At 37.3% G+C, this 144,179-nt stretch overlaps 1 protein-coding gene across 1 annotated transcript; it reads right to left on the reverse strand.

Moving 5' to 3' along the window:
* Positions 1 to 439: 439 nt before the first annotated feature.
* HHIP (hedgehog interacting protein) lies at positions 440 to 71,118 on the reverse strand (the record flags this gene model as incomplete). The annotated part of the gene is made up of 13 exons (XM_084285933.1): positions 440 to 633; positions 3,123 to 3,271; positions 13,559 to 13,640; positions 14,260 to 14,390; positions 15,083 to 15,206; positions 17,255 to 17,376; positions 18,301 to 18,444; positions 19,507 to 19,680; positions 20,118 to 20,269; positions 55,781 to 55,982; positions 56,568 to 56,724; positions 64,198 to 64,393; positions 70,852 to 71,118. The coding sequence occupies 13 exons, from the start codon at positions 71,116 to 71,118 to the stop codon at positions 440 to 442; spliced, it is 2,094 nt and encodes a 697-aa protein (XP_084142059.1).
* Positions 71,119 to 144,179: the final 73,061 nt, after the last annotated feature.

The following is a 144,179-nucleotide window of genomic DNA, read 5'->3' on the forward strand; positions in this document are numbered from 1 at the left end:
ACAGTGATGGTTCCAAACTGCTCTCTTATTGCTATAATCAGGCAGTTGCAGACACAAGGTTTCTGGGATGTCAGTGAATCCAAAATGACATCAGGAAAGTCCTTTGACGAAATTGTGGTTTGCAGTGGAATTGCTTTGTAAACTATTTCTCATGAAGAAATATACATAAAAAAAATTCCACTACCTGTAAAACCGTATTTGTGATAGTGCCTGCCCATGTATGCGTGCATGTATTGGGTATCTGTACATCAGTGGGGATGTACAGGAGTATTTACACACATACAACAAATTTATTGGCACATTTCTGGATACTATATTTAAATTAATAAAGTAAATCAAATCACCGTTCTTTGTTGCGGGATAACCAACCGTCTTTTAAAAATGACAGGATTCAAAACAAATGCCCGTTGAAAGTGTAGTTTCCAAATAGTCCCAGAAACTATACAATATAGCTGGTTAGGTCCAGCAAATAGGATGTCATGTCTAGGATCTGATCAAGAATACCTGCCCTTGTCACTCTTCGGATGTTTCTATCCACTTGTTCACACTGGGGGCCGAGATAGCCTTTTTTACATAAGCATTTATTGGGCCTTACACAGACACCTCCATGTCGACACGCCGGGTCACACTTTGCTGTGGGTAAAAAAAGAACAGTTTTCTAATTTCTTTCAAGTATCACAAATCAAAAAGATACAATGTGTATTCATTAAGAACTACTTTTCTGAACTTATAATGGTAAAGCACATAAATTAAAAATAAAATAGAAAGGATGAAATATTGGATGTTTCAAAACTGTACTTTTTAAAGTTGTAGAATAGTAGGGAGAGGAAGTATTTTTTTTATGTCTGTGAGAGTATCTCCCAGGACAGACTGTGAAAATCAAATAGCAAATTTTTGAAAATGTCCAATTCCTGTATTCGGGTGGGATTTTGGAGTGCATTGGCGACTCAACTCAAAAGATTTTAGGCTTCACATATCATATGACTTAAAAGAAGACATGCAACATTGCTAGAAGTTTAGATAGTGGTGGCCTACGTCATCCCATTTCTTATGATGGCAAGCCAAAAAATTACTGAAGTTGTAGAGATATATCAGCACCTGACCACATCCAAACTGGCAAGAACTATATCATAGATAAACTTCTTACTCTGTACATGCAGAGTTCTGCACTACGCAATTGAGGCACAAAATGGTGCCCGTTTGGCTCCTGAATAACTTAATCTTTGAATAAAATTGAATTACCATTAAAAAAAAGAACCAGAACATATTTTACATGGCTTTTATCAGTTAAGCTTGGAAGATTTACCCTATCTCTTTAGTCAATATTTGACAATTTACCAGTAGAGTTCTAGGTCAATCATCTTGCCTAAAGTTTTCAGATTTAAATGCTATATCAAGTCGTAGCCAATGTTAGCAAAAACAGTATTCATAACTTCCAGTTTTTAAAGTGGTCTCTTCTATGGCACAGTCACTGCACTGTGATACAGGAAAGCTACAATATCTATTTACAAAGATTTAAAATACACTATACAAATCATGTTTCTTGATATTATTCACGAATTTCTTAATTACCTTAGATGGAAACTGATGCCTTGTAACTATTTTTTCTTACTTATGTTTATAGCTTGAGGTTCAAGCTAGAACACCTCTGCTAAGTGCTGTGTGGGATACAATGATGAAAACTCCTTAGTCCACATGTTTTTCTGCAGTTTCTTGTGCAAACTTGTATCTAACAAACTATCTATCAAAGAACAATAAGTTTTTAAACAAAACAGATTATTCAAGACACATTTATGGTCACACTGGAGATATTTTTTGCTTTGAATTCCACTTGGATAAGGGCTGTAGAATGGACCTCATTCTACAAATCTAGGCAATATCTGACTGACAAGTGGGGACAACCAAAGCTGGGCTGTCTGGCTGGATTGCCTCATCCATTTCTCCAGCCTGCTTTTCTTGCACAGCTGTGTGATGCTCGGCTTATGCATCTTGTCAGTAGGGTATATCGTGAGCGATTTCATCCATTGCATTTCAACCCAAACTACGTCACTCCTGCTCATCAGTAAGAACTGCAAGGCTGCTGGAATTTACACTCCAGTCTGTAAGGGCTGCATGTCAACCTCAGCAGGGCCCTCCTGAGAGCCTTTCCAACCTGAAGTATCCTGGGGTCCATCGCCAGATCCTTGCTTTGTCTTACTCTACAATTCTTTTCCTCTTTTGTTATACCTCTGCATATTGACATCTGGTCAAACTCTCTGAGCAAATATGAGTCAGAAGACTGTGCTGATATACTAATAGCAGCTTCTGGTTCTCAGGCTTGCTCTGGATGATCTGTTAGGCCAGAATTACGTGGCTCAGCCATAGTAAGCACAGTCTCTGTGAGACACTGGTAGCACAACTGTGGCACTCAAGGTCACTTGTTCATTCCTCTCTCCCCTTTGGTGGCATACATCACGTTTGCGATCCATCAGGTTTGATCACTGCCACTTTTTCAAGTGACTCTTCAAAGACAGCTACAGCAACAAGATGGGACTTAATGAAAGCACCACAGTTATTTACGATGGATCACAATTACTTTCCAATTATTAGCTGCTTTGTGACAAGTTGTACACAGAATTCTCTAGAATTCTCATTTTAGTCTTTAGGATCAAAAATAAGAATGTACCAAAACTAAATTAGTTGTATTAATTCACGATGTGCAAAATATGCAATAGTGACCTGCAGGCCTGATTTTAGTATCTTTCCTGACCAGGTACTCCTATATGACACAGATAGTGTAAGATTGCAGGCAGGAGCTCCATGTCCAACAGTGGAGCAATCAATATTATTGATTGCACTTCCTTTTATTTTACATAATTGGTGTAATAATAAGAATGCTGCTGTCTGTCATACTTCTGCTCTTACTTGCATTCTGAAGTGGTTCCCATTGCATGAGACGTTTTGATTTTAACTGTTGGACTCACCTAAAGACTTATTCTGCTCCTACACCTCATGAGATCAGTATCTCTTTTATGATGTCTGAGGACTAACTGTCAATGAAAATTTCTCCTAGCAAATTATTAAAAGCAAATTATGCTACGTCATTGCTTTATTCACTTGTTGCTATGAATCTATATACAAACCAGCTCTGCAGAACTCTCCTTCCCAGCCTTGATTACAGCAGCATTTTCCTGTGGGAGTGCAGTGCCCATTCCGACAGTGCCTTGAGCATTCAGATGTCAGTGTCTGTGCAGACTGAGCTGTTCTTTTGCATTCTTCAGGGACTAAAGGCCTGTATAAAAATATACGAACCAAGCATATAGTTAAAAGTCAGGGTCAAGGAGAAAAACTGCTTTTGCACATGAAATTGAAAGTTGTAATTTTCACTCAGTATTATTATAGTTGTTTTAAGTGGCTTCTATAGGAACGTGTACAGCTTTCCACAGAAAGTATATTGATACAAAAGAAAAATCCAAATCTCATTTAATGCTCTTAGTTGGAAACGTGCATACTTTATCATGAAGGACATTCATTTCCTTGTATTTAGAAAGATACTGGCAATTAACATAGAATTCAAACTTTATTTTTTATTGAAGGCCTGATTCTCATGCTATTATCAGCAGCGTAAATCAGTGTTCTTAGAGGACTTTTTTTCTTTTTTTTTTCTTTTCTCCAGGACACCAGTAAAATAAAGATGGTATGTTACATTGCAGAAAAATACAGTGTTACTTGCTATTCTTTCATATAACTGCCTTCAGAGGTCTTTTACAAGATTAAATAATAGTCCTTGAAACTTCCTGAAGCGTGAACATGGTAAAAAGAGCATCCCTAAGATCTAATCATGGGCAGCACATATCTCTATATATTCAGTTGGGAACTGAATTGCCTCTCAGCAGATTTCTTACGGTACTCAAGGTGTTGACTTCAGGCAGGCAGGCCCACAGTAAATGTTTGTAATAAACATGAAAAGCTCTCTTGCTTCCAGGGAACACTTTCACTAAAGGTAACAGCACTGGCACAGGTTGCCCAGAGAAGTTGTGGGAACAGCTCCCACCTTGGAGCTGTTCAAAACCCACCTGGACAACCTGCTGTAGGTGTTCCTGCTTGGGCAAGGTGTTGGGCCAGATGACCTACAAAATATTTTTTGTCCTACGAGATATTTTGGATGTCCAGTAGCTTTTTTATTTACAAAAGCACAGCATTATATTCCTTAACAATGAAGTAGCTGTAGCGCTTTAACATAAGTCTGTCTTAACTGTTGATAGAATTACAAAGTCTTTTTTACATGGTTTTTGAATTGAGCTGCTTGTCATCATGCTGACCACTTATTTTGTTTGTGATTTGAATTCAGCAGCTAGAGACTGATAGGATCACCACAAAGCTACAGGTTCCAGGGACAGGTATCATGATTTGTCTGTGGCGTGGGTTTGATTGCACAGCAATAAATTGAGAAAAGAATGTCAGGATCTCCCAAGAGTTCTAAACAAGTAACTGAATGGAATTGTAATGGCAAATTAAGTTAATTACTGACAAATACAAAATGACTCATTGTCAAAGAAATAGTTTGAACTACTGCCATGCATTCCTAAACTTGAGATTTGTAGGAAGAAGATTCTACGAGATTTATGGAGAGCTCAGTGAAACCTTGGCTAAGTGTCCAGCTAGAATTCAAAGAAAACAAAACAAAATTGTTCAAGATAGTAAGAACAGAATAGAAGAGTACTAACATAAGTATTAAACCCCCAGCTATATGCAAGTAGCTGGAATAGCAACTTGTGTACTGGCTACCCTATCAAATATTAAAATTCTAGACTGAAACCCCTCTGTGAGCAAAGAGAAAGATCTTGATAGTCTTTGGAGTACGAGAAAGAAAGGGTGGAGAACAATGTGGAAATTAGTATGTGGAAAACAATGGTGGAAAAAAAAAAAAAAAAAAAAACAGGAGGAAAATTGGGGATTCTTGTTTACTTCCCATTTCAATGTCAGAACTATTGAGGAAAAAAATTAAGCTCAAGAAAATAAAGTTAACTAGTTGAACCCATGGCTTCTAAGGTATCAACAAAGCCCATGTTCTAGCAGCATTTTAAAAAGATATTTCTAAGCACAATGGGACCATTCAAGTATTATTAGATAGGGTAAAAATTTGTAAGAAAAATAAGCACATATACCTAATGTCACAGAATTCCCTTATTAGCTGACTGGACTTATATTTTTCCCCTATTTTGGCATGCAGCTTTTTAATGGTACATTACAGAGTTTCTTGCATTCTTCTTTGAAACAGAATAATAGAGTACAGGATCACTGGTTTGTTTCACCCTAGCACTTTCTCTGCTCAGCCTTAATTGCTAAGATGATTATTTAAACATCCATTCAGAACTGGTTGCCCAATGACATTAAGGACAGAAAGAATGTGTAGCTGCATCTTTCAGTGTAGCACCAAGTTCTGATTTCAAAAGCACTTTTGAGAATCAGATTCAAGCTCCTGTATTATTTAAGGTCTTTGAAGTATGCTTTGACACCTTTCGTGCAGCACATTTGAAACCCTTTTTTTGTGTTCACGTATTTCCACAGCTGTCTTTTAAATATAATGCTTTTTTTTTTTTTTTTTTTTTTTTTGACCTGTAAGGAATTTCACTTCTATAGTAATGAGTGCATTACATATGATCTGGTTAGGTAAGTTCCTACACTTAAAAATTATATGTGAGATTCACAGACAGCACTATTTTGGAAAGAGCTATACAAAATTACAAGATTTTCAGTTGAGACTTATTCAGATTTAAAGTAAAAAGATCTGCTTTCTAATTGCTACGTCAGGAAAAGAAAGGTGTGAATTTGTGTTGATTTCTTTACAACCATCTGCATAGCAGGCAACATTTTTTAATTCATCTGTCTCAAAGCCCATTTCTTTCAGGTTGTTTTAAACGGAGTCTTCTCTTTTTCTTTCTCAAAGACAAGTACAGTACGGTGTTCAGCAGAAAGAATAACCTCGGGTTCCTGGAGCATCTCTTAGAAAAGAGCTCCAGTGGTATATCTTCAGCAAAAAATGACCTCACAAGTCACAGAGGTATTTTATTTATGAAGACAATGATTTATTTTCTTAATAGATGCAAACTATTTATCTATGATAGTGCTGGAATATTTGGGTTCTTTCTATTCATATTTCATGAGGGAGGCAGAAATCATACTTTTTCTTTTCTTTTTTTTTTTTTTTTTTTTTGTATCCAGCACAGCATGGCTGGCCACTTTTATGATTTAAAGCTTTCTAATGCTCGTGGTGCTTGTGAATATAACCTTGCCTTTTATTCTACCATCAATCAATAACTTGCACTCATCAGCCTTGGATAATATTTATTAAAGGTGGGGTGGAGTAGAAACAAAGATGGAAAAAATTCTGGTTGGCAGAGTGCCTTAGGAGAAGAGTAATACAAATGCAGCTGCAGCAGAATCCTTTTTGTGTGTGAGAAGAATTACTGTTTTTCCTTATTTGTACTATGGGAAAAGCCACACTTCTTTCTCAGGATTTGAATGCCATTCTGGTACAAACACATATCATGAGAAAGTCTCTGCCCCACAATACTTACACTTTGCATTCTTAAGGCTTAAAGGGGTGGAAATTTTCAGGCTCAGTGTAAGTGTTTTGAACTGAATCTCACAAAGATAACATAAATCTCGAAACTGACTGCCGGGACTTGATCTTTGCAGCACTTAGACAGCGTATGATTTTGTTTATACAACTAGTGCTTCACTCTGTCTCTTGACGTGGAAAATGGAGGGGAATAGATGTAGCCACACCATGGGCTGGAGAGAATTTTGTTACTTGTCTCCCTCAATCTATAAAACTCTAAAGGGTACAGCTTGATTACTCTTACAGTAAGCAGTATTTGGTCCGCAGAAAGTCAGCCAAAAATGTAGCTGATAATGACTATTTATATGGTCTCTACAATTCTAGTTATCTTAAAGAGCTGTTCATATATACAGTACAGTACAGTATATCTTGCTTGTTAAAACATGCTTTCATGAAACTGTGTAACAACTCTAAATGTATGGAACATGGAGGAGAAGTTGTACTGGGGGCTGGGGCCCTTGCTAGGTCCTTTCACTGCCATGGTTAGTGAACTGAGAATTCCTGACTGTGCAATACGTAAAATTATTCTGACTACGTTACTGCAGCTGGTGTAGGAAAGTAGACTCTACTGTTAGTTTCGAGGCATACAAAAGTCTGACATGCTCTATTAGATTAGGGTTCATCATATAATTGCTTAGAACTCCATGCTTTCCTTCCTCCAGCTTTTCCCAGCTCCACTAAGCGTGCAGTGATGTGCTTGTTGTATGCACCAGCCTGTAACTCAGACACATGGAATCAATGCAAATGGAGGGTCAAATTCAGCAGTTATACAATGGTACTGAACACAGCATAATTCCTCCATCAGGCCTTTGACACTATATTGAAAATCTCTACTATCCTGCTAAAGTGAAGAAAAAAAAACACAACAGAAAAAGAGACAAAATTCCTGGATGTTCGAATTCGAACAAGAGATGTGGCCATAGAAATCCTGATTGTGGTACAAAATATGTGGAAGAACATTATACTTCAATTAACTGCACACAAGATACTAGGTATCAGAAAGATGCCTAAGTCTATCACCAAAGCTGGTGCGCTAGTTTATTTTTTTTTCCTTTATAAGGGAAAATGTCAAGAAAAAATAATTTTACTTCACTGTAATTTACTACTTGTCATAGAATAAATATAGCATCTCTTCAGGTACAGTTTCTAAAATTAAAAAGTATACCTTTAGTCCTGGGAGAGATGCCAAAAGCTCGTTACTTGTCTCCAGATTTACTACATGGGAATAATGTGGAAAAAACTCACAGCTTTTAAGATTTAAACTCAGCAGCATATCAAATTTATTCTTATATGGTATACTTGTTCATGACCTCTAGTCTTAAGAAATTCTGTCATGTTTGAAAACTAGTCCCTAGTGAAGCCTGTATCAATGTTAATAGCTAAGAGGTCAATGCAACTGCTAAACAGTTTGTATTACTGTCAGGGTGGTCATGAAAACAACACCTGCTGCATGAGCACTTGGCAGCTGGGTCAACAGGCACTGTGGGAATTTATCAATTTAGGGGGCCACTTGCATAACACTTTGACTGATGAATTGGGAAAGACTGGCTTACTGGGCTAAAGCTGCTCTATTATGTATGACTTTCTTTAGGATGGCAGAGGCTTCCTGCAGGCTCCAGAAAATAAGCAAAAGATAAACTGAGCTGTTTTTTTTCCTTATAAAGTGATAAAAAGTGAGAACTCCTTAATAGCCAGCGCTAGAAAGACTTAGAAAAATGAAAAAAAATCCCAAACCAAAACAAAAACTTTTACAGTCAGTGAGCTGTGATGTGATTGAAAAAAATCCTTAGGTTTTTCCATCATGGTTACAAAGGAGTTTTTGTGAAGTACTTCTGTAAAGTGAAACTCTCTAGACTGGTATTCGCAAAAAGCTCTAATTTCTCTTTAGTGTCTCTTATGGGAATAGTAACTGCATGTGGGTAGGTAAATGAGATAAGAATTTTGCATGCTATGGCTAAACTAAACATAATTAGACATTAATTCTGGCTTTCCATTCCCTCAAATGACTTAAGGGATAGTAACTTTCTGAACAGAAAGAAATCACATGGCCCACCTGGGTTGGTGAGAGCATTCAACAACAAAATTGGCTCATTTGACAGTCAGCTTTAAGCAGTAGCTTCACAATATTTCTATAACCCATCAGAACTATGTTGATGCAGATTAGTCTAGTGCTGTATGTTTCTGACTTGCCATTTCCGTAGTAATTAAAGTCTTCAAGAAGGCTATACTTTCATAAATGCTGCTCTTACACCTTTCCATCTAACACTCCTGACTCATGCTAAAAAGTAAAATCACAACCATTCTTGTAAAGAGCCTGAACAATGTCAACATGAGTTATAGCCTAGATATAGTCCCTTAATGTTTGAAATCATTCTGTTTGGAAAGACTCTGGTAGTGGATATCCCAACAGTGGTGATGGAAAGGATGATAAATGGAATTACATACTCTGGAGGGGCATGAAAGAGGAGGGAGATGGTTTGAATCAAGTTCAAGTTTCAATCCAGCGGAAAGCAGCTATTCTGGCTGTTGATACAAAACATATTGAAATCCAGATCTATAAGGTGTTAAACATATGGAGAGGAAGAGGAATTCTTACACGTGCAAGGAAACTTACTAAGCTCCGCCTTCTTTTGTAAATATTAGCTGCTAGCTCCAGTGAGCCATGCTGGTCAAAACAGTTATTCTTCGGCTTTGGAGTCATGGTATAGGCAGTGGCAAAAACTTGTAACTTCATAGGGATTACAGTGGTGCATGAGTGTCCTTCTAGCTTCTCTGGTTTTAGTCTCATCTTTTAAACAGAAATCTCTCGCATTGTCTGTCACTTTGACTATTCTTCTCTGAATCTTTTTCATTTTATCTAGAATTTGCTTAGAAGTGAACATGATCATAGTGTAAGTATTCTAACAGAAGACTTAAAAAGCCAAACTGTCACTGTTCTGCCAACTTCCCAACTTCCAAAGTTTATTTTCTTTCTATCTTTCCTTTTTTTTTTTTTTTTTTTTTTCCCCTATGTTTTTCATATAACAGCTGGTAATAAGTTTGTATCAGCTATAATTTAAACATTATCAACAGATATTTCTTATTTAAATACGCATTTTTAGTACTGCCTACATTTAATTTTCTACTCTCATGCTACATTTTCTTTCCTAATAGGTTTGTCTCCTATTTTCTCTGTTACTGACTAACAAGAATATTTGGGCTTATATACATTTTCTATATCACTGTTTACCCAATAATTTTCTATTTTTTTAACATAAATATTTTCTCATTCATTCCTAGCCCTTGAAAGCGTTTTACTTCTCACAACGTAGCATTTTTTGATAGTCATCAACTAATAGCTATATTTTTCAGAGGCATAGTTTTAACTTAGGAAATTTTAGTCTGTTGGTTTAACCAATTTACCTAATATTAAATGTTTGTAATCTTTAAGGTTTCCCTCATCTCCTGCAATCTGAGAGCTAAATATGGTATTACCTATGTTCTCCTTTGTATTCAGTTGTGATATTAGGTAATATATGTGTCATACGCCTGGTCTTTAATTTGTTTTTAATTTTTCTGTTTCTGACTTATCACGGCATTGCCTGATAGTTCCCACACATCAATGTGTCATTATAGCAACCTTGCTTTGAAGAGAAGGATTATTTAATTCTGGGCTTTTCACGGGAGGATATTTAGTTATTGATGTAAAGTATTTGGAGACCTGTTGGAGGGGTGAGGAACTAAAAAGAGGTTTCCCGTGGTACCTTGTATTCTATGTTTCAAACCGCCTTGATGGAGGGATTCAGAACCTCTGCGTTGATCCTATTTATAATCGATTTTCATATACCACCTCAATTTAACACCCAATGTTTATTACATCTGAAGGATTGTTTTAGGATAGGACCTTCCTATTGCTAATTATTGAAGTTTCATGCAAAGGGTTCTCTGGATTACTCTCATTCTCTGATCTTCTAATGTTTTAAACATCCTATCTCTTTTGAAAATTTTCTACTGCTAGCAATATCAAAATAATATGTTTCTTAAGCTCTGTTTGAGATGAGGAAATCAGGCTCACAGTTACGTTTGAGAACAAGTTTGCTTACTCAGTAGTTTCCTACAAAGATCAAAAGAAACAAAATCCTGCACCTCTATATAACATTTATTATTTAGAATAAAAGAGTAATTACGTACTCTTATAGCAGCTTATAAGCACTAGCAGAAGATTGTTTTTTGCATGAAGTTTTAAATTTCCAGCAAGGGGTCACCACAAGGAATGATAATTGTATTCTTCTGCACTGTCCCATGCATGGAAGGCTCACTCTGTAAATAGATTAGTCTGCCAGGGCCACCCCTCATAGGACTTTGTTATGTTAGTAATGAATTTCTACGATGTGACAAATCAATACCTTGATGACTGTATACCTGATGCGCATAGCCAACTTGTAGCATCTTTGCTTTATGTTTTAGAAAGTTCACTGTGCTAGGGTTTGCACTTTTTTTTGATGTAGTTGTATGGTATGTAACATGAGGAAGGCATTAAACAGAAAAGCAAAATAACAGTATGCAGAAAGTATTAGCATGTGATTAACAATTACTATTTTGCTAATAAAGCGTTACGTGAACATTTGTCAAAGCCATGGAATTTTTAAATTGTTTATAAGTGTAATGTGAAATCAGCATGAAATGGTAAGTAGAGCTGCTATGCTCTTTTGTGGAAGTAATTGGTCATCTTGCACTTAAAAATCATCAATAGTATGAGATTAAAAAACAGCAAAACTCAAACTTTGGCTGAATGAAAATTGTTCCATGTTTCTAGAAAGTGTTACCAAAAACTATATCCCTTTGCCACAGTCTGTTTAATTTCAAAGGTATGCCAATTTACAAAAGTATTTTATAGTTTTCTGGTTACTTTCACCAGTAACCAAACACAGTCTTGACCCTTTTCCATACATGAAAACAGCCAACCGTGAGTGCAGCAATGGGAGGTCTGGCCTTTCAGGTATGTCAGCTGAAGACCACCCTACTGGAAGAGGTAACAAGAACAAAAAGCCGAGGTCAAACAAGGCAGCCCCATGTAATTAGATACTAATAGTGGATTTAGGGTGTAAAATTCACTTAAAACCATATACCAACAGACTAAACAATCCCAATAAGAATGGCAAGTTTTGTTCTAAAACAATGTTTTTAATACCAGAAAGCATAAATAAAACATACATAATAACCTTGACTGACAGACTGCACTAACCTGCAGTAACATCTGCTTCCAAACTAGTTGCCATAGGTTTGGGTAGCAGAATCAAAAAACTCTGAAACTCTACTGTAATTTACAGAACAGTGTGCACCCAGTTTCATGGGTTTATTATTGATTTTACATGTTGTTCCATAACAATTTTTAGAATTTAAATTCTGACAAGACAACAAATTCCTCTCTTAAACAGTCAACAGCAAAATCAATAATGATGTCTGTATGTGATGTTAAAGGATAAACATGCTGAAGTAGGTACTGAACTAATAGACATACTAATCTAGGTTGTTCTCATGGGAATGATGAGGTCAAATTAATTATTTTAACAAAATTTATTTCCGTTGGCCCTTTAATTTTGTGTTTATTTTTGATGTTTTTGCAGGATGCATGTGGTAGCTTTATACGCCGTGAACTTGGTCCGATGGAGCAGAATGATCCATCATGAAGAAAGTGGTATTTCACCTGCCAAAGTAAGTGTCTGCTACTCACTTTCTCTTATTACTGCTGGGCACACTGGACTGCATATGGGACTGGCTTTGTGCAGTCTTTCCATGTCCCCTGGTATTTCCATGGCTGTAGCTGCTCTGCAAAGATCTTGAAGGTGATCAGACCTCAAGAAATTCTGGTTTGGTAATTTTCATTTATTCTCATTTTACAGCTGGTAAATTAGTTTAAATAACTGTACTGATCATATTAATTCTACATCTTATAAATCATGTGGGTGTGATTCATAAGCTGTGGTTTAAGAAAAGTTAATGAAGAACACGAGAACATTAAGAAATAAGTAGATTTAAGAAATGTTAATGACTTGAGTGTATTTTTGGCACACAGTCCAAGGACAGAAGTTTTCCTTCCTTAGATTCTCTCTTTGTGCTCCAAACCTCCCTAAGGAGAGACAGGTGAGTGCTTGAATGTAGAAGGATCTTGAAACCAAGAAAGCAATAACAATGCACACCTGCTGAGGATTCAGTCCTCTGTATACTTCTCAGTTGGTGGTGTCTCCTATACAACACCAGAGATGTTTGGGAAAGACTGAATTTGTCCCTCAGATAAGTTTACTTATGGCAAAACTGAAATTGTGAGGAAGTGAGACTGGAACTGACCAGGTAGTAGCCAAAGAAATTATTGACCTAAAGCTAGTACCGTCAAATTATTTCTGTAGCAGCTTTTCAGTATGCAGAGTAGATATTGTCAGCCAGCACTAACCTTTTGAGCCAGCTCCCTTTGTGAACTGTCACACTGCAGTGGCAGCTAAGGCAGCAGCAGCACTAGGGGGAATTCCAGCATTCTGCCTTCCATAGACACTGTATAACCTCTGTGATACCTACAAGGCATTTGGTTTCAGAACTACCAGAAGCATCTTTTACCTTTACTGGTCCATATAGTTGCACTTTAAATGTGTCTAAACTTCTAAGAAAATATACAAAGAATGTGAATCTAAGAGGGAAAGTGGGCAGCATTTATCATAATGTCGAAGAGTAAAAATTAGTGGTGGCTACACTTCTACTGTTCAGAAAGTCACTTTCTATGAGACAGCGACTACTTTTAGTGAATCTATTTAGTTTGCTGCTGATGGTACATTAGCTTTTAGGAAACCCCTGCACTAAGAATTTTCCTTCTTATTTAATGTAAGTATTGCACAATACAGCTACATGAAAGAACTACACTTACCTTTTGGGTTTTAACCTGTTGAAAGGAAGATTGATCTTAGGGAGTAGTGCAATGCTCACCTTTTCGGGTCAATGATCTTGTAGAGCTTTCCATTGTGAGACTGCGTCATACTTTTACTGCTTGATAATATGTAAATCTCACCTGTTAAAGAAAACAACACAATGAAATAGTTCCTCTTTCATAAGATGTCAAACGTTTTTGTGATCTAGTGTGTTTGCAAGATGAGGTTAAAAAACACTTGGGAGACAACTCACCTCACTGAAATATACAACAGAATCATTGCTATCTGAAAATTTAAATAAGCACTTTTCCCAAATTGATGCTAAAATGTGAAATATACTTTATCATTAATGTTTTTTTTTAATTTCATATTGTTCATATATATTTCATATTGTTCATACATATTCATAAAATATATAATTGGGGAATTATAAAGAGGGATCCATCTGTTCATGCAGTACCTTTACCCATCTGTAACATGGGGAATTAAAACAGGCATATGAGTTGTGTCATAGTGAGTGACATGATTCAAAGAATGTGAGAGAAAATAAGGACCTTTGACCCTTCCAACAACCCTTTCTCTTCTCAATTCTTCTTACACAGCTGGTAAGGTGTAGCTGAAACAGCAGTGACGAAAGCTTTGGCAAAGGAGAGCTAGCCTTCAGATTTCTTCTTTTAAAACATATACTATGATTTTTAAGAGCTTAGCAGGCAATACTGATAAGACTTATAATTTAATAACATAGTTTTTTCTATTTACCTAATTCGTCTTCGCCAAATCCCAAGACAGGGCCTGAAAAGAAACCTCTACATGAACCGCTGTTGCCAAGACAGAGGGGTTTCTCTTGCCACTGTTTAGTTGCAGGATTCTGTTGCAGTGTTAAAAAATTTCTATATTCAAAAATACATAAAACAAATTGTTATATTACATTTTAAATATAGAATTTTCACTGTCCAGATAAATAAATACACATTTGCAGGAAAAAGCTCCATAGATGCATATATGCAGTTCATCACATCTTATTTCCTGCCTGTTATTTTTCAGATGTTTAAAAAGCATAGCATTTCCCTTCCTTTCATTAAACATTGCAAAATTGGGTTCAAGCCATGCTATAGATAATCATTTGTGAATACTGAGCTATTTGGCATGGGAAAACTATACCCATTTATTTAAAAATAATTCTTTTACTCCATCAATGATGTTTCCGTAAAACCCCCAAAGTTCTCCTTATCTCATCATTTAGACCCGTTTGGCAAACAATTCCATGATTAACATTTATTCCCATTATAATGTAAATGATGTATGTAAGTGTTTGTAGAACTAAAATCTTTAGAAAGCTGTGATGCTAGTGTCTTTGTCTGTACTTTATTCCAAGGATTAGACATGTTATGTATGCTGCCATTCATTAGAATGTCATGCTGTTTGATTTCCAAATCTTGAATTTAATCTGTATTGTCACATTGCTACATGGGCAAAGTGACACAATTTAAAATGACTGTTGCTGTTCTTTTATACAAGAAGCTCATAACTAAATACACCTTATGTTCACTTTTGTTTAAGGCTGAGATTATAAGAAACCTACCCATTGCGGTCTCCAAATACATAACTTCCGTAGAGTCTTTCAGATTGGCAACCTCGATAGACAAATCCACCAACCAAGGCTCCACTGCTGAATGGTTTGAATTCTAAAAGTGAAGGCTCACTTTCTAAAAAGGAACTACCATAGCATTAGATCATATGCAGTTTCATATTTTGATTCATATTTATGAAAAGTATTATTACTTCAAGAAATAGGTTAGTTCTCTTTAAATGTACTTTAAAATTCAAGATGTGTAGCTGGAAAGAAAGCATTAGGAAAATCAGAACATTGCAACAAAAGCTGTGTGTGAAACAATGAGTTAGGGATTTAGATAGGAGACACTATAATTACCTTCTTCCATGCACAAGCCAAGAGAATAAAACTGTATCGGGATTAGGTCAGACTTCCATTGAAGTTAATGTGATTACAGCTATTAACTTTTTTGTGTCAATACAGTCTACAGAATAGATCTCTTGAATGTCAGGAATATAATTAAACCCCCTTCGCTGAAAAAGGTGCTCAGATTTTTCACCAGTACCTAAGAGCATGAATTCCTGTGATTTTCAGCAGAACTTATTTTCAAAGCTATTCAATGGTTTGAGAAAGTCTTTCAAAATCACAGTTTTAAATACAGTTTGTCTCTTACTTCCCATAAAACATTAGTCTTGCTGGATGTAGCTACTTATGGTAATTTTTCCTGCTGCTATTATAATTTCAGTTCCTACACTTTTTTTTTTTTTTTTTTTTTTTCCGAACTGATGAGTTTAGTCACATCAAATCGTGTCTTTGAGGAAGTTTCAATGCAAATGTTCCTATGCATGCAATCAAATATTGCTTAGGGTAAAAGCAGGCTCAAATTGAAATCCTAACTTCATAACTTTAAATTAAAGCCACAGCCAACACACTTTTTTGTTTCATAGGAACTTTATTTTTAGTTGGAGTGCTGTCTGCAGGTCTTTGATAAATGAATTTCCTAGATTATTCTACATGAGAAAGAGCTGAAATTTTAAATGTGGGAGAAAAGGATGATAAGCTCTTTTTATTTAAGCAGTCAACCCACAGCCTAGTATTAATATTGGCAAGCTGTTCTGGATAGACACAATATTGCTTAGTTTACTCTACAATAAAGATGCAGTCAAAATTCCATTGGAGCAGTGGTTTACCAAATATTATTCTTTGGTTTGGCTTTTATAAAATGCACACAGAAAATACATGCAATAACTAAAGTAGAACAATTGCATTACACGTTGGGACTGTGCTACTAGCCAGTGCAGCTGCTTTGCTTTTCAGTACAGTACAGGTGGAAGAACTGGAGATATGAATAAAACCTGAAAACATTATGTTCCAGGAAATATGTCAGTCCTTGATCCCTTTAAACACCTTTGAAATTTACCACCTTTTACCACCATGTATTTAGAAGCTGGGAAATGGTCAACCAAGGCAGGGGATAGCTCAGAGTAACTACCACCTGGCTTCCCTGAACAAGCAAGTGATCTTAGTAGGTATCAGAGTTAAACATTAAATTAAAATTGTGAGTGGCAATCATACTGATTCAGAGAGCACATAAAACATTCTAAAATTTTAAGTTCCTAATTGAGTATGTTTATTCTATTGCAATCTAAACTAGTCTATTATTATGAAGTAGTAGCATAGTGCATTTCTCCAAGTTGTTCATTTTTAGTAACATTTAAACAGAGCTCAGTCATTTCCCTGTTTGGTTTTGTTCTGTTGTTGTCTATCTCATTTTTTCCATTATAGGAGGCACATTACATGAGATTTCCATTCTGTACCTTAAAAGGTTATTTGTGAATGACTAAGATTACATTTTCATCACTTCCTGATATTCCAAAATCTTTTCTTTATGAGCCATCATTTGCAATTACAGTAAGATCTTAGAGAGACTAGCAACTAGCATATTTCTTGAATCTTATTTACATGATATTCTGCAAAAACAAGAACAAAGTTCAGCCATTTAAATTTTGTTTCATCTTTCATCTTTTATCTGCTCGTACTGTACTTTCATATATTCTGTCTTATGTAGGTTACCTATCCTGACTATGCAGTAAGTTAGTTCTCATGGCTTTACAGTCCTTTATTGTTTTCTGTTTTCTATTTATTATTCCATAGTCAGAGAAGCCTACTATTCCCAGTAGCTTTACCCTGGATAGAACTTACCATAGTCTTTACCCTTTATTATCTGTAAGATTCTTGCTGAAGATCTGTTCTTTCCATTTGAATCTGAGCAAAGTATTGTTAAATTGATGTTTACATCTGTTGGGTGGCGATCCACAGCACAGCTGTAAGACAAGACAATAGAAGAAAATTCATGAGATATATGGATTCAGTAGAATGGCTTCAATAGTGTGAAGTGTCACATTTTGAGGGATTACTGTTTCATTGTGGCTTATATGCATTTGAGGGACCTGCTTCATAATGAGCCAAAATATCTGAGAGATGCATCAGATTTGAATATACGAGAGAATATCTTTCCCATCCCTGCACGATTTTTATATAACATGGACAAAAACTATACTTTTACCTAGTGTTGGAATCTACTCTGCTCAACAACGCTGGAAATAAGCAATGCTTTAACCAAACTAAATGAGTTGACTTACATGGTGTAGAAATTTTTGATTTTTAAGAAGTCTGGTGGTCAACTCCTGTCTGAACAGCTTCTGAATTTCTGATTTTTTTAAACCATGAATTTAAATGTCACTTCAGTACTACCACCCACCTAATTTGCTGAATTATGTGTTGTTTAGTTAAAGTGTTGCTCTCCTCCTTGTTATTGTTTAGATTTCACCAGATGTTCTCATTTGTTTTCTATGTGCCTTTTTTTCTCAATCAAGATTCTACTGTTCTAATTTCTCAGATTCCCATCCCAGCTGTGTTTTACCAGCTCTCTGCTTTAAGTTCTCGTGTTTCATAAAGAAAAAAATATAGAGGGAAAAAAAAAAAAGCCAGTACGTTGTTTCTTCCATTTCAGTCTTGACTTGCAATAGCTGTGAATTCTCTTCTCCTTCCTTCCCCTTTTCCAATACACATTTGTTTCTAACTGTGACATATATGTGAAGGTGGAGGAGTGGCTGTTAAAAAGGTTAATGAGTGCCTTTATTAGGCACTCATGTCTAATAGTTTATCTAGTCTGGTAACAAAATTTGTTACCTGGCTGAAAACGGTACCTGCTCCAGAGTAATTCAATTTAATTGTAATTTACTTACCGGCCTGGATTGTGGAGTCCATGTGCAAAGATTTCTGGAGGTTGGTTTGTGCTATTAAAATGTGGGTTGCTCCGTGGTATGGAATAAGGGACACTGCACAGGTCAGTATTTACGTCAAGGCGTAATACAGAACCTGTAAAATCACTGAGAAAGTTGGAGGATAAAATAATTGTCTTTTGAAAGTATTTTTCTAGTATATTTAACCCATATAATACTACAGTGAATCAGCAAAAGAAACGATGTACTTTACTTAATATTCATGTCCAGACTGGTCTTTTATGGTATGCGAGAGTCCTAAGAATTGTAGCAGAACCCATCAAAGATTAATTTTGGCCAACATGTTGCCTTGTTATATCTATACTAGAACTCCTCTGACCATTCTGCTGGGGAGCAATGTGATAACAAGAACAACTTTCTGTATCACAGCATCTGTTTCAGTCACCCCCCTTATTCTATATTAATTTAAAATAATTACTCTCTGGTCTTGGTGTTAAGGATATCCTCAATATAAGGTTCAGGAGCACCTGCTATTCTGCTGAGCCAAAGAAGCCTTTGAGCAGAGCATAGCAACTACTTTTAGGTCTGTAAAGGCTCAGTATCACGCTTTCTCTAAACTAAAGCAAGTATTGGGCCAACACTTTGCAACTCTAACATAGGATAGGGCTTTGGGCAACCTCATCTAGTGAAAGGTATCCCTGCCCCTGGCAGAGGAGTTGGAACTGAATCAACTTTAAGGTCCCTTCAAATCCAAATCATTCTATGATTCTATAATGTAATAAAACAGGGTCAAAGCTGGTTGAGAAAATTGTATAGGTAGAACCAAAGCAGGATTGCTTCATAAATTCTCTAGACATTTTCCTAAGGGATACAGTGTTGTTATTGACTCTGGTATGTGTCTGTTAGAACATTTGCTCAATAAAGTTGTCCTGTTCATAGAATAATAGTTTGTAAAAAAAGAAGTCTAACTGCTGTTTAAATAGAAATCCAATATTTATGGGGTCTGATAGCACACAACTACAAGATATTTCTAAGTAGTAAGACTGTTCTGAAAATTAACTGCTAAATTCAGGAGTTGAAAATACTGAGGTAATGCAGTAAAGAAAGTGTAAGATTTGTGCTGACAACTGTTGATCATTTTTGTTTCTGACCGAAATATTGTGCAAAAAGAGAAGACCACATAAATCTATACATTGGTAGTTCTTGTACCTTAATCCATCCATCTCTTCCATATCATCTAGAGTAATCATGCCATCTCCAAGAAAGATGTATAGGAAGCCATCTGGGCCAAACAGAAGCTGTCCTCCTAGGTGTTTTCGATGTAGTTCTGCTACTTCTAAAAACACTCTTGCTGTTCTCATATCAACTTGGTGTGGGTTTTTCCTGCAATACAAAGATATGAAAACAGTTTTCACAGCTCACTATCATAAGTTTTCTTTCTAAAAATAAACTGGAGTCATTCAAATTATACTTTAAGAGGCGGATGTTTTAACTTGGTAAAAAAAATGCCCAACAATAATTTCTGAGAAATTTAATATTTAAGCATTCACAAAAGTTATTTTGCTGTCCATACACAAGTAGGAAATAAATATAATTTTAAAATGACAGAATAATTGAAGTCTTAAAAAGCATAAATCATTATACTTACTGGTATTCCAAAAATACTGTTTGAAATAAATATCAGCAATAATTTTTCTGCAAGTGCCCAAGCATGTGCTTTGTACATGTAAGTCTGAGTTCATTTTAGAAATAGGATACACAAAATTGAAGAAGATTGCTGATAAATACAAAATTTGTGAATTTTAGACTTCTAATGATACCTGGATACTGTGTATTCTACAACCCTAAGGATGTGATCATGAGGTCCAATAGCCCACCGTTCTTGGTTGGTGGTATAAGACACATACAGCTTTCCATTTTTCTTGTAATTGGGATGGAATGCAAGGCTTAACAGTCCTCTTTCATCTCCTCCCTGCAGTCAAATGAAAAACACAAAGAATTGTGAAGTTAATTATGTTCCTTATTGTGTTGCAGCTGGAACCCAAAAAAAAGTTTCTTTCTTGTGGATAATCTCTGCCCAAACTCTTTTATTTCTTTCCTGACTACTGCACAAAAAGGATTATAAAACATTTCACTTTGGAGAACTCTTTAAGAGTTAGAACAAGACAATTGTCTTATGTAGTTATCTATGCACAAGTCTCTTGCACCACTTTTGTGGAGTGATTTGTGTATGTAATCTTTGGGAAGCCAAGAAGACAAGTTTAAGTGCTGCGAAGGATTCTTTGCTGGGTTACTAGGTTGCTTGTAATTCGTAGAGGACAAATAAAAAGGTCTATAATCAGCAGTCAGTTCTAATCCAAGTATCCAAAACCTAAAACACAGTGCTGGCTGCCAACTCCCACTGTCTTGGCAATATGTTTAGAAAACAGTTAAATTGCTTGTGTAATATGTAAACCTTTGTTTTACCCTGGAGGCAGCAACATCAGTTGTCACAACTATGGTGGTCTGTTCATCATAGCTAGTATACTGTAGGTAATAAGCAGCCTTGGTCTCTGTGCAGAGAAACCATAGTTTTTACATGTGGTCCTTCAATAGAAACGTTTTTGTTTTTTTTTTTTTAAATAAAAATAGAAAAATCTCCAAACAACTTTCTTTTGTTATTACATTTGCCACAAAGATTAGTACAGTTATATGTTAAACATCAGATCTATGTAATGTACTGTGACAATGCAAAAACCCTGTGTACTTAAATAGAAGGCAATTTTCTCCTTTGGCTTCTAAAAAAGTATCAAATATTACTACGACTAAAATTTTAGTTGTATAAACTAAGAACAAAATTTAACTTCATTTGTTTCTCCAGAGGTAATATAGGGGAGGGAAGCTGAGGCATAGAAATAAAACAGAATATTTAATTAACAATTCAAATTCAGTTTGTATATGTGATTATTCACAAGCCGACAGTTGTTCTGGAGTTTAACTCAGGGTTTGCCAACCTCTCAAAACCAGTGACTCTGTCATAGATTCAAGCACTCCGACTGTACACATAAGCACACAACATTTTGCAACTCTACCACACCCATGATAACTAATTATGAAATTTTAAATTATAAGAGAGAATGAAGCTTTTAAAATGTATTTGTAATTCAGACTGATGGATGGGCCTGTCTTCCTGATGAAAGATGTCCCACAAAAGGCCTAATTGGGAAAGTGCACAGCTTTAATTTATTTTAATTCAACATGATAGCCATGTTTCCTATTTAATCACAACAACCAACAAGAAACCTGATTCTGAAATGGAGATGTAAATAGGTCAAGAGATTTCCATACAAAGAGATTTGTGCAATGAAATCTGAATCCTCCTAATTTAGAGGCAGACAAAATTTGCTAATTTGTTTGCTTAAAAAGTTTAGTTTCAGGGGGTTATCAGAAAGGTTAGTTTTGAAAGTCTAGTTAGAGCTGCCAAATCAGTTGCAGTCATTGTGGATGAAGAGACTGGTAATCTAGCTCTTTCTCCTTTACAAGCCAAAAACAATCCTGCAGCTGAGTCTGAACTGATTGTAGATATTATTACATAAGTTTCTAAGAGTTTTGACCAAGTTACTCAGATAAAGTCTGAAGCAAATAGAGGCAAATCCGTTGCTTTGGGAACAGTAAGGCGTATTGCAAAGTTTCCTGATGAATGTTTCTATCTGTTGTGCCCAGACAAAGACAGTCCTATTTCTTCTCCTGAGAGTTGAGTTTGAGTCATTTAAGGGCCCAGGAATGTCAATGAGTCACACCAGGCCTGCCATTCAAGGTGAGTTATTGCAAGTATTAGTAAGAGAAGATCATTCCGTTATTAAGCTGAGGATTTTATTTAGCACTTGATGTCATGGGAGCAGTCTCACTGTGAAAGTGAAGTTGTTGATAGAGCAAACAGGTGAAAATTGAATTAAGAGCTTTTAATGAAGTACACATGAAGCAAGAACTTGACAAATGAATGAACCACGAGACCTGTGAGGTAGTAAGTATGGCCAGTTGCATTCATAGGATCAGGACAGTATTTCTACTAATTTCTGTTTTGCATTATTCCAGCAGACTGCAATATATTACTTTCTTTGTATCTAGAATGCATTTATACTTCCTGAAAAGTCATGTTGCTTTCTGTTTTTCAAAGTCAGCCAATTTCACTGTACTCTAAAAAGTCAATTTACTATTGCATTTAATAAAAACTTCTGAAACATTCCTCTAAGATATGGAAATCTGTGCAGCATCAAGCCATTAGGTGACTTACAGTCAATTAGAAATCTAGCTGAGTTTTTCCATACTAATTTTTTTCTGGGTTTGGGAAACAATTGTTCATGTGGATTTTCCACATTATTACTAATTGGCAAACCTGTTATTTCCAATTTCATCACTGCCACAATTTCCATAGCTTTTGAAATGATCCCTATTGTGCGAGGAAGTATATAGCTTTCTGTAGTGTTGTATCTCTTAAGTTGTGATAATTGACAGATAGCTTGTAAAATCCATTAGGAGTGTTCATTTCTGTACTGTCAAACTGAATAATTGTATACCAAATTTCAGATTTTCCCTTGCAGAATTATTCTCATTATTATTTTTAGTTATTTAATTTATTTAATTATGAAATTAAATGATAGATTTCTGATGTTGTGAAACCAGCAACCCAGCCTTTATATTTCATTTGTGGCTTTTTAGAATTAGATACCACATGTCCAACTTCTGTATCTTTCTCTTGACATCTTAACAACCTCCTGACATCCTTCACTTTTTAGGTTTCCCCTTGGGTGAAACCAGCACCAAAAATCTGTACATGACATATTAACTTGTAGGACATTCCACACTACACTATTTGAAGGAATAACCTTTAACAGTTATATAAGGAAGGGAGAGAAGAATGAGACATATCTTGTTATTCCATTGGGGTGTCTGCTGAAAACAAAGAATGATGGTTGGCTGAAATGAAGATTTATTATTCAGACTGTCACTTAGGTCAATGTGCAGTCTCTTATCATAACTAAACCTGGAAGCTCACACTTCCAATGTCTGCCTATGAAGTTCTTTAGCTTAAACTGTTTTCTACTCATGGTAATTGCAGATTTTGCATCGATCCTATATTTGTTTCAGAACTGATTTTCCTTAGGCCAGATTATAAACTTCAGCTAAGAAAACCACATTTTTTTAAAAACTAGTTTGATCTAATTTAGGGTGACAAATATTTTAATCAGAATTACATTCTTGTAAGTCAGTACGAAGCTGGGTAAAAGATTAATTGTAAGCATTGAACTTAAAATTCTTTATTTTTTATTTTCCAATGGTTGGTTACCTACATTATGTTAGCCCTATATTTCACCCATAAGTAGTGATATTATGTACTGGTGTTATATACTGAAGAGTTATTAAGGTATTATACTTTAATACAGAAACACATGCTGCAGTTATTCTTAAGAGATGCTGGCATTTCATTATACCAATAAATCTATTATTTCCTATAGTATATATAATAATACATGGGAATATTTTAACTGGTATTGCTAACTAGCTCATTTAAAGTAGATCATATTTTAAGCATGACCCTTAATCAAGTAACCTTAATAATACTTCATTTTAGTATGCAAACCAGACATATCCATTTATTTTCATTATTCTGTATGGCTTCGTAGTAAACAATATGGGTAGCAGATTCAGAGTATTCCTTTAAAATAGATTTCACAATTCATTCACTCATATAAAATTGTGATATTTATACATAACATCTTTTTCATTTACACAATCCCACATTCATGTTGTAAATGAGTAGCAGCTCTTTAAAAAGGCTTAAAGTGCCTTTTAAAACATGCTTCAAATATATATATTACGGATCACTATTATTTGTGGTGTAAAATATTAACTCTAATGTCTTTATATCATTTGTTTTCATCTACTGTTATAAAATAAATGCTGGGTAACTTGTTCAGGCAGTTTGATCACCCTTCATTTACTTTATTTCCTATGTAATAAATACCATAACATGCATTACCACGTGTTTGATCTTAAGGAGTTTTATTTGTTAAGGACATGGGGAAGAGGTCATGGAACATCTAAATCAGACTGTACCATATGAGCTCTTCAAATAGATTTCTAATTAGGAGATCCCAAAAGGATCTCAGCTTATTTGAACCTTCCTTTAGACCTTACTATAGAGCTGAAGATCAATGTCAAGTATTTTTCTCAGAGGCAAGTATTTGCTTAATCAACATGTTTTGGAAATTTGGCTCCAACACAGGATGGAAATTTGACTACAGCAAAAGTAGAAACTAGAAAAAAGGTTTGCTGCAAGGGCACACCTTGCCTTTCAAAGCTTTATCAACTATTTTGAAAAAGACAAGGAGGAGTTCTCTCTGACAGGTGAAAGAGGACAAGAAATATAGAATGAGAAAAGCAGAAACTGATTGGGCTGTAGCTATGGTACAGCAGTGGAGCTCCCATAGACCTCTTGGGTGTTGAAAACTCAAGTGCTTTGCTATCTGAACATCTGTGGGGCCTGAGGCCTCTGGCAAGGGAAGAATTTGTAACATAAGACATTTACCTTAGGGGAAAAATAATTACACTGATGTCATGGCTGAGTATAGTGTATATACACTAGACCCTATCTCCAAAGCATTTCCTTTTTCCTGTTGTGCTGCAGGTTTTTTTTTTTTTTTTTTTAATGAGCTTTGCCGTTATCTAAGGATTTTTTATAAAAAAATATTAGCAATATTTTTAACTGATTTAACCAATGCACTGTTTTAATACTTCAATTTAAAACAGTTTTAGATACAGAAATGCTTTACATTTATATTTAAACAGGAAAAAGAGGGCCGTATTTGAGTTTAAGCACAAGTTCTACTGAAGCAAAAGGTGGTTTTTGTCCAGTTATGTGCAGGGCAGGATTTGGCTGAAAAATGATGATGGCCAAAGTGTACCCTCCATAAAAAGGAGGTTTTCTGCTCTGATGTCTTCAGTGTCATTAAAAAGCTCATTTTTTTACAGGACAATTGAAATCTCCAATAAAATAATGAAGTTCCACTCCACTAGCGCCTATCAAAAGGTAGTAAGATGATGATACATAAACATAATTCTGCATGGATTTTGAGTGGGGCTTTTCTGGAACTGGGGAAAAGTCAGAGCACCCATTTACAGGAATTATGCATGTGTATTTATTATGCAGGATAATTTTTCAGCAAAGGAAAACACTGGAGTGACCAGAACAGAAGTGACTTGAACAGAAATAAGTAAAAATGGTTAAAGATCTAAAGGTAGCACTGAAACTTAGAACTGAATTCTTACTTTCTTCTTACTTTTGTTGCAGAAAATACAAAATTTTGACATGGCTTTGATCATTTTTTCCTTTTCCTTACCTCCGTAGTCCTTTCAAGAAGCCAGCCACTAAATGCAGGACCTTTAACTTCTAGTCCTGTCCTTTTTTTTTTTTTTTTTTTTTTTTTTAATTCCTCAACTCCAGAGTTTGCTGTATTGCTGGGCAAGTCTTTACTTTAATCCAAATGAAAATCCTTGTCCCGTGATAACACAATTCTTTCTTCCCGTCCTCCTAAAGAAAGTATATGAAACTTATAAATGCAGATACCACCCCAACACAAACCCACAGCTTGCCTCCTTCACACTCTTCTAGTAAGACATGAATCCTGCTTTGACAACTCTCCCAATTATTGGTTAGAAGCAGCTAAAAGCTTTGAGACTGCCAAAAGCCAGCCAATAATTGAGAGGTTTTGGGCAGAGTGACATACGACTGTGAGTGTGCTTGCAAGGAGGTGGCCATGAGCCCATGTGAGGTCTGCATCTGGACTGGGAAACTTTATGTACTGTACTACTTTAGGAGAATTGGAATAACAGAAGACAGTGGAAATCAGTCCCGGAAGAGGGAGATTCAAATAAAGACCAGATGATTATTGCATTCAGTAAAGCTGGCTCAAGAAGGTGTGAATTACACACTTTCCTGCACCACAGAGGCCTCTTGAGCTGTAAGCAGCATTCATCCTCTGGGAACACAGGTGGTGATTCCACCTCTGTCCCCAGCTGGATTTATTTTCAAGGAAGCTTTACATTCCACCAGCAATTCAGTGAGTGGTTCACCAGTGGAAGCCACTAAGGGAAGGTAAAAAATAAGCATACTCCTTCTTATTTCCCTGGCACTCCTCCATTTTCTGGTCATTATTTATTTATTTAGTTAGTCAGTTGGCCTGTCTCCTCTCCTATAATTTTCGTGTTCGGTATTCTTCCACTGTAGACTGTCTTCTCCTAACAGCTTTTTAGCTGCATTGGTTTGGTCTTTGTGCTGTAGAACCAGCCTTCTAGGAAAGTGATAAAGCTTCGTTCAAGTGAACAAGGGTGCAGTAAGTATTAAGAAATTTATCGACCAGAAAAAGCCTTTATTAGTTGGGAGAAAAGACTTGATGACCTTTGCATTTTTTCTTGTTCTTTCTGTTACTTCTAGGCTTTACACACCTTCTATGATAAAGGCAAATTTTGCCACTATTTTTCAGTGGATAGTTCAATAAAATGGGTTCAGATGATACCCCAAAGAAAACAGAATACATTACATTAGCTTTCACAAATACATCACACGATGACAAAATGCTCAAAATGCTAATAATCTTTTTTTTTTTGTTGTTCACCAGTACTGTGACCTCTTCCAATCAAGAAAGATTTTTTTCTTTCTTTTCTAACTTTAAGTTTTAATGTTTTAAAACCATTTTAATGCCACCAAACATTATTTCTGTAGACACATAAACAATACCAATTAATCCTGTTGGTGATTTACTGTTCTACCAATTCTTTTATTTGACCATGGTCCTCTCAGCCATCTCCTTGGGTAGTCTCATGTTCTCATTCCTTGATTATGTATATAAAACATATCTTCATTTTTCAATAGCACATTTCATAAAATCTCCTTTTTGCTTAAAACACAGAATCTAATGACAGAGAGCTGTCAAAAAAAAAGTTTGTTAAGAATTATAATTCAATAGATAAGATGCTTTTAAATGGCATGACATTTCAGCAGATCAGTGCTGCTTTCGTCATTGCTAGAGATAAAAATATGACATGAAAAGAAATCTTACAATGCTGCAAAGATCTCCCTAGGCTGCTAAAGTAAGACTTTTCGTAAGTGTCCACAAAAAAGTCTACAGCACTTCAAACTGAGTTGCAAGACTTTTTGTGCTGAGAGAGGGAAAAAAAAGAGGATGTATGGTGACACATAGCAAATTTGACAGTGCTTATGTAAAATGAACCAACCTACAACAAATTCTATACTCCGATAATTGAAAACAAATTCATGCTGTTTTACCGTGACCACTTTATATGGAAATTTAGGGATATAATTCAGAACAGAATAACAGTAATTATCATACTCTCTGCATTAAATTAAAACCAGAAATGTTGACCTGTCTAATTGTAGACATTAAAAAATAACTAGTTTCAAAAAAAGAGAGATGCAAATGCAAAGATGCCCTGATGACATTATTCTGTCTTGCAAACAATTCGGCCTTTCTCCTGTGGCTCTTGGTAGTGAACTGTTGTCTGTTAAAGCAGGTACTTGCCTTTTCTCATTGCAAGGGGAATGCTGCACTCGTATGAGGTATATATTTAAATACTGTGAGGCAGGGGTAGAAAGCAGCAAACCACACCCAACTAGAAGGGAAAAGCTACAGATTTACATTTAGATGGGTTCCCATATCTTTGCTGTTGTATGTATGCTAATGTGTATTAAAACTTGCTCAATGAGTTGTAAAAGTAAGTTGCTAGCAGTCTGCATCTTGCCAAAGAAAAAAAGAAAAAAAAAAAACACTCACCTTAAAGAAGGTACCATTTGCCAGAGTATAATAGAGACTAGAGGCACTTCTTTACATACACCCCAAGTATGTTTTTCTGTTTTTCTCCTACTACATTACTACAGTAATCACTCATATTTGCAACATAACCTTGATTTAACTGTGGTCCTTATGAGTATGGCTGTCACTGTTTTAAGAGAAGAGTGATTTCTGTGGCTTATAAAACTGATACTAATCTACAATGTACAATACAAAGGTATTCTTCACTGAAGGTTATTTCTTTAGCAGATTTCTTTTAGGCTCTGAAGCTACGTAACAAAGGTAGGTTAGTGTTTTCCTCAAGACAGCTCAAAATGCCTTTCTTTTTATTTTTAGAAACTGTAAAATCTTATTATCTGAATATTTTTTGATTGGGAAATTGAAGGCAATTCATAGCAGAAAAGTTCAGGTGCCTTAAAAACATGGGACAGAGACAGGAAGCATATGAAAGGATAACTGTAATGGATGCTTATCTTGCACCTCTCCGCTTGTCTTGGATTCTCTCAAGACAGAACCACCATGTAAGAGTGTGAGGCTTTCCTGCAGGCACAAAAAATGGGAACACATCACCATTTTTCAGTTGCCAAAGAATGTGTGTTCAAATTCTAGAGACAAACCAAATGCTATTCTGTTCCCTAACATCCAAGGAACTTTTGGACTGCTGAAATCCGGGTGCATGGAAAGGGATATTTCAGCCTATATTTAGCATCAGCATCCAGCATAGTTTTGATAATGACGTGTCATATCTTCAAAGCAAATGCTGGTTGCATATGTTACTGGTTTTCTCAGTAGATGATTATGCTAAACATAATAGACAAAATCAGAATTTTTATTCTTAGAAGCTCTGTAAGTATTCTTCAACATTTTACCATCAGACATACAACAGATCTACTGTATGAAGTCTAGACAACTGTTATGTCTATTTACTCCAATTTTAATTTGTTTATACCTGTGTTCTTTGTCCATTCAGTTGTTTCAAACAGTAAACAATCTTATATTATTGGCACAAATGCAAACAGAGCAGAAATTTAGAAGTCCAGCATCTGCTACTGAGTTTTAAGCTTCCACATGCTAGCACATCACAAGAGTATTCGTTGCCTGAAATCAAACTGTTTGAAATATAAGGATTGCACTTGCTGGAGTCCTGATGCAAAGGCAGACAGGAAAAAAAAAAAAAGCTATTATTTCATCTTTTTTCAACAAAAACTGTACATGCGCATTATGTTTTGTATCTGGGTCAAAAACATACTTAAGTGACCGCACCCTTGTGTTCCTGAAAAAGTACTGAATGGGAGCTAAGGACCAAAAAAAAAAAAAAAGCATTCACATTCTCTGGGTACCGTCTAAGCATTTTTCTCACTGTTATCTTGCCAATCCCATTGGCCTAGCAGCGCCTCAGGGATGGACAGCCAGGGAGAGGGCAGAAGGGCTATCATGCAAGTTACCTAAATTGTTATAGCTTAGCAAAAAGCTTGGATTTCAAATACTGACTCAAGTAATCAAATAATTTGAGTTCTTTCAGTAGGTCTTAAAAAGTATATGTAATTTGCCAGCAATGTGAAAATAAGGAGTAAATAAATCCAGAGAAATCCAGATTTTTTCACCAACATTTTGTGAGTATCAGGGCAAGCCAAAATAATCAAGTATTTTTGTGGATCGTTCATATAGATCTTGTCTGTACTTCTCAACTAAAATTGTGCAAAAATATTAATAATTTGAAGACAGACATGAATATTTTTATGAAATGTGCCAAATGGAAAAACCAGGGTGGTGGAGGATATACGGTTTGCTCTTCATGACTAGAATCTGTACATAAGAGGAGAATGATGGCAATCCACAGCCGTGTTGACAATTCAGACATACAGGAAATACCCTTGTAGGAAACTAATACCATCTGGGTTTGGCCCAAGATGTGTGAATGAGAAATATGTTTCTTGTTGAGAATGCAAAGATAGTTTTGGACATTGCAGAGAAGGAATTCGTTAAGCATGCACAGTTATAAAAATGAAATAGGGTGAGGCATTGCATGCATATGGAATAATTAGAGGAATATGTTTATGTGCGTCAATAGTTGATGCAGACACAGAACTGCAGAATTCGGTTGTCCTAAGACAACCAGTAAATTATTATGAAAAATATTTTCAGTGTAAGTGGTCAGGAGCTTTCTGAGTAAAGGCTGTGTTTGAAAATGCTGATTTGACTAAGCCACTGTGTTCCCAGATAGAAAGGGAGGTTTGCTTGTGATAAGTTATATTTTGGGAAAAAAAGAATAGCTTTGAAATTGTTGAAACATCCAGTTCTAGTATTTGTAAAAATGGGAATTTGGATTATTTTGGTGGGTTGTTTTCAGTTTGGAAATTAGTTTTAGTTAAAAGAATGTCAACACTGAAATGGAATATTTCATTTGGCCCATCCTGAGAACCTTTCAGTCCACACTTGGTGAGAGTATGTTTTCAAAATCTCAGAATATTCTCACTCCTCTCTATCCTGTTCTTGCATTAACTGTCTGAGATTTTAGTGTCTGTTCTTGGCACAGGAAAGCTTTCTGGTTTCTAACGAAGCCACTGCCAGCATTCTGAGGTTCCTGAGACTCGCTGCCTGCGGGATGGATTTTTGCCGCTCCCTTGACACCCTCATCTACTTGTGAAAGCCCTAGCAGTGCTGATTTTTCGGTTATTTGTGAGGCTAATGAATGCCTTGCATGGGCAGAAAAAAGTTCCAGGCTCTCTTTTTGGTGCACATTAGACTTCTCCAGACTAGCCAGGAGTACTATCATCCTTTCTCTAAGTCCGGTCTCTAAATACTCTTTTTAAAGGAAGTTATTGCAAATAAAAGTTTTTCATGTTTTTCATGTCTATCAAGATCCTGGATTAACCCTGTAACAGGTTCAAAGACACTCATTATAGAGATTACCTGTTCCTTAACTGAGCAGTGCTCATACCATGACAGTAAACTGTTGTATCTTCGGTCTTCATTTGTTTTTCAGCAGATGTTTGACATACCTGCACAGAATTATTTTTATCACTGCCAAACATTGCTGAAGGCACTTATTTAAGATGTATTCATTGTTTTAGTGCTTACCTGCAAGGCACAATGCAAAAAAGGGTGGAAAATCAAAGTGGCCAGTTTGAATCTTTTATTTTCCATCCATTCTTAGTATGTATTGAACCTGCGTAGCACCCAAGATCTTTGGACAGAATGATCAAGCTCAATAGAATAAAATGTTATTAATGCACCAACGGTGTACCATTGCATATCTCTGATGGATGGATTACATTCAGGTTGGTACAGGCTACCTGACAAAGCAGGCAGGCTGGAGATGGGAATAGCAGCCCATTGCAGAGTCCATTACAGCTTCAAGTTTGAGCAGATCAGCAGTGTTGAGTTCGGTGCTTGCTAGTTAATGAATACCTGACTTGATGGTAAATCCATTCCTTGTTCTTTCAAAATGAATTATTAGTACTTTTGCCTTCATTATAGAATTGTGTTATTACTAGTTCTAACTTTGCTAGGCTGTACTCAAAGCATTGCTTTCATTTCTATCTGCTATGGAACATGTGCACATCTGCCTCTCAGGTGAGAATTTATGCCTGTACAAGGCTTGAATTTTCCAAGTTGTTTATGCTTATACATATGCTCACTACATACACATATAAACATACACATGCATCCAGCATTTACGTGAACACAGAGTTGCTTGTCCCTATAATTTCCCCAAATTCTCCCTATATTAATATAGATATATATATAAATTGTCCCTATAATTGTCCCCAAATTCTCATCAAATTTGATTCTTTCTTGTTAACCCAAAAGGCTTACGTGAACAGATACAAACCGTGCATACATGCTTGATTTGCATATCATAAGACTTAGATAAATGGTGTTTGAACTACCTAAAATAACTTATTTTATTGTATAGAATAATTTAACATTCTTAGGCCTAGGATGTTCAATTCCAATGTTGGGGAAAAATAGTTTTGAAGGATGTGCATTTCACGTATGTGCTTTTTTTTTAAAGAACTCGTTAAATTATGGTCATACTACGTATGTTAAATATTGACATTTCTGAGAGGGGTTTAATTTTTATTCTGCCAAGTGTTGTAAATTCATGTTTTGGATCCTGAGGATTTTGGTGGAGGTGGAAAACCACTAATAATTTCTTCTTGTTCTTGCAACTTGTGTTCACTTGCATGTTTTAACTTGAAGCAGGCTTTTTCTGTTGATGCTGATAACACTGTTCTGAGTCTCCACTGGAGTAGTAAAGAGTCAAATTTCCTCTATGTAATGGAAATGATAATTACCTTAGTACAAAATTTTGCTTCATAAAGCCATAATTCATCAAGTATTCAGACACGTGCGCAAATTCCACAGATTTTTTTTTTTTTTCTACTGCTAAAACAGGGTACCATGTGGCAGCTGATTCTTTGGAGTCTAGATGACTTTTGGTGCCAGTAAATGAGATCTGATACAATAGTGATGAGGGATTTTACCAATCAAGAATGCTTCTGATTGAGAGGAGGGTGGGAAATGACTGGAAAAAATTGAGATTTTTCTCTTAATGAATCTGACCCTGTGATTTCATAAAGATTTCTTTATGGTCTGTAGCTAATGTGGTGGTTATGCAGCTAAAGGCATTATCTTCACATCATTATAATGAAACATAACACTGGTATCCCTGACTTTATTAGCCAGGCTTCATTGGTATCTGACGTTATATATTTCCTATCATAAATCTAAATAAGAACTTACATTGACCTGCATTAGACCAAACATTAAACAATTTACTAAGATTACAACTTTGAAAGGGAACTTTTTTTTTTTTTTTTTTTTTTAAAAAAAAAAAGTCTTTTAGACCACCAAGAAACAACCATAAATTTAAGGAAATATGAGGTTTCCACCATGTGACTTCCCCTGCAGAGTTATGCAACAGACTGCTGTTACTTAAAGGTCATACATAAAAAATTTATGGTACATTTTTTAAGAGATTTATAGTGTTTCTATTTATACAACTTATATGTCAACAATTTAAAGGTATAGTGTACTAAAATAACAAATTAAGTCTAATCCCTTTGAATCCTTGATAAAATAGAATGCTATGTCATACATATATAAGGGGGTTAATACATGTATCTATATTAATTGATGCGATATGTGTGATGTTATGATTAGCTGTTTATTATCTATTACAGATCATTTATGCTTACCCTGAAATTCATTTGCAAATAGAGTTCATTAGGGCAGCATTCTTTGTCTCATATATCCTTCTACTGTTGGTATGTAGAAGCTCTTCCATCTTTGTAGACGAGCTCTGCAAATCATTCTCAGAACTAACTTCCAGTGTTGAGATGAATGATGCCGTGGCCACTATCTAGACCTCTTGTTTTGGGATGTCTTTGAACTCAAATACATATCATTTACCCAAGATGTTGCTGGATTACCTGAAGGCAAAATTTTGTAGTTCTATATGAAGATACCACCTTCTTTGCTGAGCTTTATTCGCTTTGCACTGAAATGAAGTGGAAGCAGTTACACGTTTACTCAGTCTAAGCTAAGGCAAGAGAGAACACTGAGAGAGGGTAATTTCTCATATCAATACAGCTGCTTTACCAGTAGTGTTTGGTCTCAGCCATAGCAGTCATGTTTTCAACCTTGCCTTTGCACACTAAATCCATATAGTTATGTATATTTACATGGGAGTTGAGACTGCAAATGCATCATTTAACTCCAAGAGTCTAAATCCTAAACATAGGTCTGTCAGTGATTATTGATGCTGAATTCATCCCTGGATTTTGCATATTGAAATAATGCATGAATGTGAAGACTCCATTAGAGCACAGTATTTTAAGCACCCTAATTTGTGTGAGCACTTTGACACCATAAATATTAATTTATTGTGAAAACAAGTGTTCTTAGATATACAAAGGTCCGAGTACGTGAAACCACTACGAACATGCTCAACCATAAGCATTTTGAGAAATCCATTGCCTTCAAAGTCAAATACAAACACCCTACTTAATGAGACATAAGTATGTGGAGGAATACACTAACATGTGGTCTCATGGAATAAAGACAGATATGGTCATGGAGATTTGTCTCTACCTGGTATTATGGCCTAATCTTGTCCTCAGCAAAGAACCTAAGAATGCAATCCATTGTTGGAAAGTTCGTAAGTACAGGGAGGGGAATTCTCCACAGGAGACAACCTTTGGGTTGCTGTGCCAACAACTAGATTTAAGTTATGGAGTCTCTACTGTCTTGAATCATCATGTCTTGTCCATTGATGACCGTCGCAATACTTTTGTAGGGATGCCCTTCATTTGGACTTATTTGGAAAATAATGTTCCTTACCTTGCTGTGGGAGGTAATGTTCTGTTGGTCTCCCTGTCTACTGCTGTCTCCAGCTCTGAAGATAACATAAAAAGCCTAAGCAGCCCTTCAGAGCTGGAGCTGATACAGTATTTGTTGGTAAGTGGTCCTCAGCAAAATTGTCCATTACATGGATTACTTGGATTACTGCATTTTTGCTGTAAAACAGTTACACTGGTTCTGTGGATTTTGTGTGTTTCTAAAGCTCTGGCACCCTGTGATTTGCCTTTGCTGACTGAAGAAACATATCATTATTTCTAGGCTGGTCATCACCCCTTCATCAGCATAATTCATTTCCATAGTAAGCGATTGTTGTCAAGAAATTAGGTTACAACTATTCCAGCAGAGTTTATAGGTTCACGGGCCAACCCAAGCAGCAATTAATTTAAAAGAAGATGTGGTCATTTCCTATCTTTTATGAGCATCAAATAACACAAATTCTTTTCGACAAAAAAATATTTGATATGTCAAATGACTAGAATAAGAACTGATCTATGGGATTTTTAAATACTAACATCTTTTACAAATAAGAAAATCATAAAATGATAGAAAAGAATAACAGGTACAGCATTTTACAAGCTGTTTTTCTTTATAACTGTAAGTCTAGAGTTTTGGAGAGAAAACACTAATAAAAATTAGTCAGTCATCATTATGATGTCATTCTCATAATTTCCCTTGAAGTAAACTAGCAAGTACAAATAATATTTGTAATGTCTGACATCATCTATGTAGGTTTCCATTGCTCAAACTTTGGGTTAAATTTAGTGATGTTTCCCATTTGTTAGAGAGAACACCTTCTGGGTGGAATAGATTCCATTAAGAAAATTTTTCTGAAGTTAAGCCATCTTTATAAGTTGTTTGAAGAATTAAAAATAATAGTATCATGCCAGGAATGATAGGAGTACAGCAGTAGCAATTTGTCAAAAATGTAATCACCTGTAACAACCACAGTTTCAGTCTTGTTTTGATAAAGTCTGAGTGCTCACATGAAAAAAATAAATAATGCTTTTCTGTGATGTTCTCTTTAAAAATAAGTAAGCATCATCATAATTGTTTTACACAGGAAACAATAGTGCCTTCCATATGATGTATGTTTATTTATCATAGTTTGACCTGCAGAGGGTTATAATCACTCAAACTATAAAAATGTTTCAGAATAGCCCCCAACTCATGTTTTGTTGCTTCTGCTTTCAGATGTTAAGCATTAAAGGACATTTCTAAAAATTATTCCTTGTTTTTAAGGTTTAATTTAAAGAAGCTAAAAGTGCACAGGAACTATATATAGAAAGAGGGATCAATATTTCCTGAAAACTAGTCCCAGGCTGACCACAAACACTAACTCACATTTACAAATTTTAGTGTTATGTTTACATTAATTAGAATACTGTTTATAAAATAGCCAGCCACTGCCTTTCATATTCCTTTTTCATTCTTAAGTTTTCCACAATTTTAAAATGGTAATTTCATTTCACCATTGCTCTATTGGTGACAGGAGTTAGATCACTACCACAATATTATTGCAATTCTATGCAAATCATGTGCTAATAACATGCATAGGTGGTGACAAAGGTGACATAAAACAAGTCTTGTTCCACTTGTGGAACGCACAGTCTTGCTCCTTCTGCCTTTTGTCCACTGTGTCCTTTCTCAGATGAAGGCCAGTGATGTCTGAGCCATCTCTCCAAGAAAGGAGCAGAGGAACAGGAGAGAGGTTGGTGAGACATGGATCCCCACTGCCTTGCCGAGACCATCTCTGCTATTCTGGTCTATACCATGATGGGCTTAACAGCTCGTTTGTCCTTAACTTGCAAGCTAGACAAATAAGTACTAACTGAACTCATTTTAAACGAATTTATCAACTAGAATTATACCTTTCATTACTATTTTTCACAAATAAGCAGTACACAGATGACTTCTACCAATTTAATCCTAACACCCCTGATAACCTTTTCAAAATAAGCCATTGTAATACTTAATACAAACTTGAAAGTTATGAAAATATTACTCATTATTACTGTTTTATTTTTTTCTCTGCGAAGACTTGGGCATCTGTTTTAAATGGTGTCATCGTTTACTCTTGGTGTCTACTGAAAGGCTATTAGCTAAACATGACAGTTATTCAAATTCAAAGTAGAAAAAATGATTAGTGTCAGAATGTTGTGATAGTTTAATTCATTATTCTCTGATAAATGTTTCCTTCTACAAATGCTTCAAATGCCAAAATTTGGTATTATGCCACCACCTCCCAAAAAAAAAGAAATAAGGAATTCATCCATTTACAATCTATACTCAAGAACTGAATGGCACGTTTCCTTAAAGCAAAATAGTTAAAATAGCTAAAATATTCATAGAATCATAGAGTATCCTGAGTTGGAAGGGACCCATAAGGATCATGGAGTCCAGCTCCTGAATAATTTCTTCTTTAGAAATATGAGGTACGTGAGAATTAAAAGTGCTTCACTGAGTTATGAAAATCATATTCCCTTGGAAGAAAAAGAACAATGACTACTGAAAAAAATGACAGGTTATACACAATTTGTATGTTTGCTGGAGAATACAAACAAAACTTATATATATTTAAAAAGTCATAAATTCACTTCCTCCACAAATTCATAAACTCGAAAATGTTTCCTTACAATTGTTCTTGGAACTGATAGAGGAAAATCTCCCAGGGACACATGAAATGTAACAAGTATAGTATGAAAATTGCCCTTTCTCTTATGAAGATTAAAAAAAAAAAAAAAGACAACACAAACGTTCTCCAGAAAACCAGGTTTCTCTGCTCATATGCTCTCTTCCCACAGTCTCAGTGCATGAAGGACTCATGAACTTCATCAGAGCTGAGTGTATGGAAGGAATGTGCACTAAAACTTTTGAAGGCATGCCACAGAACCTCAGCAATCCAGTCTCTTGTTAATTACAACTAATATTTCATTATGTTGTGGAATTTTCAGCTACATAGATGTGTGTGCACATCTTAGTATGTAGTGTAGCCAATGCTTGCAATTATATTACAAGTCTTGCAAAGCATTTTATTGAAAGCTGAAGTTAGAATAAAACATTGCAGTAAGTTTTCAGCTATTTAATTTGAAACTTTCAGACTTCATGATTGCAGGAAGAAGTTTGAGAACACAAATCAAGTGAAAGAGTGAGAAGGCAGTGAATTTCCACTCCCCTTGTTTCCAAATGGATTTTTTAAGCACATGGCTTTTAAGCCAATTTCATGATTTTGGAGTCTGCCTCATGAGTGTCTGAATGGACAGGATTGAAGGTACTTTATATGGCTTATTCAAAAATAACATCCTAACCCAAGCTATAAATCAACCATAAGTATTTAATGCCTTATGTATATAATAAATATTCAAGTCTAAGTATCTGGTTACAGCAGTGATTAAGAGTTCTGAAAATCAACCCCTTAAAAGACACTCTTCAGTGGAAATGCTCGCAGTGGTGAGGCTTCTGTCACACCCTTCTATATACTTGTACAGCTGGCAGCCAGTAAGTCAACAGCAGAACAACATCTGTTATTTCTGAGGTGCTATGTACTTCTGTACACTTGCAAATCTTATTTGAGTATCATTTTTTGAAAAAAATATTTAAAACCCTTATGAGAGAGAGGAGCCAGTCTGATACGGAGCAACAGCTCTCTATCTTACAGTGATTAAATCAGCTGGATGGGATTTTAAGCAGGAAGAGGGACAGAAGGGTAAGAAAGACATCTCAGGGGAGGCTAACTTAGATTAAGACTTTAATGAGAAAGCTCAACCTTCATTGAAGTGGGAAAGAACTACTTCTGGCTGCAAGGTAATATAGAGAAGGAATGTTTTTGGACTACAGATACAGATTTCTGCACACTTTCCTTTTTCTTTTTCAAATCCTATTCCATTTGCATCAATGCAGGCAGAGGAGTGGCTCTGCTGAAAGGGACTTTGGGGTCTCAGCAGACTGAACATCAGCCAGTGGTGTGCCTGACAGCAGAGAAGACCAACACCCTCCTGGGCTGTAGTAACAAGAGCACAGCCAGTAGAGCATGTGATGGCCCTCCCACTACTCTGCACTCATTGTCTGCACCTAGAGTACTGCATTGGTTTATGTAGGCTCCGCAGCAGCAGAATAATACTGCTACACCAGTATGAGGTCAGTGAAGGGTGGCAGAGGCTGGAGCATTTTTCCAACGTGGACAGACCAAAAGATCAGTGTTTGTTCAGCCTGGCAAAAGGAGGCTTTTGGAGCCTGCTTTGCAAGTGGAGCAGTAAAGTATAGCACCCAGTACAGATAATTACTAGTGATGGTCTAGGATTTTTGGCAAAACGTTTCTGTGGTAGCTATTGGAAAATCCTAGTCAGTCAAAGAGTTACTGATTTTGGCTATTGTTTGCAACTGTTACCCAAGTTCTGATAGTCCCAGAGTAGAAGACACATGAATACCTAATATCCCAGTACCGCCTGATTCAAACTAGATGGGTACACTTCCAGTTCACCTAACCCATGTAAAGACTTAATCTATCAAGTTATTATTTATCGTAGTTGTGGTGTACTAGACTTTTTTTTTTTTTTTTTTTTTTTTTTACTGTTTTTACTAGAATTTCTACTCTTGACCTGAGAAGCTTTCTGAACAACAGTTTCCTTAACATTGAAAGAGGAATTCTGCATGAAATTCATGGCAGGGACTACAATCTGTAACTTGCATATGCTGAGTAACTTCCTCAATCAGTAATGAGTCTTTTTTACCAAACAATATTTAATTTCTTGCACACAGTAGGACAGCCGGTCTCTTTAAGAGCATTGACTTATATGTGCCTTTGGAGCTGCTTCTCTAAATTTCACGTGTCTTACTGTATATTGTGTCCAGTATTTTACAATTTTACAACTGTCCCCAGAAGTATTTCTTGACAGTTCCTAGTCACAGTTGATAGCCTTGGAAATGCTTACTGTTGCATCTAACCCTCATATAATGCAGACTTTAGATGTGGGTCTGGCAGCCTAAATGAGTTCCCAAGTCACCCAGCTTTGCAGAATATTCAGAGTTTCTCATAAAAGATAATTTTGAGAGGTCTTAATTTTGCTCCCCACAGAAAAAAAAAGAAAAAAAGAAACATTCCAGACAAGGAATCTGAAGCACATATTAAAGGTGATTGATAGTTGTATAGACTATGATACTAGCAGAGCTAGGACCTCCTTGCAGCCAGTTTTTATAGAATCATAGATTTTTTTTATTGACATATGACCTGATTCCCTAACAGAAAGCCTACAACGGCCACTGTATTTTTTTTAGACAACGGGACAGTAAATTATGATAGTAAGAAAGCTAAAAGCAAATCCTTCATTAATTGGTGTTGAATCAAAACTATCAAAGCAGCAGCATTTAACAGAAAAGTGATTATGTTGCTTAAGTGTCATTCCTTTTATCAGTGACATTTCCATTTGTTAAACTTTTCATCAGTGAAAGTGAGAATAAAAAGGCAATATTGCCTTCTCTGAAATTCATTACTTTACCCATTTCTCATAGATCTTATTTTTTTTTCCAACTTATATTTTTATATGCATTAAACAAGAACCCTTTTTAACCCTAGCTAACTTACTGAGTCTTGCTGAACTCCTGAGGATGCTGCTGATTGTGTAGTGACAGTGTTCATTCTCTGAAGTACTTCAAACCCTATTTTATACCGCTTAATATCTGCTTTTTTTGTAGTTGGATAGCTACCCTGAGTTGTCATTCATGCTTCTCAAATGTTTTTCAGGAGTAAATACAATAAGGTGAGAACTCTGTGTGTGTTTAAAGATTCTTCCTGAGGTACGTTATACTGAAAGTAGTGTTGCATTTCATGACCTAGATTTATAAAATTTCTCTAGACTTCTTACCAATGTATACTAAACTTGTATCACCTAGTTAACTTCTGCCACCTAGTTAATCATGAACTCTTCAAATCATTAGTAAGCGTACTGAGAAGTACTACCCGATTTTCTAGAAAAAGAAGCCTTGATTATGCATTTTTTAATTATTTCCAAGATATCTGTCAATTATTTCTTCTATTTGTTTTTCACCTCCTGATTTGTCAGTATGCCAATTCTGGAGGCCTGTGTGAGGCATTAGTATAGAGCTGTTCTTCCTGAGTGCATTCTGAATCATAACAGGTTTAAGTTTTTATACTATGACTAGCATGTTCTCATACTTCTTTATTCAGAGACACTGTATAAAAACTTATAATAATCTAACCTATGTTATTCTTCATTATCTTACTAATTCTTTGACAGAATTATGCCTGTGGCAGCAAATTAACACTTAAGATGCTTTTCTGACTTAATTTTACAATTCCCTTAATTTTTCTCATGTAGGGTTTTTCTAGGTTCTCATTTCCTTGTAGTCTACGAGATGATCTTCAGAGCTCTTGTATAGCCAAGCTCACAGATATTGGTTATTTTTTTGTAAAAATAATTAGTACAACTTTGTTATCCCAACTGCTCTGATTTTCAGTTTTAATTTCCTTTACAGCACTTATTTTTTGGGTGTTTCCCACCACTTCTATCTCTCTCCTTTCTTCATGTCATCCCACAGTTAGAGAAACAGAAAACGTTAAACACAAACTATAGGGTTTGTCTTTCCCAGTCTCTCTTATGCAAGGAAATCCAGCTTTATCTTTTGCTTTTATACTCTGTTAGTCTAGTTAAGTAGCCTCTGCCAAAGACCGTCATGTAGGTTAAGGAAGTTCTTCTTTTATCACAATGTATTAAAAATTTCTTTATATTTTTCCCCATTTGTTCTTTAAATTTCCTCTCAAACCTCAGAATGTTGTTCTACCATAAATGTTTATGGGAAACTCCTACTTACTTTGCCAGTGAAACAATGGCAGGATATAACCCTTACTCTGGTGTTCTTAATTTATATTCTGCTCTATTAGTGTCGCTTGAGTTGGATTTCCATTTTATTATAGGATTATTATTTTTGGGGGGCCTGAACATTCCCTTGTACCTTGCTATATTTCTCACCTTCTTGATTCCTAATTGTTCCAGTATATACATACTTTCTCTGAGTCTAATAAGGTACTTTTAAACAACCTCCATGCTGCTTCTACGGATTTTAATTTCCTAACTTTCCCCTTCAGGCTATTTCTAACTTCCTCAATATAAAAATCTTCCTTTTTTGAAAAGTACTGTAATATTATTACCTCATGGTAGGATCCCACGGGAGGATGTTGAAGTTAATTATATTATGGTCACTTTTATTTAGTGGCTCAACCACGTTAACTTCCTGAATCAACTCATGTATTTACTCAAGACTTGCATCAAGAGTAGATTCTCCCTTTCAGTATTCCAAGAACTTTTGTAACAAGTGATTGTCTTTGGTGTCTGCACGTTATTCCAGTAATATACTGAGAAGGCTAAAAATATGTGCCTGTGATATACATGAACAAGTCACCAGGAAATATTTGTTTATTCAACGCACTTTTAAGAGTGTAAAAAGTCTAAAGGGCTTAATTGTCAGTGAAACCACATAGAGTTTTGTAAATTCAGAATTTGTTCTGTGTGCATTAATCAATCTGTATATTTAGTAGGTCAGTTACACATCTAACTCAGTGTTGAAATTCAGGTTTGTTCAGCATGAATGCTTACAGTTTAAATATCCTCTGATTATGTAAAGTCAACACATACAAATTACTGATTCTGAGAGCCTAAGCTCATTGAAACAGCTGTTGGTTCGTTATGTTATTATTTTTTTTCCCACGTAAACCTGAAACCCAAACTGTAAATCAATGATTTCATGATCTGTAGTAAATAGAAATTGTGACACCTTACAACTGAAAGCACATTACAGTGTCCAGCAATGTATCCCAAGTAATCAGTTGTTGTTAGGCTAAGATTCAACTGTAAACAAAAGTTGGTAATGAACTATATGGTAATTCTGAATAGCAGATTGAAATAGGGTTTGTCTTTGAACTAGATCCACTGCTTCTCTGAACTTATAAACATGACTTTGAAAGAATGTACACTGTTTTCCTGATTAGAAGTCCCTTTTCTTTTTTTCCATTACTCATTTATTTCAATCCCAATTTTAAAATCTCACTCATTAGAAAAGCATTCTCTGTAACAGAAGTTGAAACAGAGATGTGTATTCTCATTCAGCACAGTACGAGACAGCTATTACTATTACATGTTACATGAACACTACTATTTGTAATAGACCAAATTTCTTTATTGTTTTAAGTCCAAATGTGATTATTCTTAAATGCAACCTTTACTTAGATTTGCCAAGTGAGAAATTTTTGCTTCATTAATGTTGTAACTTATGGTTCATATTTCCAAAGAAAGCTAAGAATAATTTCTGAATTGGTGTGTCTTGCTGACATAAACACAGTTAACTTAAAGTTTTTGCAGTTTCCAGGATTGTTTCACTTTTATAAAGCAGTAAAAGTATTCCACTCTTTCCATTTTTCTAGTACTATAAGAACCAAGAAAGCAGGAATTTGTTTAGCTCATTGGCTCCATTTATCCTGAGCCAAGACCATGATCTTGGAAACCCTTTAACTTGGCTGAATCCAGTACAAAGTTCTTTTCAAAAAGCCAGTGCAATTAGAACAACACAGTGTATGTTCAGTTTCAAAATTAAGACGATAAAGTTTCAAACAGCTAGAACTGAAACACAGAGTATCATGGCTTAGACCTTTAATCAGTTGAACACAAACCCTAATTCCACTGGTTTTTGATCAAATGAAGAATTGTGTAGTTGAGAACAGCATTAAAAAAGCTCTATTCTACTTTTTGCAAATGGACAGAACAATTAACACAAAACCCAAGGAAACATAATGGAAGAGTAGGAGCTTCTGTAAATGCTTCAGACAGAGTGATACTATAATACAAGAAATGTCTTTTGTACTCTATTTTGTCACTGGTTACTGCTAAATATACATTTGCAAAAAAATTGGTACATTGCAGAGTCTTTTGAAATCTGGTGCTTCATTTTTGGAGTTTTTTTTCTTTTTTGTTTTCCAAAACCTTTTCTTTATTATATATCTATTATATCAAACATGTGAATCAGATATGCTCTTCATTTGTTATGAAAACATCAATAATTGGTATTTTTATGAATTACAGCACCTAAGAAAGAAATCAAATTCAGTACTAAAGATTCTAGTTAATTGTGTCTAATTTTGCCTTTTAAATTGTTCACCAGTAATAAAAGTTTTATTTTTTTTTTCCTTTGAACAAAGGTAGGAATTCTCAGATCTTATAAAAAGATAAATTTTTAACTTTTAATAGCTCTACAATTGATAGTAGAGTAGTAGTTTCTTTCATGCATTTTTTTAAGCCATTCATATAAAGTGATTCAGAAGCTACTAGTTAGTCAGTAGCTAATTAAACTAATTTCCCTTAGACATTTGTCAGTGTTTTTCACTTAGAATACTTGTTCCTGGAAGTTGAAATATTTATGCAGAGAGTAAAATACAATTAATTTTATGCAAATTGATAAAATGCATATAGATTTTGTACAAAATAGTCTTATAACTATGCTCTGTTCTTTCAACTGCAGAACATATATTCATATACATAACACATTATTTCATAAGTGAAATTATTATAAGGTCTATGCAATTCATAAGGAGAAGGTATCCCTAGAAGAAATGCAAAATGTCGCAAGCTGCAAAATACTGGCATATTAAACTACAACAAAAACACAGTTTTGAATGCTTCTTCTTCAAGTACTTAATTTACTTCTAAATTAACTGATTCCTTTGTTTGTTTTTTACATTCAGAAATATAGGGATTTATCCATTTTAATCTGTGACCTTCCCCACCACACAGGCCTTTGGAGAAACATGGCGACTGGCTGCCAAATGGTTCTAATTTACCCTTGCGAGGGGCAGACTAGTGGAGGGGGTAAAAACTGACAAGAGACCAGTTTCTATTAGGCAGTTCCCTAATATTTGCTGCTTTGGGATTTGCCTGTTGATTCAAACTTTTGAAACAACATTTGGAACTTCACTCTATTTGGCAGGGCTGTATACTGTTTCAGTGACCTGTAAGTAACTGTAGGGGCAAATTTGTGTAATCTCATAGGTGGCTTGTTAAGTTTTATTTGATCTTACTGACTTATTTACACATGCACACACATGCTTTTTAGATGAGACCACTGATTCTTGCTCTTTCCCTCAAAAAGTCACTGTAGCAATATTGTCCCGTCATATCCTGTAAGACAGTAACAGGGGAGCAAAACTGCAGTAATGGAACCTGCCAACATTGTGCATTGCCTTTCTTCTCGACTGAAATTCTATTTAGCTAGATCTGCAAAGCATTCAAGGTTTTACTGCCTGCATTAATGTACCTAGACTATGTTTTATACCTGATAAGCAGTCAATAGTGCTTTTTTACATCTTCAGCTAGGCTCCTATGAAGTGTACAATATTATTTACATTTATAACGCACAATTAAGCATTCAAAATGTAAGGGAGAGGCATATGTTTTCTATAAGGAAGAGCTTGAAATGATGACCTTAAAGGAGCAAACTTCCTTCTAACATGGTTTCTCATGAAAACTGATTACACTTCCAAAATTATATGGGTAGTTCAAATTTAAGTAAGTACTACTTCTCTTAAGTAGTCTGATATTAAAAAAAAATTCTTCGTACTACCACTGTGACTCAGATCCATTCATCTATTAGCACTTCTTGTATGTTGTCTCTGGGCTGTTGAGAATCTAGCTGATAGAAATTCACAGATTTTTTAGGAATGACAAAATATAAAAGCCTTTGGTGAACTACTCCTTCTTTCAGGGCATTCAGTTAGCATAGAAGTAATGAGTATTACATAAATTAAAGTTGTTGCAATTCAGCTGTAGGGACTGAGATTCAATGCCAGTGAAGATAGATCAAGGTTTTAAAAAATATCTGCTGTAAATTAAAAACAAATGGTTGAAAGTATTTTGCAGACCTCTCTCCCACAGATCGTATATTCCATTTTCCAAATTAAATCTAAGAGAGAATATTACTTTATTGAGATTTATGGAATAATTTCTTTTAAAATTCCAGCAATATGAGAATACAGGCAGACACTGACAGGGCTGACAAAAATAAGTGTCAGCTACTAAGTAGTTTCATCTTCTGGAGGATTTTTTTTTCAGTAATGGGAAAAATTAGTTCTGACTTTTTTAAAACTAAAATTATATACAAACCATTAAATTAAGGACAGATCACTTTGTCCAATTTTAACTGCAAAGGGGATAAAATGGGTGGAAAACATGATAATATAGCAGTGATCCATTGAAGGAAGTGTTCCTCCTGCAGTTCAACTTGCTGAGCCTGTCTAAGGAATAGGACTTAAAAGCTTGTGAGAAAACGTGTAAGAGGATATAGAGGAAAATTGTTCTGTGGCATCTGGTAGAAGTACATGTAGGCAGAGCAGTTGGGCCGTATTAACTATGAAAGCATGTATGTTATTCAACTCTGGTTCTCTCTGAAGAAAAAGAAATGACCTGTTTTCTATAAGGCATAGTACAAGGGTTATACCAGAGGGAATCACATAGCTCTGATGGACAGGAAGGTACACAGAAGTCCCAAGGACACTGGGTACTGTTTCTGAGAGCTCCAATCCGTACTCAAGAACCTCATTACAGAATTTGGGGTGTCCAAGAGCTTAAAAGGATGATGAATCTTGGAGCCTTAGTGGACTGTTAAGCCTCCTCCCATTAAAGAAAAACATGTGGTTGAAACTGTGTTGGCTAAAAACCACGGAATTTTCTGCGTAACTTTATTCCTTCTTTGCCATTTTGTGTTGGATATCATGATCTGCCTGTTATATTTCAGCAAATGCAATAATTTTCTTTTAATTAGATAATTACCATGTTTCTCATTGGTTTTGATCACTTCTAAATTCAGCTTTTGGTTTTAACAAATGCAGTTTCAGAAGATGATGGATTTTTGCATTTTTAAAACCGCTAAATGTTCAAAAAGGATTTGTACACATAACAAAATTAAAGTAGGGATTATCTAGCACTGTGTGTGGGATACAGCTATAATCTATACAGTGCATGGAAAAGAAACTGGCACTCTCAATTGCACTACACACATCTCAGTAATAACAGGGTATGAGGCATACAATTTCATGGAACACCCACAATGAAAATTATTCTTTCCAAACAGAGAATTGTTTTGGAATAAGTTAGGTTAATTGGCACCATGGGATTCCTCTCAAGGAAACACAGAACATTAAAATCTACACATGTGCATGTAAAATGATAAAGTATTATCTTCTTTCCCCTCTCAGCTCCTCAAATCTAAGACACGCTACCCAAAATCAACAGAAACAATTATGTTTTGTTGATTCAAATTTCCTTAGAATAAACTGGCAATTCTTCATCTGGTCAGCTTACAACCTGAGAGTCACTGCTGCACTGTTCCACAACTGCTAGCTTGGGTATGGTTATCTGCTTCATTCTCTCACACAAAAATAGACGCCTCTAGAGCATTTGGCACATGCTTTACAGAATTGTAAGAATCTTTATTTTCCTTGCAGGCGACATAGCTATATCATGATAAGATAACAGCCTCTTTCAGAGGACTATTGTGCGCCCTTTAGGATTAGAACCAAAATCTACAAATGGTTAATGGGAAATCCAGGCATATTTCACGGTCATTATGCAGTCCTCAGTTAAAACACTGACTGTATTTTACAGTTTCTGAATGCAGTTGGAAGTATATTAAGTCTTCACAAAAGTATTATCAACCTCTCAAAATCGTAATTATAAAAAGGACTTATGACTAATAAAGAAAAAAAATCCTTTTAATGGAGAAGGCTGAATTCTCGTGCAGGCTGTTAAGTGTTGTGCTGTGTGCATTTGACTATTTCATTAATGTTTAAGGTCATCATAAACGAGGACTTTGGTTTTGGCTTGTTTTAAAATGTCCTTTACTTTGAAATTTGGGCATACGTACAACTCAACCATTATTTGTTTCCTAGCCTTCTACCCAAATTATGGCAACACATTTAAAACTAACTAATTGTGTGATTCCTAGTGGGCAGGTCACAGATGAGGTGTGGCCACAGACATGCTGTCTGTCTGTGTGTTACAAGTCTGGCCGAATCTGCTCTGGCCTCTTGAATGAATGAGAAACTGCTGTGTCCTGTGACCCCAGATGACTTCACATGTAAGTCCTGTGCTGAAGAACAGCCTTCGTCACTTCCCAACCTGCAGTCAAAAATTGAGGTGTATATTGATTGCCATGTCATTTTTTGCCCAGCCTCAGAAGAAAAGCAGCACCATGTACAACACAGCATTTCAGCTTCTCACCAAAGACATTCCAGAGCCTGCCATTACATTACTCTGAAATAGGAGTTCCAAGAAACCAAAGAATACCCCAGAACTTACCATTCTTCTATGCCAATAATATTATTTCCTTTGCCACTCTGCCTGGGCCTACTCACATATCTTAAACTGACTTACTATTTAATTATTCTCTGTTAGGAGTACAGGAAAAAGACAGCAAATAGAATTTACACTTAGCATAGGTGGAATTAATTCTAGAATGAAATGAAAATTAAATCTTACACTAACCATAACAGGATATATGTCATATTTATATTCTATACTATAACATTATTATTTTAGAAGACTATCCATGTTCTTTGTAGAGAGATGTGAGCTTGGTCTGGCAGACCAAAGTGGGTTTACTTTCCAGAGTTTTCATAGACAATGCTTCTGAATAACTCTGAAGAGTTGCAGGCCCACTAGGTTGCAGAAGGAAGAAATTTAGATAGGATCTCCCAATCCTCCTCCCGGTCCTAAAGTCTGGAGAGAAATACACCCTTTTCATTCCATGCACCAAAATAATCCCCTGTTTGAGAGTAATTGGTCACAAATTTAGTAGCTACTATAAATTTAGCTTTCCAGGGAATAGATGGCAGAAGATTACCTTTGCCAGGAGTATAAACTATTGCTTAATGAAGCAGAGCCCAGCTTGTTCTGTGGTGTCAAGGCAAAGATGAAGCTTAAGAAAGCTTCATTGACTACATCCTAATCCACACAGGAATTCAGAAGAAAATAAATTCATTAAAATTAATTTGTGTGCAAGAGAGGATTACTATGAATTGTGTCTTTTGTCAGTAACATAAATCCTGTCTATACTGATGGACAACGTATGCGCTAAGTGAGGTTTTGTGCCTCAACATGATGAAAAATTGTATATACCCAGTCTTAAGAGTAAAGTGTAGGAGGCTTTAGAAATGATAAAATTGAGCATAGAATTTAGCAAATAATACAGTCAATCTGATTCTATTCACACACTAAGGTTTAAATAGATTTTATCACTAGTTTCTTGTAGTTTTCTGTAGCAGCACTCCTGACTGCAGAGGCAGTGCAACCTATTGTAAGCTCCATGAAATATGTTGTGTCAGTGCTGGAGGTAGTAGTATTTTCTTTTCTGTGTTTGATTTGCATTTTATACTGAATGATCTGAGGAATGTGAAATTATGTAATTAAAAGTTATGTTGTGATGCAAACGCACTTGAAGGCATAGTAAAAGTTTCACTACTAATCCTGCATTCCTGCAAAAAGCTGCCTATGGTGACAAGGTACTCATTTCACCCTGAGAAGCTCTGGAATAATTGGTTGTAGCACCACAGTTAGCAGATTTAATATCTGAAGGGCTACTTTCATAGTCTTATGCTGTCCCTGAAAATTGTTATGGGTGGAAAATGGGTTTACTGCATGTTCCATGCCACTCCTCATCGCATCACCTTGAAAATCCTTTCCTGTATACCCACTCATAGACAATTCCTGTCTGAATCACTGGATCACTTATGAGTAAGACTTTGTAGGACTGCAAGTAATTGTGCTCTGATATAAAAACCAACCAACATACAGTAAGGAATATATCTTACTTATAACAGTTCTTGAGACTGTTACTCAGAAACATGCTATGCATGTGCATACACTTAAAATAATGGTTGTTGATATTTATACATATTTTCATTGTAAAGAGAATTGGCTGTTAAAATATTTACAAGGAATTATATAGGAATATAGCATTTAAAAAAATTTGGAGTTAAACACACACAGTTAGTTTTACTGATTATTTGAAAGTAAGATAAAATAAAAAGGTTAATGTGGCTTAGGATTTAGGGGAAGTTTCTGTTAAAAATTAAGTGCTTGTGACAAGGAAAACCATAGTCTTAGAGCAGAGAAGGTGACTGAAGTCAAGGAGTCAAGTATTCTTAACATTAATCTTAAATCCTATTTCACTGATATTTTCTGTCCCTTTTCCCTTCCCTTCCTTCTCCTGCCCTGCCCTTTCCTTCCTCAAAGCCTTTGCCATTTATCACAATATGCCCATGAGATGAACTATGAACACTTTACTAGTTCAAGAGAGAAAAAAAATCTCTACACAAGTAAAAGTGGTAGTTCCATAAGGGCAGTTTTAAGTTTTTACCCCATTTTGCAAGGGTTTCTACTCTAGGAACCATGTTTGCAAAGGCCAACAAATTGCAGCCCTCCTTGCTGGCTGTATGATCTATGACCCCACAGACAGCAGATACATACCAGAACAACACAACATCTACAGTTACAGGCAACAACAGTAACAGTATACTCAAAATTACTTAAGGATCAGAAATGACAAGCAATGAACATGAAGCCCAAGTGAAATACTGTACTTCAAGAACTAATTCAGTCAGTGGATTTATAAATAGGAAAGTACCAAGTAGATAACAGGGACCTAATCTTACCATTGATGGTCATGAGATGTAAACTTGGCTCTTGTGTATGGTTCTGAGGTCCTTCATTTTAAAAGGATGTTGAAAAAATGGAATGATTGTAGGGAAGGACCACAAAAAAGCTTTAATGACTGGACGAAGCTCTCTACAATGACAGCCCTAAAGGCACTTAGCTTTTCAGAAAGTATATTGATAGGTGATTACAGTGTGTGACTCCTAAGAGAAGCAATAGGCTCTTCCTTTTTTGTTGCCAAATCACACTTGGATGCTTTCCAAAGAATATACTTTAGACCAATACATGTTATTGAGCTCAGGAGACAAGAGAGTGAGTGAAAATTAATGTAATAGGTTATGCTATATTTTATGGTGGCTTCTACTGATCTAATGGCTTCAATATCTAAGGAAATAATATGGTTAATAACATAAAATACAGCCACAGGAGTAAGGAAATTTGGAGAGCTGCTAGCGTATTTTTCAGCATTTTTCTGTAAGTTAGATATACTCTGCAGTACAAGGGGACTGATCTGATAATAACATGTTCAGCTTTGCTACAGCTCATTAAATTCAAATATTTCAAATATTTTGATGTATTTTTATTTTTTTTTCTGCTGAATACATCATGGGCTAAATTCCTATTTGCTTGATGCATTTAATTATTTTGTTCAACATTTTGACAATATATTCAGATAATCAGGACTTTTTCTTGAAAGCTAATTAAGGGTTCCTTAAACACCTGTGAAATCAAAGTACTACCATTATTAATTCAACAGCTTTTCACACAAACTTTACACCTCCGTTCTACTTGGGAATAACTTAAGACAAAGAAAACTGCACTGAAAGTCAGTCCAAAAGAATAATAATAATGTTTTCATATTAAAATTGTCTTTCCTACATAATTTTGAAGGAACAACTGTAGAGTATTGCTGCGTGACTGACACCTGTCTTCACAACATAATGGTGAAGTAAATTCAACAGATCAAGGAAGCAGACTTTTAGAGTATGGTTATTTTTTCAAGTAATGCTTACCATATTCCCCTTCATACATGCCACATATTGAGGGTACTTTGCAATGTCAGTGGGCACAGGTGATGCAATCAGAGAGTATTTTCTTTACTTTGCTGGAATATATATTCCTAAATGTTTGAGCCCAGATGGATGTCCTAGATTCAAGTTACAGGTGCATGCCCCTTATGTCTTTACTCACCTTTGGGGCAAGACTGAGGTACACAGCTCCCTCCTTTTCACCACATTCTTGAGATAGAGAAGAAAAGGCCGAAAGTGACAGGAGGGACTTGGCCAAGTGCCTAATCCATCTGCATGTGGTGCACCACTTATGTAGCCAGTGTGACCTAAAATAAGTTGGGGAGGGCCAAAGATGCTGAATTAGCAACTTCTTGATTAAGATCCATCCATGTGTTCCAACAACTCAGTTGAAAAATAAAAGATCAAAAAGGCATCCCTGATAACTGTGCTGTCAAGAGGGATTAGCAACTGGGAGATGTGCAAAGAAGAATTGTTTCTTAGAGCTTCAGAACATTTTTTTTTAAGGGATTCTGCATCTTATTTCTGCTAGTAGGACATCCAGGAAGAACAAAATACAATCATCAAGGCATCTCTCTTATGAAGTACTTCGACATGTTTGCACTAATTCCTCTGAGATGCTGACAACATATAAAATTGGCACTTCTTCTCTTTTACTTGAAATTCTAAAAATTGAATCACCTGCCAAGAATCACTTGCCAATAGGTTTTGTTGCAACAATGATTTTATGCAGAGATCCCAATGACTTCAATGGCCATTGGAAGTTAATGGAACAATAAAACATGCATCAGGTTTTGCCGCTCTTCTTACTTAATTTCCATTTATATTCACATGGAATAGGATAGGACTATTCCTAAATTACACCTTCACAGGAGCACTTCACTGCCAAGGAACAACTCTAGGTAATCCTGTCTGTGTGCTTAGGTTAGGAAAACCAGGGAAGAAGCCTATGGAGCTCATTTGCAGCTACATCGGGGTTCCAAATGAATTTAATCAACACAAGGACCATTAGTTCCACTACAGAGACAAAATAGCATCATTTTATGACAGTATCATGGCTGAATCCTACACAATGCAGTCCCTTCTCTTCCTCTTTTCTTGGTATGCTGTTTCCTTCCTTATCTGACTGCCAGTGCTGTGATGAGGGAAGTGATGTTAATGAGGTCAGAACTAAAGGCCAAGATTATTTTATGAAGGATATATCTTATTTTTGTTTATATCTGTCTGAAGATAGTTTTAAGAATATTCTTTGGAAAATCATGATGCAACAGACTTGGTACTCTGTGACAATGTAATAATTTTATCACCCCAAAATTTCCTCTTGATATTAGAAAAAAAAAAAAAAAAAAAGAGAAAGTCATCCACCACTATTTTACTCCATCCATCAACACAAGAAATATCTTCTTGGGATAGCTGTCCAAAACACTTTTCAGAGGTATCAGTTTATATTACCTGTCATTCAACCATAGCTGTATTTTTATTTTTATTTACTAGACACAACTGACATCTAAGAAAGTTTGAAAAAATATTTGACTATTGTCAGTAGAGTTAAGTATTTGTTAGTATTTCACATACAAGTACAAAATGGAAAGAAACTGCTACCTTTAGTATTGGATATAAAAGAAAAATTACACACTTAAAGTCCTAATTCAATATTTTTACGGAAAAGGAATAATTTGCCTTGTCTTGCTACCATTGCTCCAAGCTTTGAAAAAAGGTGAAGAGTTTTTGTTTATTTCAGTGAACAGTCTTGATGTTAAGTCAGGAATAACGTTGTGTGGATGATCTTACACAGGAACTGACTAGATGTTTGGATTAACATCTATGAATGTGTGTAAATGAAGAGAGAATTAAAAAAATACACAACATGTTACCTTGGCAAAACATTTCACTGCAACATATGGGCCAGAGTTTGACAACTAAAGGACTTTGGGGACAACTAAAACTTTGTTAATTTCATTTTACTTTTTCACTTGCATTGCTATATGAGAATAAGGCATGTTGGGCAAAATGTATGCATACAACTTAATCTACTTTACATTAGAAGCATGTCTGAACTAGACACAGAAGAGACATTCTGTGATTTGCACACCTTGCATGTGGATGCAATGTTTTGCATGGTGTCTTTGTAAATTGCTGGCTGCAGACTATCTGCACTGCCAGCTAGAGAATTGTCTATCCACATAGTATTCTCCATTACCAATTTCTAGTTTTAAACTGTATAAAAGGCAAATAAAATCAAATTTCCATCAAGTACTTTATTTTGATAAAATAATTAGAATAGAATAGAATAGAATAGAATAGAATAGAATAGAATAGAATAGAATAGAATAGAATAGAATAGAATAGAATAGAATAGAATAGAATAGAGCAAAACAGAACAGAATAGTTCAGTTGGAAAGGACCTAGAAAGATCCCCTAGTGCAACTGTCTGACCACTTCAGGGCCAACCAAAAGTTAAGGTGTGTCATTGAGGGCATTGTCCAAATGCCTCTTGAACATTGACTGGCCTGGGGCTTGAACCACCTCTCTAGGAAGCCTGTTCCAATGTTTGACCAATTATTACTTTAATCACAGTGGTCTTGTATCCTTGTAGGTAAAGGACAATAATTATAGCAATCAGGCTGCAGGGGATAAACATAAAAATGTTTGAGAACCCTTGTTTTAAAACTACCATTTGGGTTATGTGGTTTTTGTTTTATTCTATTTATTTATTTACTATTTTATATAATGTACTAATTCCTCAAATTCTTTTCCATTCCTCTTTCCATTTAAAAGCTGGTGTTTTGCTTCTAGGCACATTCCCTTTCTCCTTATCTGTGAAGTACATAAAGCCTCTGTTCTTGCCAGCCTGCATTAAACACTGCAATACAATTATCCTTAAGCACTGGACTGTTATCTGAGGGAACTGAATTAGACTTTCTAGCTAAAAGAACATCACATTATTTACACAAAATGTTATAGTTGAAACAGATTCACTTTAGAGTATTATATAATGGTTAGGGTAGTAGAGACTAAAAAGATCAGGTCACTGATTTAAAACAGAACAAGAAGTTGTGTCTGAATTGGAGGGTAGCTGTTGAGGGTCTTCCCAGCTAGGCTATTGCCTATTCAGAAGCATGGAAAATCAGTTTTGCATTTAGTCTTGCTTCTGAGTTCCAGCTGGAAAAGCTTCCTCAAGGAAGGTTTATTTGGGGCTGAAAGAAGTTCTGCAGAAAGTTTCAGTGTCAGTTTTTCACAAGCACAAGCTATCAGAATTTTCACATAAGAAATACAAACCAGCTTTAAATTGGTTTTCAAAAAGATCCCTCATAGGATGTCTTTTGGTTTGGTATCTTGGACATAATGGCAAGAGGCAGAAAGGGAAGTGTTCAAGAAATCACAGTGTCATATAAATTGCTTCTTTTCCTTTAAAAAGTGTAATATATTCCATTTATCTCTTGTTTCGGCATAGAACAAAACCATTTCCCTCAGAAAAGGCTATCTTAAATTAGCTTAGTGATCTTATAGCTGAAATACAAAATAACGAGTTAGCATGGGCTATGCATTTTAAATATCTTGAATATAGTTTGCCACAAGTATTATTTAAAATTACTGTGTCAACAGTATGTCAGTATACCTTTTATCCATGACATCCGATTGTGACTGATCTATACAAAACCTCGTTACAATTTAAATTTGTTGTTTATATCTGCATTTTACTTGTATTACCACTCTAAAATGTGACAAGAAATCATCATGGAACAACACTTAAGACATTTCATGACTAAAATATCAGCCAATATACTTAGAAGTTTTCCAGTAGAAGTCAGCCCATACCTAGATTTGATTTCTTACCTCCACCCTCGCATGGATTCCCATCATTGCCCATTCACAATCATGCCCCTGACCACGAAAGCCAGAAGCAGTCTAGCCATTAAGCATCACAAATGCTGCTGCACCAATACACCCACATGTTCGAATTTAGTGTCAGTAACTTTTTATGAGCATCTCAAATATGAACTGTTTGGTGGCAGCCTCCCATCAAGGACAGCTTGTGTCCCACCTGTGGCTGAGCCAAGAAGGAGCGAGCAGCCCTGCCCCTCTCCCGGCATCCCCAAGCATTCCCCAGGCCCTCTCCTGTCCCTGGCTCCCGGGGCCTCACCGAGCACCCGCAGGTCAGGTGATGCTCCAGGCCAAACTTGCTCCCACTGGAATCACAGTGAAACTCAACCAAAGTCAGTAGAAATGAGCACATAGGGTGAAAATACAAACATAATGCTACGTGTTGCCGGTGTTGCATAGTTTCTTCCAAATTTGAAGTGAGGAAAAAATGAAGGGAAAGAGAAAAATGTGAAGACAGTTGCTATCTTTTCTCTTTGTGAATTAAGGAAGAGTTTTCATTTCTTTGCTAGATAGAGCTGTTGTGACTGTTGTCCTTACTCTTCTTTTTATTATGTAAATTAAAATAATTTCTGAATAAAAGTTCCTTCCCTTATTCCCCATATACAGGCTAAAATATAAACAGAAAGAGATAAGTAAAAATTCCAACCTTTATTCCACTCTGAACAAGCTTGTGTATATCCAAAAAAGGTTCCTTGATTATGTCTCCTTCAGGACTGAAAATCTTCACGTATCCTTCTTTTTCAAGTATAAAGAGGCGATGAGATCCATCCCCACAATGTACTGCTCCAACAGGCTGCCTTAGTCCACTCACAACCTCCTGAATACAGAAGCAGTTGTGCTTGTGTTTTCTAAAAAAAATTGAAAAAAACAGTGAGAAATTTCTTCTTTCTCGTAACCATGACACAACAATGTCCCTAAAAGATAAAATGACTGCTCTGTAATGATAGTACAAACACAGTCATACAATTCAGAATAAATTGTTTCCTTGAATGTATGCACACAGATAATACTGAAAATGAATTTACGCTTCACTCAAGCAAAATTTGTCTTGTATACAAAAGAAAATTAAGTCATTTTAAATCTAAAATGTAGAGGAATAGCTAAAACATGGTAAAAGAGAAAACAATTTATAAATAGAAAAATTCTACAGTACATTCCAGCAATTCCACAATTTGCCAAAATTTGGCTTTGAAAGTCCATTAACACCTTATTAGTAACTTAAATATCAAATGTTACTGAATGTTACTGCAATATTGAAGCTAATGTAACTTTCTCTTTGGACGTACGCTAGCTGCAGCAAAAGAAAGTACCATCTGGAAAACACAGCTGCTGAGCATAAGCACAGACTGAGCTGGTTCACTGTGAAAACCACAGGCTTTGGTTTTTGTTTTTGTTTTTGTTTTTCAGATTAAACAGCATTTATCTTTATGAACCTGCTGATCTCTTCCTCTTTGTCATATTCTTCCATGTGGTCCAGGGAGTTAGAAGCTGGCCCTCGCACTTGTTTTCTTGGAAAATCTGGAAAGCATACACCACCATCTTTTCTTGCATAGTAAAAGCAAAACTCATCAGCTGTAGTTTGGAGAAAACCTTAAAAATGCAAAAGAGCATACAAATATTTAGTGTGTTGTCATGTCTGCAGTTTTGTGCCGTCAAACTAATCTTTAAATAGATTATATTCTGAGTGGAAAAAGAAGTGGTTTTAAACAAAGTACTATCTTCAAAAAAGGCCTGCTCTGAATAAATACAAACTGACTATTACCTTTTATAGTTTTTAATTTGTATCTGTAGTAAACTTTATTTTCAGTGTGCATAAATAAGAAAAAAAACAATTAACTCAAAATGACACTACAGTTACTCATAAAAAAAAATGAAGGGACAAAATTCAGAGTTAAGGCTGTCATATATTTTTTCCTGATTTTAACCCTACTAATGAAGTGTAATATATGCTGTAAAATAGCTTGAGCAACTTTCATTTAACTTTTTTCTTGCTTTAAGCTTTGCATCTTATCCCTTTTATATTGCTTTAGCAGAACTCAGTATCTTTTGCTACTCTCTGTCATCCCCAAAATATAATGAAAATGGTAGCTCTTCCCTGATTTAATAGCAAAAAAGTGGCTTGTAGTAAAAACTTTGGTAAAGACTTCTGTAAAAGACATGCAGTAAAGACTTTGTGGAATGCTGGCACCAGACATCAGTCGGAGAGGTGAATAATTAGTTGTCTCAGAAAGCAAGAAGTACTGCTTAAAACTGCACCTTGTTGACATGCAGCTGGCCTCTGGTTGACTCCTGACAGTGCCGTGGGTGAAGGCAGTGTCCCATCGCAACGTCTACTTCCTCGGCCCCCAACCCTGAGAAAAGGGACGTGTCTCATGCTGCATTGGAGCTGGCTTTAAGCTGGCTTGGATGAAGGGTGGTCTTTAGGTTTTAGGTTAAAATGGGGGGGAGTTTGAAGACAAGGGAAACAAGATGTTGGTAAAACAAAAGCCTTTGAGGAAAATCCCTGCCACTGCAGATACTATGCTATGTTTAATGACAGCAAAAATATCTTTCTGTCCAAAAACCTTTTTCTAGTAATTTCCATCCAGTTTGTAATCATTAATATTGAATCTAAGATAGAATTTGGCTAGTTACATATGCACTGTTTTACTAAAACAGATGTTAATACAATGTGTCTTAAGACACCTTTATTGCTCTTAGCGTTATTGGCACAATGTTAGGATGTACTACAGTCCAAGACCTAACTGATGGAATACACAAAATTAGCACTTAATTGGAATTAGAGGCCTAATTTATGCATGGCTTTACCACTTGTGAATAATGCAGTAATCCATAGATCTTGCCCATAAAACCTCTGGCTTACAACTTACAATAAGAGCTGATCGGGGACAGCTGTGTTTCTTTGGAAAATGCCAATTTCTTAAAAGCAAAGGTTTTTCAGAAACGTTATCAGTTTTGACAAAATTTTAGTTAAAATGCTGTTTCTGGTCCAAGATGAAACTTCTGGTCTAAATGAAAAAGAGAGAAACAGACAGCAAATCTCGTATCACTATACTCCAATGTCTTGTAATTAGGGTGTTTCATTAGGAAGAGGAATATTCAGGTCAATGCCCCTCATCTGTCAGGCAAGAGTTTGACCCTAAGTCTCCCATTTCCCAAGTAAATGTCCTAACAACCGCTTTATTAGCTATCCTGGGGTGGTCTCTCTGTGGCTTTCTTCATGGAAAATTTCGAAAGAGTTCAATTTCTTCCTTATGTGGAATAGGAAAATTTTTTAGATCCCAGAATTTTTGTGGAGTGGAAAGCCTTTCCCACCCAACTATACTTCTTTTCATATGCATCTTCCTTTAAAAATATTGGACAAATAACATGACAAAGCCTGCCTTTGGCTTCTATAAAATAGTATCTGGAAACACATGGTAGTGTGTTGTGGTATAAAAGTTTAATTACCATGATTTGAGCTTCAGTAAATATCATCTCTGAGGAGCTGGTTTTAATTTATAGTAGTTATTTGGAGAAAATGTGAGATACAATTTCAAGTGGAACAACTGAAGAGGAACTCTGATATAATCATGGACTGGTATTCCAAGGCTTTGTAGATATAATGCCAAAATCAAAGGTAATCTACAATCTTGGTGTTGAATTATTTGACTTAAGAATACATAGTTTTCTCTTCAGCGATTTCTTTCTCTAGGCAAAGGAGATCATTACAGAAAATGCAACAGTGGATTAGAGGTGTACAATTTCTGAGAATTTCTAGAATTGTCTAAGTATATAACCTACTATTTATTACAAATAAACTACTCTCGGCTGGAATTTTACCTTTAGTCTGAAAAACTGAGAGCATATAATGATCTTATTGTTTACTTAGTACATGTGCATTTCAAATAACAATCAGATGCAAACTCAATTGAGTAATGCATTAAGCAATGCCTTTTCTTGCATGTAAGACTAATCTGTTTTCTTTATGAAATATTTTATCATGCATTTGGGTACATCTTGCACTACAGTGGCATATAGTTTCTGCTATTTGGCAAACCCATCAGCAGGTCTGAAAAAAGATAAGACTTACATTCCAATTTCCTTAGAAATGTTCTTAAAAACAGGTTTGAATTAAACTATGAAAATCAGTCTGTAAATCGCTAAATTGTTGCATTATTGGAAGGAATGTGACCTCTGTAAATACAGTTTCACCTGTGCATTAAGGATGGAATTTTGTTCTATAAAAAAACAGTAAGCTACCAAAAAAATCCGTTTCTATGTTCTATATGCTAGATTCACCACACAGTTTCAGTAAAGACAGTTAAAAAAGATGCTTCTACTTTCCTATCTGATAGTACCTATTTAATGTTTTCTTTATTATGCTTAATTCGTGAGGTCTTTAGTTGAGAGGTTGCCATTTTCTTCAGTGTTTGTACAATGTCCAGAAGAATGGTCCATGACAAGTGCCCCTAAGCACTGGAATTATCTGGGGGGGGGAAAATATTGTTTTTCTCAGGCAGAGTTTATTCAGATACAGCTTGGTCACTGCCTCTACGAGAGCTATGTCCAATAGAGATGGTGACATTTAGTCCTGTGTGAATTTCTGAACGTATTACTTTATTTTAAAGGAGTAATGCATATTATAAATTTCCTACCAATTCCGTGTGTTGACAGAGCAGTTCCTGTGTTAAAAAAGAAAACTTAAATCACAAAAGAAAATTAAACACAATGTTTAAGTGTTGTGTTTGTTGGATTTTGCATAGGCTTGCATTTCTATGCTTTCAAATATCTTGCAAGCCAGAGTCGAACAGTTTTTGATAAACAAACATCTCAGTTAAGGCAGTTACAGTGAAGTCTTTCTGTGTTCTTATTTGTTAAAATCTTCAGGGATCAGGTGCATGATTTCAAACTTTTTCAAAGAACTTTTGCTCTCATATGATCCTTACTTCCTCTCTCCACAAGTATTTGTGGTCAGTTATTCCTCACACTGTATCTTATTATTCCTATCCTACCTTCACTAAATTCTGCTTTGCTGAATTCCCTGCTTGACCATCACCTTGCCTCTTCTTTCTGATATACAATTTAATTGTAGCAGTTGTCTTGATCTTTACGACAAGGGAAGTTAGCATTCACTCCCTCATTTGTACAGCACACAGGATTGAATATCATCCACTTGTTTGCACAGACCTGCACCTGCTAAGAGAGCATATGGAAATCACGCTCACCTACTTTATTCCTGCTACATTGTTGACCTTAAGCATACAGTTCTGTATTGTATAGATGAGGCCTTTGCCTGTTTGTTTGTTTTTTTGTTTTTTTTTTTTTTCCTGGTTTGCATTTCCGACAGCTAGATGTAGATTTTTTCACACGCACAAAAAAAAAAACAAAAAAACAAAAAAACAAAAAAAAAAAAAAAAAAAAAAAAAAAAAAAAAAAAAAACAAAAAAACAAAACACCCTACATTCTCCTCTCAATTCTCAGGGAAAACTAAATCAAGGAGGTGATTCCAGACTGATTTTTTCGAAACATAACAGGCTTGGTGGTAGTTCACATCACTTCCTACTGGTTTTGAAGCAATTAATGGCCCTCTTGTCACACTGACACATTGCATGTACCTGCACAAAGGCAGTGCCAGGGTTAATCTCCCCGCTGCTCTTATTAGCAGCAGCAACACTACTATTTTTCTCTTCAGAAATAGTTGACTGTGTTGACTATGGTTATTAGTTGACTACATTAGAACTTCAGGAAGTGTTGAGTGGCCTGCAGAACTTCTCAGAAGACTTCTACCATTTGGGGCCGAGGTGCTCCTGTTTGGAGTTAAAAAATTCTTATCTAGCATCTCTTCTGGCAATGACTGTGTTCAGATCTGGGCCTGGATCTGGATTCACACACCATCATCTGGAATCCATTTCTTCAAATGGAAATAATGGAGAGCACATCGTTCAAAATTTGTCCAATATCCTCAGGTGGCAGGGCCACACGTTTGTTCCTTAGAGTATGTTGCTTCCACTGGCACGAATCAAGTTTCTGCTCATGCTGAAAGGGAGAATCAGACGTGCCTTTCTTTACGTGGCCATATTAATAACAAATATTAGACAGTCTTCTCTTCTGACCTTGCAAAACTTAAAATTCCTATTGTTTAAAGAGACTTCATTAACTCCAGCTCCTCATCAGTAATCGCTGAAACTGAGGTTTGCAGTAATGATTGGATGAGAAATAATGGGAAGAGTCAGCCAGGATGAAGCAGAGAAGTTCTATATACAGACATTTTGTGAAACATTGCACCCTCCTGCAGTAACAGATCCATAAAATCCTAACAGCTATTCTTGTTGTTCTGCTTCAGTTTTCAAGAATTCAAGAATCGGTCCACTTATTCTTTGGATATTCAAAATTGCTAAAGAAGTCAATGGAAATTCTGATACAGTCATAAATGGTGGGTAGACTGCTATCTTCAAAAGAATGAACCAAGAATCTACTTACAGTTTTCATCTTTGCAAATGCAAAAAGAACAATAAATGAATTTCGGGAGATAACTCATCAAAAAAATGATGTATAATTTCTCAGTCTTCTTGGTTAATGTGTACTGCTAAAATTTCAGTTCTAGAAAAGATGCTTGCTATCTTGAATCACTATTAAAATTTCTAACTTATGCTAAAATTAGGGCTTCAGGGCTAAAATTATTTTTGTAGTCAGCAATTTCCTTAAAGTCCTTTGTATTGGTGTTCAGAAACAATTAGCACTCCTTAATGGAGGAAAAGTAATTATTGGAGTTTTTAACAAATGCACAGTGAATCATTGGCAGAGACCTCCAGTTCGGGGCATGTTAATTTCCAACTCTTTGTTTAGTCCTCTAGGCTAAACTGAAAACATAGCTTCCATATTTTTTTTTTTTTTTATTTTTATTTATTTTGCAATAAATATTAGGGATATATGGGTCTCACAAGTAAAACAGAAAACACAAATAAGCTGTCTTTGTAATTATTCATATTTTAGAGTGTGTATTTTACTATATTAAAACCCTATAAGCCGTCTTCTCAAAAAGCATGACATGAATCTTAATACCTTCATGAAATACTGGTATAGGCATCAAGAACCATGTGTACCAATCAGAAAACTAACTAAATCATCTCTGCTGATGATGCAAGGACACAACAACTTGTTTTTAGTTCTGCCCACTTTCAAAACCACTATATAGAAAGATTATTAGCATCTGATTGATGTAGGAAAAATCCTATTTTAACTGATGCTAAAGTATGTAAGCTCTTTTTCTGCAAAGCACAGTGCTCTGTCCAGTGCTAAAGTTATGCTTTCATCTGGTTATCTTTCAAGGCAACCTGGGTGGTCACAAAAAGCACTTGACATCTTGATGCACTTCAGCAGTTTTACATATACACAAACTTTGTAGAAAAATAAATTTGTCATTCGTCACCACATATGTTGATCTGAGGAGTGAGGTTCCTGTGGCTATAGCTCCTGTGCTGCTCAGCCCTTTCTCTTTCTCTTCCTCTCTCTACTTCTCCTCGTTCTTTCTCCCTTTTCACCCTTCCACTTTTTCCAATTAAAAAAATTGTTTCCTCAGAAACAGAGAGTTTCACAAAACAACTATGAGGGACTTGCTCTGCTGAATATGCTAATCATTTGCATTAGTTACAAACTCGTGTCAAAAAAAAAGTCTTTGTGCTGACTTCTTATATGGGCCAAACATTTAGAATATCTAATCTATTATCGCTGTTCAGCAGGCAGTCTTGGCAACTGTGACCTATTCTGCTTTGCTTTGGAGAATGTGATAAAGAGCAAGAAACAGCTGGTTTAAGAAAGCCTTAGAAACATCCCTTAGTTTATAAAGACAATAATAATATTTTCATATTTGAATGGGTTGAGATACATGTTAAACCACAGTAAAGGGAAAAAGTAAGTCAATTCAAAATGTTTTCTCAAGCCAATAAAAGAAGGCTGCAAAAAATCCCTGCACTCTCGGGATTTCAGAGAAAACAAGTACACGCTGTACACACGCAATTAAAAAACCCTCCTCCAAATCTCATCCACTTAAACTATCCCCTTTACTCAAATATGTTTATGTTATATTACAAAGCTCCGTTCATATGTCAAAAATGACTATTCACAAATTCATTTTTCACATCCTTATTAACTCTGCTTTCGAGTCTGTGTTGCTAGTAAAAAAATCTTAGCAGTTTAATTATTTTCTCCTGTGTGACATTATTTATAAGTAGTGTTTGGAAAAGGAAAAAAGCATAGTTTAAAAATGACAGCCTTAAACATATAAATAATTTACTATTGTGAATACCAAAGATGTTATTTAATATAATAGTGTATTACAACAGTATTTCTAAAAGAACCATCTTCTGTGGTTATTTTGTTGATTTAGTTACAAGTGATAGCACACATTTGGTGACTGCCCTAGACAACACTGGTCAAATTCTGGTTTTGGTTATGTCCAGCTAACTCTACTGACTGCAGTGAGGAAGTGTTAGGTTAGTTAAGAATTTGGTTGTTAACAGCATGTTGGAACCGATTCAAAGATCACAGAAGTCTATCAAATAGCTCCCTTTGATTTCAATGGGCTTTAAACTCTGTGGAAAAATACACCAGTTTCTAGGGTAACAAACCCAGAAAAAACACTTTACTCATCAGCTTGTAGGATCTACAGAGGACAGCCAGCATCCTTTCTTTCTTGCATCTTAAAGCTGTATGTCCTTTAGAACAGCCTTTTGGATGGCCAGATAATTGTTTGCATGATTTGAATGACCACAGTAGCATAGCAGTAGAGGTAATATTTTCAGATATTTTCAGGTGCCTTTGACAAAAAGTAATCCTGAGTTTTATGGGGAGTTTTTCATGGAGAGTTTAATAGGAAGGTGGCAAGAAAGTGCTCAAAATGTTTATCTCCCCATGTAAAAATCACCCTGGACGCCCTGAGCTATTCTGTTTTTGTTTAGGCAAAATCTCCTTGATATCAATGGTGATTTTACTTAGCTAAAGACCTGGATCTATGACTGCTCAGGCAATATCAACATTTCAAAGCACACATCCTTTAGTTCCGTATTTTGTTATAGGTTTTACCTGGTATGTGACCTCTGCAAGTATAATAGAATTCTTTACAATAGTCTTTGCACAGGTAGGGAAGAGTTAGCTCTCTTTCAGATGTTTCCCCTTTCTCAGGTGAGTGGAATAGATTCTGGGCATGAGGTGAGCAGTGTGCACATTTGATTTCCTCCAGTAGCTTCGCACATTCTGTGTTGTTCGTAACAGAAAGTATCTGCAAGCCACAAACCAGAGACAAATAAACACATGACCTGTTTCCCCATCTTACACAAAAAAAAAGATTTCATGATCCAATGTAATAAATAAGGCTAACAGAACCAGTACAGTTAGTATAAATGCATCATGTTTCTCGTCACCATTCCGGAAGAATCAAGCACAAAAAATATTACTATGAAATGTGCAATATGCCATTAGAACAGTGAGATGTCAAGTGTTAGCTTCTCTTTCCCAGAGAAGAACAATAGTAGCCAAATTATTTTATGGACTCAAGCCTGCAATCTCTTATCGCATAGGCAATCTCTGAGCTACAGCAATGATTTGTATGAGGAGCTGCAGCAGCAGGCCATCTGCCCACTAATGAGAAATACTTAAAAACATAACTTGTAGGGTGACCTATGCAAATATTTAGAGACTAAAAGCTGCAATTCTACAACCAAAACACATCAAGGAAACCGTATCTTGGTATTTGTTGAATAGGTGTATCTTGAACTATGCCACAGTCCAGCTACTGAACTGATTGCATTAGAGTTCTGCAGGTGCCTTGACTTGTTTGAAATGCTGCTTTCCTTTTTTACAGTCTGTAGTGCAAAATACTTGGTGGTGGGAAAAGCTGTATGTTTTCAAACATTTCATAAATGAAAAAACAGAATTTGTCCATAGCATCTTAATTTGTCTCAATATTGAAAGTGTAAGTTTGTCCTGAAAAAAGAGCATATATTACGCATAGTACTTGAAGAAGCACTAAACCACGATTGATGATGTGTTTAAGTAAACACAGGAGCCTAAGGAGCGCAATGTCATCAAATCGTGAAAAATAATAGAAAACAGCATAGTTGTCTTTATTAGTCTTTGAATGCAGTGCACTTTGTTAATCTATTGTTAACCACATGGATTGTTTTTTGATCATTCATCCCAATGGTGGATAATGGGAAATGTGTTCTCAGTTGAGAGGGACTGAATCTGATCCAATACAAAAACAAAGCTCAGGTTCTTTTTACAGTTTGTTTAGCACAGTTATAAACAAAGACTGTAAGACGCTTATTTTAAGAAATATTAATGCTGTAAGTATTTGTATTCTGTAAAATTTGTAAATATTTGTAAATTTTGCATTTGAAAATATCAAAACAGTTTTGCAGTAGTTCATATCTCTGAGTTGATTTGTAGCATGACTTTACAATGTGTCATTCCCTTGCAACATAACATTGATAGGAATCACCTAAATTATTTTGGATAAAAATTGTTATTTAATACATGAAGACACTTGGTATGTTGTAGTATGCTGTCTCATAGGTTGTCGGTCTTCTGGGATGCAGCACTTTGATAACGGTGCTGAACTCATTTTATTTACAGATCGTAATTATATGAGCACAAAACATTTAAGAGAAATGCCCTCCCTGTTGTTTTAAACAGCTATGTATTCGAAGTAGAATACAACATATGGCCTGTATAGTTAAAAAAATCCTAATTAAAGGAACATTAATTTAAAAGGTAAGCTCTTTCCAGGAAAATTCAGTCTTAACCATGTATTGTCAACAGGCCATCTGAAACGTGTAGTAAAGTTTCATGGCTAAGTTAGAACCCTGATTAGAAGAACACCATTTGGCCTCTAACCTTAATGTAGAAGAGCTACCATTGGCTTCAAATACAATTCCTCCAGATTTGCTGGGATCATTAAATGCAATACATGCTCTGTTCTTTACACTATCTGTTCTTAGTTCATCCTCATCATCATAGCATCTGCAATTAAGTAATGTGACTAATATGTACGGTTTATCATCTCCCTTCAGGTCTTCTTGGGACTCACACTGTTTCACATGTTTTTTGGCAAGGGCTTATCATTTGTCTTAAGCTTGAAGACTAATGAATTAATTGCATGTTGCATGCACAGTGAAAAGTTTGCCTTTACCCTGAATTCACCAGGGAATTCTTTCCACAGGCCCAGCTCCTTCTCTCCTTAAAAAAAAACAAACCAACATTCTTTTTGCTAGATATCTTATTTGGGCCACAGCTGCAGAACTATTAGTGGAACATGGTCTTAGTTCTTGAGTTTCAGGTGTTGTTCTAGATATGTCAGATTTGGGAAAAATGCCTCAAGGACAAGAACTAAAAATATAATGATAACTACAATAAGGTATGACCAAAATAAATAATAACTATAAGTTTGAACATAATATTCTCTGGTAGTAGAGAACAGACTTCACAGAAGTCTTGCAGAACTCCACACTGCTGAGGCAATATGCTGCATGAGCTGGACCTTCTTAAGGGGGAGGATGGCATCCTGACTAGGTACCTATTGTTCTGATGGGAAGTAGCTTATACAATTCAGTCAATCATTGCCAAATAGGACAAAGTCTGGAGCCAATAGGAGATGATTGAAAGCACTATCCATAAATGCTATTTTTAAAGAACTTTATGTCACTAAGAAGCTGGGAGGTTTCCTTAGTAAGGATGAAATGACCAATTTTGGTGTTTCCACCAAAGGAAAGCACACCTGACTACAGACTCTTACAAATACTTGCCTATATTCAGTAGTATCACCTGCTTTGCAAGAGTCTCATTTTTTTCATCAGTGGGTTGATCTCAGGCAGTAGGTTTTTTTGCGGTAGCAGTATGATGGTATGTTTAGAAGTACAAGTAAACATTAGGTATTATTAGGTAAATATTTGGTGTGTTTATTGAATTAACTCCGCAGTGATGCTGATATAAAATTCTACTACTTCTGTTATTTCTGCTGGAAGACTCCAGAAAGAAAGAATTGTGAACAGAAAAAAAAAAAGAATACAGGATAGCAAAGCTAATTTACTGTTTCTTGTGGAAAACGTAATTGACGTTGCCTGGTGATACAGGAGAAGAAATGCTTGCCAACATTTCAGTCCTCAAAGTTAAGACAAAAGGATCCTAATCCCCCTGAGCAGCTGCTATCCAGGAATTAACCACAGGAATTCACCCCCTCATGTCATTTCTGGAATGAATCTTGGTCATATAATAGCTAATCGGAAGATTAAGGAATCAGAGTCAATCAATTATCTGAAAATCAAGTATGTTATTTAACTTTTAGAATGCTCAAGCAAAATCGGGTGGTAACATTTGCTCTGTGTGAGGTCTGATGTATAACTGTACTGGCTCAGAGATAGGACAACAAATCGATAACGTATTTATCCTGGAATATATTAAATCGTTTTTAAGTGAAAGCTGAAATACTTATTGAATGAAGCTTTTTCTGCTGGATCTCTACTTTGAGAATGACCTTACAGTTGACAATGGCTTTGGTCTTTTGAAGAAATGTAAACTAATTTCCTGCTTCAATTTTTAAAGTCGTGTGTGAAACCATCAAACTACAGTGGTTTAAACTAACTGTGCTCTGGAAAATATGTAAAACTTCCAAACATTTATTGCAACATGCCTAATAATGATTATGCCTGCTGCTGACTAATTTACAACATCTGTAAGATCATCCTTTAATCTCTAGCCACATGAATGTAAAACTGGTAGACTCAAGGTAAGATAAATCCTGGAATGTGCAGGAAAGTATAGCATACAAAATTGGTTTATCATCAACAAAAAGAATAGTGCAAAGAAGAAGAAACAGAGGAAGATACAGTAAACAGAAATTCTTTACATTGAATATAGTCATCTGTTTTGTGTACCCTGTCATATCTAGTCTGAGAAAGGCAGTATAATTTTGATGTTAACAGAAAAAAAAAAAAATAATCAACCCACAGTGAAATAAGTCATTGCACTAAGCTGTATTAGATATACACGCATTTATGTCTAAAAATTATATGCTTACGAGATTGTTCAGCTGTTGGGTTGAACATATGCTTCTTCTGTATTATAGAACTGGATTATGTCATTAAAGAGTTCGGTTTCAATTTTAGGGTAATATGTAAATAGATCATTGTACTAAGGCAGCTGTTAAAGGGACCCCAAGATGAGTTATTTGTTTAGTTGGATGTGTTCAACAATAGCCTTTGTTCGTGAAAGAGCCAGAGCAAACAAATGATTGTAAAAGGGCACACTTGAAAACAATTACTTTTCACCCATTCCTTGACAGCCTTGGCTGTGAAGCCATCCAAGGTAGGGAGGACTTCTTTGCCTGTCGGGCTGTAAGCAGACTTTTAGAAAAACTGATATTACAATATCTGACCGGGCTGTATTAGTCCTTCCTAATCAAGGGGATAGTGCAGTGAACTAGAAGACAGAGAGTTAAATGTCAACAAGAGTATGTAAAAATCTTACTTGAGGCAGTGCAGTGTGGTATCTGCTTATTATGGTAGCTCCATTTCTGCTCCCAAAACCACGGGCAACAGTAGCATTTTCATTATAAACACAGATCAGTAATTTGGTCAAAAATTCTCAAAGACCTAGCATCTTAACCAACAAGCTCTTATGAAAATGAAGACGTCTACTGAGCATGCTCGACTCTTTGTCTTTAAAGAAGCTAGCGTTCACATTTCTGTTACTGTCATAGCCACTCCATCCTATGGATAGATATATGATGGAGTACTGCATTTAAATAAGCTATTGTTTGAACTGTAGTAGACTAGAGTTTTATAAATGTGCTTTTTGAAAAGGTCCATCCATGTGTATTCTGTAATAGTTTGCCATGTCTCTTATGGAAGACCACCTCATTCTGCAAAGTATAAATGACATATTTTGACATTTTTCCCAAACAGATATTGACATGATAAAGCAGATGTGAGAGTTTCATAAACGTTAATCTATAGTGAAAAATCATCTGCTTTTAAATTCCTGTAAAATTATATTCCTTAAAAAGTCCAACCAATGTTTAAAAAAAGAGTTTTGACAGCTCAGAAATAACTAGCGTGGCATATACAGTTAACACCTGACATTTATGTGAGGTTTTGAGTACTGTTAGCCCAAAGAAATCCAAAGTGAATTAAGAGATATTTTCAAGTGATACTAAGAAGAGAGCAAACCATTCAACTGCCTGGAGATTGAGAAGTTACTGAAATGCAGCTTCCAGTTTACTGCATTGAGCCACTTACTACAAGGGTCTCCAAGCATTGAATAATCTCAGAAGCCTATATGCCACTGAGCCATTACAAACAGGGTGAATTAAGGACATATTTTCCAGCCCTTGTTCTTTTCTTCTTCTACTTCTTCTTCTTCTTCTTCTTTTTTTTTTTTTCTTCCTTTTTTTTTTTTTTCTCTTTTTCTTTTCCTCTGCTAGATCTTTCAGGTTATCTGCGTGTGGTTAGTTTATAGTTTAATTCAATTATCACACAGGAGCTTAATGACACTGTCTCTAGACAACACGAAGAAATATATCTGCCTTGAATCTCAAACTGCTGCTGCATATGGTATGAATAAAGAGAGATCTGCAGCTGAAAACCTGCAGTAAGACAGTTCTCACTCATCTGGGAATAGAGGGGGTAGGACAAATGCTCCCTCAAAAGGCATGAACATTTGGACAGAGCTGGGGACTGAAGGAGAATGATGTTCTCCAGTTTCACCCATTAGTGAACCAACTAACAAACACAATGGTGTTGTTGTTATTCTTTTGCCATAAGCAACAGGACTCTGTGTGTGGGCAGCAGTTTAGTGGGGAGGAGGATAAGTCGACCCCTTTTTGTCCTATTGATTTTTTCCTATTTGCATGACTTGAGCAAATTAAATGATGCAATATGGCTTTTTGTTACAAAACAAAGTGAGAGATACCACCCAGACACATATGTTGATTCGTAGAAGCTGTTTACATGAGAATGGAGTGAAATCTACCGTGAACCGAGCATAAAAATTCGATTCAGGCTGGGCATTTTTTTTATTATGCCTGGGCCAGCAAGCCTGAAACGCAAGTTTTCCAAGAGTCTCGCAGACCTTGACAACTACAGAGTTGTAACCGAGGAATTCTTAATTAAACCTTAAACCGGGATGGAAAAGGGAGGGAAAAAAGAGAGGAAAGAAAAAAAAAAAAAAAAAAAAGACACCTGATTGTTGATTTCACGTGCAGCGCTTCCTAATGCCGCTGCCCGGCCGCGGGAGGACGGGGGCACGGCGCCGGGCGCTGCGCGGAGCGGCCGGGCGGGCAGAGGAGGTGCCTCCCGCCCGGCCTCTCCCTCCCTCCCTCCGCATGACGGCGGCTCCGGGAGGCCGCCAGGTAGCGGGGGAAGGAGGGGCGGCCGGCAGCACCTGGCGCCGGCACCCCCGGGCACCCCCGGCTCGTCCCCGCGCCGCGCTCCCACCCCAGACCTGCCCGAGTACACGCGCGGGGGAGCGGGCACCGCTGTTCCTTTCTCCCCTTTTTATTTTGGAACCCCCAGCAAAATAAACCGCAAAGCGCCGCCAAGCCACTTCCCAGCCCCGCCGCTGCCCTGCGCACCCGCGGGCAGCCCCCGGGGCCGCCCGCCCCGTCAGGTTAGCGCCGGGGCAAGCCACACTCGGCACCCCCCGGCCCGCCGAAGCAGCCGCGAGTCCTCAGGTGGCGCCTACCTTGGTGTCGGCGTGCAGCAGCCCCGGCGTGTCAGCGCGGGGGCAGCAGGAGAGGCGCGGGTAGAGGCCGCGGCACATCGCCTCCCCGCCGCCCGGCGCCTCCGGGGCCAGCAGCCGCCGGTCGCGCTTCTTCAGCCGGCGCGGCGGGGTCCCGTTGAGGCACCTTCTCCTGCGGGCGCCGCTCTCCCCGAACTTGGCATCCCCCTCGAAGAAGCACAGCACCACGGCCACCAGCAGCAGCTTGAACGGCAGCATCTTGAGCATCATGCCTGAGGGAGCGCGTGGATGCACCCAAAAAAAAAAAAAAAAAAAAAGAAAAAAAAAAAAAAAGGGGGGTGGGGTGGGGGTGGGGGGGCGAGGGGGGAAGGAGGGGAATCCCACTGACTTTGCTTTGCACTTCGGGCCGGGAAAACACCTCCCTCCCTCCCGCGCGAGGGGGAAGCCTGCGGCCGCGCTCCGAGGAGGGCAAAAAAAAAAAAATTAAAAAAATAATAATAAAAACACAAAAAACCCAAACCAAACAACCCAAGGAGGGGGGCGCGGACCCCCGAGCCGAGCCGCTCCGCGCCGCGCCGCGCCGGGAGGACGGGATGCTCGGCGGCGGGCGGGAGGAGCCGCGCGGGCGGCACAGGTTCAGCAGCAGCGGCCGCTGCCGCGCCGAGGCGCCGGGGCTCGGGGCGGGCCGGGCAGCGGGCGGCGGCAGCCCCTCAGTCGGCGTCCCATAGGAAGGGTGTCCCCGCGGCGGGGCGGCGGTGGCCGTGCCGGGCGATGCCCCGTCCGCTGCCGGCCGCGGCTCAGCGGGGCTCTCATGTTTCGCTCCCTCTTTTCTTCTTCTTTTTAAGCCGCGCGCGGGGAGGTGCTGCCACCGCGCGCCCTGCACGTCACCCGCCGCCACCGGCCGCGCCGCGCCGCGCCGCGCAGCCGGGCAGGGAGCGAGCGGCGCGGGGGCGCGGCCGGCCCGGGGGGCAGGCGGCGGCGCCACGCCCGGCAGCGGCAACGGCCGCCCGGCAACCGCCGGCCCGGAACGGCCGCCCGAGGTGGGTCTCGGCCGCCGAGCCCCGAGGGGCGCCCCCCCGGCGGGCAGCGGGGCACGGGGAGAGCCCGGGGGGGCGGCCCCGCCCGGGGCAGGTGCAGCCACCTCGGGGGGAGCGGGCGGCGGCGGGGCTGGCGCTGAGGAGAAACTCCTCACGGCTCCTGGGGAAGGGCAAGGGCTGCGGGCAGCTCCTCACGGGCAGCGGCGCTGCTCGGGGCGCCAGGGGCCGTTACTGTGCGCCTCACGCTTAGCTGAATCTCTCCAGGTGTAGTCTTGAACTCCTAAGCAGCCCGCTGTGAGCTAATGTGGCATGGACAAGGAGTACCTCAGGTAAAGCGTTGTGTAGACATAAAGATCCACAAAGATCTGTCCCCTCGCACTTTAAGTACGTTTCTTGGAGGCTGGTGGCTCCGGAACTCATGACCGCCACTTGACTTGCTGCTGACTCGTTTGGCCAAAAAAAAACGTTCCCGACTAGGGCCTGAGCCACACCGAGTGCAGCGATCGTGGGTACGTGCTGGAGGGGCTCTGGGACAGCGTGGCCCCAGCACTCGTGTTGGTGGGTGAAGTCAGCGTGGCACCCTTAGAGCATCGCCAGCACTGGTGGTGATTCAGCTGTCCTGCCTTGTTGTTTTCGAAAAAAGCCCTGCTTGGCACTGGGGGATCGTGTCCCGTGAGCGGCCTGGCTGGCAGAACTGTAGCAATGTGACTACACCACAACAGCCATGCCACATTTACTGGGTTATTGCATAGGTTGTTCTGAAAGGAAAGTGATTCTGGTGAAAAGCAGAGCAGCGATATCAGAAGTCATTTTTATTCCCAAGCAGTCTCCCCACGGAGGATTATGCTGGCAGAACTGTAGTGGCAGAAGTATGCAGCTGAAGGTCCGACTGCCTCTTTCCCCGGGTAGGCAGGTGGTCAGACTTTTGAAACGGATTTTGCATTGCTTCTCCCTTACTGGAATGGGAAAGTGGAACTGAGTGGAAAGAAGTGACTGTGGGGCAGATACCCTCTTGAAAAAACAAATGTTCAGTGAAAGTGTCTGTTGAGCAGTTGCTGCCCGATTCTCACAGGTCCCATCTCTCTGGAGGAAAAAGGAAGTGAGGAATATAAATCTATATGATCAAAGTAACGCAGCTATTAGTAAATAACATTTCTTCTTCCTTCAAGTGCTGCCTGCGTAAATATCCGTTTCTATGTATACCTGTACTGGTTCTCAGATGAGGTGAGTTTGAGGTGTAGTAATTAAATAGAGAATGATTTCCCGAAATGGGAAGTTACCGAGCTAGGAAAGAGCTGTCAGTTTGTGAAGGTCAGATTCCACACAGAAGTTTTACACAGAAATTCTGTGGAAGGTCTATTGACCTGGTATAACATGAAGTGCTCAAAACTTGAAGCTCTGTAGTGACAGAGGGATATAAAGGTGTATAAGCAAGACTTGAAGAAGGTTGAATTTTCTTTATAAGCTCTGAATAGAAAATGCTGATTCTTGGGGTTTTGTGCAAAAAGACATAATTTACTCTTATGTTCCTTTCCATGCTTCAAAAAAGTTCATGACAGCTTCTTTAAGAAAGTCATTATTTTTTTTTCAAGCTGGTTGGTATAGGAATTTATTTATAAACCTTTTTAATAATGCAAAGTTAAGGTCAGTATTAGTATATGCCATTTCAGAGTGTCAGCTTCAGGTGTCTCTCAGCCTCTGATAAACAGAGATAAGGGAATACTTAGGAAGTGGAAACATATACATAGGAAATATGGTTAATAAACACATCAGTCTTTTAATGCAACCTGGATTCTGTCATGTGAACTTCATTACTGGAAATAATGAAACATGGTAATGCCATAAGTAGAGGTGAATAAACTCTGTAATTTGTTTCTAGGATGTAGGTGAGAATCTTCCAGTTATGCTACAGTTATGTGTGAGAAGGATAGCAAGTTAAAAGGAAGCTACTGCTGCTGTGGTATTGGAACATAGCTAGATTTTCTTCTAGTTTTATCCAGGAGATAAGCAGACTGTGCTTATTTATACCATTTCCTTTACTATCTTTATTATTGTCTATATCATAATACATCATGGTATCTGTATAGCATGAGTCAAATGTGTCAGAATACCCTTCAAAGAACATAAGGCTAAGACAGTGACATATGCTTGAACTTACCAGTTACTATTTTTCAGTTGTGTTTGGTCTTTTTAATTTATGTGGCTCAGTAGTTGAATTCAGATTGTCATAAATATTTTGCAAGGGAATTTAAATGTACCAAGATATCTGCTTTCGGATTTAAAGTTAGTGAAGTCCTTAGTATTTTGAACAGAAGAGAAAATACGTGGAGCAACTAGTGGCAGTTTTGAGAAGTGCGGTTATCATCTAAGTTTACAGGTAGGAGCAGAAGCTGAGCGAAGGGATCTAATGGCATGATGAGGATTGTGCCTGATGGAAGTAATTGGTAGCACCACATTTATTCCTAAAACGCCAGAAGGTATTGTCTGGCAGCACACCTTTAGGTATTTTTGTGATTCACACAAGAACTTTGTGTACGGTCACCTCACTTTACAGCTAAGCTGTGTAAGTTTAACAGTACAGGTTTTTTCTTCTCAGCAGTGAAAGCAAGGCTACATTCTGGCCTTCCATACTGATGGATAATACTCAGTGAGCCATGAGGTGGAGTTCTGCAGCATTGGAGCAGGCTAGGAGACAAACCAATGCTCACCTTAGTTTGCATCTGAGAAAGTGCAGTGTTTAAGACACTGGTACAGGAAGGTTGCACCCCTGCCACCATCAGGGACATTTCACTGGGTGAAGCAGGTGGACTTCAGCTCTTGGAGAGTGGCTCTGCTTTTGCTTTAGCTGAGTTGGACTTCTCAAACACAGTTCTGTCTTGGCAGTTATTTTAAGATAAAAAGCTTTCATTATCAGGTGAATTCACTGTCAGATGAAATGAGAGTGGAATCTCTCCATAGCTTATCAACAGCACACTTTCCAGTGAGTCCGTTATAACATTATACGTGTTATTTAAAACACTCTCCCTAAACTGTGGGATGTGTGATTCTACTTTATAGCTTATTTATTCATCTTCTTGTTGGGGCCAGTGTGTATCACAGCAAATTCTGCATCAGAGAAACCACAGCGTGAGAAACACTCAATCATGGATTCCCTAGCGTATACGCACAAAGTTAGTGTTCCACTTCCAGAATAAATTCTGAGAAAAAAAAAGCATTAAACTTTGAATTTTGTATCTTTCAAAGGAAAGCAGAACAATCTTTCTAAAGCAGTCAGAAAATTCATTTAGATTACTTTGAAACAAAGCTGAGCTTGAGAGTCCAGGATCAGAGGCTTCTGCCTAAGCTGTGGCTTCTGAAAGTTAATGGTCCCAGCTCCCTGTTTCCCTGTCAACTGGGTGGACAGAGACCCAGGAATCTGGAAATTTGGAGTGAGAACTTGGGCAGGAATTTCAAGGTTTGGCAGTCTGAGCTTCTGTGCTTCTGGCTTTTTTTTGGGTAAAAGCCTGACTGTGCTGAGAGTCCTGTTAGAAGTGAAGCTGAGAGTTTTTTCTGGCTCTCTGCTGCATCACCAGGGTGAGGGTTCCTGTGGCTTCAGGGCAGAGAGCTGGAATATCAGGAAGCCCTGACTCTGGGACAGTCTTTATGGCAGGAGTTCCCCACAGCTGTGAACTCTTCAGGTCCATTTGCCATAGCAGCTCCCCTGGTAATGAAGAAGGAAAACTGCTGGAGTGGTTTCATTAAAGCATCTTGCGGTTAGTCAGAAGTTTATAAAACCATTATTTTTTTGCTTATGTTTCTGCTTGTGATGTAACAGAAATTTTCAGTTTGGTCAGAACATTTCTGGTTGGTTCTCTCCACCATATACTACAGCCCACATCATTTCATGGTGCTGAGAATAACATGTTGCTTGTCTTTGCATACCACAAATACGAGGTGTGAAAGCTGGTGTAACATGAATGAACAGGACTTGCAAGGATATTTTTTATGGGAAAATAGGTGCCCAGACAGTCACAGACAAGTTTTTAGGGTATGTCTTTACCACAGAGTTCCCCATGGCTCTTAACAGAAATCCTCTAAACCAGCTGAAGCCACCTGGACCATTTGGGACTATAAACCAATGTGTCTGGTCTCTGAACATGACTTCAAAAAAACCTGAGTCCTGTCAGGGTACAAAAGCAGTATTCGGCTGATGTTAACTCCACTTGATTGGCCCATCAGGGAATATGAAGTACAGATTATTTTAGCACATCACGTCAGCTGCTAACACAAACCTTCAATTACCTGCATTCAATTTTGCAACATAAGCTAGGCTAACTAGAAGGCAGATAAAGCAAACCATTTTGTGAAGGAATGAAGACTCAAGAGGCCCGCTTGCCTATGGTCTGCATACTTTTACTACCTGCTGTAATTCACCTCAACAACATGTCTCTATTTATGTTTGTTACAAAGAGACAAAAGAAGCCGCTGTGGAAAAAAAAAAAAGTCTTTCTTAGCAGGAACTATAATAACCCCACTGCCGATTGCAGTTTACCAGCCATGTGTATGCCATCCCTTGCTCCAGAGCTTGGGGTGTCCTTACGTCCTCTAAGAACGCTTTGTATAAGATGGCAATCAAGGAAACTCTGAAATGCTTCCAAGAGTTATCAAAGAGGTAAAGGTCTTTCTGAATAAGCAATATCATGCATGACAAAGCTAAATAGTGGGCCTATATACTTCTGCCTCATAAGATTTGTTGCTTGCCGAGGGCAGGGCTGGAAATGATAGCCCGGCAGCGTTAAAACCAAGCAGTCACAAAACTCTGCTGAGTAGCTCAATGACTGGCATGTCAGATAGGATTTCACAGATTTTCTCCGTGGTGATGTGGTGCATGTGCAGTTCACTCTGTTACATAAATTGATGTGAATCGATTCATATTTGATATGGAAGCTTTGGTTTGGGAAATTCTTCACAGTAGCTTTCACACAGTATGTGCTAAGGCACCATGTGCTGCATTGCTGCATACAGAACGTATAAGCTGTGCTTTTCGAGGCTACTTTCCAAACAGTAAAAAACATTTTTCCCCACAGGTGGGAAATAATAGTGGAATTGGTAACCGTTTGTCATTTATTTTCCTAGACAATGTATGTTCCATTCATATGTGTAATTTAGCTTTTAGAAGAAGGATTTATCTAATTCAGTCGCATAATTTGTCTTTAGGAAAGCAGGGAGTTCATCTCAAACAAATATGTTTCTCGACATATATTCTCAGAACTGCCAAGTCCCTTGGCATACACAGGAAGGTACCCATGCACCTAGCAGTCATTCTCATGAGCGTTCTCTTTTGAGCATGCTAACGCCATGCTTGAAGTCAGTGTTTTTGGCTCATGTTGAATGATTTCAGGATGGTGCCGAAAACTACCTCACACTTCTTGCATCATGCATACTTCTGGAGGTTTATGCATACTCCTGGGCTGTGTTGTCTGTGCCAGTGTAGCACATACCTAGTGCCATCTTTCTGAAGTGTCCATTTAGCCTGCGCTGACCTGAGGTTACAAATTTTACCCTTAAAGGCTTTTCTATTATGCTTCAGTAAGGGGCATTGGGAGCATTTTGTCAGCAGCCTGAATCCTGACTGTATGAGATCAGCCTGGAGAGGATTAGAGCTATAGTCTGAGTCCCAGTCACGCACAAGAAAAGCTGGAAGAAGCAGGTGATTTTGTAAACAGCTAATTCTTATGGAGGCTGTTTTTTTGGGAGCCCATCATTCAAGTGACTGAGCTTGGCCTGGTTGCCCTCTCTCCTACTCCTGAGATGCACAGTAAATTTCAAGCACGTAGATCTTCGATTATTTACAATAGTCAGCCTTTGACTAGAAGTGGTGCTTAACATAGTTGTAATTAAAATGAAATACAGACTCCAGTTTGGCTACGAGTTAGCATGTGGTTATAAAGCCACTTTATGTGCGTGGAGCACTGTCCAGCCACTAAATCTTGGAACTTCTGGCTCTGCAGGCTGATATTATTTTGCCAGGAATGTGGTTGTCAAAGACAGGTTGGACCATGTACGCTCTTCTAAACCTTGACATGAAGATTTCGTTAACTTTGGTGAGAAATGAATCTAAGTAGGTGGTAGGTTCACACACAGGTGGTGATGTGTGAATCATTTCTTTGATTTGACTGGAAGATGTATGGACAATGAAGATCCTTGGATGTAGATGTAAACTGATGTGGATGCCAGATGAACTTGGACTGAACTTAAGGCCAAAGTATATTAAAAAAAAAAAAAAAAAAAAAAAAAAAGATGCAGTGTAAGGAGACACAGCAGCAGATGTTCAAACCGTATGTTCCTGGACAGGTCTAATAGAAAACTTCTTCCAGTCTATTTTGTGTTTCCCTCTTAGAGAGGCTGTGGTTTGCAACAGAATAGGCTGCACCTTCTATGAGCACTTGCAGTCCAATTCTCTCAAGTTTTCCTCATGCAGGCAGGCACATAGGGCAGGAAATGTAAGACAGCCACAAACTGAGCTGAAGGTGTTTTTATTACCAGAACTGAAGAACAAAGCATGAGGAATAACAAGAATCTGTCAGGAGTGACCAGTACACCAGCTCATTGTTATCATCTCTATCTTCAGGAATCAAAGTTAATACATAGAAGAGCTCATTGCTTTAGCACAACATGAAAGCATTCCTTGGGGAACCTGAAAGTCCTCAGTGATAAATGCACTGATCGTTCATGTTCGCTTCTGTCATAATAATGTTACAATGATGTATCAAGAAGAAAATCCAACTTCTGTATCTTTCAGTTCTACTGGACACGTTGAACACATTCAATATATGTTAGGCCATTTCCTGGAATAGGGAGCAACAGTTGGGATCTCCTAATGAATAGAGCACTTCAAAATAATACAAGGTATAAGATATACAGTTCATTTTGTAGTATTCTCTGCATGAATGTGGTCGACCTGTGGTAAGATACAAATAATAAAGGCCCAGAAGTCCAGGTGAGCTGCCCTTAATCCCCTAATTTTTGTATGCAGCCTAGCTTCTACAGGATTTGAAATTCTGTGTATAATCAAGTGATTGAGTTAAGAATTGCATCCTAACCTTAAGGCATGTATTACAATCACTATCAAATGAACTTTAAGGATGAGCTGTACTGCTTCATGTAATTTGTTACAGATGTGAGGGAATCCCTAATTTCCCTAGGAATGGTCACTGCAGAGTAGATGTTGTTTGAATGAGGCAAACAGACTGCACTTAACCCTTCCTGCAAAGGTTTGGTTCTGACTCTGGCAAAAACATGATTTAGAGTGATTGATTCTAGCATTTTGACCTTTCCTACTCCCCATATGACTCTTTAGGGTGGGACCTGAATGATGATTTAAGATAGGAATCATAGCATTCCAGGGATGGTACAAAGTTACAAATTACTTTGTGTGTCTGAGATAGGATTAGTAAGTAGAGGTCACCTCTTAGGTATGATATAGCAGCTCAGTGTTGACTTCCAAAAAGGATTATAATCAGCCAGTTTTGAGACCCATCAACTGTACTGTATGTTGGTATGGAAATACATAGTTTGCAGGACTAGTTGGTGAAATTTGCTAGCCGATCAGTCAAGTGGGGGTGGGAACCAAGTAAGTTTCTAATGGCATTCAACATTTTTTGGAAACTCAAGAGTCAGTTGACAGTTCACAAGGAATATTTCTAACAGTCATTTTTTTTCTAATATTAAGTCTGGAGTTGCTAGCATTGTACTTTCAGTGGAACTGTTTCTGATAAATTTATCTGACTACATGTAATGGTGGAAGGCCCTGAGGACATTCTGTGCCTCTGGCAGCTTGAAGGAACTGAGGGACTGTGGAGACTGTTCTCTCTGTACCGATGGGTTTTCTATATAACCTCACACCAAATACTCAGCTCTTCAGGGAGGCTTGTACTCAGCTCTTCAGGGAGGCTTGTGTATCGCTCCATCAAGCATGGCTTTCCAAATGGTTTGAACTTTAATATCAAGGGCCCTCGTTTGTCTCAGGAGTAGGTAATCTGTACAAGCAAAACTTTGGGTAACGCTTCTAAGTGACAGCTGTATGTTCCCTGAGAGTGCTGTTGTACCAGGAAATCAGTGAACTTGTCTGGAAATCTGCAGAACTGAATTGTTTTGACATAGCTGAGTGGACAGGTAATAATTCTAGAGTAGCCAGTTTTTGTTTGTTTGTAGGAAACAGTTTTTAAAAGTTTTGATAGTTGTTTTTAATATGATGGAAAAATGTGATTTCAAGCAAATGAGGTAGCAATTATGAGTTATTTATCCTTCTGGTTTGCTACAAGGAGGGAGTCATGTAAGACACACAAGGGACGCTTCTAGGAAAATATTTTGACAGGCAAACAGTCCGTTGCTTCTTTTGTTTCTTACCGATCTTTGATTTAGAGATTTCTCAAATAGGATTCCACACTGTGTCTTCAGATCCACCTACCTACAGCAACTAGGATGAGGTGGAGTTCTGAAAAGATGTAACATTTTAGTGGACTAAATATCCTCTTTGACATCATTTTTTTAAAGTAGCCAGAAATTCACCCACTGATGGGTAGAACTAGGATAAAAGCCTTTTCTTTGAAGAAAAGAAAATGTTACTAATAGAAGGAAAATTAGGCTAGCACTCAAAAGTATAAAAAAATAATGGATAACAATTAATGACAAAACTGAGAAGGAAAGGTGAATAAAGAAATCAAGGTTCTGTCAGCCATGCTTTATCATCTCAGTCATGACTTATTCTAGAGCCTGCTGTTCCTGTTTCCCTTAATTTTTCAGACCTCTTGATCATGGCCTTGTTATTTATGACCATCTAGCCCAGGCCCAAACTGGCTCTGAAACAGAACCCATTTGCCATGTACTCTTAATTCTTATTTGAGAAAACATTTATTTTTTAACCTTTCTCATAGAAAGATGTCCTGTTTCAGTGACCTTACTTGTACAGTGAGCACAATACTTGCTTGTTTGGGAAGTATTGTGAAAATGCAAAGCACTACATAAGTGCTAAGTACTGTTTATAATAGGATATCTTTCTGGTATTCTAGCTGCCATACTAAGATCTTCCTGGAAGTTGGCTTAACCAGGCTATGCTGGAGCTTTCCACAATGTTTAAATGAGAATAATGAATGTTTCATTGCTTCATTTGGCATGTAAGATAAAGGCACTTACTGTCTATGACACTCCATAAAGTAGAAAAGAACTGTAGCACTGCAGTTTATGTTATTAAATTGTTATATGTGATAAACATGAATTTTTCATCAGTATCATATTCTGTTCTAACACAAAGCAACAAAACCTGAGACATATTCTGCTTTGTCATATAGGTTTAATGCTTTACGGGTCTGCGTATTCATAAACGTTTTGTAATGTCTATTATCAACCTGGTGAAAAACAGCTGAGGTTCTGTTGGATCAATATATGTCAGAAACAAGTGAATACTCAAGTATTCCTATTCAAGTGACTGATAAAAATTCTTTCGTTTTGGTAGGCATAATTTTACATTTTCCAAACAGGTAAAATATTCTGGAGTTTCAATTTCTTGAATTTACTTTACTTGTGGAGATAAAGCTTTGCTGAAAGCCATACTGCTTGATACTATGATTTTGTTTACATATCTCTAGAAAGGAGACAATTGGAAATGATGATATCACTGTTTTACAGGTAGCCAACACCCTTGGCTGTGTGAATTTTGGCTGAGATGGTGAGGAGTGCTGCCACCCAAGTATGATTCCACCGCCAAATCCATCGATGTTTCATACTGAGAATGGGTAATTAGTTTTCACTAAAAAACTTTAGTTGACAATAAAAAATGCAGGTATTGCTACAGAAGGCTATTTGTAAAACCCATATTGAGTTTCTGGTACAATGTGTATCAAAAATAATTTTTGAATTATGGGTGAAACTGTCTGAATCACCTAGCTTTGGGAAATTTACTGATTACAGTGATGATACTGGAATAAGGCACATAATGAAATAGCTGAATACAATTATTCTCAGAGTCTTTATTATCTGCCAGTTTAATATATTTCTATCCTTTTCTTTTAAGCCTCTTGGAACTGAATCCACCATCTGTAATCTGTATTTGTTTATATGTTGCCTTGCACAGCAGCAATCTACATTTGATTTTGTCATCTAATTCATGTTACGGTAGTCAACAGAGATATATTAGTCTATACTTTAAAGAAACTGTGGAAGTACAGAGATTGTAGACGTACCATTTATTAGAGTAGTGTTGTATATGGAGAAAACACATGCTTCCTTCTGTTACTAAACCTAAGTAGGTAGCAACTGAGACTTGTTGAACTCTGGTGGGAGCTCTGACCTACAGACAATATTCAGAATAGTTATTTCTTGTTTTTGTGCTATAAATAATTCAAAGTAAATGAGCAAAGATGTCATGTAATGAAAAAAGGGAAATTATAAATTAATACATTCATTTGTTTACTTCTTGTCTAGATTCTAAAGTGAATTTTAAATTTGGAAGAAGAAATCATACCCCTTTACATCTCTAAGAGATTAAAATTTTCTAAGTTACCAAAAATTGAAAAATTCTAAGCTTTTGAAGTGTTCATGCTCTAACAATTAAAGAAGTAAAAATAGCTGGGTCTTGTTAAAATCAGTAGCACATTTGCTAAAACCTTTAGCAGAGACAAGTATGAAGCATGGAAAATCTGTGATGGGACTTTCTGTGATCCTTTTCTGACCATATTCAAAATCCACTCCTAAAAAAAGAAGAGGAGGCTCATCAGCTGTTTGAAACCGTCTTGTCTGCTGATTTCAGTTATGATAACTTCTACTGCGTTGGAATCTGCCCCAGGTTCTTTCTGTAAAGACCCTTCAGTGCTGTCTCCTTTGAAAGGCAAAACCATACCTTTGAAACAACAAAAAATTGACTTGTGCTCCATCTTGTGCATTATTCTTTTAGAACATGAAAGTGTAGAGGTATGGTTTAATCCTGATGGTATAGTTTAATCCTGCCATCCGAAGGGGGATCCAGTTTCTGTCCACCATCTTTGATGGTCTTACAATGCCTTCTTTGCTAACCATACTCTATTGTACTGAATTATTATATTTGTTGCTTTAAATTCCAAATATAGTAATATTATTATTACCAGTAAGGCAAGTGAACCAGAAAAATGTAGCATCCTTTTCAGATTGTACTTGTAGCATTAGGACTTAGAAAAAGGAATCTCAAGCTGTTCCACTGGTAAAATTAAAAGCTTTGGTACACAAGCACATTCACTAAGAGATAAAGATCACTGTCATTTCTGTGGCACCACTTCAGAGACAGCCGCCTAAAAAAGTGGTGACTTAAAGATGCCATGGAAATACCTAGAACTTTTGCTGTTTTGCTGGCGTTAACTGTAGGCAGAGTTCACCAAATCCAAAGAACTCCAAAGTGATACTTCTCCATTGCTGTCCTGGATGCTTCACATTCCATATGTCCTGAAGGAAAGAAATATCCCTTTCCCCCCCCCAGGAACAAAGTGTTATTCAGTAGAGTTCACTTTGCAGGGCAGGAAGACTTTTTAAAGCTTCTAGCCTGCTGCACAAACATGTGCTGCATATGTTGTTTTCATTAGCAGTTTAAGTATCCTAGCAAGTCCTACTTAATAATCTATCTGATAAGGCTTGATTGTGCTTCACTGTGTTTAAATTTTTGGGGGAACTGTTTAGATAACAAAAGTGCTCCAGTGCCCACATTTGTGTAAAACTCCAAAATAAGAAAATGCAGTCTTTCGTATCTCAAGGTCTTAGAGGAGTGAAATACCAAAAGGAGTTGCATATTGCAGTATTTTATTTAATATCTCAGCATTAGCATACATGGTACCATGTTTAAATAATGTGTTTATACTTTATTTTCTGTATTTTTATTGATTGAGTTTCATAGCTCTTTACAGTAGCAGAGTCTACGGAAGGAAACAGTAGTGTAGATCAGCAAAGTTTTCTCTTGGCAATACAGGATTGTGCCCTGTATTTTTGAGAGATTCTTCTGACTTTCCCAGATTTGAACAGTAACATCAAATCATAGGTGAAGCTATTTCTATTTGGCATTACATTTTCATTAAATAATGTGTATTGAAAATAATGTGTCTTCACAGACAGACAGCATATTATATCCACATGGTAAAATAATATCCTTTACATCTTAAGAACTGATACTGGATAACTAGTGAAGTGTTTATTATTGTTATTATTATCATGCGACAACTTCCTCCTGTCTAACTGCTCTCACTTATACAGCAGAAGTGATAGAATACAAGCTCCCAATGTCTACTGGGCCTGAGTCTTAATATCTCAAAGCTATGCCTTCAAGGAAAAACAATTCAAGCTACAAACCATAGCTGCTCTAACAAATAAGGGATTCCAAAGGAGGTTACAAGAATCTTGTTAAAGTTAACATGTTACAGAGCTTCAGAATTCTATACTTCTGGACACATGCCTTTACCTTTCACTGGAGATATTCGTGCGTGGTTCTAGTGATAGCATTGTTGTAGCTGTGGCTGTTTAGGGGCTTTTTCTGTTTACATAGAACTCTTCCTTTCCCCTCTGCCCTGGCATTATTTTCACTGTTCCCAATGTTTTTACTTAAATCCATCATTTTGATAATTTTAACTGGACAACTCTATTTCATGTACTTATGGTCCTTCATGTGAAACAGTTCTGCCTTCATTTCCTGTTTATTTTTAGTTGCTAATTTTCAGACTTTTTCCATCCCCTTGGGTTTTTTAAAATCCTGTTTGGTACAAACCAGGGTGGTCCAACTGGCAGCCCAAGGAACAATTCCATCTGGCCTGCTGCATTTGCCAAAGAGGAGCTAAGAAATGCCTGTAAGAGTATGCGCTGCCCTCACAAGCAAATATTACCTATTGCTCAGATACATAACCATGCTTAAAGTCCAACTGTTGTGCCATGTCCACACAGAAAAAGAGACTGGGACTAGAATTATCCTTTTTCCTGAGCATAGCCAAATGTCTAGAGGGGCTAGCTGTTCTTTTAAAACAATCTTCAAAGGGGCTGCTACAAGTGCAAACTAGCACCTGTACCTAAAAAAGCTGGGCCACCATTGTTTTTCCTGGTTAGATTGACAGGAAAACCTAAGCCCCAGATCAGTTGGAGCTGATAAGAATTTCAGTATCAACCTCAACAAAACCAGCATTATTAATTCATGGTACCATTACTGGATTTGTAGTTGACTTCTACATGTGCTCTCTGTCACTTCACTTTATCTTTTTTCCTTAGGCAAGATGAGTATAAGGATAATAACCAGGCAGAGTGCACTGAAATCAGTGTAAAAACCAACTATATTTTGTCTAATTGACAATACAATTCAAACGGATTTAATTTAGCTATTGTTTATTTACCTCTTTGTTGGAGAATATTCTACGTTCAGATGTATGTGTGTACCTCACTTGAATTAAGTGCATCTGTGAACATGCAATTCCTCATAAGAAGTTATCACACAAGCTGAACTTATCCCGCGTACTGCATTATGTTGTACAAGAGTAGCCATTCTGTAGCAAAATGAGCATGACTAAACATGAGCTCTAACCAGTGCATCATAAAACAATAATATCATGTCTTTTGACGTGTATTCCATTTCCATTAAAAATATTTATAATGTTTAGCCGGAACAGAACAGACTACAGCTTGGCAAAAGACTGAAATAAGCAATCAGGAGCAATTTACCCAAGTGTACTTTTACTATAACGATATATCACTGAGTGATGACAGCAGAGCTCTGCCAGTTTTAGTATCCTGGTTCAAAACGCTGTAGCACATGGGGTTATCAAAAAGCATATAGTAGAAATATAAAAAAAATACATTATCTCAGTTTTATACTAATGCCTTTTAGCATCCTGCTACCTTTTAAGTTGTAGAAAAACACCAGATTAATGTTCATAACTTATAACCCCTTTCCTGTGTAGAGTGCACAACTGCTCTATTCAGTCTGTGCTCATTTATTTTGAAATATTTCTTCTGTTTATTGTCCTAGGCCCTCTACACTGGTCTGTAGTGTTCCCCATTCTACTCTGCATCTCCAATTTTGGTTAAAAAAATCCCTTATTTCTGATACAGATCATCTCTCCAGGGTGGTTTTTTTTTTTTTTTTTTTTTTTTTGTCTTGATTAATCTCCTTTGTTTTCTGTCTCCTCTCTGTCTGTTCTTTCTTACTGTCTTCTGTCTTACTCTTTATGCTATCTATAGTTACTATGTTTTCCTTATGTCTTTCTTTCCTTTTCCTTTTTTTCCTCTTTAATGCTCAGCTGGTGTCTTTCATACTGATTTACCTTTGTATTTGGTGTTCCTTTTCCCTCTCTAATTTTCTCTGTATATCTTTCAATCTGACTTTTTCTGTTTCTTTTTGCCCTATTCACTTTGCTTTCTGTCCTGCACCTCTTTTTGTTTACCTTTTTATCCCTTAATTTAATCTAACATCTGAGAGATGACTGATGATGACAGAAGAGAGGAAGGGAAGACAACAGCTGAAGGAATTAAGACATAAGCTAACTTTCAGAGAAGGCTTTTGTTCAGGAACAAATAATTGAAAAAAGCATCAAATGAGAACCGCAGAAAAAAAGAAAGCGTAATTGTTCATGGCTAATTATTCATTAGTGAAACTGGATTTTACTTGAAAATTGCAGTTGGTGATGTTGTAGAAGGACTGTGTGGCAGCTTACTTAAAAATAGATAAAGCTTACGTAGAGGCAAAAAAAATGTGGCTATTAGTTGTAGGATGCATGTCGATGGCAATGTTTATAGAGAAAGAAATGGCACTGGAGGATAAGGAGAGGCTAGTGAAAGAAATAAATAGAGAAATAAGACCAGGAAACTATGTGGTCATACGTGAAGTATGAAAAGATGGTGAATCAGAGGCAATAAAGACTTGCATCAAGTATTTGGAACAGGTTGAAAAACAGAAAAAGTAGCACAGAACTGAGAACAAGCAGTGATTATTTTGTTAGAGAAGATGGAAAAAAAAGGAGCAATGGAAATGGAAGCAGAACCAGCCGACTGAGGGTATCAGACACACTATTCATTGAAGTAATTTCAAGCAGGACACTAAACGATCTTGATAAGACAGTGAAGTGCTAGGAAGCCAGTGGGCTTCAAAGGGGGTATGGTGCACACTGATTAAATTCTCCCTGGTCTGGATAGTAGAAAGTACTCAACTAGAGGAATTTAGGTCATACTTATCCATTGGGTAATGGTTTCTCAGTATTTTAAAATTTACTTGTGATAGTATCCAAAGTTTTTGTCTAGATTCTGTTACTTGTATTCATATTTTCTGAACAAAAATGCATTCACAGAATTGTTACCCTCATATAGGGAAATCCCAGCCACAGGAAGAATCTAGCCAGCCATTGCCATGGCTGGAGTAGCCATCCTATAAAAATGTAACAAGCTTTTCAATTGCAGTATGCTCAAGGAGTCAATTTTCAATATAATTGTATTTTATTATCTTCTTCAGCATTTCTAAAACGCTAGTCATGCCTGTTTGGTTAGCAAAGGTTATCTTTAGGTGGTGTGCATTATCAGAGCGTATTGTTTGGTGAAAACCTGACAGTAACACCAATGCATCGTCTGTAGTTTCCCAGCAAAGTGAATAATTTGATGACATAACATTTGTGGCCAGAATGTTTTTCAGCTTGAAAGCCACATTTTCTGGAAATGCTGTGCAAGAAAATGGTGTCACACACCTGAGTACTGTGAGTTTCATTAAATGAAGATGAAAAAAGCATATCCTTAAATAAAACATAAACAAAGCATGCAACATTTTAGAGAAAACCCAACTTAGGGGCAAAGATGGATAGAAAGGAAGACAATACATAGTACTGTAGCCTATGCTTGCTGTGCTGAAGAATTCTCACCAGTGTCTGTGGGACTTATACATAAAGAATGAATAGTAATAAATATTTCTATGTTAATTGTTTTCAATTGTTCTCTTAAGGAAGAGAAAAATAAAATGGATTAAAAATTTCTCTTTAAAAAAAACAAGGAGCATTTTATCTGGGAAGAGATTGCATATTGGAGGTTAATTACAGTAGTGTTATTTTAACATGGGAATGATTCATTTTTATAGCAGTTTAAAGATGATAAGGGAAAAAGAACAGGCAGTACTGTACTTTGGATAGTTACAGGCACTCATCCTCCAGTCTTACCAGACACAGTAAGTATAAGCCGTCTCAGGGTCTGATCGAACCATGCATGTGTATCACTTATTACTATATAATGTATATAGCTAAACAATTTTCATGACCTGTGAATCTGTTCAAAGCAATAGCCACTTGATAGGGAAAAAAAAAAAACTCCCTTAGCTTGGATCAGGTAGGACAGGGAATGGTTACAGCAGCTCTTTGCTTTTTCATGCTGTTCTGTCCCCTTCCTTACTGTGCATTAAATTTTCTTTGAGAGTATATGGGGAGGGAAAATCCTCCATCATGGAGCTGTCAGCTTTTTTACAGATACAAGTAAGGACAGAAAAGATGAGTGCAATGTAGACTTCTCCTTTAAATTATGCATTGGTTTATTTTTGCTTTATATTACTTCTATTACATGTTCATGGTGGTAGGAAAGAAATGAAGGGGATTCTCTCCCCCAAGTGAAGCAGATGTTCTACCAAGCCAAGTCTGAGATTTTGTTCTTTGTAATGAAGCAGAGGGAATGCCTATTTATGGTATTTTGCAGCTGCACTGAAGGAAATATTCTCTTCAGATCATGTTGAGTGGTTCCATAGTACACAACGTTTGTGGTCCCTCTGTTGAGCCAAGACCCATGTAAGCAACTTCTGTGCAGGCTGGACCTTAATGATCAGATCCTCAGACATGAAGACAGTGCTTCGTAGGTTTAACATTCTGTGAGTTCAGAACTTTCTGCAATAAGCAGAATTCACTCCTGTCCTAGTGACATGCGTTACTGAATCAGTTGCTGGTTGTGCTCTGCGTTCAAGGAGTTACAAGGATCTCATGAGCTCTCGAAAAGAGAAAGTGAAAATTGTAATCTATACTGTATCTCCAAAGTTATTCAAGTTGGAAGTAAAACATGGTGCAGTTCTGGGTTCTGATGCATCATCTTATAGTTTAGACTAAAGAGTTAAGGGTTCATCTGCTTCCAAACTAAATGTGCAAAAAGGGAATAGTATTTGAGAACCCTATACTCCTGGCTACTTCAGAACTGATGGTCCCATTAATGCACATGGGAGCTGGGGATGTCTTACTCCTTTTGTATTCCCTACATCCTAGTTTCTAGCATACACCTGTTGTTTGCAGCAATATCAATAAATTCTGGACAATAAGTTTGCTTTAATTAATTCAGGAATCTTTAATCTTCATAGCTGCTGAGCAGTAGGGTGTTTTGGCCCAAAGGAAGCAGTGCATATCATTCAGAGCAAGCTTGTCTGTCCGTATATGGTACTGTGTTGCTCCAGTTAAATATACCTCAATTGAGTTGACAACACAGCATAACTTCTTGGTTGCATAATTAATGTTTTCCCCTTTTGCTTTGTTTGTGACCTCTAGCCAAACCCTGCTTTGAGTAGCTAATTTCCATGTGGGATTTTCTACGTGATTATTACTATATTAAATGAGTTCTCTGCAAACAAAAAATAATTTATTTTGTGAAATGAGCTGCTGTCTGTGTCCCTGCAGAAATATGCATGTACTTGAAACACTGAAAGATCCTCTTTGTCAAGAATGTCCACTGCTTAGAATTTAGGAGACTTTAGGCCTGATTGCTTATATGGTTTGGAGCTGCTTATAGAGCTTGAAGTGTGAAAAACAAAGCTCTTGTTGACTTCTGCTGCTGTTGTAAGAACTCACGTCTTCTGGCAGAGTTCAGAGGCAGAACACAGTTCCAATAAAGCAGCCTTCCATTGCATTAGTAAGACCTTGCTTTCTCTTCTCTTGTCTTTCTCTTGACACACTCTACTCCCTCATTATCCATAGTGCTGCTCCTTCCCCCTGGATCACCTCCTGTTCAGCTGAACAGACTTTTAAATTCACATTCAGATGACAGGACTGATCTTTGATTTTGCCTGGTCCTTCCAGGGCACCATCTGCCTTCTGGAGCAAATGAGGCCAACGTCTAACAAAAATATCCTTATTCAAAGATTAAGTCTTAGTCATTCCACGAACAGTGTTTTTCCTGACTGTTGAATGATCCAAGACAGAATATATTAATGTAAAAGAGAAGTCATTATGCATACAGGAATTAAAGGTTGCACAGGTGAGCTTAATACTGATACGTTCTAAATTTTGAGTAAGACGGCAACATGTGTTGTACATGCGTACAGATTTTAATGTACCATCCTGTTTTACAAGGTAGGATAAAGTAAACTAAGTAAGACCTTCCTGAAAAACAGAATTGTCATCAGGTGGAACTATATGGACTGCTACATTGGTATTAACAGAGATTTTACAGACCTGTAGCACAGATTCTTGCGTGTCTTCAAATGGAGTATCTGGTACCAGCCATAAGCTGTAATGTCTTTTGTGGGTTGGCCACAGCATAGAGAAGATGCATGCAATTTAGCAGTGACTTTCCCAACCATATACCTACAGCAGAGGGATGTTGAAAATTGAGATCTGTGTGTCCTCTTTCAGGTTCTTGTGGGAAGTATTTGTGCTAATTAGTTTTCTGCACACTTTTCCCACTATTTTGCCCCTTCTGCTCTTGTCCATTGGCATATCTTAAAGCAATCTTTTCTGGTAGTCCTTTGTCTGCTGTAAAACCCTCCCATCCACACTGATTCTCTTTTCACTCATTTTCTTATGAGCACTGTGTCTTCCAACCCAAGTGATTCTTTTTCTGAGTTGTGTGCGTAACAAGAGGAACATTGAGAACACAGGAAGACTGTTCACCTCTTTTCTGTTCCAGTGCTCAGTGCCCAGTGCCATAATTGTTTCTGGCAGCTATGAGGACCTGTTGCAAGAAAAAGCTCTCTTCAGTTCTAGAAGACAAAATGGGAAGGCAGATTCCATAAAGGATGTTTCTTGATACCCACTATCAGGCTTTCATTGACCATGTGCAAACTCTTGATGTTTGTCAGAAGTTTATAGCTTGTTCAAACAGGGTGAGACTGCATAGTGACAGTGAAAAGCATCCTGCCAGATTTTAATTCCTTTATTTAAAGAAAGAAGGCTGAAGACCCTCTCAGTGAAACAGCTGTAAGAGTTTTTTAACACAAGAACTGTATAATTTAGCCTTTTTATTGGTTCTTTTACAGAAATGGGGTTAAAATCATAAAATCAAAGTGTGTAATGGCATATGTGTTTAGAAGACTCCTAGAGATCATTTGACTAACCATCATTTGACTAACAGTGCAGACATTTCCAGATTTATCCATAGAATAGGAGTTTTTAGGAGAAGAAAAGTTTTGTGTTTTTTTTTTTTTTTTTTTTTTTTTTTTTCTGGAAAAAAAATCAGCTGAAACTTTCAATGTGTATCTGAGTCTTGACATAAAATAAAGGTCATTAAGCTTCTCATCATCGTTTCTTTTGGGAACAGTGCAGCATTACAGTAGCTCCAAAATGTATGAAGGATGGGAAATGGAGATAACCAAACTCTTTGCCACAGTATGAGCCTGGGTTTTTCCTCACACCAAATGTAAATGATCCTTATCAGTGATCTGGATGAGGGGATCAAGTGCACCCTCAGTAATTTCGTGGCCAACAGCAGGTTATCTGTTGATCTGCTTGAGGGTAGGAAGGTTTTGCAGAGGAATCTGAACAGCCTAGATTGATGGTCCTAATTCTTCATTAGGAAGAATTTTTTCACAGAGAGGGTGATCAAACATTGGAACAGGCTGCCCGGGGAAGTGGTGGAATCACCATCCCCCCAGAGGTATTTAGGAGACGTGAACATGACACTAAGGGACGTGGTTTAGTGACGGAGCTCAGTAAGTCAGGTCAATGGTTGGACTTGATAATCTTGAAGGTCTTTTCCAACCTAGATGATTCTATAAACTGTATTGAACTGTATACTTCTATAAATTGCATTCAAATGTTTATTATTATCTCCTTCTGCTTGGACTATTCCCTTTTCCCTGTTGTGTCATATTCTTTGCTCTCTAGACACCAGTTTCAGTCAGCTCAGCGTAGTTTGCAAATGTTTTAGGAAGCTGTAATAAAAGCTATGTGCTCTTTGCTACTAGGTAAATTAGCTCGGTTTGCTGTTGTGATAATTTGGATAATCAGGTGCCTCCCTTTCTCCTAAAGGAAATGCATTGTTTTAGTTTGTCTGCAATTAATAAGATTGTTTCTTTTCTGTTTGATTTTGAGATATTTGTAGTGAATAAAATGATTTTGATTTTAAGCGAAATCTTAGTTGGATGGAATTAAAGCCAGACTGATGACTAACAGCAGCAGCAATCAGAGAATTACGGGCATATATGCTTAATACCTCCCCTGAGAGTAGGAAAATTCTTCAAATGTTGAAACTGGCTTAAATAATTTAAATTCATAAGATTGGTAAAATTTTTTGGCTGATAATGTTAGTCTGATTTCTTCACTTCCAATTTGATATAAAATATTTGAAATAGTTGCTAATAGCATGTTGATTTATTTGAATATCTTGTTCAACAGCATGGTTTGCATCCTTATACTTACTACTTGCATCTTAGAACTGATGAGGTGACTATTATCAAGTTGCTTAAAAAATTATATTTTTGTCAAGCAAACTATTAAGGTTTTGGACATGCTGCTTTTTGACATACTGTTTTTTGCTTGGTATAGGAAGAACAAGCAAAATTTCTGGCTATTTTTACTTTTTGTTTCCATGAAAACTGTAGGAAATGATACAGTGATGATGATGATCTTGGCTGGAAATGCTAATTCATTAATACTTTTACTGGGAATGAGGAAGAGAGAAAAAATGAATGAAAAATGAATGGGGCACTGTGACTGCATTGCAGAAGGCCAAGTTTTAAATCCCTGCTCTGACGCTAAAATAAAGGCAGACAGTGATGCTTCTTTAGTATTACTGAGTCTCTCTTCCTTGCTCTAATTTTATGGAAAAACTTTGAAACTTCTGAGGTTAATTGTAACATGGAGCAGAAATATTTTTGAGATTTCAGAATTTCACAGGAAAGGAACTGTTTACCGCCTAGCTACAGAGTCAACAAATATCATGAAGTAAAACAATTGTCAGCAGCATTCACTCTAAGTCAGCTCTTGTCCACATCTAAAATTTCTCATTCTTAGCCACAAGGTATTCAGGATATTAATAGGATGGTGCTTATGTTTGCTTTACAAAAATGAAGTTATTTGGTCTAATGATAATGGAATCTTTAAGAATAAGAAATGGAATTTTAGAACATGAAAGCTGTTAGGTAGTACGGCCAGTACATTATGCTTTCACCTCTTTTTTCCTTAGACCCATCAGTTTTCTTTCTGCATGATTTCAATACCTAATATCTCTGTACTTCAGCGTTTGTAGGACATTGCTATCTACCTTCTTGTAGACAGAAATAAGGAAAACTATATCACATGCCCATTTGATTCCAGTGGTTTCTGTTCATTATTAGTTCTATGATACTTGTTTGGGGATTTCCTGTGAACCTCTGCACTACCACTATCAGCCCTCCTTTTCTTTCTTTTTATCCTCCTCCTTTAGTCAAGCAGAGATCAGGTCTTTCTCTTCTGTCATACAGTCAAGCCACATTACTATGAGTTTGCTTTATTGTAAATACTTTTAAGTATTTATTTATTTATTTGTTTGTTGTTTGAATTCAATTTTATGATAAGAGAAATCACATGCCGACATAGACATGCATGTGAGCTATATTTAAATAACACTGTGGATGTTGTCAAGTTCAGCAATCACGTAATAGGAATTAATATGTTAACATGACCTGTGCAGATGGATTTGAGCTTCTGTGTATGCACCATGTTTAATTACATGACCACACACATTTTATCTGACAGTGCTCAGAGCAGGCAAACACATACTAAGGCATGACTTCTGCTGTTGTAAGCAAGCTCATAGTACTGCATGTTCCAAAAGTTGATCAGTACAAGCTATAAGAAAATGATACTTTCTTTTTTGTTCTTTAGACAGTAACCTTAAATACAACTCTTGCTTTGTACATAAACATCCCTGCAGTGTTTTAAGCTGAAGCGGATCTAGGTCCAATCACTGGAGCAGGTCAGGGAAGCTGTTGCACGTGCTCCTTCTTACTTCCATGCAGAACCCAGGAAACATGGAAGAGGAGTTGCCTTTTGGGGACATAGGCGGGGCGAGGGGGGGGGGGCAGGTAAACATATATAAATAAGCATATATAAATACAAGGAATGAACTGGGACAAGAGAAGAGAGGGATGGGCAGTGAGGATAAAAGAACTGTGATTGTAGGTGGAGAAAAAGAAGGAGAAAGAGCCTGGGAGCTTTTTTTGATGGAGTAAAGTTGGTCCCTCATATGTTTACATTTAATTATGAGATTACACTATTTTTCCACAGAATTCCTACCTCATGCAGGATGCACTTAATGAGCAGCTATTAAATATATTGCTTTACCCTTATCATGCATGGCCTGAAGCCCTACTTACTGCAGACATTTTAAATCCTCATCCAAAGGCAGAATTATTCATTTCTTCAGAGATTTTTGTAAGGCCTCTGTTGCTCTAACATTTTAGGTAGGGTTGCACCAAACAACCCTAATTCCAGTATTTGCTAACTTTTCAGTAATTAAGGTTGTAGCCTTAATATTCTTTTAATGTCTTGTTGTGTATAATTATACATATACATGCATATTTATACTGTATGGTGTGAGCAAACAAATTGGTCTTACTGAACAATATAAAATTTTCTTTTGTAAGGTGTGAGGAACACAAAGTTATGTGAGGGCATGAAGAACTCTAGTAGTGACTGGCAATAAAAGAAAGCAAAGATATTCCTTACTATTTTTAACCATTGTGTTACATCATGTAATTTTGCAGCAGATTAGTCATCACATCAAAAGGCTGATGGAAATAATAGTGAAAAAGACTTGGCGGACTTTGAACATGTATGAGGTAACTCTGTAAGAGTGACAAATGACTTCTGGCATTTTAAGGCGAAATGGAAAAACTACAGCCAGAATGTCTCTTTTCTGCTGTTTTTTTTTTTTTTTTTTTTTTTTTTTTTTTAATACCTGATTGCAGTATGGTGATATCAGTGGAAGTTTGGAGGCTTGTACTGGAATTGGGTAGAGTAGAAGTATGCCAGTTACTGTCAAGTAATTTTGTCATTTTTAAGTATAAGGTAGTGTGGTCTGGAGGGCCCAAGAGAGGGATAAGCAAGTCAAGGATCTTGCTGGAATAGCTAGGAGTGTGATATTTAAGAGAAGGAAGGTAGTGATTTCTTAATCTCATCACTGTAATGGGACAAACTTCTCCTCAGTAATATGTAATAGAAGATAATAGTCTTGAATATTCTTTGAGAAAACTCACTTTGATTTTTCTACAGAGGTCTGCAATACCATTTTGTGGTGCTGATTTAAAATTATTGATGGGCTAAAGTTGACAGTCCAGAGCTGAGCTGAGCAGTTGCCAGTAGTGAATCCCTGGAAATGCTCTATCTTGAGCACTGTATGGTTAATGTGAAAAGAAAGGGGAAAAAAAGAATATGAACCTACTTAAAAAAAAAATATTTTAGGAGCAAAATAGTTTCAAGAGATATGAATAGTACATTTCTAGAAAATTACTGTCCTGTTTCTCACTCAATTAAATTATTTGATTTGTTTGTCTTATTTCACATATCCAACATCTATGTTTACCTGCTGGGTTTTTCAGTAGGGCTAAAATGAATGGAAGCAAATAAAGCAAAACATATGGACAGTGAGGAAGGAGATGAAGCCTGCTCACGAATATATGAATGAATATTGGACTGATCAAAACAATATGTATCCCAATTTTTTATAAAGGATATAGCAAGTATGCATATAGTAGTGGTAACGATAATTTTTAAGGGAACTGGCTTGACAGATGATGAGGATAAAATTTATTTAACGTTTTCAATGTATGATGAAAGAGCAATCCCAGCATTTGTTGTTCGATAAATATTAATAAGAAGGTATAAATATTTATTGCTTGAAGCAGAAAAAAAGTAGCTGAGCAAAAATATATCTAAAAGGTTCACTTTTCAGTAAGATTACAAAATAAAGATGAATATAGAATAGTATGTATTTTAATAAGTTACATAGTGCTTCTTAAAATTATATGTTAAGAACTAGTCTTAGAGATTTGCCCTGTCTCATTAACAACTATTTAATTGACAGAATATGAGCAATATTCAAAGTGCCCTTTTGCCTGGATCAGTGTTAGCTCCAGTTTTATTTACTGTCTCCATTATTGAAGAAAATGGTGATCAGCGTGTTCGGTTATGTTACATGTGATTTTGAGGCTGCAGTTTCACAATTGGTGTAAACCAGTTTAAGTCTATTCTGCTACTGTCCCACCACTTTTCTGCTCCAGGCAATGGGTTATAATGCCTTATGCTGGCACCAGCATTCATGCAGCTGTGATCCATTGGTTGGATCAGAGAGCTGATCTGCCTGAAAACTAATTAATGAATTTTGGTAGTTTTCAGCTGAATAGAGTCAATCTATCTGATCCCAGCAACCTAGTACTGGCACAAAGGAGGGGACAAGGGCTCAAGGAAATAGAGAGAACTTTCCCTTTTGGTGGCAGCGTGGACGTGGATTGTGAAATATCCTAGTTGTGAAACTGTGCCTGAATTGTGATGAACAGCATGCTCTAGAGAGGATGGAGAAATAAAAAATGAACTAACAAGTTGTAAATGGGTACTGCATAATCAGGGGAAGTGTTTGTAGGAAACAAAACATTCAGTTCTGTTTATCATGGAGTGAGGAGGGATTGTTTCTTCTCCATGGGTCTAATCCAGTTCTCTTAAGAGTCCATAGAAAAACTATCATGTTTTTAGTATAGAGTGGATTAATTCCTGCTTGATAGTAACATGTTTCAAAATGAATAGCTAACAGAAAAATAATAGCAAGAATTTTGCCAAATAAAAAATTTGTTACTGAATATGCATTAACAAGTGAAGTGATCTTAAATATAGTTATTTGAAACTGAAGCCAGTAACAAAGCATATCATAGGTACAAAGTGTAGTATGGCTTGCTGTTTGAAAAAAATATTTTTGTTTTTTTTTTTTTATTTGTCTAGTAGAGGTCAGGTAACTTACACGTTATTACTTGTGTGTCCTGGTCAAATACATGCTGTAATTTGCTTAAATTCCATTTTCTGTTGCAAATGCTTATAAAGGGAACATTTACATTTTTATTTTCACTGATACTAAGTTTAAAATTAGTTCCTGGGCCATAGTGGCAGTACTTGCTCAGGTGAATGTAATATGGATGCAATCACAATTAGTTATTTTCATCATTGTCTATATCTTGGTGGAGAGAGGGAGATTATAATATTTATTTAACCTGGAAAACTGCAATTCACTTCCAAGCACCAAATTTCCAGAAACCTTGAAGAGTGCAATGAAGAGGCTGGGTTGCAGAAATTATGTAAACGATAAGATTATATACTTTCAATGCAGCTGAGTGAGTAATTTGCTTTCCTGCCAAAGATTCTTGAAGTTAACTTTAGGATTCTCTCATTTAGCTAGTTAGGTGAAGGTCAGTGGCTAAGCCTTGCCAGCCATGTTATCTACTTTCCTTTTTCCTCTTTTCCTTAATCCACCTTCCAAGGGTGCCCTACTCATCTGATAGCCATCCAGAATTAGATTTATAAAGTTCTCTGGCCTTCTCAGTTGCTTTTCTCAGATTCATATGATTCTCCCCTGCCAATTTAGCCTTCTGTCCTCCACCCATCCCTGTTTTGATTCATTTCCCTCATGCCGCGTGCCTAAATATTGCCCAACCCATGTGGAAAGTCCTTAATTCTTGTCAAGACAGGGTCATGACTAGCCCACCCAGGAAGATCAGAACCAAGGCTCCCAAACTGGGAACAAGGCTCGCCCACCAGTATAAAAGCCATTATTCCCTCATGCTCATCCAGGCCTTTGGGTTAGCAGACAGTTGGAGCAGAGGCACAGAAAGTATGTGTTAGGAGAGATGGGATAGACTAGGAAACAGCAATAGATTTATCAGGGACATGAGGGGGAAGACGTGAAGCACACAGGGGACAACCAGGGTGGGAGGACAGGATACAAGAGAAACTCAACTGAGGTCAGAAGTATGGGACAGAAAGGGCCGGTGGGTGAATAGGACAGAGGAAACCAGACTTACTTAGCCAGTATGTTTCCCCTTAGTTGTGTCTGGTCATTTGGAGGAGCTGGGGAAACAAGCTTGGCAGGGGACCAGCAGGCCACCTACTCCAGCTTTCTTAGCCTCACGGGGGAGGCTTGAATTGAAAAGAATTACTGAGTAGACTGAGGCTATGCAGTGCTTAGTTGTGGGACAGGCCCACCCTCAGTTCTGTGATGCCTTTGGCCACCTCCATCAAAGTCTTTGATGAATATTGCCCTTGGTCCACTGGCTTATTTAACTGTACTGCCTATCAGTCCACATTGACCAATCCATAGCCTGTAGGATACTTGGAAATTTTAAAAAAAGCTAGTAAATATTAAGAGGAACAAATCAAGTTCCTTGGGGACTTGGAAAACTGAGGTCTGGCTGTACAAGATTTTTCAGGCAACTTTTTGAGGATGGCATGGACGTGTAGCAGGATCTGAATAAATATTAGAAAGCTCCATTAACCCCAGCTGTGCCTTCGTCATGCGGTAGTAGACATATGGTATGAATATAATTACCATCTCTTGTACTAGCCTCTGTTTTATATATATCTGTGTGCCCTCTCTAGGATCTGCATACAATCTGTTTCCAGCCTATGAAACATGCTTGAGCCAAGGACAGTTCCCCAATAGTTTTATCTTTGCTAGTGCTTTCCAGGCAGCAGACATTTCCAGCTATTCTGCCGCTCTATTCATCTGCTCTCAGGTAGCAAAAATGTGATGTGTACAGCGGTATCATTTCCTAGGCACATTTTATTAGACAGTAGCTTCTGTTGCCTATCCTTGGAGTATGAACATATCATCCACCAGAACTATTCTTCACAATAGGCTACTAAAGACATACTTTCCTGGAAATGAATGGGAGGAGGCAATGGTCATGCTGGGAAAGCTGTCATTTTCTGTTAACTTAAATCTTTTTGAACTACATAAAATAGGGCAAACTGTGTGGCTACCTGCATTCATGTTGTTTTGCAGATATTTCTTATGTTACGTGAAAGAGAAGGCTTATCAAACATAGGAAAAACACCATTCTGTGGCCTCAGTCTTTTTTCTCATGCATTCTTCCACCCATGGCATGAAGAGTCCCTTTTCTGGAGTTAAGCCATCACAGTAGGCTTTACACAGTGCTGCAAATTTCTGGTTCAAAGGCAGTTTCCTCATTCTAGTCAGGCTATGCTATTTACTCCTTTTTTTTGTATACTTTATCCTATGGCATCTAGCCAAGTAGCATAAGTTCCTGTGACACCTTTTAAAGTCCTTGACCTTTCTGATGATTGTCTGGCAGTGTATCATGAACTGGAGCAGCTGGTCCTAAATACGTGGCCCTCCTACGTGATTTTTGTGTCTTGGAGTTGTCAGCAAGGTGGCATGTTTTGCTGTGAAGTGGCTAATCTCAGTTTCCAGCCTGTGTTATTGGACAGAGTTGTATACAGACCATCATTTTGGTTTTCTCAGTGTTGTCAGTGGAGGATGTTCGTAGGAGTTTGTGTATTAATTAGCAAGTTTCCTTCAAGAACCCTCTTAGGCAAATGGTTACATCCACTTGTTTCCTCTCAGAGCTCACCGCCAGTTCATATGGAATTGCTACAGGGAAGGAACAGCAGAAACCAGGGGAAGACAAGGATGTATGTAAGAGCTATGCATTATCCAGAAGTAACGAAGGGCTAGGGAGAAGAAAGAGTGCCCATGGCTCTGCTCAGAAGTAGGGGTGGGCTGTGACTCTGAGTTGACCAGTGAAAGAGGCTGGAAATCAGACTCTGGTGATGATTCACATCTTGGAACTGGAAGACTGGGAAATAAATTGTAAGTGGAGAAAGAAGGAATTTATTTGGCAGTTAAAAATGGCCTACTGTTTTAGCTTAAAAAGCTGTCTTAGTATATAAAGCTATATTCTATTCATATTGAGTCAAATCATCTCGTCTACTTGAATCCTAACTGTACAGTAAGAATGCAATGCGCTTTTCAATTAAGATGTTTTAGGCACGGTGACCTAAGATGAAGGACAGCCCATTACCTCTCCCATGTAGCAAGCAGATAGAACTGGCATGATTTAGTCTGGGTCATTGCTGAGACAGGTACTCTGGTAGAGTTCCTATGGTGAGCATTTTTGTTCTGGGCTATGCATGCAAAGTGTAGTGAGAGAGGTAAATGGAGAGTGTCCTCTATATGTAGATGTTGAGGGAGCAGATAGCCTGAGGTGCTGAAACAACATTTTCACTTTAATGGGGTCCATTCCTCTGGCATATTTATAACTGACTTAGGTACACTGCCTTCTGTCCTGTTGAGCTTTCTTGATGTCTCAAAGAGGACTGATTTTACACAGTCTTAATGATCATATAATGGTATGGTTTATGTGGAACCAGGGCATGAAAAATATTTTAAAGCATATCTTGGGCATGTTACTTCTCCCAGTTAAATTGATGTTTGTCATAATTGACTTCAGTCCTGTTAGACTGGGCTCTGAGATTGTAATTAAGAACTGTAAGGGGCTTATTTTGTTCAGGATTAGTTTTGAGACATGAGTGCAACATCTTCCATTCCTTGTAGCATGCCTTGTAGCGTGCTCTGTTTATATCATAGGACATACTGGTACTGTTTTAATTTTTATCTGGAAACGTAATTCTTGTTTCCTTTGGCTGAAATTGAACTGATGGAAATTACTGCTTGTAATGTCATGCAGTTACTAATTACCAGGGTAGACAACATTTCTCCAGTGTTCAGGAACTTGATGTATAGTTATGTCAAACAGTAAGTAATACTCCTTGAAGCCTGTTTCTTTATTCATGACTAGCAGATTCTAGCATGACTAGCATGATTATTTTGAGTAAGAACTTTCTGAGGCAATAACATTACAACATCCATGAGTTTTGCATCTCTTACTCCAAATCTTCATGTTGTGCTTTTGAAATAAATTGGAGTAACAGAAAATGACTTACAAGTTCTGTTTTGTTCAATTCACTAAAAATGCTACATTTGTTCAAGTCTTTAATACTTTCTTCAGCATCTTTCATACTTGCTTTCAGGAAGAGTATTACATGGTAAATCAAATTACTGAAGATTCCTGGAAAGACTATTTCAACTGACAAAAAGTTAGATAAATATTTATTTGGCTACATTATAAACAAGTAATTTTCTTATTGTTCTACAAACTGTGACAAGACATAAACTGATAATATCACTTCTTTGACACCAGTAAATGATGCAATTCTGTGTTAGTCCTTTCTCTGAAAACTTACCATTACTTTCTAGAATGATGATGTTTAAACTTGAAGAACCTGATTTCTTTAAAATACAACATAAATTTTTCTGGGTGACAAGTTGGAAATAAAATCAGTTGGTTTTGTGAACGATCACATTCAGAAGCTTAATTTTTTGATTGTACTCATATCTTTTTAGCTTAAGTCCAAATATGAGCATTTGCACCCATGTGTTTCCAATATGCAACATGGTGCTAACTTCAGTAAAATTAATCTAAAAGCAGTAAGAGAAAAAACCCAAAGGTTTTGATCACCTCAACTTCAGTCATGTTGTCAAGCTTTCTCCTGAAGCTAATACAATTTCTAAAGGATGCAGAGAAAAAAAAAAAAAAAAGAAAAAGGAAAAAAAAAGAAAAAAAAAAGCTATATAATTAACTTGCTTCATCATAAAGAAAGAAGGGATGTCATCACAGGAACAGGAATTGCTGCTTTGTATTATTATGTTCTGTGATCATCGTGGGATTCACTATTACTTCAGACAGTCACCTTTAGATGTGTATAGATGTAGTTATGCAGGAGACTGAAATTGCTATTCCCCTGCCCCAAGATATACAGCAATTATGTGAGTATGCAAAACAATAAGCTATGAATTGATAGTCAGAGACACAGCTGCTAAAAAGCAAATATATTTTATGTCAGTAGTAAGTATGCACATATACATAATGTGCATACTGTGTATATGTGTATACTATGTATACTTTCAAACATATTTCTACAACTCTACAGAGTATTTTCTAAGATCCATGAAAGCTCTAAACTAGCTATATTTGGCCATAGGAATGGCCCTTTATATAAAATATTTTGTACACTATTGTCTTCTCATTCTCTTTGTACCTGCTAGCATTTTGGAACTGTCTATGAGGGAACTAGCAATAGCTTTGTGAAAGTGCTGAACGTCTTTAATCCACATTAGAGAAGTTGGTCCAAAAGATTGGACAACCTCTGAGCTCACAAAGAAATATACATGCAACCTCAAATGAAACACTTACATATACAGAGCTATCCTAGTAGATGAAGGATAGGAGGATTCAGCAACACGTGCAATATATATGAATTTCTGTGGCAACTTTATGTTCTTTGTTTTGGGGAAGAAGTGACTATTCTTTAAAGAAGGACAGATTTCAGATGGCTTTCCTTCATCAAATGGTTGCAGGTAACAAGTAAGACTGATTTGCAAATATAATAGGTGACATTATTAAATAATGTATTAAAATGCATCTCAACAAATATATTTAATTTACATAAGAAGAGGTATTAGTATGTCTCAACTGTTATTATTTCACTTGCAATGCAATTGAGACTGGAGAGGCTGAGGTAGTTTTTATTGCATTGGCATTTTCCAATCTGAGCTCCTGATTACAACAAATTTGTAAATACTGTACCAGAAGGAAACAGGAAGGGTAACTTCTGATATCTACTTATGTGACAAATATGAAGTAAATGAGATTTTTAGAAACATCATAAATTATTTGAAAACCATCATGGTTCCTCAAAAACTTTTTCATGATATGTAATGTTCGGTTTTAAAATGAGCTGGAAAACCTTCTGCATTCCCTTTCTATTTAAACATTAAGCTATATTTCCAGTATTCTGATCTCTTAAAATTGCTGTATGATTCCTTATGCTTGTTCTTTTTCTGGTGATACTTGACTAAAAAAGAAAGTTTTGATGGTTTATTCTCATTGTATTTACATTAATGGTTTGAATACTTTGTAGTATTCTGTAACAGCATTACTTTTATTTTTTTCTTAAAAAAGAAAAGTCATATAAGCTTAAAAGAAGTATCACCAAAAAAATTTTATGTTGGAAGAAGAAGAAATTAAAGGACATGTCAACTGTGCTGTGCTATTTCTTGTAGCCACATTTAAAGAGTTTTTATAGATCATTGGAAATACAGAACTAAAATACATAAACAATTAATAAAATATGGAACATACCATGAATACACATCAGTGAAACTCTGGAAAATGTTAGAATGAATTATTTTTGTGCAACTTGGTGTGGCTTTTGCTTTGGAAATCAAGCATCAATTTTCTAGTTTTGACTGAAATAAGGACCACCCTGAAGCCAAGCTTAATTGAAATAAAACCCTTAGGAGGATCTATTTATCATTTTGTTATAAATTTGGAAGTTAAAAAGGACATAACAAAATATGCAAATGAGAGGTGGAATAACTTCTACGTTAAAACAAACACTTAATTTTTGGTGTTTTGAATTCACCACTGACAACTGATTCTTGAGGTGACAGAAAATTACTTTAAAATACTTCTGAAAAATTGTCAGGCTTAACCAGGATACATGATACTAAGAGATGAGGGGCTTTAGTATACCAAATTTTAGTCATTCTTTCATAATGAAACACTTCTGGAGAGACATAAATATAATTAGAACCCTAAGTCCATTAATATTTACCAACATGTATAACTCTTTTCATCTGTTTCCTTGTGTTGATAAAGGTGATACTCTACGAATAATTATCTTGCATGAAAAAAAATTATGACCTCATTATGTTTAGTATCCGCTGTTAAGAAGAGTTTTGAAATACTGAGCCAATCACTGTCAGGCAGTCTTTAGATTAGCAATTGATATGGAGTGTGATTTTAATCTCTGTCGGAATGCCTTTATAATGAATAATTTGAGTTTGGAACTGAAGGAAAATGTTATTAAAACTATGATATCACTCTGACTAAGTATCAAGGCAATGTTGGTAATAAATCATTCCAACTTTTATATCAGTTCATCTAATGGATGACCACTGTAGAAATAGGGGTCTTGCTGTTGTTGATACCTGCTGTTATTTTAAAAGCAAGTTGTGAAAGCATTGAACCAAGGTAGACAGTATTTTTAAAATGAAATTTTACATTTTCTTTCCATGTGTCAGCGCAATTTTGCAGAACCGAACATCTTTTTTTGATCATATATGCATTTTGTATTTGCCTTTTGTCATGGTAAGGAGATGAACCAAGGTGTTGCCACATTTCACTTCTCACAAAGCTGTAAGGTAACAAGAAGCTTGAAAGAATACATACAAATGAGTAAAAGCAGACAGCTCAGGTTCTCTGATGCAGTTGTTCTCAACTTCAGAAAGGCCCAGAAGGTGCAGAAATTCCTGTTCTTCATTGCTCAATAGGAAGAGAAAATTCTGTTTCCATGCTGCATTTGGCTTGTCATTAGGACAATGGTAGGTTTTTCTACTTTTCCTCACCCATCTTTCAAAAGGATATCACTTCTTGACCACATTTTTAACTGTTATCTGACAGCTAATGGTTGGAATATATTTTTGTTGATTCACTAACCCCTTATCGAAGACGTGTGAAATATGTAAATTGGTGGTCCATGTAGAAGTACTTAGGGTATCTCAGAATATTTTTGGTATTTCTTGGCTCTGTCAGGATGCTATATTTTTCTGCTAAGTGCTCTGGTATATCTTGTCATGTTTTGCACAGAGCTGTTTTTAATTGTGATATGTACCTGCACATTTTCTTGCTCGCAAGTAAAAAAAAAATAAAAAAATAGAGTGAGTCCAGAGGAGGGCTACAAAGATGATCAGAGGGCTGGAGCACCTCTCCTATGAAGAAAGACCGAGAGAGTTGGGGATGTTCAGCCTGGAGAAGAGATGGCTCTGGGGAGACCTCATTGTGCCCTTTCTATTCTTAAGGGGATCTTATAAAAAAGAAGTAGATGGACTCTTTACTCCTGTAGATAATAATAAGGCAAAGGGGAATGGTCTTAAACTAAAAGAGGATAGATTTAGACTAGACATTAGGAGGGAATTCTTCACTGTAAGGGTGGTGAGGTACTGTAACAGGTTGCCCAGAGAAGCTGTGGATGCCCCATTTCTGGAGGTTTTCGAGGCCAGTACCTGAACCTTTTGATGCAAACACTCCTAATTTATGCTTTTGGTTTCACATATAAGTACAGGAGGATCTAATTCTGAATCATCTCACAGAAAGAAATAGCATTTGCAGTTGATCAGACATCTCTCTGTAGGAAAAGGTGATATATGGAAGTTGGTCTGGTAGGGACAGGTTATTGTGAGTATAATGAATCTCCTGAGATGTGTAAAAAACAGCATGTTACCATGACAGGTGCTTTACAGCCTCCTCTTGCTGCACCTTCCAGTCATCGTTTTCTGTGGTATTTCATGGCCTTAATAAAATGTGAGGATTAAGGTGTTACATGCTTTTCATTTATTTCAGTATTTTAAAAGCAAAGTGCTGCACATAGTAATAAGTTCAAAATATTCACCTGAACAACCTCAGCGCCATAAGTTAGAATTCCATGCAGTGAAATAAAGAGCGTAACTCATCTCTTTCATGTGTAAGAGCATGAGCACTGGTAATTATTTATTGTTATGTATAATTTTAAGCTTGAAAAAAAAATAATGTATTGTAGTGATGTTAAAATTTTTCTAAGGCTTATATCCGCTGAAATTATGTGACCATTTTGAAGGAGGTTGTTTTGAAATTGGAAGGAAGGTGGCTTGAGAATTTGCAGTCAGTTCATCATTGGAATAATCAGTTTATATCTGTAAACTTTGATCATTATTTTCCATTCCTACAATTCTTCTAGAACTTAAATTTATTAAATTGCAGACTAATTCTTAGCAATAAAGAAATCTTTAAACAATGTAATGTAATCATTTGTAACTAGCATCTTAAGGATGATCCTTGTTCATTGCCAAGAGCAAGGGAGTGAGATTAGTCAGGTCAAACAAATCCAACAATGTCATCTTGTTAACAGTTCAGCTAAGTAAAATCTTCTACACAGATAGATTCTCAGGGGGAGAAGGCAACTCAAAATATAGCAGAGAAAGCCATAAGTGTTTCTCTATATTACACCTTATAGCATATAGTATTCTTTAACTCCAGGTTTCTGATTCAGCAGAGCTCACTGAATGTATGCTTGCATGATCAGACCAGGAGGAGTGCACCCGTATTTTACAGAGACAGAATGTAAAAGCAAGTGGTATGTTTATAACGAGCATTGGTTGGAAAATATTCTGTGCCCCCATGTGTTGCCAATTGCACTTGTTAATCTGTTCAACAGGAAGTTCCACAGTATTCTATTCATTTCACACTGTTTTAAGAATTCACATTGATAGACTATTTTCATACTCTACTGCTTTTTGATAAAGCAGATGGAATTAAAAGCTAAGAAATACTGATTTAAAAATGGCATAAAATGTTGGATATATTTCATTTGGATCTGTGTGAACAGGTTTGTATTGGGAACCGATTACATGAACAATTCCATTATTTATTATTTCTGCATCTTTAAAATGCTGACTAGCCTGCAAGCTGTCTTCATGGAAATCCTAATTACACAGTTATCCAGTCTGTTTATAACATGTTTTCAATTTTCACTACATATTCTGCTGTCAAAAAATCCTCTGACATTTTGTTTTATGGAAATATTTAAATCATAACACCAAGCTACTGCACTGGAACTCTGGCTTTTGGAGACGAGGATGGGCTAGTGAAATTGTTCTCTTATAAATGGGATGTTCAAAAGAATTCCCAATTGATTTCAATAACAGATGAGTTAAGTCAGGATGTATTTGTTTGTTCAGAACTTAAGTATATCTTTATGACCCAGAAGTTATTAAACTATTCCTGCTGCTTTCACGTAGGTGCTTTTCAAATATTTGTTACCAGATCAATCTTTGATTGTATTTTTTATATTTATATTTAGAAGGCTAATTTTTGCTCGCGCAAAGTTTCAGTGGAAACAGCTAGAGAAATCCTTTTACTTTTTACTACACATTGATCTGTGTTTTAGAATCATGCATGATTTCTTTCCAACCTCTGACTTAATAAATAACAGCATGCAATATTGATAATGCCATTAAGTAAGGCCTTATAAAAGGTACCTACAGACAGGGACCAGGCTTGAGTACTCTCATGAAATAGCATCTGTTACTACCATTGTTGAAAGCAGAACGGTGGCCTTGGTGGACCATTCTCTGACCCTGTAAAGCATTTTGTATTTTCATGTGGTCTTATTGTTAGCAGCTCACTTCTGTTAACTCGATCTGAAGTTTTTATAGTCAAAGCCCTTAGCTTTTGCTACTGTTAACAGTGTATAATGCCCCCATCCACTTGAGTTTTCCCCTCTAAAATCTTCCAAATATTTGTTCTGTTCAAGTCTAGAATTGCCTGAGTCTTGACTGTCCTAAATAATTAGGTACGTTGCTTGTGCTAACATCCCATCAGGATTTATAAAACAGTTATTGCTTGCTTTGTCCTGCCTCCTGGGCCTGAGAACCTGCACTGCCATTGGCATGGAGGGAATGGCATCTCTTCCTTGTTGAGTTCCACATAGTCTCTGGGACTGTAGGAACACTTTTTCTCACTTTAATTTTAAATGTTAATGCAAAGTGGAACAAGTCGATGGGGCCGGATTGGATCCACCTAAGGGTACTGTGAGAACTGGCAGAGGAGCTGGCCAAGCCACTGTCCATCATTTATCAGCAGTCCTGGCGATTGGGGGAGGTTCCAGTTGACTGGCGGCTAGCAAACGTGACGCCCACCTACAAGAAGGGCTGGAGGGCAGACCCGGGAAACTACAGGCCTGTCAGTTTGACCTCAGTGCCAGGAAAGCTCATGGAGCAGATCCTCCTGAGAGTCATCACGCAGCACTTGCAGGGCAAGCAGGCGATCAGGCCCAGTCAGCATGGGTTTATGAAAGGCAGATCCTGCTTGACGAACCTGATCTCCTTCTATGACAAAGTGACGCGCTGGGTGGATGAGGGAAAGGCTGTGGATGTGGTCTACCTTGACTTCAGCAAGGCTTTTGACGCCGTTTCCCACAGCATTCTCCTCAAGAAACTAGCTGCTCATGGCTTGGACTGGTGTACGCTTCATTGGGTTAAAAAATGGCTGGGTAGCCGGGCCCAAAGAGTTGTGGTGAATGGAGTCAAATCCAGCTGGAGGCCGGTCACTAGTGGCGTTCTCCAGGGCTCTGCACTGGGGCCGGTCCTCTTTAATATCTTTATCAATGATCTGGGTGAGGGGATCAAGTGCACCCTCAGTAAGTTTGCAGATGACACCAAGTTAGGTGCGTGTGTCGATCTGCTTGAGGGTAGGAAGGCTCTGCAGGAGGATCTGGATAGGCTGCACCGATGGGCTGAGGTCAACTGCATGAAGTTCAACAAGGCCAAGTGCCGGGTCCTGCACCTGGGGCGCAATAACCCCAAGCAGAGCTACAGACTGGGAGAGGAATGGTTGGAGAGCTGCCAGGCAGAGAAGGACCTGGGAGTGATGGTGGATAGTCGGCTGAATATGAGCCAGCAGTGTGCTCAGGTGGCCAAGAAGGCCAACGGCATCCTGGCTTGTATCAGGAACAGTGTGACCAGCAGGGCTAGGGAGGTGATCGTCCCCCTGTACTCAGCTCTGGTGAGGCCGCACCTCAAGTACTGTGTTCAGTTTTGGGCCCCTCGCTACAAGAAGGACATCGAGGTGCTTGAGCGGGTGCAGAGAAGGGCGACGAAGCTGGTGAGGGGCCTGGAGAACAAGTCCTACGAGGAGCGGCTGAGGGAGCTGGGCTTGTTCAGCCTGGAGAAGAGGAGGCTCAGGGGCGACCTTATCGCTCTCTATAGGTACCTCAAGGGAGGCTGTAGCGAGGTGGGGGTTGGTCTGTTCTCCCAAGTGCCTGGTGACAGGACGAGGGGGAATGGGCTTAAGTTGCGCCAGGGGAGGTTTAGGTTAGATGTTAGGAAGAACTTCTTCACTGAAAGGGTTGTTAGGCATTGGAAAGGCTGCCCAGGGAAGTGGTGGAGTCACCATCCCTGGAAGTCTTCAAAAGACGTTTAGATGTAGAGCTTAGGGATATGGTTTAGTGGGGACTGTTAGCGTTAGGTCAGAGGTTGGACTCGATGACCTTGAGGTCTCTTCCAACCTAGAAATTCTGTGTGATTCTGTGTGATTCTGTGAAATAGGTTCAGTGAAGAGAGCATACAAACACTCAGACATTAAAAGGCTCTGGTGATTAAAAAATCTCCTTGGATGTGTATGCTTGGAGACAGAAAGAGAGATAAAGGAATCTTCTGCTGCCTTTATCACTTTGTCAAATTGTTTCCTTTATTCCAAAGACCTTCTGAATGAGAACATTATTTCCTACATTTGTATGTATAATCTATAGCTACACTCTCTAGACTTTCCTGTTTGTGCTTGGAAGGAATTGACCATTACTGACTTGCACAGTATGTTAAATGATTCTCAAAAGCTTATAGGATATATGCTCCAGAAAGTCTCACTTCTGAAGAGTCTCGCTAGTGTCCTGAATGACCAGACTTCTACTCCCAATATTAGAATAACTAATTTCAATAACTTCCACCTCATCTCTTTCTTAATAATTTTGCAGTAACTTGCAATGAGCAAGTACAAGCTAGCCACTGCATTTCCTGCGTGTCCCTTGGTCCCTATTGTATCACACGACTAAAAATATACTCCAAATAATGGTCTGACTCACATTCCTTCCTGGCCCACTGTGGAAAATTAGGTCCAGGAGTGAATTTTGTCCAGTTGTGTAAGAGATGCAGGTGCAAGGTTGGTCTTTGCAATCTATGTACAATGATACGAACTTGGCATATGTGCAATGTATTTTACTTCATGCACAGGAAAATACAATTTTAATCCAAGACACTGCTTGAGTGGACTTGCATAATCAGAAGGGTAATGATGATAGCATATGAAATGTCAGAAAGTGACAAATAAGATTCTTACTTCTGTCTGTAGGTTTTTGTATGCATTTTTCTGCTTCATTAAATTTGCTCACACACTTCACACGCTATTCCTGTGGATAGAGATGCTAGCTATTATTCTTCAGAAGTTTCTAGTGAGATTTCTGTGTTAAGTATACTATGGAAACTAGACAACAAAACTCCTTCTTGAATTTATGCCATACTTTCTACCCTATGTTTATTGTTCAGCAATGCAAAATGCTAAATTGCAGTGATGTCAAGTATTACCATTCATTTTGCTATTACATAGACAGGAAAATATGTGGTAGATCGCTGTTGTACAACATTGGAAGACTCTAGCCAAAATTCTGAGAACCTGTACTTCATGGATCTCACAATAATGATTTTCAATTATAATATTCAGTCATTTCCTTATTAGTGTATGTAAAGAGCTCATAATCTCAACTAGTAGTTATATGGGTGATGTAGTGCTAACTCAAGGGCAGAGTAAGACAATACTAACTTCTTTTGCTTTTACCTCTGAGATTTCTATTGTTGGGGATCTTAACAAGGGCAATGTAAATTCACTGACAGGCAAGCAGGCGACTCTCTAAAATCCTGTTTTAATACTGTGCATTTCTTTGCAGTCTTGGTCTCACTTTTTTTCACTGACCTTTTACTCCTTTCAGTTTGTGTCCAACTGCTGAAGTCATTGGCACTAAAACTTCCCTCTGCCAAGGTTTACTTCCTGATATTGCCCACATAAATATAGTTAAAAGACTTATACATAATAAATAAATAAAGAGTAAATGTTCAGGTTGTATATGTATACTGGCTCATTTGCCCATTTTCATCTAATTTTCTAATAGTCCTGTTCTCTTCAAATCTTGTAAAGCTTCAGATATATTTAGTGTAGAGTCATGATGTAACAGAGTCTCACAGTTACTTCAGAGTATTTTGGCGTAAAGGTTTGCTTGCTCCAAATCATTTACATGACTGGGGCTTAAAACTATGAATTCTATAGGGCTGGAACATGTTCTTTCTTTACAAAACCATCACACGCCATAAAAAGGGTGTTAAGGTACTTGAAAGCATCCGGAGGAAGGCAGCTAAGGAGGTGGAAGAGCTGGAAGGACGTCCTGTGAGGAGGCTGAGGACACGCGGGTTGCCCAGTGTGGCGCAAAGCAGGCCGAGAGGCGGCCTCCCTGCCTTCTGCAGCTCCTGAGGAGGGGAAGCACAGAGCGAGGTGCTGGTCTCTGCCCCTTGGTCTCCCATGACAGGACTCATGGGAATGGTGCACAGCTGCCCCAGGGGAGGTTCAGACTGGACATTAGGAAACGTTTCTTTACTGTGAGTGTGGTCAAACCCTGGATCGGGCTTCCTAGGGAGGTGGTTGGTGCCCTTGAGTGGGTGAGGCCTGTCAGTGTTCAAGAGGCGTTTGGACAGTGCCCTCAGTGACACGCTTTAACTTTTCTTTGGCCCTGAAGTGGTCAGACAGCTGGAATAGGTGGTCTTTCTAGGTCCCTTCTAACTGAACTATTCTGCTCTATTCTATTCTGCCACTTTATTTTCAATTTAAAGATAATATCGATACAGAAAAGATAGGGATGGAGCTGAACTGAAGGTGTCAATGAAAACCCAGTGTTCAAAAACTATACTACACTAAAATATTTTTAGAGTTATTGTCTTCTTACAAGAGATGTTTTAAGACTTTGCCTAGTGTCTAAGTTTTTCAAGTCATAAATGGGAATTGTATGCAATGAAAAGAGACTTTGGCTATCAGTATAATATAATGGCTCACAGTCAGGTTCTTGTCATGGTTTTTTAGGACAGCAGATTCATTCTCAGTAGAAATACTTGCTTTATGGAGCTTCTACGAATCTCGGAAGTCTTGAAATTGGGAAATAATTTAGATGTTTCTGTATGATCTCAGAAGAGTGGCAGTTTTTGATGTCATAATTCTGATATTTAGAATTTTTTCAGTGTCAGGATTCAATGTATATTTTAAACATAGTACAAAGTCTTCCCATCATAATAAATGCTTTGGTTTGTTTAAATTTTTAATTGACAAAAGTCTTAGTATTAAAGCTGTCTATAAGGTAGCATAACACAGGACAGTAGTAGGCCAGGGCTGTCAGTTTAGTTCCTCTGAGCACTGAAATTGAATTGCTGGCTATATTTATTGCTAGCTTTGTAAGTTCCTCATTTTATATTCTTAACATTAAGTACTGTTAAAGTGCTTTTATTTTGGGGAGGAAGGGTAAAACGTCTGCTCTCCCTTAAAACAAGGAAATTTGAACCCTGTTTTCAGTGCTAGACCAGAACGTAACATGGATTACAATGTTTCTAGTAACGGCTCCCTAATACAGTGGTGAAGAATTAGCCAAAACAGTGGCGCATGAGCACTTCCCCAGTAGTTCTACCCCTGCCCTCTACCCCAAAAAGTAATTAGCACCTGCACCAGTGATATCCAACAGGAAGCTGTTTGCTGCTAGTGCTTCTGTCTTCCCAAGGCAATGAAGAAATAGTACATAATTTTTACACACACAGTCTTTAAGTGGAGATCCCCCAGGCTGCCCTTGAGCAGCAGTGCTAATTTCAGGTCTGTCATCTGAATCACTAGCTAAGTAAGTCACCTAATACAGGGCTGTATTCGGTCTCCCCTGAAAACAATTGGAATTGAATCCCTTTAGATAACAAGTTGATCTGGATTTCCTCAGAAGTCTAAACTGGTGGCATTCACCATATGGAGTTATTAAACTGTATCTGCAAAAGCAGGGGGATTAATTATGGCCAGGCTCCAGGTTAGATTTGCCTGTGTGCATCCCCTTTTTAGTTTCAGTTAAGTTTGGTTCTTTGCTTCTTGTCTAAACTTTAAAAGTGTTTCTGAAGCTAACCACTGTTTAACAATTGCCACATTTCCTCCCACAGGCAGTTATGTTTCACTTGTGGTTTAAGTAATCCATAACATATTATTGGTTACTATGAGTTTGTCAAAGCATTAGTATTTTTTGAGTTACTAATATCACTGAGAGACAAAGAAAATCTCATTCATTTCCAAAATTGAGTACTACTGGCATAGAAACTTACTAACTGCCAGTAGTTTCTCTATGGCAAGGGACTATTAAAAGAGAAGGATAGAGAAAGAGAAATATTGTTCTGGAATGAGATCCCGTACTGCGTCACTGCTCTGGTATACCATCAGAGAGAAACATAGCTAAAATACAAACAGAGACTGGGATTTTTAAAGAACTTTTGGCCACAATAAATTTGGTTTTGGAACTGAAAAAAAGAGGTGGAAAGAGAAGACATGCATGCCTAATACTGAAGGAGAACTTGTTTGTATCTAACATATTGGAGAAATTGTTTGAGAACAGTTCATTCTAGTGAAAATATTACTTTTGTAACACTGCCAAGATCAGTGTTTTCTCATTCATGAATCAGAGTTCTTGCTCATTTGCGGTTGCTTTCTTCTCATCCTCTTTCTGTTCCTACTGTCTTTTTAGAGCAGAAAGACATACGGCTGCCCAGCTAACCGCTTGCTCAAGTAAATATCAGTTGTGAGGGTGTATAGAACAAGTTAGCCGGGCTTCATGCATTTACACAAAAGCACCGATGTTCTCTTATTTGGGCGGTCTACGCAGCCCTCTGATTTTGTGTGGACACACCAGGATTCTTTTGCAGTTATTTAGCTCTGCTGCAGAAGAACTCGTATGTCTTCTGGTAAGAAGTGTGAACAAGGTATTGGAAGGCCATCCTTACTGTAAGCATGGAGGGTCCAGCACAAGCAAAAGCACAGTGTGAGCTTTAATTCTTGCCACCAACTGCAAGTTAAGCCTGGGTTCAAAGAGCAAATGAGCATATACTTTAAGATGCGGAGGAACTGGGCAAAACCACAGGGGACTGTACAGGTAACACAGGTGTGGGTGTCTCTCTTTTAGTAACAGCTGTGCAGTGCCTAAATGTCAGTATAGGTCTGTCACCACAGGCACCTAGGGTTTCCTTTACTGAGATGGATTTGCTGGTTCTATCTAATCCTGTTCATATGAAACCTGGAGACTGCTGAGGGTTACATAGCTGTGGATGTTCTGTGCAGAAGAGTATCGGCTATTTCATTATAACAAATCCAACTAAAACAAAATGATAGTTGGGGAAAGAGTGAGGGAGAGAAGGGAAATGAAGGTATTATTCCTTACCACAAAATGTTCCTCTTTCTCTTCATCCCCTAAGCAAATTAACAGACTAGGTCCTTTATACATGCAGGCCTGTGCAGGAAAGCTACTGGAGCACTGACACAGAAGGAAATCATACAAGATATTGTACCTGGCTCCAGTAAAACTTGAGTGTGTGGGTGGCATGGAGTTTAGTTCCATGAGCTTTCCACCCCACAGGCAGCTCCACAACTTCCTGTTGTGGAGGTTTCTCCTCTTTCATATGTGGCTTTGTGCAGTAGGCTTGCCTTTCCCTTCCTTGACGTATTTGCAGCCTGTGTACAGTAAGTAGCCCTGTGCAGTTTGCTCATCCAAAAAGGCTGCATATAAATTTGACTTATGAACTCTGTAGGGTGGTGTTATGGAGAATTATCTCAACTAAGAATATTTTTTTTCATTAGTTAAACAGGAGATGACATAGTGAATGTTTTGTTGTTTGTTTTTTTCTTTTTTTTTCCCCAGACTTTCAATGTGTCCCATTCAGGAATCAGGACCAAAGACAATGTTATTTTAGTTCTTTTTGGAATATATTTACTCACTCCCAGCGTGTTCTGTCCTTTTTAAAATGACACATGTTTACTCAGAAAGGAGTATACTAATCACAATAATGGTGTATTTTCTTTAAATATGAAGTGTTTTCTGGCAGCCTGAAAGAAAATTCTGAGATTAAAATCTGAGCTCACAGTCAAAGTAATAGGTCAGGGTTTTAGTGATTTATAAGTAGAATTATACAGCTACTCATTTTGGTTGTGAGTTTTCAAACTAAGGGTCAACATGAGGTCAAACTGTATCTTGCCAAAATATAGACAAGTGTGACTGAACCATTAAATTTCTTTTTTGAGTCCTCTTGATTTATTAAGGGAGAACACAGCAAAATGAATAGAAGGGTAGATCAGAAAAAAGATCTTCATCTTCACTGGGAATCAGATTTGGATAGCAAGGCAAATGTTTTGTGGTTGAATGACTGTCAAGGAGTACTTGGAGAGGTAGCTCAATGTAATGGCCATTTAAGTAATTTTTTTAATGACTGGAAGTCTAAGTGTTCTGACCACTAAAATGAAGAGGTACAGAAGCCAATTAGGTATTATAAGACATGGATAAAGAGGATGGGGGGCTTACAACATTTTATGTTGGAAATATTTATCTTTCTGTATCTGTCAGTCATCATCAACAGGCATTCAAAATCTGTTGACACAGCAGTATTATAGTTGTTTCAGCTTCGGTAACGTGAGTTTATTTTACATTTCAAGGGATTTAGCTAAAAATTAGTAATGAAAACATAATACATATTCCCATTTACTGTTTTGGTTTGACTAATATAGGTCAAACAGCTTTGTATTTTATTGCCTCGAATGTGTAGAGTATACTATTGGGTTATTTCATGGTTAAGACAAACTAATTTTTTTTCCAAATTGAAGGCAATCACATTAAATTTTTATGGTGTAAGTAGCATCAATAAAGCTTGAATAGGCACATATGTCAATTGCTTCATGTACCAGATAGTTTAACCAAATACTCAAGTTCAATAACAGCTTGGCTGACTTTGAGGAAACTATTTCATAGGTCTAAAGAGCGCATGTACGCTCTTTCTGGGGAAACTATAGGTATGATTTGAACACATAAAATAGATTGTGTATTCTGTTTTACCATTTATCTTACTAGCAGAGTTTTCACTTGTCTAACTAGAATTGTATACAACTTAAATACAGAATATAAAAAATACCAACCTCTGGTTTAACAGTGACATTAACTGTGTGCTATTAAGTCTATTTTTTTAGTCGATTAAGCCTTTATATAGTTCAAGTAGGTCTTATATTCAATATTTTGGAAAGAATGAGAAAGTGTATAGATTTTGATCCTCAGTGCAAAATCTGTTAGTACATTTTGTTTAGTCACAAAATAGAGTGCATTTGGTGGGTCCAAGCAGCAGGCACATGAGTCCCAACTGGCTAATTTCTGTGGGAGTGTGGGTCTTGCATCTCCACACCTCATTCCAAGCCACTATTTTTTCCCTTTATCCAATCCTCAACAAGCAGCTGCATACACATTAATTATGCTGCTGCTTGGAGAGCAGACAAGTAGTCTTTCTGTTTGTGCCATAAATGCCACTCAATGAACCAGCCACTAGGTCATGCTCAAGTGCAATGGAATCTTGTTTTTTCCCTCCCAAAGATCTAGCATCACCTCCACTGTGACTTAAGCTTCTGTCAGGCCAATGAAGTTGTTTCACAAATACACTTATTGTGGTTGGTACAAAGGAAATTTTCAAGGATGAGAATATATTAAACTTATAAACATTCACAGGAGTGGAGTCTGGAGGTAACTGCGGAATGAGCCTTTTTTATCAAAAACTTTTCTCACGTTTTAAAAATTACTAATTTGTAAAATTAAACAATACTGTAAAAAAAACTCTTAAGATTCAGCTTCTCTGAAACCACCAAAGAGACTGTATCACCAAGTATTTTCTCCCTCATGAGGAAAACATGTTTGAGACATAATATTCTTTCTTCATCAAAAGAGATTATTAGTTACCTTCCAATTTTGTTTAACTTCTTCTTATCCTTCTTCAGGATTATACGTCAGAAAAAAAAAAAATTGGTGAAGATCGTTGCCTCTGAAAATGGCTTAAAATACTATTTTTTCATATTTTCAGTATAAATATAAATTTTAATGGCAAAATATGATCAAGAAAAGGAGTCACTAAAATGCTCTGAAACAAACAGAAGTTTGTGGGAGAACTCCATTAAGGAGAAGTTGTAGATTTTTTGAGAGCAGTTCCTGAGTCACTACTATGAAAAGGATCTTTTATGTGGAGAAGATTATCAGACTGAAATGTAAATCCATTTACTATATATATGTTGTTATAGCTTTGCTTACAGCCTTTCTGGAAATCAGAGAAGGTATTCACTTTTAAATAAGATTCTTTCTGATTGAAGACTTTTGTAACAGGAAAATGATGCTTTAGCACTTGAAACCTATTTTGAAGTATGTTGCTATCTAAAATGACTGAGAACTATTGGCTTAAATAGACATTACCTAACCCTGAAAAGTCTGTGTTTGTGGAATTTGATGAATATATGGAGAAATACATTTAGTGCAGCACTCTTTCCACTGGCTTAATCAGTCCTTACAGAATGACCTCACCTTGATGACTTTTTCTCCAGCAGCTTCCTTTTGAAAAATTTCCTTGCTTTTGGGCAATACCACAAATGTGACAGTGCCGATCTCTTCCAATCACTATCGCCTGTTTCTGTAGCTTCTACCACTCATTTGCGACCTGTTTATACTGTGTCACTTTGTATGTAGTCTTGGAAACAGCAGAAAAGTTGAAAAAAAACAGTTAAATAAGTGTTCTCTCTTTAAGCCGTAGTACAGAATTTATGCTCTAGACAAATCATAAAAGAGGGAGCCAAGAAATAAGGAAGTTCATCTAGCATATCAGGTATAGAGATAGGATTAGAATGTAGAATCAGAATCACAGAATATCCTGACTTGGAAGAGACCCACAAGGATCATTGGGTCCAACTCCTGGCTCCACACAGGACCACCCAAAAATCAAACCATGTGACTGAGAACGTTGTCCAAATGCTTCTTGAACTCCGTCAGGCTTGATGCCGTGACCACTGCCCTGGGGAGCCTGTTCCAGTGCCCGACCACCCTCTCGGTGAAGAACGTTTTCCTGACATCCAGCCTGAACCTCCCCTGTTGCAGCTTCATGCCATTCCCTTGGGAATGAAAGACTCCTGAATCATGGTTTTAGCTTCTTTTCACTGTATCACACTTCTTTTCTGAGTTCTGGTTAATTTTTATCGAACCTTATTACTGATATGCAGCTACTTAGCTCTTACATAAGAGCTACTTAACTCTTAGCATCTGGCAATTAAACAAATGTATATTTGAAAGCAAGGTGAGAAGACTGTTAGGTAAAGTGGTGAGTTAATCATGTATTTCTACATAGGATTGTGGAAAATGAAACTTGTGGTTGGTATTTATCATCAAAAGTTTCCATAAAGTTGCTTGCTGGGAATCACCATGGAATGAGTATTTGTCTGACTGCCAGCATTTGGTTGAGGAATGGTGGGATAGAATAGAGAGCTGCTACCCACAAGGAATTTTGCTGATCTCCATTGGAGGCTGCAGGAAGGGACTTTAAGAATGCTAGAGACTCATCCATTAAGGATGTTAGACACTGGGCTACTGGGAGGATGATGCTGAAGAAAAGATCAAAGAGTATAAAACCCAGTAACTTCTGAGAAGGAGGATTAAACTGACATCTGCGATAAAACTTTTCTCTGCCCAAGAGGTTCAAAGGAAATCTCCAATGAAAATTATCTAATCATGACTTCTTAGCTGTAAATAGTAAGTAAAAGTTCATTAAGTTACTCCAAAGGGGATCTACAATGACAAACTGTGACTGGAGACTGTCTTGAATTTAAATGCAGAATTAAATGTGGCAGCAGCTACATGAGGCATGGGCAGGAGAGACATGGGTTGTTCTTTTAGCTGATGTAAGAGAGCCATTCCTGCGGTGCACTGAAATAACCGTTTCCCCCTAAGCAGACCTTTGTATACCTATTTGGTGAGAATAGGGAGCTGTAGTTTGTCCAGCACCACCAATCAGTATAGAATCATGTGGTAGATGCCAATGAGAGGTCATGCTGTGCCCTTACATACAGGTGGGGGCTTTACTGGTCCTTGTTCATAGCAAGCAGCGTTGCAGGAAACAGCAAAAACAATGGTTATTTTGGCTATTTTGTTGATGATACAGGAAAAAAAAAAAAAGTCAAGTGACATTTTCTTTAATTTTACTTGGGGAAGTATTTTAATATCTGTCTTCATGGTTTCAGGGAGATTGTAAAAGAAGCTATGAGGCATTTTCTATCTTCTTTTCGTTTTAAATTAAGTCTGTTGCTCATTGCTTTAATTGTTTAGCAGTAATTAAGATACAGGAATTTTGCTGAAAGTGCCCAGTAAGTTTGCTGTTCTTTTCTAGTGTACACAAGAACTATTTCACTTCATTACAAGAGGGCAGAGTATGATTTCCTTAATATTCTGAGCCTTGCTTTTCCATTTTTCCATGAATACGAATTCAAGACAGAGAGATTCTTAAACCTTATGTTGCAGTTCCATCTTTTCCATCTTTTTCCCTTTGGAGATACCCATTGACCTTTGCTACTTATTCAAGAGGAAACATATTCATATTGAAGGCTTATTATCTGAAAACACTGTCTGGGCTCTGTCTGAATAAAGACCTATAGACTGATACAGGTATAGGGAATTACTTTCTGCTTTATTACAAAACCCAACCCACCTGCTGATTTCTTTTTGACTCAAAAGCTATTTAACAATTTATGCTTGGCATGAGGACAATTACTTTTTACTCTGCCTACCTCTCAAGCCCCGTTTCAACCTCTGAAAAAAAAAATGAACTTTTTTTGTTTTCCTGAAAATAAGATAGCCACCCTCATGATTTCTGTGAAAGTAATGAGCTCATTCCAAACTGAGATTTGCATTGCCTTTGATTTGTATATATAGAAATTATCTCAAAATAAATAAATATAGATAAATATCTGAGGTAATAGCTGGAGGTGGCTGATCCCTGCAGGCGTGTCGACAGCATTCTTTGGACATATTTTGAATTATAAGGCAAAAATAAATTAAATCATTTCAATATTGGTTTAATTTCAACCATTGTGGAATATAAAGCTAGCCATTCTGTTACTGATATTTCAGAGTAGTGTGTTTTCTTCCTGATTTTACTCATTTGCTCCTTCTCAAAATGGATATCTCAGGTTAAGTTTCACTTGAACTGTTTACAAAAGTCATAATGTGAATTTTTATTTTATTCTTTGAGAATGTTTATAGATATTCCCATTATATGTTTGTGTTTTAGCACATATTCTATAGGCATTCTTTCTATTCTCAATTGCACTGAATTCATTCTGCTTAAGCTGGGGTTAGATCTCTTTGGACTGAAGGAAAATTTTATTTATGTTTTAAGTTTATTCATATTGTTACCTAAGATCTCAAAGAGTGGTAGGATAAATCATCCTGAATCTATTAGAAATAGAATTCAGACTGTAAATTTAATCTAGATGCAGTTTTTAGAATTAGGGAGGTGAATTCCATCCATAATGTTTTGAAACATTAAAACACATTTTAATAAGTATCAAAGGCTTATTGTTCTCATTAATGGATTACAGTAGACAAGATCATTTTCTGCTGATCTTGAGACCTTAGGGACAGGATCTTTTGTGTTTTGTTCTACTTTCAGTACTGAATGTATACATGGTATTTAATACATACTGAGTGTGATACCTCACATTATGTAATAGCTTAGTTGTTTTTCTTAGACTTACACAAATCACCCCTGAGTAAATTAGATAAATACATGTAATAATTGATAGATCACTTTGAGAAGGGAAAGTCACAGGAGATTAGTTGCAAATTACTGGTATTGATCTGTAACACAGCACTAATTGATGAAGTGGGCTGGCATATACTACCCTCAAAGTTTTTTCATCTGTTCATAACTTTAACATGCAATGATTCTTCCAGTTAGAAACTATGGTACTGTTACTGTGCTTAAACTTAGGCCTACTGATGACATTTCACGGTTGAGTTGTTTTTTTGTTTTTTTTTTTTTTTTTCATATAAATTTACGGGACTTGTGGAGCAATTGCAGTTGTGTTAGTAAGGCCTTCAGGTTTTTAGCCCAAACAGATGTAGTTGGGAAAAAAAAACACATAATGACAACAACAAAACACACACACACACTTTATTTGCTCTTCCTACAGCATTTCCTTTGGCCAGTTACTGTAAGCATTTCAAACTCAGTATTTGATTACCAGTGCCATTATTTTAGGTGCCTTGCTTATTGTTCTTTTCTTCATTATAGCAATATGGAGGTTACTGATGTTACTTTTGTATTTTCAAGTGACATTCAGCATGTTGTCGAGAAACAACAGTTACATTTAGAGGTAACTCTTTCCAGCACCTGCATTATGTTATAAGTACAACAGGGTACTCTGAATGCTTTGGTACTCAATATGGAAAGAAAAAAAAAAAAAAAGAAAAGAAAACCCACACCTGAAAATGCCATTATTTATTTTGAAATCGACTCTGCTCGATTTTCAGGCTAACACCCAGATTTATCTGTGTATGTCAGATAATCCAACGCATACACAAATCAGCCTAAAATGTCTTTTCCTTCACCTCTGTTCTATCCATTTAATTTTTGGAAAAGGTGAAGAAAACATAGATTGAGAAAAAGAAATCAACGAAGGAATTTTGTTTATTATGATTGGACAGCTGCAGTTGGTCCACTAAGGATCACTTTATGTTTTATTTTGATTGAGGAGATACCAGTCTGCCAAGCATAATTTGTACAATGCTGCTATTGCAGTTGAAAAGAGATGACCTTTTGCAGCAGACAGTGGTACTAATGAAGGTGTCATTGCTTGACAAGATTTTCCTTACATGGCATAGTCAGTGGTGTTTTAATTAATTTATTTATTTTATTTCTGCATATTGTTATGTTGCCAATTTAATCAGCCTTTGTGAAGATATTTCCCCCCTTCACTTGCAGGACATTTAATTCTTATCTTGCTCTGTTAACCATGTATTTAATAAATGCTGCTGAATAGCTTTCACATATGTTCAAAGTTAATTATTTTGCTGAGTATATATATTTTTTCACTTAGTTGGAGAATGAATATTTGTCCAAATAATACATTTTCTGATTCTCTTAAGAAAATAATGGTATTCTTTTTTCATATTACCATCTTCACAGAGTACATTTCTTGCACATCACATTCTTGGATCTGCAGACTTTGCCCAGGTGTTCATGTATCTTTTCTAGCCTTTGTGCTGTCTCTTAATACTGCAGGAAGACGTAGTCATCTTCAGTTTGGTTTTCATTTCACCCATTTTTCCATCTCAGAAGATAGATATGGAACAAAATTATACTGTCTTGTCAAACCACTGAATCTTGTCAAGCCACTGAATCCAGTGATCATGTTTTTCTTTATCTGTGCCTCCACCCCTGATTATATTATTATTTTCTCTGTAAAAGAGAAAAGTAAATCTCATTCCGCAACCATCATGTGGATTATGCCTTGTGTCTGGATTATGTGAATTTATTTTGTACTGGGGAATGATTTCACTCAAATTAATGTCCATACAGCTATTTAGTTTAATAAAAAAAGCAACCGATACAACACTGCATGTCCAAGAAGAAAGTAGGATACTGGTTTCAATTTATAAAAACCACGAGTATAGTTCCAACACCTCTTACCCTTTGCTGATTTTCTCCAAATAACAGGAACATGTGAGAGAAATGTTGATTTGTTCTTCATTAAACAAGTCTCAGATGTGACAAATGAGCAGGACCTAGCCTTTCATGAAGTAGACGTCTGCTAGTGGCTTGAAGGATTCTAGTTCTGAAATTTGCCCAAATGGACTTCAGATTTATTAATGTGTTGGGCATGCTCCAAAAACAATTGAAACATACGTTATGCAAATGAGAAGTAATTATATTTTGGAAAAAAAAAAGGACAGTACGATAAGACAGGCTTGGTGAAAGGTACTCTTTAATGGGCTTTACCAATTGTCAGCTTTAAGGTAATATTCTGTTTTTATTAAAAAAAAAATTTTAAAGATGCCGTACAGCATTTAGAGAGCAGCAGAGTAGCATTGTTGCAATTCTACATCCAGACCAAGTGAGAAGTAAAGCAAAAATGCTCTCAGAAACCAGAAGTTCTGGATCACTGCACCACTCTGTAGTGTTTGTGTACAAAATGCATTTTAAAATATCCCATTTTAGGTGCTAATAAATCTTGTTCATCTAATTTTAGCTACACTACTGAATTTGATAGATTTTTAAATTTTCTTTATAGGATTTGGTCTTTACTTTTTCATCAATAATTATTTATTTTCAATTAAATTTTGAAACACTTTTCAGTTTGTTTATTTTTAAAATTCCTCACTAGCAAAATTCTCACTAAAACCTGCAAGTTTTGTATCACTGAATCCTATGTAAAACAGCAAGATTTAAGAATCTTATTTTAAGGAATAATAATACGAACTTCTGCTTTTTCATATAGGATATTAATTTTTTCAGTGTTCTAGACATATTCCTTATCTGAAGTACTTGCAATCAAATATAAAATAGGAATGCATGGTTTGGAGAATGAAATAAGGAAGAAATGCATGGCTTACAAACACTATCATATAGTGTTTATTTCTTGTATTTAAACCATCAGACACTGAACTCTATGGATTTCAACACTGGAAAGTATTAAAAGATTGAAGACCTGGAGGAGTATTTACTCTTTTTTACATTGTACTGCCTCTGCCTTTCCTGTGACTGTCAAATAGTTGTATTTCCACCAAATGTATCAAAGTAATACTATTAGCTTTGATACTTTCCAGAGAAATATTCAAGGTTCTCTCTTCAGCACTAACCAAGGCCATTTAATGAAGCAAGTATGCAAGGATCAGATTAGCTTCACTGAGATCTCAAAATCAAGCCTAGAGTCACTTGCTTAGCAGAATAGGTTTCTAAGGTAATGCTGATGTATTTGAATTTGCAATTTGGACAATTTAGATGTAGTCTGGTTTTGAACTGTTTGTTCCTGTGAAATACTCAATTCAATACAGTTATTTAAAGTATAAAGATTGTAAAAATTCTCACCTCTATATCCCAGTTTTGGAGATAACTGAAATGGAACCACTGTCTCTCACTATAGTCTGTGCCAAATTACAATGCATTGTAGATCATTTGAGACTAAAAATGTTGGTATAAGGAATTCCATTTTTATTGGCAATGTGCTTATAAGTCTTGTAGTGCTAGGGCAACATATCAGACATCTCACTTGTGTTCATTTTGAGAGATTATTTGCTATGATGCAACAAACACAGCTGACATGATCATTTAAAATCAGTGGAATTCCAGCAGTTTTACAACACGCTAGGTTTAGGGTTGCCAGAAAAGCATAAAAATGACATGCCATGCAGCGGTGAGATTTTCAAAGACGAAGAGGCAGCTGTAGCTGGAAGTGTGCCAGAGTGCTTTCTTCAAAGGTCTGCACATGTCATTGCCTGGACCGTTGTCCTTAGTTGCTGTATGTTGTGGGGACCGTGACCGAATCAGAAAGTATTTTAGGTTTTCTGTTGCATTTGTGCAACCCATCAGTTTTCAAAGATGGCTCTGAATAAGAGCAAGACAAGGCCCTATGTCTTTATACGTTTTTTCACTTCACTGCAACTAATTCCAGTAGCTTTATCATGCAAGACGTGATGTAATAGGGAAAGTACTCAAATTACAGATGTTCTTGATCTTTCTTGGGAACATGCCGATTTGCTTCGATCATGTACTCTTAAGTCTAGTTGTGTAATCACTACTGTGTCTATTAATTTTTGATCAAATACTTTGTAGTCCTGACTTTATCAAACTACTAGCAAAAAAAAAAGAAGTCTAGATCTATACTTCAGCAACGCAGAAGAATTGTTTCATGCCATCAGCAAATTCAGTCTTTAGTACTCAAAGAAATCTGCAAGATGACAGGGTTGGACAAGAACCCTGCATTTTGTTTGCATGATTTTGAAGAGAGATCTGATCATAAATAGAATTTATGAAAGAAAGCAAGTTAGCTATTATTCAGAGGACAATGAAAATGAAATGACATACCAGTAAAGTAGGCTTTATAGGAAATAATGGGTTTTAAATTCCACCATGTCTGTGTGAAAAAAAAAAAAATAATCACAAGATTGACCATAATTACAGCTCATAAATTTGACTGGAAACAAGGGGTTAAATTTTTTATTAACAAGAGATTGATAGGTTGATTTTGCTTTCAAACAACATTGTGGTGATCTCTTCCTTTTCCTCTCTAAGTATTTCATTGTACCTTGTAAATGTTGATCCTGTGCTGGCTGGATGCTGTACCAGGTCATGTAGGTGTAAGGCCATGGCGTATCATGACGGCTTATTTCTTTGTTGTGGATGGCAGATATTGTCAACATACAGTTTTTTTCCTTCATACGAAATAATAATGACTGCCTCCGAGATACTGCATAGGAACAGTGAAAAGAAAAAATAGATTAAATAAGACAAATCAAAAAGAGAAAAAGAAAGAGATTAATGATACTTAGAATGAACCAAATCCATGTATTGTATTTGGTCATCTTTAGTAAACAGACAACTTAATGAAAAAAGTCCCCCAAGATGTCCTTCTGCTGTTCTGGGAGTGCCTTTTTTCATCTCTCTGACTGACCACCCCAACAGCACTGAGCACTGCTCCTTCTGAGACCACATTTCTCAGCAGAACAGTGACAACAGTGGGTGAAACAGAAGTTTTTTAAGGAACCCCTACTAACAACCCAAAGCAATGTACACACTGAAAATATCCACACTTCTAAAACATCAAATATGAGGAAAACTTAGGAATGAAGAGAGTGCTCCAACTCATTCCCAACTGCTGTTAGATCTATTATCACTCGTTATTGCCCACCCAGTTTTCAATGTGCACTTGACGATTTCTTATTAATATTCATAGAACTACATGCAGAAGTCAAAACCACAGATTACTCAGATATTTATTAGGAAATTAGACTCCTGAATAAGAAATGTGATTCAAACAACCTTCAAGCAGTATATTATCTTGACCTCTGCATATGCTTTTGCCAATTTTGTGATGGAGCAATGTTAAATTGAGTGGGTGGTGTAAGTTAGGAAGGATTATATGGGCCGGAGGGAATAGATCCTTTTAATGTTAAGTTCCAGACACTTGTAAGTTAAGGGTTTTCACAGGACAATAGTTTTAGAACAGTACATGCAGTACTTGTTTACAGGAGTTAGCTGGACTTCACTGAAACATATGTTCAACTTTCCCTCATTTTTGAAGAAAGATTTCTGTTTCTTCAGCCCGGTTTGTGTAAAGATGCACTAGATATATAAAGTGAATTGTGTGTAGGGTATGTGGGAAGACCCACACAGGGGATGTGTGAAGTCCCGTCTTTGAGGCCTTTCAAAGCAGGTTCTTCCAGAGAATTGTGGTGGGTTGTGGGAACAAAGGATGGTGAAAGGGAGCTGGCAGACATATATTCACATGGAATATATTAAGCGCATTCCAGTCACTCCTCTGGGTTTCCCCAATAGCTTGAACCTCTGCATCTGACTTGCTTGGTTTTATGACCTCCTGTTGCCCTTCGTTCTGTGCTCTTGATGTTTCTTTTCCTTCATCATGTCTTTGTCTGCCCACACAATTTGTTTCTGTAATTTGCTTCCTCTTTTTAGTAGTTGAAAGCAATGTGCTTTCCATCTACTGTTCATATACCCTTAGTTCTCTTCCCTTGTTCTCCACCATATTTTGCTGGCAGAATTTCATCATATTAGTGTATCATGGAATAGATACGCAGTGGTTTTATATTTAATGTCTTTACGTACATTTGCCAGCTGATTCCTGAATCATCTCTGAGTATGATTGTATTATGAACTGCAATGGCCTTTTGCCTTCTGAGTTGAATTCAGATATATATTCCCAGATTCTTTCCCTGCATTTCTACTACTTTTTTTTTTTTCTTTTTTTTTTTTTTTTAAAGAGTAGTGAGTAAACTAGTAATCCTGCTCCACATCAAAACTGTGCGATGGATTTCAGAATACCATTTGTAATTACGCTTGTCATTCCACAGCACTTGGCGTGCTGCTGCTGGTGGCCTAGTTGTTGACAAGTAACAGATTTTGTGACAGGCCACACAATATACCATAAAATACTGAGTATCAACACTGGGCAATCAATCAAACCAGCTTAGTAATACAAAGAGATTATTATTAGAGGAATACTAAGTATTCTTAGGACCCCACCCAGAGATGAAGGTGTCTTTGCTGGCTCACACTGCCATTAGACCAGCCAGGCCTACTTGTCTCAATACAGGAGAAAAAAAAGAACTTTTGTGTTTCTATCTTATCAAAGTAGATGAGGGAACCCCTAAGTAAGGGGATGAGGGACAAAACTGGCTGGTCTAGCAATGAAAAAGCTATAGAGCAGGCAAGCTCAGAAGATTTCTTGAACTTTGATTGAAACTTTGCAACCATTGCTGTGTGAGTTTGCAAAAAAAAAAAAAAAAAAAAGACAAGGCCCAGGGTGGGAAATATTTGGACTGTATTCACTGGATGTAGAAGCAGAGTGAGAACTGAGCACTCCTTTTTTTAAACCATTATTAAACAGGATAGAAATGACTTGCAGTGTCTCAGCTAAGCTTCCATAGGACTAATGTATCCCCTAAAGATACAAATTTTCAGGCAGTTAGCTGACTTGAGATCCAGTGAGACATTCATTTTAATTAAAATGTTATTTTCAAAGACTGTGTGTTTCATAATGATGATGTGCTAAGAACAGCCTCTTACACTATGACAGTTCACATGGATCTTCTGAATAAAATGTTTGCCAAACTCAAATATGATGCTGCACTTGGAGTTATGTCTAAATTAGCCCCCATTGATTCCTTCGCTGGCATATTTGGAGTGCTCACCCTAGCACCTTTAAGGTGAGCTCATGCATGTCTGCATTGCAGTCAATACTATGTTTTGTACGATGGCAAGATTTTTGCCTTTTCAAGTGTTCAATAGAAAGTTCTAAAAGTTCTAACCTGAAAGTTGATTAAAAACAAACAAAAAATGTTGGAAAGCACTTGAATTATGAGTTTGTGGATAAAGAGGCTGAATGATTCTGGGAATTAACTGTAGAAGTAGTCTATGTGGAAAGAAGAGACACGTTAACCATGGAAGAGGATCACAATTTAAAAATGTCTGTTATTTAGTCTGAGCTGCAGATGTCCACAAGGTTTTCCTGTTGGATAATACTCCAAATCACTTTAAAATGGAGAGAGATGTACACACTGATGAGGAACTAGTCCAAACTCTGCAAACTCTGCTTTTAGCAGCAGCGTGGAAATAGCCAACACCTAAGTGGAATCATTAGCTGCCTTGCCTGATTTTCCAGAGATTATTCAGCAAGACCAACAGCTCTGAAGAAATAAGTTGGTCTTTGCACACGCTGCCAGGAACACCCACTATGTCATAGTCCTCAGGCCACCGTGCTACCTGAGTATGCAGCCAAGCCTTCCCAGATGACCAATAGGTAGTTACATTCTTCAGCTTTGGTGAAAACGCTCTGGAAAGCAGCTGACTTTTTCAGAGGAAATTTTAGGGGAAAAAGGACCGCTGCTGATGGCAGCTGGTACAGGAACACAGTGTCAACAGTGAGTGACTGGGCGAGAGAGAAAAGGGAAAGACTGTAAAGACTCACTGTGAACAATGAAAGCTTGTGGTCCTAACGGCCTGTGTGTTTTTCACTTAGGTACCTATAGCACTTACCAGGGGCAAGGTACACAAGTTCAGCCTCATAGATGGCACTTGTTTTACAGCTAGACCAGCATCTCCAGTGGTATTGGGTTATATATGGGTAGCCTTAGGAATCTCTACCTATTGGTACCAGTTTTGGTGAAAGGGTGTAGTGTGCTAGGGGTTTGTGAGACAGACTGTGAGAGTGCATTTAGTATTCTACGCACCAGTGCAGAATACCTAAACACCAGTGACTAGGTGCACAAATATTAGAGTTTACCATTTTTCTTCTAACAATCCAAAAGACATATTGGCCATTTTGTAGGAACTCAAAACTTAGATAAGAGCCTGTGTGAGTTATTCTTGTTTAGCCAGCGGTGCGTGACAGCTTCCAGAAAAGGGTGTGTATAGTGGGATCAATACAAATCACTGCCCAGAGCCTACTAATGTTGCTGTCTGTGAGTGGAAAGGGGATAACAGTCTGGCCAAGGATGATGAGGGCAGGATTCTCATTACACAGCAGTCTTTTATATGCCCCATCTTAATGTCCACACAAAGTCCCAGCTTTTATTGTGATATGGTAGAGTCCCTTTCCAATAACATCATCATACTTCTTTGGGAGCTGGTAGATGTATACAGGCACAAAGGTGTTAGGGACAACTGGTGAACCCAAATGGAGCCCTGCAGAAGTATTATGTAGATGCAGCTGATATGATAGACAAATAAAGCCTAGTGATCTGGAAACTATTGGTTCAAGCCAGTAAACATGAGCCTGAAGTCTGACACAGCCACTAAAAGAAACTGAGCTGTAGCCAAGAAGATCCTTTAATGTCTTTATGGAGACTCAATCCTAAACTTTGAACAAAAAACTTTTTTTTTTTACTTTTTTTTTTTTTTTTCCTTCACAGTTCTCTGAAAACATCATTCAAATAGTTTTAGAGAATTGATGTCTTAGGTTCTACCAGCTTAGGTCCAGCTAAAGATTTATGGTTCAAAATAAGTCCAGATAAATAAATATCAATGGGAGTTGCTGCCTGGCAGTGTTCAATTTTAGATTCATTTAGAGGTAACCAAGAAGTAAGACATTTGTACCACAGGAAATATGAATGCTTCGACATCTGCATTTCAGTTTTCATTGAAAAATACCTGTTTTGGTTCTGTGCTTAGTTAGAGTGGATTAAGGCTCTCATTGAGAAGACCTTTACGAATTTTTTTTTCCTCCAAAAATGCTATGTGTTAAGTGATTTGAAAACTCAGCTTCTTCATATAAACTGTCACCTTCTTATATTGAAATTAAGCAGAATGCCATATCTTCATGGCATTTCTGCTTCAGTTTCCATTGAAGTTCAAGCAGTATATCCTGAAAGGGAAAACAAGGTCTGACTCCTGGGTACTTTCATGCTAGCCAAAATCTTGGAGTATTCAAAAATTTTCAAATAATATATATAATTATGTATATATAAAATTATATTTTTTTAAAATAATTTTCACACCAGTAAAAACTGCCTTAATAAATATTTGGCAGTTGGCATGGAAATAAAAGCAGTTCTATTGCAATTACACTCACTCAATATTATTAATATGTGCTTGCTTTGAATAGAAGAACTCTTCAATCTTGTTTTTAAAGAAAGAGTTCTAAAATATTTACTGGGGTGTTAATACCGTGAGGGAGGTGTGGGCTTGCTGTGATCTTGACGATGTAAGTTTGAGAAAGCCTAAACATGGTGATTAAAATCTGGCTACTAGACCATCAGGTTTATGGTGAATGCCTTAGATTCTCATCTCATTTACAAATTAGCACTTTGTTATCCTTGTGTAATGGTGTTTGCCTTTTCCTGAGCTACTACTGTGAGATGTGGGACTGGGTTTGTCCTTGCCATTTCACTAGGGAGTTATCTGTTAATAGAGAAAACAGAAGTCACCTATGGGAAGGAACGCAATAAAAGCCTGCAGCAAGAAGAGATTTGGAGGTTGGAGATGGTTAAGGATAATTCTTTTGACTACATATTTGCATTTACATTGAAGCTTTATAAAATGGAACTGCTAATGTGGGTTTCTTCCTATTATTTGATCTCATACTTTGGGATTGCTTTGTTTCTTAAAAGGTCAAATTTTAGAATTTTTACTTCATAAGCCAATTAACAGATCTGCTTGTAAATATCCAGAATACAGGCTTTCAAAGAATAAGTGCTATCAGTGATCCCATAAAGCATTTTTAAGGAGGAAAGTGGTTACTTTAAGGACAGAAATCAACTCAGCACTACTGTAGTCACTAGTAGAAACACAACTTCAATCTCAGTAATTGAGATTCAGTTTTTCTAGCCTTACTCTTGAAGGTTTGCACTTCCTTCTATAAACAGGGTACATGAAACCAATACGTCAGGAAACAAAAAATACTACTTTGAGTATGTCACAATAGGAGATGTAATTTTTGTCCTTGCAAACCATGTGTCATCCTTTAGATTCCTTAAAGTGGTTGACTCTTCAGGTTAGTTGGGACAATTAAGTAGGGTTAACTAATTGATACAGTTATTTAGTTAATTAATACATTAATAAGGATTAGCATGTATATAGCAGAAAAGAAGAAACTGTCAATGCTAAAATAAAGTCTCATACAGAGGTCCTACCAGAGGCCACTGGGAAATATGTCACTAGGAATTACTACTGCTTTTGCTGGTAGATAGTTTCAGCAGTGCAATACAAATTTTCTGGCAATAAAATTAGCCAGAAAACATGGTTAATAGTTTCAAAGCTTTAGAAGGTTTATCATAGTACAAAACAAAAAGAGGAGCTCTCAGTATGTATTGTGAATGAACACAGGAGAGTCATCCATACCAAACCAGCTATTCACTAGGCCTTTGATGTGACAGACATGCAAGTTTAAATTGTTTTCTCAGTGAGAACATGAACATAACGTCAGGGTTCTTTCAACCTAAGAGAGCTTCTATGCTTACTAGTCCTTACTCTTTGTTTCTTTTTTCTGCGTCCTATTTGCTTTTTCCAGAAACCTTGCAATAAGTTTGCCAGGAAGGACTGATTTGGTGTTGCAGTAGTTAGGATGTTCTGCTGGAAATCAAAGTTGTGTTCTTGCTTCAAATTCAGCAAACCAGAAATTTGAATCTGTGTGTCCCACATCGTGTCTTAGAGCTGTAACCTACATGGTAGGTGCAAGAAAGATGCTTCTGACCTTAGATTTGCGTGGACATTTCTGCCTGGCCAGGATAGAACTTCCTGGGGAAAGTTTGGTACAATTCTGTGAAAAAAGTTTGTGCTGGTGTGTGGATAGTCTGAGTTAGAAGACCAAAATTTATGGGAGGCAGGGGAAGGAAGAGGAGGGGAGGAAAAAAGAAATCTTGGCCAGTCCTGTGCAGAATTTATCGAAGTGAGATTATTTAGGGCATTTGCCCTAGTGGGGGCTTGCTACATTCTTCACAATGGTAACTCTTTAATCCTAATAAGAGATTGTACCCCATCTTGTGTGGTTCTTCCAGTCATGGTGATTCAGAGAACGTAGCTTGGCCTGGCTACAGGAGTGGAGAAAATAATGTTAAAAATTGTTTTAAAACTCTAGTTTTATTTAAAAATCTGCAGTAACTAAATGGTTCCTGTAAAATGCTAGTGGTGATAGTGGGGAAGAAGGTAGCAGTTCAGGCTTTCAGGGCAAACTGGATTTATACCTTGAAATAGCTACCAATGCTTGGCAGTAACATTTGACATTTCAGTTAAATTACTACTGACTTCTCATCTTAGTGCCAAAACATTCTAGAGTGCTTTCCCAAATGGAGATGAAGAAATTTACAGACTACTGTTCTTGAGACTTTTTTTTCCCCTTAAGATTATAGGACATGCTCTCATCACTTGTGGCCTCTTGATTAAAAGTAATTGGACTTTGGCAATTTTACTTTTCCTCTTTCTTGGACCGCTGGGTGTTTTGCATGCTTGCGTGGGTTATCCGCTGGAGGTTAGCACAGTAGGTTATTTTGTTGCCTGATGCCTGTACACCAGGGGTGGCCAAACTTTTTTGACGTGTTGGCTGCACAGTGATTTACAGATTAAGGCTCTGGTCTGCAACGGTGCCAGCAAGGCTGCTGTTCTCTCTCGCTGACACATTGCACTGCTTTAAGCCGCAAACTCTTTGCTTACCCTTTCAGTCTTATTATAGTTCTTACCCCACATTTCCTTTTGGCACAAAACACTCCTTTATTTCTGCTTTGTGCAAGGCTCCACTCCTATCTCTGGCTCAAGTAACTCATGAAAATGACACAACAAACAGAAGCAGCTGACCGTAGCCTACCTGTCTTCCAAGGGGGCCATGGCTGGGACTATTTCTGCTGCAGTCTGGAGCACAAGACAGGGCCAGGTGTTGTCCTCAGTGAACACTCAGTGAAGACTTGTGTTTAAAACAGGTGTTCTTAAAGGAACACATCAGTGCTTTTCTCTCAAAGACTGCATGGGTATACTGGCCTATGTTTAGTTTCCAAATAAAAAAAAAATAAATTAAAAGTCATATGAAAGCATGCAGCATTTCTGGGGGTGTAGTAACTTGAAGTTTCTTGAAGGAATACCTGATACTCTTAAGAAAACCTGAAAGGAGAGGGAAAAGTGTCTTGTCATTTTTTTTATTTTTTTTTTCCTAGCTTTACTCTGTAAGTACTAAGAACAGTTGAACCAGTTCAGAGCAAAGGATCCATCTGGTCTAGTATTTTTCTTTCAACAGAAGCAATTATTTCAGCAGTATTTTGTTTTTGTCAGCTGTAAGATAGTGCCTAGGGAAGAGTAGCAACAAGAACAGTAGAAACATATGTGATTCTTTCTCTTTAATACTTTTTCAGCCACCAGTAGCTTTTAGGTCAGAGGATTACTGTGAGCCTGATGTGAATCATCTGTTTGGTTACCTGCAACAGATCTTTCTTTAAGTACTTACCCAGTCTTCCTTTGAGTCCATGTAAACATTTTGCATTCACATCCTTTGGCAAGGAGTTGTACTGAATTACTGCTTAGCATAAGAAATAACTTGTTTTTGTTTTTTCTTTTTTGAACTTGGCTCCTAGTAACTTTTTTTTTTTTTTCCTAACAATTTATGTATCTGACATTTGGGATTAAACATAAACTGGCGTTTAGTTTACTTTATTTTCATTATCTTACAGGCTGAGGAGGACTGTGGACTATGCTTATTACTGCCATCATTTCTCTCAGTAGTCACACTTCAGTTATTCTTAACCTTTTAGGATGAAGCTAAATTCAGGTATCCATGTAATGAAGGCAGAGTTGACAGGGCTTCATAAGAACTAATTAATGTATTGAGGTTACACATGGGGAATAATTTATTATTGAATTCATCCCTCTCTTGCTGAAGGCAAATAGAAAGAATATTTTTTAACAAGTTCCAGAGAACTTTTTCTGTTTTCTGAATGAAAAATAGGCAGGGTGTGTGGGTATGGTCCTGCGTGAGACTGATCAGGGCCATTAGAGCCTATTAGCGCACTCAGAGCCCTTCTGTATCACACGCACAGTATGGCTGATGTATGAAACACTATTGCAGAGGTAACTCTCCAAAGACGTTTTTGTCTTAAGTGAATTAGGAAAGGGTGAACTGATTTAGAAAAACAAACAAACCCAGTCTGTTGTTTTAAAATGTTTACAGACTGATTCCAAGCCTTTTTCAAATGTTTGCATTGATTCAGAATTGTTTCTTTATTTTATTTTGCTCTGTCCCTTCTGTTTGGGTCTCTTGTACTGCTCTGGTGGTCTTATGTTGGTGGCAAGAAACAGTCTAATATCCACCACCGTGTCTGTCAGCCTACCTCTGCCTCTTCAGTGTTCCTGCTGAGCTCCTGGGCTTTTTTTTAATGTTACTGCAGGAACTGCAGTAAAGTAAGTAAAACTATTGAAACTTTATCAGCAGGATGTGTAGGGGTTGGGGAGCATCTTCCACCCAGATGAATATTCAAATTGAATTTAAAGTTTGTACTAGCTTGAAGTGTGACTGGTTACAACCAAGAATAGGACCTTCTCCAGCAAGCAATCCCTTCAAATTATTATCAAGACCTCATAGAAGATAGTGGCAGCAGGTAGACAACTGAAGGTGTCACCTACAAACGGTTGAGCTTATCATTAGGTATTGAAGGTAAAGAACTGTTTATATTTTTGAATTTTCTCTTGTGCGTCCATCTGGTCACATTAAGTCCTATGATGACTGCACCAGAGCTCTGCATTGAGCCTTTAAGGCATGACAAAGTTAGAGACTTCAAATAAACACTTAAACCATATTGTAGTGCAGAGTTTGCTCAATATTCCAACTATCCCCATTAAAAAATGGTCCCTGGTTTTAGCTCACCATGTGGCCAAAGCCACAGAGAATCAGTGGATAAGTGGTAACTTCTGAGCACATTAGAAAGGGATGTTCTCTCTTAAAAGTGTCTGTGATATAGTTGTATTTATTTGGAAACTCTGTTTCATGAATGGTAACAAAGAAATTGGTTTTCAGTAGAATAATTCAAAGTTGTATCATCTGTACCTAATGTGCAGTTTCTGAAATTCATCCAGAAGAAAACAAGAGTGAATCAAGTATCTGGAAAGCTAATAAAGACTCCAGGAGGTCCTGAAATACCAGAAGGACTGTTACCTAAAGTGATTAGCAAGTGCTGACTTAAAGCTGCTGAAAATATAATAGGTTTAAATTTACTGTTAGGAATGATAAAGTGTAGAAGGTCTGGCTTTGATGTATGGCCAGAACCACGGGTATGATAATTCCTGCCGCTTTGATGTGGGTACCTGTGCTACCGATTTTGGAATTCTGTGTGGTTTTAGCCAACCCAGTTTCTTCCAGGGCCAAAACTGAACGGGAAATGTGCTATCCATAAAAGTCAACCACGGAAAGAGTCAACCACAGAAAAACTAGTCAAATAACGTTAAGAGTCTCAATTAGCCTATGAATGTCAATACGCATAGCATGAAATTATGTTCTTGACCTGATTTGTTGGGCTTAAGTGCAATACTCTAACGTGATTTGTAGGAAGTTTCCTTGAGTGCAACAAAAAGTGATGGCCACTGACACATTGCTTAGTCTGCTTTTGATGAGTTGAGGTATCTAGAGCAGCCGTCTTAATGGAGGCTGCTGCTGTTTTGATAGGAGGAAAACAGTGGTTTATGGTTCCAGTTGTTCATCTTTGATTAGTGTTTCACTGGCGCTATTGTTTGACATCAGAAGTAATTGCAATGAGCTAAGAGATCGTTAGAAAACTGCGTGCTTTGCAGCAGTATGGTTTGTAGGTTTCTACACAGGTCGCTCTTGAAACATACAAAACAGAGCAGAAGTCAGTATAGACTTTTTATACAAGCGTGTGCTCAGGGATACTAGTCAGAGAATTCTAAGTCCTAAGTAGCTGTATCATTTAAAATGCAATATTGTAAGTTAAAGCGTTTTCCAGCACTGCTTACTCGATGGGTGCTCACAACTTGCAGTTACATCTGAAGAAAGACTCATAGCTGAAAGTTCTCTGAAATCATCACCTCAGCATGCAGCAGCGGCCACAAAAGCCAGTAAGTTGCTGCCACTATCTGAAAGGGTACAGAGAGCCAAATTATGTAAAACCCTGATGTGCTGGGTACTGTGTGTACTGTGTGTACTTCTGATCTCTGCATGTCAAGAGGGTGTAGTGGGGTTAAAGAAGGCTTATAAGAGGGCAACTAAATGATAAAGGGGATGGAACAAGGAGCAACTGAAACACCTAGCACCGTATTACAGTCAAGGTTTACAAACGCATGGAGGTGGTAAATTAAGGTGAATGAAATATTTATTAGCTGCTAACATGGCAGTGTTAGAAGGCACTTGTAGAAACTAATACGACATCCATTTAAAACACAGTATGTACATGGCAGACAGCTAATTTTGGTACATGTTGCTGCAAAAGGTTGTGGAGATGGTCAGTGAGTTCAGAAGGGTTTAAACAAATCCACGGGTGTCTGGTCCGTAAACAGACAGTAAACAAAATGAGATTTGTTTGTTAGGGGAATGACCCCAGACAGAGACCAGGCTTGTGTATTCCTAGTTAGCCTCTCCCATTGTCACTGTTCAGGATACCAGGGAAAGAAGGACCATGGGTCTCAATCAATATGACATTTTCCTGGGTTCCTATGGTTTTAAATGTAAATGTTAGTAATGAATAATGGAAAACTTCCAATATGGCATTACAAATTTCAGTCACTGTCTATGGTTACATTACGTTTTTTCCAAAATTAATTTAATAAGTTAGATTGCTAACCAGAATGCTCTTTGTGTCAATTAACTGAAGTCAAAAAGGGTTTTTAGAAGAACTGAAGACATTACATGGCAATTATTGATAGTATGCATTTATTTACTATACAATGTTAGCAATTTGCAACAAATGTCACTCCCAGTATATCCAGTTACCAACTGTAGCTGCTTTTTAATTATTATTCTGATTACATTACTCTTATTTAGAGAGAAGAAAAATGCTCACAGAATAACAGAATAGTTTTGGTTGTTCTTTTAGTTCCAGAGTTGGAGGGGAAAAAATGGTTGCTTATTTGAACTCCTAACCTTTTGCTCTGGAATTCTTGCATCAGGGTGTTTCATGAGAATTCTGGCTTCAGACACGTCAGAAATATCACTGAGATAGTCTCTCTGGCAGATATTTGATACTTCCACTTCCAGCTGAGATCAGAAAGTGTGGAGAAGTGTGATTTTTTGCTTGTTTGTTTCAGTTAACCAAAGTCACTGAAAGCTAGGAAACAAAGCCTGTTTTTCACTCAGCCTTGTGGCATTAGAATAGTTGGTATTACATGACCTTTAAAATGCCAGTCCAGGTAATTCTAGGGTATTAGCATTTTTCTTGTATCCAAACTAATTTGTTGTGCTTTAGTAACAGAGGCCAATAGTAGCACTATGGGATGTACAAAGAAACAGAAAAACAAATCTGTTGACTTTTATATTTATAAATGGGTTGTGAAATTTCTGTAATGGAGTCATTTGAAGGATGTTTTTACAATGTAGACAGTAATTGCCAGTGTGACATTTTTGTCTGTTGGAAGAACTTCATCAACTTTGTGGGTTTCGTAGTAGACTTAGAGACAAAAAGCTAACTACATTTGGTTTGATAAAGATTAGTGTACTTCACCTGCAAGTATTTCAAAGAAAGCTTACAAGCTAAATATCACAGAGTTTGGGATGATAGAATATGGACATTATAATGTTAGCCAATCCTTAGTGCCCGGTGGTGTGAACATCTTTCCAAAAGTATGTACTGTGGAAGTAATGAAATTGAATACTGCCATTGGTAATTACTTACATGTTGCCTTACGGCTCTGCTTGCCTTATAGTACTGCTGGTATTCTCATATTATGATGTGCAAAAGCCTGGCTTGACTTTTTTACTGGAACACAAATATTTTTAATACAAAGCTTCATCTTCCTATCTTCTAATTTATGCAGGTGTTTATTTGTGAGAAGTAAAAGGAACAAGATAAACAGTAGGAAGTGCAAGAGCCATTTCTGTCGGTCTAGTTGCTGGCTCTGCAGATTTTTTAAGTTACTACATGATCTCTCCACCACATGCAAGAAATGAGTTTCTAATTTAAAGCGCTTCTGTATCTAAACTGTCAGTTTGAGGTTTTTGCTGGAGAAGTAGTTCCCAACAAGAAGTGAGTTAGCTTTGCTACTGTGTTAATTTCAAAAAAGATAGTTGGGGCTTTTGTGGGAAGAAATAATTTGAAAGCATTAAAATAAGAGTAGTTATTTAGAAGCATTAAGATAATGAAAAGCCTTTTCATTTTTCTATTTTCTGCTAGAAGAAGCTGTTTCCTTTTTTCCCCCTATTACAAGAATCTGTGATTTCCGTCTCCTGATGGAGCATGGAATTAAATTGCCCATTCAAATGTGGGGTGATTCTTGATCACAACCTTCTCATGCATTGGCACACAAAGTGGAAATTTCTTTTACATGGTATTGTGACAAGCCAGTGATTTAAATATTTTTTTATTTGGTTTGTATACAAAGATCTTTTTCAAAGACAGTTGGTGAGTTTTGTCTCTCATCTAGACTATCATCCACAGGTTTTTCTCCCTCTTTCTACTACTCCAGAAGAGTGCTGATCTTCCTGGAGGTTATCCAGTACAAGCCTGAAAAAGATTAAGGTAGTCTGCAGAGGTGAGAGATATTTCATCAGAACTTATTACTGTTCAAAGCCACCATAATGGTTTCCACCTAACTCTCTACTTAAGCCCATGAAAATTACCAATGCTTTGACAAGTTAGAAATGTTGTAGCTGTTTTTCATGGAGCATTCCAGGAGACATCACAAGAATCTGCAGCTGAAGACTTGGCTAACTTGCCCTTAGTCTTTGGCCATGTTAAAGCCAGGTCATAACTTGGTTTGTGCAAGGCAGAGGTAAACTGTGGGTCTCCATACTTTCTGCTACTGTCAGCTAGCATAGCTTAACTTAATTGAGTGTATTTTCTCTGCTTTTCCTCCATTTAATGGAATGACTCAATTTAAGATATCAAGGACCTCAAGAAGGCAACTCAATTAAAGGATTTTTAAATAAACTTTAGAAAGCAAAGGCATCTGCTTCCTTAGAAAACATTACATGGATAGCTGTCGCATTTGCCTCACCACTAAATATTTGTACTGTACCTTTTGGAATGCAGTCCAGCTTCTTTTAACTCTTCCTGAGTACGTTAACCACTTGTAAAAAGTGTTTGAGCTTTTACTAAATGCTACAGCCAAAAACTCTGAAAAGGCCATGGTAGTGCCGAATTCTTTTTGATGCAAGCACCTTAGTTCCTCTCACCTCCAAAGGGAATAGCCCAAGGTAACTGTAAAGTGAACCTCTGTGCAAAGCTACAAGGAAATTTATGTTTTTATTCTTTCTGCTGGCTCTCCACCCACTGGAAGTTGATAATGCTAAAGTATATTGCTTTGGAGACCGGGCAGATGAAGTCTGGCTTCAGGCAAAGGAATAGGTTTGTCCAGGTGGCCACTTTAAGCTCGCATTGCTGAGCACCATGCTAAAAAAAGACAGCTGTCAGGGATGGAGAATTAATGTTGCTGGGTTGTTTGACTTCTAAAAAAGGGATTGTTACAGATAGTAGCGAGTGATTGAGTCACGCAAGATCTCTGAGGGAATGACCGTCTCTTCAAAGATACTATGAAAGTATCACTTCAAGGTAAAAGGATGTAGGTATTTCTAATTAACCATAAGTGAGGGGAACTTTCAGCACTGTTATCTGAGTAAACTAGGACTTGATGGGAAATGCCTTCCTGTCCTATAAAATGCTGAGATTACTGGAGAGAATTTTTTTCTTGTTCTGTATCGTGGCAGGGTAAAACAGCTGAGGTCTGTGCTTCCAAGTCTAGTTTGTTGCTGTTGCCTTAACTAGCTTCTTTTAGCCTGAGTATTTGTAGATTGCAATCCACTTACTTAGAGTTGGTCGTGAATAAAGAAATTAAAGGGCCCTGCCACAGAATAAATCTACACCAGATTCTAATGAAGAAAATCTATGTTCAACAATTTCACTGTCCTGCCTGATGCTGTAGGAATCTCTGCTGACTGAATGCTGTAGTCTGTAAGTCACTGAATCAGGAGGTAGCAAGTAAGTTGTCAATATGGTAACAATAAATAATGGGGCATAAGACAGTTACCCTCAGACTGCCAGGCTGCTGGGAAACTTGTCTGCAGCCTGAGTCACTCTGCTTCAAATGCTTGTGAAAACTTTGATGTTTTATGTGCTAGGCAAAAGCCTTAGCCACTAGGGTATTGTATATGTTCATGAAGGTACGTATTTCTTGTATTTCTTTCTCACTGCTTTAGGTCAGAAATTCTCTTCAGGGCCTGAGATATCTTCTGCTTTTTTTTTTTTTTTTTTTTTTTTTTTTCCAAACCAGAACATGGTGATTATACCATGATTTTCAGTATCATTGCCCCACTATCTGCAGGCTTGACTTACCTTACCTTTATTTCTGTATTTCTCTATCCTGTTTCTATTGGGAAATTGCAGATCAAGTATGACCAATCCTACTTATTTAAAGAAGTAGGCTGTTTTAATTAACTTCTTCCCATTGTTGCTAGAAGATTCTGTAATGCCAGATTGCAGGTTCCAGTGTGGGTATGGAGTTGTTTAGTTAAAAGGGAGTAAACTGGTAATCTCTAGAATTAAGAAGTAAGTACAACCTCTTCCCCAACTCCACCCCCTACCTCCCAATTAATGAGGTTTTTTTGTTTGTTTGTGTGTTTTTTAATTAATAAGTTAACATTCATTCAACAAGTTTAACAGGAGAGGAAAAAAAAAAAGATTCACACCAACAGACGTGCACTTAGTGACATGGTCTAAAATTTTGGGTAGACCTGTGCGGTGCCAGGAGTTGGACTTGATGATCCTTATGGGTCCCTTCCAACTCGGGATATTCTATGGTTCTAAGTTATTGCAATGCCATGCATCACAGACATAGCTGTTGTTCATGTTTGTGTTTATTTCTGTGTTTTGTTTGTTATCCTGGCTAGCTCAAGTAATGCTGAAGTCAGTGGGATTTACCGGCAGCACAAAGGATGCATCTGTTTAGACTTAACTTTGGGATCTCATTCAGGTATTGCTGTGCGAAGCAGCAGTAAGAGTCTGGCTTCAGGAATAATGGCAAGACACTGCACATGACTGTCATTTACAGAAAGGTATAATACACCGGAGTCATCTGCAGACATTTAGAAAGCTGAATTCGCACAGGTTTGTCATTTTATTTGCTGAGTTCATCGGTTAGCTCTGCCATCTTGAGCAAGACTAGTTGTTTTCTGTGTGTTATGTGTGACTTGAAGGGAATGCTGGTGGATCATTACTTGTTTCAAACTATTGAAACAACAACATTCAGTATGTAGTTTGTTTTTGAAAGAATGTTAATGATCTTGTCATGGGCATTTTTCTGGGATTTTCCACAGTCAATAATTTTAGAGAAAATGTTTTCCATATAAATTACGATAAATTACACAGTAATGTGTAGTGGTAGAGTAACAAATCCTAAGCTGTCTACATTCCCCTTTAAGGAACATACTATTTGCCATTGGACCTTTTCTATTTTGGGCTGTTGTTGGCAGTTACAAAGGTATGAACACATTGAAACCAACTTTAGGAACAAGTGCAGTAACCTGTGAAAATCAAGGTTCTTTCATTCATCTTCTAAACGGATGTAGAAACTGAGGAACTCAGGTTGGTGTTGAAAACAGCAGTCCTGTTTTTTGCAGTTCATTGCATATCCGAATACATCTATTTCTCTGAAGCTCATGTAGCAGCTATTTTTTGTATCAGGAATCAACTCACTTGAGAGAATGCTCAGATTGAGAGCGAGTGATACCGTGAGGGCAAGCTGTGTGTCTGTCATGTTATTATCTTCAAGTTGTGTGTCAGGTGCTTGAGTCTCGTGGGTGAACCAAGGGGTTCTCCTCTCAGTTATACTAGAAGGAAATATTAAGTCTGTCTCAGTTGAAAGTCAATGGAAGACCAGTGGAGCATGATGATACTGTAATTTACCATTTAATGGCTTCCTAAGGGATAACCGAAATACTTGAAAATCATTTAGTAAGAACTCTGCTCTTTCTCAGACATAGGTGACTGGAAGAATGTTCTCATAAACAAGGAGTTGCTGTCTGTTTCTTCATCCTAAAATGATACTCAGTGATTAATATCATCTTCTCCAAATCGCTGTTAACTCCCATCTGGTTTTACTGGATTCTGTATATTTTAAAGAATTCTTCAAGTGCCACAAAACCAGGCTTTAATATACAAATATTTTAAACCTGTTAATAACTAGGTGTATACCTTCTACATTTCCAGTGCTTTCTCACCAGAAAGAAAAACAATACTAAAATGAGAATACTAAATGTTAGATTGGGTAAGAATAGTTTTACCATATTTAAGACATGTTCTTCAGCAAGGCAGGCTATAATAAGGGCAATAAATCCAAAACATGTATAGAATTTTTAAAAATATATTTTTTTTTAGTAAGTGCCATCTACCTTGCCATCTTATCCAGAAAAAAAAAAAAAAAGGTATTGCTAAAATCAATTAAAATATGCAAAGAGGTCTCTTTCAAATATTTATATTAAAAACATACTGAATATAATAATGAAAAAAATGTGGTGCTGCATTTGAAGAAGCTCTACGTAGGTCTTCTGATGAGTATAGTTTGGCAAAATCTGAGTTTCTGTAATTCAAACCGATTTCACTGGAATATAAAGCTTCTTATAGCTGACAGTTTGCCTGTCATTCATACCAAACAGATCTTACACTACAAAGATATGTTCCTTTGCATATAGCTATTTTGGCAGTTTCAGTCTGTTTTTCCTTGAATGAAACAAATTGTATGGCTGTGGTATATGCCTTTAAAATGTCAGAGTATCTTCCTGTTCTGATGTAACAAAGCTGTGAGTCTTTCTGGGTTAATCAAAAAAATTCAGCAGTCAGAACAGTTTCCCACACTGCCTTTACTGCATAGTTACATCCAGAAGTGACTTTCACGGCTTTGGAAGGTTTTAGTTAGGTTTTCAGTAGTGATGTTGCATGGCTGCATATATCTGCAGGACCTTTCTAACTCCTGTAGGTAGTGAGGTACAGGATAGGATCATGGCCTTTTGTTTAGAGCCTGCCCCCCCCCCCCCCCCCCCCCCCCCCCCAAGAATGCTAATCTCCTGTACCAGGTATGGCACTTTCTGGAATACTTTTCATTAAGATCTCTTCATGAAGTTTGAGCCAAACTTCTGCAGATATAGATGTATATGGTGAAATTCATACCCAAACATATGCATTTTTATGTTTTTCAGATGTTGCACTCACACTTTCTCTGAATGTTGATCTATTGTTCTGAAATACTGCTTTTGAATATGCAGCACAAGAAAGTGAAGTGAAGTTCACAAGTTCACACAGTACTGTAACATGCAAGCTAATGGAATCCCCAGTTGGATTCTTCTATCTAAAAAAAGTTGTGCTTTTATGGCTCATGGTCTGTAAAGTCATTTGGTGTTGTCAAGACTGAAATAATTTGTGATCATATTTTTATAAACCTATTTAATGAATATACCCAGAGATTTAAAGTAGGGTCATTCTGAAGCTTCTTAAAGAGCCCATAGGACATTTTCCACATAGCTCCAACTTCCACATGCCTTGCTTGTACAGGTAACATTGGTATGAAAAGGATGACTGAAAACAATGAACAAACCTAGAGAATTTTAATTTCATTGCCAAGTAAATGACAAAATTCCTATCAAGTTTAGTGGTGCCGAGATTTCATCGTACTTTGCATACTAGAGGAGCTGGGCAACCCATTTGTTTTACAATGTTGACAGAAAAAGCTCCTCTTAACAGCTTATCAAAAGCTTAGGGTTTCTTGTGATATACCTGCTCAGAAAAGTTTGGCTCTTGATGCAGCTTTTGCATGAGTTTGTCAGTCTATCGTTTATTGGAGGCCCAGGACTGTGTGGGGAGTATATTTTTTGCCTCTATAAACTGTTCTAAATAGAGCATACTTTCTGCATTAATAGCCTTTGAAACTGGA

This window comes from Netta rufina, assembly GCF_964035555.1.
Source record: "Netta rufina genome assembly, chromosome: 4".
Taxonomy (NCBI): Eukaryota; Metazoa; Chordata; class Aves; order Anseriformes; family Anatidae; genus Netta; species Netta rufina.